The 142225-nt window shown below is 44.8% G+C and overlaps 3 protein-coding genes, 1 long non-coding RNA gene and 1 other non-coding gene across 15 annotated transcripts; all 5 read left to right on the top strand.

The window, feature by feature from the left end:
* Positions 1-23784: 23784 nt before the first annotated feature.
* Positions 23785-29840, top strand: AZGP1 (alpha-2-glycoprotein 1, zinc-binding). Its single transcript, XM_049639295.1, has 4 exons — positions 23785-23942; positions 25703-25963; positions 28478-28753; positions 29370-29840. The coding sequence occupies exons 1-4, from the start codon at positions 23867-23869 to the stop codon at positions 29633-29635; spliced, it is 879 nt and encodes a 292-aa protein (XP_049495252.1). The 5' UTR covers positions 23785-23866; the 3' UTR covers positions 29636-29840.
* Positions 29841-33143: 3303 nt separating this feature from the next.
* LOC125928582 (uncharacterized) lies at positions 33144-48320 on the top strand. Of its 2 annotated transcripts, none has more exons than XR_007459708.1 (3): positions 33144-33986; positions 37163-37228; positions 47028-48320. It is a non-coding gene; the product is annotated as an uncharacterized LOC125928582 (long non-coding RNA). The 2 variants fall into 2 exon arrangements; XR_007459709.1 differs by lacking the exon at positions 33144-33986 and adding an exon at positions 34001-34935.
* An 18555-nt stretch (positions 48321-66875) lies between these two features.
* ZKSCAN1 (zinc finger with KRAB and SCAN domains 1) lies at positions 66876-90042 on the top strand. 2 transcript variants are annotated; one of them, XM_049639261.1, is made up of 6 exons: positions 66876-67001; positions 76489-77001; positions 77246-77399; positions 79405-79496; positions 79773-79899; positions 82597-90042. In XM_049639261.1, exons 2-6 carry the CDS (start codon positions 76579-76581, stop codon positions 83487-83489), a joined length of 1689 nt encoding a protein of 562 aa, XP_049495218.1. In that variant the 5' UTR covers positions 66876-67001; positions 76489-76578; the 3' UTR covers positions 83490-90042. The 2 variants fall into 2 exon arrangements, with proteins under 2 accessions (XP_049495218.1, XP_049495219.1); XM_049639262.1 differs by lacking the exons at positions 79405-79496; positions 79773-79899.
* Positions 73405-73506, top strand: LOC125928685 (U6 spliceosomal RNA). The gene has a single exon (XR_007459739.1). It is a non-coding gene; the product is annotated as a U6 spliceosomal RNA (small nuclear RNA).
* A 9188-nt stretch (positions 90043-99230) lies between the features above and the next one.
* LOC125928552 (zinc finger protein 3) lies at positions 99231-132804 on the top strand. Of its 9 annotated transcripts, none has more exons than XM_049639289.1 (6): positions 99607-100365; positions 104862-107870; positions 108787-109272; positions 109871-110060; positions 112176-112999; positions 130315-132804. In XM_049639289.1, exons 3-6 carry the CDS (start codon positions 108886-108888, stop codon positions 131134-131136), a joined length of 2223 nt encoding a protein of 740 aa, XP_049495246.1. In that variant the 5' UTR covers positions 99607-100365; positions 104862-107870; positions 108787-108885; the 3' UTR covers positions 131137-132804. The 9 variants fall into 9 exon arrangements, with proteins under 9 accessions (XP_049495241.1, XP_049495240.1, XP_049495238.1 ...); XM_049639287.1 differs by lacking the exons at positions 99607-100365; positions 104862-107870; positions 108787-109272; positions 109871-110060; positions 112176-112999 and adding exons at positions 122397-122607; positions 123907-124019; positions 126532-126669; positions 127919-128010; positions 128317-128443 and having other exon boundaries at positions 130067-132804; XM_049639286.1 differs by lacking the exons at positions 99607-100365; positions 104862-107870; positions 108787-109272; positions 109871-110060; positions 112176-112999 and adding exons at positions 122397-122607; positions 123904-124019; positions 126532-126669; positions 127919-128010; positions 128317-128443 and having other exon boundaries at positions 130067-132804.
* The last annotated feature ends 9421 nt before the right edge of the window (positions 132805-142225 follow it).

The raw sequence follows: 142225 nt of genomic DNA, 5'->3' as shown, positions 1-142225 counted from the left end.
TAATTGACCAGAGAACCATGTCACCACCCATCAACTGTGAGAGACCATGTTTTGAGTCACTAGCGATCAGAATTTGAACCTCTACCTGCCTGTCTGTCCCTATCTTTCTGCCTCCCTCATAGACTGTGAAGACTCCGAAGTCTGTCAGGCCACTGAAAATTATTCTTCATAAAATTGGGTTAAAATTTTTAGAAGAAATCCATTCTCCGTCCTTAGAAAGATGTGAAATCAGTCTCATGATTAAAAGATGGCAGATTGAAGATGGATATTTACCCCCTCTCATTCCTGAGACTCCTCCAAAATGAGAGTAAATGGATCTTTAAGTGTATAAACCCACTACACGTGGAAGGGAAAGATCACCGGTAGCACAACTAAAAATCCACTTTGAAAGCAAGAGGATAGACAAATTCAGATTGCGGTGCTGGCGAGCACACTGGGTAATTCTTCCAGAATTCAGAGAAAGAAGATAAATCCTTGAAAATAATAAAAGGTGACTAGACAAGGAAAATCTATATCCTAATTTGAAAATCAAAGACCACAATAAAGCAAAATCCCTTGTCTGTTTATTGGATGAGAAAATACTTAGTGAAGTGCCTGGGAAAAAGAGCAGTTTCTCCATAAATGTTTAACCAAGTTTTGTTTGGAGAGATACTGAGTTCCATAGAGGACCAGAAGGAAGGTCAGCTTCCAGTGCTGGCCCTGGGTTTCTCAGCCTTGGCACCATTGATATTCGGGGACTGATCGATCATTTGGTTTGGAGGCAGGGAAGGCTGTCGTGTGCGTTGTGAGATGTTTGGCGGCATTCCTGGCCTTCATCCACCAGATGCCAGTAGCACGCTTCTCCCCTCCACCCCCAGAAGCCCCCAGACACTGCTGAATGTCCCCTGGGGTCAGATTCACCCCTGGTTGAGAACCACCATCTGAGGGTCACACCTGTCCATCACCTCTCCACCCATGGCTTCAGTCACCAGCTCTGTAAAGCAAGACATTCGTGCTGGAGCATCTCAAAGGGTTTTAATTTGGTGGGACGTGATGATCGGCCCATTTCCAAGCTGCCTTGCGCATCCTCCCCTCAACAAGCTCCATCTGTGAGGAAGCCTGCAGGCCCTATGGGGTCCTTGCACTTAGGGGAGGCACCCCCAGGTTCGGTGGGGGAGGGGGGGTCCGCCCTGGTTGTCCTGGAGCATTGAGAGACTAGAGACTGATTTGGTAAATTCACAAGTCTGGTTCTCAGCCTCATCTTGTTTCAGAGTGGAGGCCCAGCACACTCTAAACACATTTCCAGCACATTCCCAGCAGACCTGGAATTTAACCCAGAGCAGGCTTGGCATATTCCAATGTTGGGAATTTGAGGAATTCTGAGAGGCCCTATAACTGGTTCTTCTCTCTCTCCTGCCCACCCAGACCTGTAGCCAGATACCCAGTGTCCTCTCAGAGGCTCTAGGAACTGAACTGGGGACTTCAGAGCTCGCCACAGAGCTTTGGAGATTTGGGAGAGAGCGTGGAAAAAGCAGGATGAAAGGACTTGCCCAAGAACTCCTTGGTTTGGAGCTCCCATATTAAATTCTGAGCACCCTTCTGTGTCCTCTGCCCTGTGGCTGTTACAACCAAAACAACACTAATTCTGGGACTTCCTGAAAGATTCACACAAAATCATACTCCATCTCCTAAAGTCTGCAGACCAAAGGCAATTTCTTATACAAGTGGGGCCTCAACACAGGCAGGTCTTTCCTCCTCCCTCCTCCCCTGCTTTCATGTGGTCTCCCCCATCTCTTCTAGCTGTCCCCAGCCTTCCAGGCTCACTCTTTGAGACCAGCATCCCACAAACATCTGCAGCTTTGCACAAGGGCACCAGAGCCCCCAAGCTAGAGTCAGACCAGGGGAGCTGAGAGCTCAGCATTGTTTTCAAAGCTCAAACTCCAGGGAAACCACTCTGCTCCCAGGAGTGGAGAAATCATTTGCAAATAAATCTTTTGGGGGGCGCCTGGGTGGCTCAGTTGGTTAAGCGTCCAACTTCAGCTCAGGTCATGATCTCACGGTTTGTGAGTTCAAGCCCCACATTGGGCTTTGTGCTGACAGCACAGAGCCTGGAGCCCATTTCGAGTTCTGTGTCTCTCCCTCTTTCTCTGCCCCTCCCCTGCCCATGCTCACACTGTCTCTCTCTCTCTCTCTCAAAAATAAATAAACTTAAAAAAATAAATAAATAAATAAATAAATAAATAAATAAATAAATCTTTTGGGAAGGAGTTGGTGGAATCTGAGCCCTGTCAAGATTTTCACTGGTGAAGCAATACCTGTGAGCTCAAGATTTGGGGGAGGGATGGAGTGCCTGGGTGGCTCAGTTGGTTAAGCATCTGACTTCAGCTCAGGTCATGATCTCTTGGTTCACAAGTTCAAGCCCAGCATTGGGCTCTGTGCTGACTGTTCAGAGCCTTGAGCCTGCTTTGGATTCTGTGTCTCCTTCTCTCTCTGCCCCTCCCCTGCTTGCATCCTCTCTCTCAAAAATCAATAAGTATTTTAAAAAAGATTTGGGGGAGGGAGGAAAGCCCAGTATGTGAGGGGATTTTTCAAATATGTAAATAGATTTTTTTTTAATTTCATCATGATTTTGGTAAGAATCTTTCTAAGCATCTCTATTCTATGGGAGAAAAATTTCAAGATTCCATGGGTGGCAGAACTCATCTCAGCCAGTGAAGGCACAAGGGAGGGATGTCCACCGAGGGCAGTTCTTGACCCGGCTCTCTGCTCCCGTCTCAGCCCACCTGGCCTGGAAAACGTTCTAGATTCTTTTACCTAAAGTGTGATCCCTGGATGCACTGGCAGCACCAGGAAGGCAGAACCTCAGGCTGTATCCCAGGGTTAGCAACTCAAATCTGAATTGTAATAATACCCCCAGCTCACTGGTGTGTGCAGCCCTGAAGCCCACTGTCTCTCACCCTCCCACCCCTGCACCCTGCCCCAGCCCAGCCACTCTCCTCCCCGGCACTCACCTGGCAGCGCCTAACAGAAGCACCAACAACACAGGGAAGAGTCAGGGAAGAGTCCTCAGGCTGCAGCCAGCAGGGTCCCAGCTCTCTCTCCCCCAGGCCCTGCCTCCTGCCACCACCCACGTCTTCTCCCCTCCCCTCTTCATTCCTGGCAGCCTTAGCAAAGGGTGAGAGAATGGCAGCTGGAGGAGCCCGTAGCCCTGCTATTAAAGAATGGGGTCTGGAGAATAACCCTCTGTTGTTGAGGGCGAGGGGTGCCTCTTCTAAGTGAACTGAAACAAGTTTTGAAATCAACCGAAAGGAGAGCAATGGCCTCTGCATGTTTCCAAGTGGGGGGTGGAGGCAGCACTCACAGGCAACAACAGACAGAATTTCTGTAAGTTTACATCTCTGTTAAGCCCCCCACTCTCCTGGCCAAAGTACCCAAAGCACAAGTTTACCCACAAAAGTGTGAGTGTGTGTGTGTGTGTGTGTGTGTGTGTGTGTGTTTGCGCGTACGCGCTCTTGGCTGGGAGAAACAGCACAGGCTTCCCCTCATCTGTTCCCTGTCCCTCAGCATCTCTGGGAGCCTAGCGCCTCTCCACCAGGCCCGGTGAGAACTGTGACATCTGCCTATACCCATTCCTGTCCCCATGGCTCAAGCCAGGATCCCCTCCAGAGGAAGGAAGGGGTGAGGCTGAGCCACCAGGTGGTGGGTGAGAGCGCAACTCACCACTGCAGAGTTTTGACCATAGTCAACCCTGCACTCCTCAAGGAGGAGAGCTGGAGGGACCCTGGGTTCCAGATGCTGCCCCTGTGGGTCTTAACGCATCATTCCACTGTCTTCTAGCACGTGGCATTGTCAGGGAGACATTTAAGTCCAGCTTGATAGTCTTCGAAGCTTAAGTTATTTGACCTTCTTGACAGTTGCCAACTGGATTTTTTTTTATGATCCTTGGAGCCTGTTCACTCCTACAGGGGATTCCATCAAGCAAGGCATGAGATAAGCTGGCACTGCCTCTCTCCTTGGCATGTTCGCATCTGATCCACAGGCCAGTTCCAATGCAGCCATATGTCCATCCATTCATCTGCTGGCTCGCCCATCACTTGCCTTTTTGATTTTTCAGGCATGAGTCAATAGACCTGTTTGAGTCCCTCTCTCTAGGCTTGAGATTAAGAAGGCGGCACCCTCACCTCTTGCCCTTGAGAACTAATAGCATATGTCTTTCCAAAGAAATCCTCTCTCCCTCTAATTTCCAACAACTCTGCCAATTGTATACAATTCTGATGTGGGCATAGAGTTTAAGAATGATAGGCCCGTGAGGCACCTGGGTGGCTCAGTCGGTTGGACGTCCGGCTTCGGCTCAGGTCATGATCTCACAGTTTGTGAGCTCGAGCCCTGCGTCGGGCTCTGTGCTGACAGCTCGGAGCCTGGAACCTGCTTTGGATTCTGTGTCTCCCTCTCTCTCTGCCCTTCTCTCTCTCTCTCTCAAAAGTAAATAAACATTTTTAAAAATTTTTAAAGAATGATATGCCCGTTATTTATTGATTTGGCACTTTTTTTTCCTTTGAAGTATTTCATCTCAGATTAGCAAATCACTTTAGAATGCCCTATGTGTTGTATTTTCTAAAACATGATATCTTGAAATCCTAGTCAGATTTTCCGATTTAATATCCTGTTACACTAGCGCTTATTCAGTACTTAATAAGTGACAAATATTCTAAGTGCTAGAGGACTACTAACTTGCTTATCCCCCATAGCAACCTCATGATGTAAGTCTATTATCATCCTCTGTTACAGAGGAGAGAGATGAAGAATAAGGCGGTTAAGTAATTTATTTGGGGGTGAACAGCTAGTGAGTGGAGAAGTTGGGATTTGAACAAGCATCGTGGCAGCAGGTGGACCCTTAAATGCCACAACATGGCTAGCTTCCCCGTTATTCAGATTATCAGCCTTTAAAGAAATTTTGATTGTAAACCCATTGTAATTTCATACCCGCAAGAAAATAAAAATCCTCTGCTTACATGTCACACTTCTTAATGACTAACTTCATTATCCACCCTGGATCCCAACCAAAACCTTGGGTGTCCTCATGGACAACCCTTCCTTCATTGACCACATCTTCCCTGCTGACCAGTGGCACAGATTCTGCCCCTTGAACTAAGATGGTTCAAGATTAGTTCAAGAGCGAATGACCACCCTCATGGCCCTGCTCCTAGATGTGTCCCACCTCTAATCCATTCTGTGCATTGCAAACAATGTTTAACTCAATTCTTATTTAGATTTAACAAAAAACATGTTTCACTGTTTCTTGGCTCAGTGTTGCTTTTTGAACCCCGTACCTTCCTTCTGCGTTAAATTTTCTTCTTTTTTTTTTAACATCTTAATCATTTTAAGTGTGCAGTTTAGTAGTGTTAAGTGTACTCATGTTGTTGTGCAGCACACCTCCAGAATTCTTTCATCTTGAAAAACTGAAACCTCATAGCCATTTATCCCTCCCTTCAGCCCCTGGCGACACCATTCTACCTTCTGTTACCACGAATTGGACTACCTCATTGGATTCACTGGAATCATACAGCATTTGTCTTTTTTTTTTCTTTAATTATTTATCCTGAGAGAGAGAGAGAGAGAGAGAGAGAGAGAGAGAATCCCAAGCAGGTACCACACTGACAGTGCAAAGCCCAGTGTGGGGCACAGACCCATGAACTGCGAGATCATGACCTGAGCCAAAATCAAGAGTCAGATGCTTAACCAACTGAGCCATCCAGAGGCCCCACAGCATTTGTCTTTTTGTGATTGGCTTAGCTTAATGTCTTCAGCATTCATCCATATTATAGTTATCTATCAGAAATGTGTTCCTCTTTAAGGGCAAATAATATTCCTTGTGTGTATATATGTATATACCAAATTTTGTTCATTCATTCATCCACTGATGGACATTTGGATTGCTTCCACCACTTGGCAATCATGAATGGTGCTGTTGTGAACACAGTGTGCCAAATTTTCTTCTTCTTAAAACACAACCTTCAGTAGTTTTTCTACTGGGGAACTGTTGGGGGTAAACTCTTTTGATCCTCTTTGGTCTCAAAGTGCTTTCATTTTATCCTCAATCTTGAATTGTTATTTAGTTGGCTAGAGAATTCTTGGTTGATGATTATTTTCTTTCAGAACTTTAAAGGTATTATTTAATTGCCTTCTACTATCTAGTGGGTTTATAAGTCTTTTATGTAAAATGCCTATAGAAGATCACATAATGCCACCTAAGGTATCCACGTCATCATCCTCAGAAGCTTGAATGTTGCCTTATATCAGAAATGGGACTTTGCAGGGGCACCTGGGTGGCTTAGTCGGTTAAGCGTCTGACTTCAGCCCAGGTCATGATCTTGTGTTTCATGGGTTCGAGCCCTGCGTCAGGCTCTGTGCTGACAGCTTGGAGCCTGGAGCCTGCTTCGGATTCTGTGTCTCTCTCTCACTCTCTGCCCCTCCCCTGCTTGCACTCTCTCTGTCTCCCCAAAATAAATAAATATTTTTTAAAAATTTAGAAATGGGACTTTGCAGATGTGATCAAGTTGAGGATCTTGAGATGGGGACACACATGGTCTTAGTGGGCCTGATGACATCACAGGGTTCCTTATAAGGAGAGAGGAGGTCAAAGGGTATGATAAGAGATGTGATGACTGAGGCAAGACTCTGGAGCCGTATGTGGAAGAGGCCACGAGCCAAAGAACACAAATAGCTGGGAAAGGCAAGGAAATTGATTGTCCCTGAAGTTTTCGCAAGGAATACAGCCAAAACCTTGATTTTAGACTTCTGTGTTGTTGGGTTTTTTTAATTTTTTTTTAATGTTTATTTATTTTTGACAAAGAGAGACAGAGCATGAGCTGGGGAGGGGCAGAGCAAGAGGGAGACACAGAATCCGAAGCAGGCTCCAGGCTCTGAGCGGTCAGCACAGTGCTCCACATGGGGCTCCAACTCATGAACCACAAGATCGTGACCTGAGCTAGAGTCGAACGCTCAACCACCTGAGCCACCCAGGCACTCCTATATGTGTTGTTTTAAGCCGCTTAGTCTATGGCAACTTGTTACAGCAGCAATTGGAAAAAAGTACAATGCCTGTTCTTGACTTTTGCCCAAATTTTTATTGGGTTGTTTTCCTTAGGGATTTGTAGGAGGTTTTTGTATTTTGAATGTGTTATTTTTTGGTCAGTTATATATTTTGCAAATATCTTCTCCCAGTTAGTGATTTCCTTTTTCACTCTTGTCACGGAGGCTTTTGATAACAGATTTCTTCACACAGTCAAAGCTTCCCATTCTTTTTATCAATAGTGTGTACTTTTTGTCTTAAGATATTCTTCCCTATCCAGATACGATACTTTTGATTTGTAGAATTTTTGTCATCCAGCTTAAAGTATTTTTTAATTTTCCATCATTATTTCTTCTCAACTGCATGGATGGAATGTTTAGAAGTATGTTTTTAAATTTCTAAATGTATTGGAATTCTCTGCTAATCTTCTTGATGTTAATTGCATCGTGGTCTGAAAGAACATAATTTCTGTAATACCAGCCCTTTAATTTTCTTGAGACTTACTCTGTGACTTAACATGTGCTCAGTTTTCTTTAATACTCTATATATATGCTTAAAAATATTGTTTTCCTCTGATTACTGAGTACAGTGTCCCCTATAAGATCACTAGATTAGTGTTGTATTTTGTTCTGTGTCTATACTACCCAATATGGTAACCATAAGCCACATGGGGCTGTTGAGCATCTGAAATATATCTGGGACAACTGAAGGAATGGAATTTTTAAGTTTTGCTTATTTAAGTGATCTCTGCACCCAAAGTGGGGCTTGAACTCATGACCCCAAGATCAAGAGTCAGATGCTCTACCAACTTAGGGCCCCTGAAGAAATGGATTTTTATTTTATTTTTTAAATTACCTTTTTAAAATGTTTATTTATTTTGAGAGAGAGAGAAAGCAGGGGAGGGGCAGAGAGAGAACGAGAGAGAATCCCAAGCAGGCTCCATGCCATCAGCGCAGAGCCTGATGGAGGGCTTGAACCCATGAACCACAAGATCATGACCAGAGCCGAAATCAAGAATCAGATGCTTAACTGACTGAGTCACCCAAGCACCCCTGGAAAGGTATTTTTAAATTCATCTAAGTATAATTAACTTATTTAAATTTAAAAACTGAAACCCCATAAAATACTTTTCTGTTAAATACTGCTTTGCTGTTTTAGTAGGACAACATTGCCTTTAACCATGCATTGCATAAGATATTATTGTTACATTGTTGTGCAAATATCAGGAATGTGCATTGTTTCTGGTAATTCACATAAACATATCACTGATATGCCAATAGATTAATTCAGTTCAATGATTCAATTTAATTTTCTACTTACCAATGTAAAACACAATGTATTTATTAAATATTTTATGCAGACAGCATGAGTTACAGTTATACTTATGTAAATTATAGTGGTAGTTAAATTGAAGTACTTTATTTTATTTATATATATATATATATATATATATATATATATATAGTATTTAATTATAATATAATTAAATTATTTTACTAGTTTTAAAAAAAATAAATGGGACAACATGCATGTGACTCTTGATCTCCGGGTTGTGAGTTCAAGCCACACACTGGGTGTAGAGATTACTTAAAAATCAATCAAGGGCCGCCTGGGTGGCTCAGTGGGTTGAGCATCTGACTCTTGATTTTCCTCAGGCCATGATCTCACAGGTTCTTGAGTTTGAGCCCCACATCAGGCTCTGTGCTGGCGGCATGGAGCCTGCTCAGGATTTTCTGTTTCCCTCTCTCTGCCCCTACCCCACTCACTCTCACTCTCTCTCTCTCTCTCTCAAAAATAAATAGACATTCAAAAAATAAAAATAAATAAAGTCAATCAATAAAAATAGGGATCAATTTTTAAATTTAAAATGAAGTCACACTACTGATATAGAATCAAGTGGAGATAAAGAACTTAGCATTTTACTTAATTGTAGAGAATAATCTGATGATGTCTGACTCTTGATTTGGTTTGGGTCATCATCTCATGGTTTGTGAGATCAAGCCCTCCATTGGGTTCTGTGTTAACAGTGTGGAGCCTGCTTGGGATTCTCTCTCCCTCTCTGTCTCTCTGCCCCTCCCCTGCAAACACACCTGTGCTCGCTCTCTCTCTTTCTTTCTCTCTCTCAAAATAAATCAGATGAATCATGTGATAAAAAGAGACACTACCCAATTAATATTTTGGGTACATTTCATCTCAGTATACTTCCAAATTCATGAAAAAATATTGTCAAGTCATGGCCTAAAAAAAAAATCAAACTTTCAGCATAGATATTTTATAGTCTTTTACAACTATCAAAGAAGAATTTCAGCTAGAAATTAAAAAAATATATATTTACTATCACAATGGACAGTTCTCTAGATGTTTCCCTTGTGTTTTGTTTCACTGTGTGATACATATTGAAAATATTTGTGTTCAGTTTTCCGAAGCAGACTCTAAGAAAATCATCATGAATACAGTTGATAAATCCACTGAATATAATGTGCAAATACTGTAAGTCATCACTGGTTTGTGGAACGGCTGTAATAAATAGAAGAAATTAATTCAATGATCTTGTACTCTTTGCTAATGCTTATTGGTTGAGCCGTGGAAGAGTTTTGCAAAGATTTACCATATTTATAATGCTAATGTAAGGTTTTCTTGAAACAAAAGAAATGCTTGCCAAAGATTCAATAATCAAAGACCAAAATAATGGCACTGTGATTCATGCTTCCCCACTGATATCATACCACAGATGAACAAACTAATTTTGAAGCTCCAAATAAAAGAAAAACATATTTGTGAAATAGCCAGAGATATGAGAATTCATGTCAGTTTAAACTTTTTGAAATCTAATAATGATTTTACACATCATATATACACATATATATACATATATATACATATATGTATACACATATATGTATATATATGTGTATATGTGTGTGTGTGTGTATATAATTTTAATTCCAGGACAGTTAACATACAGCGCTAATATTAGTTTCAAGTGTACAATACAGGGATTCAACAATTCTATATACATTACTCAGTGCTCATTGTGATAAGTATTTTACACATTTTTCTAACATTGAATCAGTATGGACACTAATCAGATCAATAGCTATTTACCACATAAGAGAAGCTGTGTTATTTTGCTCTACTAAAATATACTACATCTGGCCCAGTGGCTAAAATCTGGGACTCCTACTTAGTTAATTCTCCAGTGGTCTACCATCATCTGCCATTATCCATTCTGTCATCCATTATCTAGGGCCCAAACTAGTGAATTCAATGGGAATTTTATGGAGACCACCCCCATGCATTCCTTAACGAATTGGAGATGCTACTGATTTCCATTTCTCCTAGGATACAATATTGTTTTCTTTTATTTTTTTTAATGGTTATCTATTTTTGTGAGAGAGAAAGAGAAAGAGAGAGCATAGGCGGGGAGGGGGCAGAGACAGAGGGAGACAGAGAATCCCAAGCAGGCTCCCCACTGTCCACACAGAGACTGCTGTGGAGTTCAAATTCACAAACTGTGCGGGGCGCCTGGGTGGCGCAGTCGGTTAAGCGTCCGACTTCAGCCAGGTCACGATCTCGCGGTCCGTGAGTTCGAGCCCCGTGTCAGGCTCTGGACTGATGGCTCGGAGCCTGGAGCCTGTTTCCGATTCTGTGTCTCCCTCTCTCTCTGCCCCTCCCCCGTTCATGCTCTGTCTCTCTCTGTCCCAAAAATAAATAAAAAACGTTGAAAAAAAAATTAAAAAAAAAAAAAAAAAAACAAATTCACAAACTGTGAGATCATGACCTGAGCCTAAATCAAGAGTCAGACACTTAATCTTCTGAGCCACCCAGGTGCCCCAATATTGTTTTCTACTTACTGTCTTGGCCTAGTGTGTGTTTGTCGGGAGGAGGGTCCATTTGGCCTATGCTACATACATTTGACCCTTGAACAACACAATGGTTAGGGACACTGACCCCTGCGCAGTCAAAAAATCCATGTAGGACTCTCCAAAAACTTAACTACAATTAGAACTGCAAGAGGTCGCTTTTTATTGCAATATACAATGTTCTGGAGAGACAAACTGCTCCCTGGGAGATGCTTAGCACCCCACGTTTTAAGCAGACGCTCACACTTGAGCTCACTGCAGTAGCAACAGGAAGTGGCTGTGAAATCACTACAGAACAACATGTACTACAGTTAATTTTATGCAGTTAGGATTTAATACTACACCTTTACATTTATTTACATTTCTTTCAACGGCAAATAGTACCATTTACAGTCTGTAAGTGTGTGCATATTTTTTGATAAATTTTAACTTTTTAAGATAAGATTTGTGGGGGCACCTTGCTGGCTCCATCAGTAAAGCATGTGACTCTTGATCTTGGGGTTGTGAGTTCGAGCCCCACGTTGGGTGTAGAGATTACTTAAAAATAAAATCTTTTAAAAAAATAATAAAATAGGGGCACCTGGCTGGCTCAGTCTGTAGAGCATGGGACTCTCAATCCTCAGGGCCTTGAGTTCAAGCCCCACAATGGGCATGGATATTTATCTTTAAAATAAAATTTAAAAAATAATAATAATGAAATAAAAGATAAAATAGATTCATGTATTTTTATGGTGATAAATGATAAAGTATATTTGTATCTACACATATTTATGCATCCCTTTTTATTTAATTTTTTCAATGTTTCTAGGCTACATGGTTTTCTGTGGCTTTTTTCAAATTGTTGCAAATCTCCAAAAAATTTTTCCAGTATATTTATTGAAGAAAATCCACATAGAAGTGGACTCACACAGTTCAAACCCAAACAACATGGGTTTCAGGGGTTTCCTTCCTTTTTATAGCTGAAAAATATTCCAGTGTGTGTGTGTGTGTGTGTGTATCACATCTTCTTTATTCATTCACCAAGATGGACATTTAAGTTGTTCCCACACCATGGCTATTGTAAATAACGCTGCAGTGAACATGGGAGTGCAGATATTACACTGAGATCCTGATTTCATTTTCTTTGGATATATACCCAGATGTGGAATTGCAAGATAATAATGTACTTCTATTTTTAATTTTTTTGAGAAACTGCCATACTTTTTTCCATAGTGGCTGTACCAATTTAAATTCCCACCAACAGTGCACCAGGGTTCTCTTTTCTCCACATCCAAACCAACATTTATTATCTCTTGTCTTTTTCATAATAGCCATTCTGACAGGTGTGAAGTGATATCTCACTGTGGTTTTTATTTGCAGTTCCCTGATGATTAGTAATGTTGAGCACCTTTTGAAAAAAATGTTTACTTATTTATTTTTGAGAGAGACAGAGAGATCACAAGCAGGGGAGGGGCAGAGAAAGAGGAAGAGAGAGAATCTCAAGCAGGCTCCACACTATCAGTGCGAGCCTGTCGCGGGGCTTGAACTCACGAACTGTGAGATCCTGACCTGAGCTGAAACCAAGAGTCAGACATTGAACCAACCGAGCCACTCAGGCACCCTGAGCACCTTTTGATATATTTGTTGTCCATTTGTATATCTTCTCTGGGAAGAAAAAAGTCTATTCAAGTCCTCTGTACTTTTTTAAGTTTATTTGTTTTGTTTTGTTTTTTTTAGTAACCTCTATACCCAACGTGAGGCTTGAACTTACAACCCGAGATCAAGAGTTGCATGCTCTTTCAACTGAGTCGGCCAGGCACCCCACCCCTGCACATTTTTAAATTGGATTGTTTGGGGGCGGTGGGGGGTTGTTCTAAGTTACATGACTTCCTTGTATATTTTGGATATTAACCCATTATCAGATAGATTGGGTTTGCAAATATTTCTTCCCATTCCATAGGCTACCTTTTCATTTTGTTGATTGTTTCTTTTGCTGCACAGAAACCTTTAAGTTTGATGTAGTCTCACTTATTTATTTTACTTTTGTTACTGGTGCTTTTGGTGTCACATCCGAAAAATCATTGCCAAGATAAACATCAAGAAGATGGTGCTCTATGTTTTCTCCTGGGAGTTCTATAATTTCAGGTCTTATGTTTAAGTCCTTAATTCATTTTCAGTTAATTTTTGTGAGTGATGTAGTAAGGTAAGGAAAGGTCCAGTCTCATTCTTTTGCAAGTGAATATTCAGTTTTCCCAACACCATTTATTAAAGAGACTATCCTTTCCTCATTGAGTATGCTTGGCTCTCTTGTCAAATATTAGGTGGCCATAGATGCATGGGTTTATGTCTGGGCTCTTGATTCTGTTCCATTGGTCAACATGTCTGTTTTTAATGTCAGTGCTATATCTTTTGATTACTATAGCCTTGTAATATAGCTTGAAATCAGGAAGTGGGAGGCCTCAAGCTTTGTTCTTTCTCAAGATTGCTTTAGCTATTTGAGGTCTATTGTGGTTCCATACAAATTGTAGCTTTGTTTTTTTCTATTTCTTTGAAAAATGCCATTAGAAGTTTGATAGGGATTGCATTGACTGTATAGACAGATTTGGGTAGTATGGACATTTTAACAATATTAACTCTTCCAATGCATGAACGTGGGATATATTTCCAATTATTTGTGTCTTCAGTTTTATTTATCAAAGTCTTACAGTTTTTGATATATAGACCTTTCACTTCCTTAGTTAAATTTGTTCATAAGTATCTTATTGTTTTTTATGTTATTGTAAATGGAATTGTTTCTTTATTTCTTTCTCATCTAGCTTGTTGTTAGAATCTGGAAACACACTGATTTTTGTATGTTGATTTTGTATCCTGCAACTTTACTGAACTCATTGATTAATTCTAACAGTTTTTTGGTGGAGTCTTTAGGATTTTCTATACACAAGATCATGTTAGCAGCAAACAGAAACAGTTTTACTTCTACCTTTCCAATTTGGATGCCTTTTATTTCTTTTTCTTGCCTAATTGCTCTAACTAGGATTTCCACTACTGTGTTGAATAGGAGTAGTGAGATGACATCTTTTTCTTGTTCCTGGTGTTAGGGGGAAAGCACTCAACCCTATCACTGTTGAGTATGATGTTAGCTATGGGTTTATCATATATGGCCTTTATTATGTTGAGATGTGTTCCTTCTATGCCCAATTTGTTGAGAATTTTTATCATGAAAGGACATTGAATTTTGCCAAATGTTTTTTTCTTTATCTATTGAGATGATCATATGATTTTTGTCTTTCATTCTATTAGTGTGGTTTTATCACGTTTATTGAGTTGCATACGGTGCATGAGCCTTGCATCCCAGGGATAAATCCCACTTGGTCTTGGTGTGTAATCCTTTTAATTTGCTGTTGAATTCGGTTTGCTAGTATTTTGTTGAGAATGTTTGTATCTATTTTCATCAGAGATATTGGTCTATAGTTTTTTCTTGTAATACCCTTACCTGGTTTTGGTATCCAGGTAATGCTGACCTTGTAAAATGAGTTTGGAAGTACTTCCTCCTTTTCTATTTTTTGGAAGAGTTTGAGAAGAACTGACATTAATTTTTTTTTTTTTAATTTTTGGTAGAATTCACCCATGAGGCCATCTGGTCCTGGGCTTTTTCTTTTTTTTTTAATGTTTATTTATTTTGAGAGAGAGACAGAGAACATGAACAGAGGAGAAACAGAGAGAGAAACACAGAATCCAAAGCAGACTCCAGGCTCTAAGCTGTCAGCACAGAGCTTGATGCAGGGCTCGAACTCACAAACCATGAGATTATGACCTGAGCCAAAGTCAGATGCTCATCAGACTAAGTCACCCAGGTGCCCCATCCTGGGCTTTTTATTGTTGGGGGTGGGGTTTCTGATCACTGATTTAATCTCCTTACTTATCTCCTTATGTATCTTACTTATTAGTCTGTTCAGATTTTCTATTCATGATTCAGACTTGGTAGGTTGTCTGTTTCTAGGAATTTATCCATTTCTTCTAGGTTATCCAATTTGTTGATGTATAATTGTTCATTCTAGTCTCATATACTCCTTTGTATTTTTGTGGTATCAGTTGTAGTATCCCCACTTTCATTTGTAATTTTATTTGAGTTCTGTCTCTTTTTTTCTTGGTAAGACTAGCTAAAGGTTTGTTAATTTTGTTTATCCTTTTTTTAAAAAAAAAAAAAGCTCTTAGTTTTCATTCATCTTTTCTATTGTGTTTCTGGTCCCTGTTTCATTTATTTCTACTCTGAAAGAGGCAGGATGGGAACTAAGGGTGGCTCTAGGGTCAGACTCTTAGTCCTCTGCCAAACCACTTCTCAAGGAGGAGGAGCTACTGAGTCAGGTGCCTTTTGCACATCTTTGCATACGGCTTGTAATCATCTCCTTGGAAACCAAGAGCCGTGACCCCACATTCAGGGTTATGCAGATGGTCCGCCAGAGTGACCAAAGTCCTTGTTTAAATGTCTGAAGTGGGGGTGGAAAGTGGGGAGGTGCACAGAGCCTGGGGAATAGGGACACTTTTCAAAGTTGCATGAATTTCTCCAGATTCTTCAATGGCTCCATTTATAAATGTCCCCAGTGCCCGGGTCAGTGTGGGTATCAAGGGAGGAGGCTAAGTTTGGTGCGGGGCCGGGGGGAGTAGTAGGAGAAGGGGGTTTTTGCCTAGTTATTTCTAAACTTCTGACAAGACCCTAAAGCACCAAGACAAACTTCTCTTTCACAATAAGTTTCTGAGGGTTGGTGCCAAGAAAGAAGCCCCTGAGGGTCGAGAGAGCTCTCCTCCCACTTCTTTATTCCACCAAACAATGCCTTCTTTGTCTCTCCTCTTCCCACCAAAAGAGACCAGCCTCCTCCCACAGCCCTATGTTGTTGACATGTGCCATGACCTGGAGCAGCAGGGTGCAGGGATCACCCAAGGGTAGGGAGTAAAAAAAAGTTTGGAGGCCTGGCGTCTCTGTAACCCACCTCTATGGGAGGAGAAACCTTTCTTCTCTCCCTCCCTCCTTCGTTTTCACAGTTGGATATATCTATCTGGTTTGGAGGAGTATGAGAGGTCACCAGGAACAAGGGTTGAGGAGGGGTCAGCAGAAGTAAAGTATCAGAACAAGAAGGAAAACATCTCCCCCAGAGAATTGAATACAGCAGCACTGGACCTAAGAGACCTGGAAAGAAGAGAGCTAAGCTAGTCCTGGACCCATCATCACAATAAAAATCTGGAGGAAACAAAAATATAAACCAACAATTTCTTAAGATTGTGCAGGTTTAAAATCTGTAACATTTACAAATAGTCAACAAATGTATTTCTCACCATTATGGAAAGAACTCAACTTAGCAACAAGTTTAACTCAAGAACTGATGATATAGAGGCAGCATCCTGGTTTTATTCCATGCTGATCCCATCTGGCTCATTTCTAGAATTTCTAGAAAATCCTCCTTCCTGCACTTTGTACTACGTAAAGGCAAGCTCTTGCCCATGCAAGAATGCAACGCTGAGAGATGGACAGGAAGGAAAGCCTGGAGACCAGAGGCCATGGTCAGCTGTTGATCCCGATGACCAAATTTTTTCCTCCTTGATCTTCTGCTACCTCACAAAGGGACTCACAGTTGACCCATACCTCAAAATCCTCTCCACCTTGGTAGCTCCTTAGTCTGCGACTTTCTCTATGCCAGATTTTCCAGGCCTAGTGAAGTCTTTCCCAGGTTTTAGGTCACTGCCTGCTCCAACAATCAGGCCTTCTTTCTCCATGATTATAAAAGCAGAAATCCCCTGGGACTCTAGTGCCAAGTGGTAGGGATGGAGAACGAGAGGAAGGCCAAGTTCAGAAGACTAGAAAAGACATCTTTGAAAGACATCATGGACTATTCCAAGGTCAGAGAAGGCCAGTAGAATGAATGCTATGCTGTTTTCACAGCTCAAGGGATAATCCCTCATAGGCATGAAAAGGGAAGTTAGCAAGAAGGCAATATCAGAGCCCTGAAAACCAACAAAAGACACAGTAGAAATACGCAGACACAACTCATCTACTTTCCTCCTCCCATCCTCACCCCCAGGCCTTAGCTCTCACACAAGAAGTGGTGTCAGAGCCAACTTTCATCCATGCACATCTGACTACACCCCTACCCATCTGAGGCTGATTCCACTTTAGAAAGCATCAGACTCACCCCTGCCCAGGGTTGTTGGGTGGAAAATGAGCTGACTTTGGGGTCATTCTGACCAAGGTTCACATGGTGGCTCTGCTACTCACTAGATATTTCATAGTGGCTTCATCAGGTGACTTAATCATCTGGGCTGCTTTGTATCAACAACTCCTCTCATGGTTATTGTGAGAATTCCATTTTTAAAACCTAGCCTATGTAAGCTGCATGGGGACAAGGGATAGTGTCTCTTGATCTGCCCTGTTCCCCCGTTGCCAAGGACATTACTTGGCATTTAGAACTTACTCATTAAATATGGTCCATAGTTCATAGTCCATTTGTGGTTTTTACTGAATGTTTTCCTTGCCATTGACTGTTACAGCCACGTGGAACCCTAAGGATCCTCCAGGCCATTTTACATAAGAGGAAGCAGACCCAGAATAAATCATTTCTGTGGGTCATACAGATTGCAAGATGCAAAGCAAGAGGCCAGTTCCTCATACCCAGTAAACTATTGATACCGACCACAGAATTAGAGACTAAGAGTGGGAGTAGAGAACAAAATGCCCCAAAAGCTGCAGGGAATCTGGAATCTCCAGGAGGATGAACCAGAAAAAGAGCCTGGATCATAAGTAGGAGTGATTAGGGCACAGAGGACTGGAAAGGACATTACCTGGAACAGAAAACTTGTGGTCAGAAGTCATGAGTAATGAATGATAAAGAGAGGAAGAGGGGGCCCCAAGGTAATTATAATAGATGGCATTTATTAAGCAAGTGCTATGTACCAAGTACCTGTGATCTTATTTAATTCTCACCAAAAAACACATCAGAGATAAAACTATTACTATTAATATCCATTTTAACAATGAGGAAATTGAAGCAGAGAAGAATTAAGTAATTTCCTCAAGGTCACAAATGTAGCAGGTGATGGTGGCACTGGGGATCAAACCCAGACATGCTTTCTGTAAAACCTGGATCATTGACCAAAACTCTCACCATATTAGGAGTTACTGTTTTGAGTAATCAGAAGGAGGGAGGAGGAAGCCCTAGGTAGGGATTATATTGATCCCAGAGACTGGCTACTCAGAGAGGATAAAACAAAGGGGCATTGTTGAAAATGGGTGGGGGAGATGGGGACATTCGGAATTTGGGATAGGGCCAGTAAAAAAATAAAGGAGCAGACATAATCACTGCACAACCATTAAACTGAACAGTTGAAATCTTACGTTGAATGGAAAGAAAAATTGCAAATAATATAAAGACTAAAAATAATTTTTATTTGGTTCTGGAATACCTACAAATGTTGTGTCTGGTGCTCTCAGCAGTCACAAGATATCCAAAGAAATAAATTCTGTTCAACTGACTCAAGAGCATCCTCAGATCTGATTTTCCTCTCCCAGCCCACCAATAAGCTCTCTCTTGTGGCAAATGGGAGATTACCTTTAAGACTCAAGAAACACCAACCCAAGTGGAAATGTCTGACTTGGACCTTAATGATGTGGGGATATTAGGTTTATAGGTCTACTGCAGTTCCAGAAGGCCAGCAGTGAGGACTGGATCATCCTGTTTGCCCTGCAGTGGTAGACCAGCTTTCCCAAAATTGCACCAGCATATCTATGCAAAAGGAGCCTTCCCTGCTCAACCCCCCTCCGCCAAGACTGGAGCACACAGGCGGGTTGATCACCTTGGCACACAAAATCCCCTCTGCCAGTGGGAATCCACATGCAGACAGGAGGGGTGTGGGACCATCCCTGAGGCAGGTGCTTGTCAGAGTCTGGAATTTAGCCCTACTTGCAAGCCCATAAATTAACTGTTACTATTTCGTGGATGCTGGCAGAAGGCAGGAGAACCTTCGGACACAAAGGACTGTTGGTCATGGCACATCAGGCAGTATGAACATCACGTTGGCCAGAGTTACCCTGTGCCCCTAAATCCCAGGCAGTATCTCTGAAGGACCCAGATGGATGTTATATAAGCAGTAGGCTTGTGTACGTTACAGTCAAGGAACACTGAACTTGGGAAAGGCATGCTTTTCTCATGAACTGTCTTGAGCCTGATCTTTTTCCAAAGGGCATCTCTTGAGGTTGCTCACTGCAAACACTACCCTGCGAAATGGCCCAGGTGGTGACCACACAGGGCTTGGCATTCTTGACATGCCCAGTAAGAACATGCAAGAAGCTCAAGCTCAAGACCCATGGCAGATTGCCCTGCCCAGCAGACACCCCTGACCCCCCCTACCTCTGCACTGGGTTGACCAGTTGTCGCCATGAGCTCTGCAACTCACAAAATGATTGCTCTGCTGGCAAGGCAGGATTGTGTCCCAAAGGTACTGACACACTGATCTTTGGTAACTCTCTGCATGTGTTGCAATGAGATTAATATGATTGGTGAGGAGTTTGCAGTTGAATAAGAACATAGAAAAGTAATGACTTAGCGGCTCCATTGAAAACAAAAGTTTGTGTGGAAAAGTAAAATAATTATAGTTGATTGCATAACAGAGCTGTAAAGATATTACATAGTCATAATAATGAAAACAATGAATATAGATCTAACCTAAGTTCTCATATATAATATTTATATTAGGGGGATGGATGATGGGAAGTGGGTGTGTGTGATGGAGGCTGGCAAAAGAAAGAAGGTAAATCATCTCTTCCAGAATATCTAGGATATCTATATACATCTATATAATGCCTGACACTGAAATATCAAGAAAGCATTTTATTCAAAAACATGGAGGTATACATCTCCAAAATAACCAGCTAAAAAGATATGAAAATCATTGAATGAAAAATAAAGAAAAAATATTTTGGAAATCATTTTACTTTGCATAAACCAGGCATTGAAAAAATACTTACTGTCCTTAAGTAAAGAATTTTCACTGGGAATGGTTGACAGAAAAGAGAAGAACTGCAGAAAGATCATGCAATTGGAAGTAACAATGTGGAAATTTCATTTCTAAGTAATCTCTGTACCCAACGTGGGGCTTGAACTTAACCCCAAGCTCAAGAGTTGAGCACTCTACAAACTGAGCCAACCAGGTACCCCTGGAAATTTATTTTGAACACAAATTTGACTCAATCCTCAACTGCTTTTATAGCTTTATAGGATAAAATCAATAATAAAAACTAAAATAAAATAAAATAAAATAAAATAAAATAAAATAAAATATAAAATAAAAAAATATGAAGCCAGACTAGCTGGCTGTGTATGGAGGCCCTACCTTCAGGGTCTCACACCTTCCAGGGAATGTTGGGTTGAAAGCTCTAGAGTAAAAACAAAGAAAAAAGACATCAAATTCAACAAAGAAATCCCAGCCTCCTCTCTCCCTGGCATCTCACCACTGCGTCGGTGCAGGGAAGACTGCATGAAAGGCAGAGATACAACTTACAGCACTGCCTTGTGGCCTCTGTGACTGAATCAGATGTTGAATCACTGCGGAAATACCCCAGGTATGTTATAGTTTGAACGAAGCCACTCTCGTATCCATCTAATTTCCGGAAGATCTTGATTGTGAAGGACTGTTTGTAGATCCCATCAGAGGAGCCCAGGAAAGGAAGGCTGGCATCTTTAAATTCCGTAATACTAAGTCCAAGACACTTTTTCTACCTCTACGCATCTCCTAAAATAATCATTTATGCAAACAACTATGTCTTCTAAAAGAACACAAGTATTTGTCAAGCATTCCTCCATTATAAATACTACATGTATGCCAAGAACCAGTTCATCCTTTGCAACTCAGCAGTTTCATCTAATAGTAAAGATGCATATGTACTATCATAAGTGGTGGTATTTGTGATAGAAAAGTTACCAAAAACCTGTTCTGATTCTCTGTGAGTGTAATATAGTTGTCATCAGTTCTGTGTTAATCACAAGAGTCTTATCCATACATAGTGCAGTGTGTACCCTTTGGCCCTTATATGGAATACAGCTTTGAAAAATGCCTTTTTTGGCAAGGGAATTAAAAGCAAAAATGAACTATTGAGACCTCATGAAGATAAAAAACTTCTCCACAGCAAAGGAAACAATCAACAAAACTAAAAGGCAACCAACGGAATGGGAAAAGATATTTGCAAATGACATATCGGACAAAGGGCTAGTATCCAAAATCTATAAAGAGCTCACCAAACTCCACACCTGAAAAACAAATAATCCAGTGAAGAAATAGGCAGAAAACATGAATAGACACTTCTCTAAAGAAGACATCCAGATGGCCAACAGGCACATGAAAAGATGCTCAACGTCGCTCCTCATCAGGGAAATACAAATCAAAACCACACTCAGATATCACCTCACGCCAGTCAGAGTGGCCAAAATGAACAAATCAGGAGACTATAGATGCTGGAGAGGATGTGGACAAACGGAACCCTCTTGCGTTGGTGGGAATGCAAACTGGTGCAGCCACTCTGGAAAAGAGTGTGGAGGTTCCTCAAAAAATTAAAAATAGACCTACCCTATGACCCAGCAGTAGCACTGCTAGGAATTTACCCAAGGGATACAGGAGTCCTGATGCATAGGGGCACTTGTACCCCAATGTTTATAGCAGCACTCTCAACAATAGCCAAATTGTGGAAAAAGCCTAAATGTCCATCAACTGATGAATGGATAAAGAAATTGTGGTTTATATACACAATGGAGTACTACGTGGCAATGAGAAAGAATGAAATATGGCCCTTTGTAGCAACGTGGATGGAACTGGAGAGTGTGATGCTAAGTGAAATAAGCCATACAGAGAAAGACAGATTCCATAAGGTTTCACTCTTATGTGGATCCTGAGAAACTTAACAAAAACCCATGGTGGAAGGGAAGAGAAAAAAAAGAGGTTAGAGTGGGAGAGAGAGCCAAAGCATAAGAGACACTTAAAAACAGAACAAACTGAGGGTTGATGGGGGGTTGGGAGGGAGGGGAGGGTAGGTGATGGGCATTGAAGAGGGCACCTTTTGGGATGAGCACTGGGTGTTGTATGGAAACTAATATGACAATAAATTTCATATAATAAAAAAAAAAAAAAAAAACAAAGAAATCCCAGCCTGAGCACCCTTGGACCCTGTAGCCCTGGACAGCAGTAAAAAATGGGAATCAGAGAACATCCCAGTGAAGTGGCTGAGGTCTACCTGGAGGCGGAGTACTCTGACCTGTTCAGAGTGAGCGCCTACTACCTGGACTAAGCATTCACTGCTTCTTATGTTCTACTCGCCAGCAATGAGCATGAGAAGGACCAAGGAACCTCGAGAAGAGAGGACACAGCAGGCAGAAGACCCTGCAGAATAGAAAGAGGGCTTAGAAGTATGCAATGGTGTTCCTCAGAATCCTACTTTAGCCACTATACGTATTCTCAAAAGCTCTGGGTTCAGGACGAGAATGGGGACAGGGAGAGACATTGCCAGCCAGCACACTCGTGAGACTCAAGGAAGGTGCCTAAGTTCAGATTCTGTCCTTATCCTGAGCTCCCTAGGGAGAAACTGGCCTGGATAAGCCAGCTCCTTCAGATCTCTTGCCCAATAGTACTTTCTCTTACACCGAATTGGGTGAGCCATATGCAAAAATACTGTCTTTGATATTTAGTCATGGAAGAAAACCCAAATAACTCAGAAGGAAATAACTCAGCCAGTGATATGTCAAAGCAACTTTGGGCTCTTTGAACAAATTGAAAGAACACATGACAAAAGAAAAATTTCAGATCAATAAGGAAACCCAAAGTCCACAGAACAGGCCAGGGCTAAGGCAGACTGAAATGTGAGACCCCGCCCCACCCAGGACAGGAGACATAGGCTGGGGGTCGGCCAGCAAAGGGACCCTTGGAAGACCCCAGTCCTAGCCAGCTGTGGGGGAAGGGGAGAGAGACACAGAGCCACTCAGACACCCAGAGAAACTTCCTGGAGGGGTTCAGATTTCAGAGGAGGTGTGAAAGCCAAGACAGCTGGCCAAGAAGAGGTAAAAAGATTGTTCCTGACCAGTCAGGCATGAGACGGTTGAGTGGAGGGTCACAGGGACCTGACAAGGGACATGATGAGAGTGGATCTGGTCCATGGGCACCCCCAGGCTCACCAGGGAGGATAAGGTGCCCAGAGGACCAAATGTGTGTCCTTCCCTGAGCACCTCCCACCTGCCCAACAGAGAACCAGCAACAGATCCTCCTGCAGGCAGAACTAAGTTCAAGGGCACTTTAAAGATGCCCCACCCCAGGAAGGCCTCACTGCCACACGCTGTCTCCTTCTTGGCAGTTCCTCAGTCCCTTAGTACTCCCTTGTCTCTTTGGCAGATTCCTCTGCGGACAGAGAGATAGGGAGGGAGTCAGGGATGTGAATGTCCTCCAGACAGAACTCTGGGATGCTGGGTGTGAGAGAGAGAGAGTCATACCCTAGATGGGCTCTGCCAGGGGCCCAGGCTCTGGCCAGGTGCAGAGCTTTTCCAGAGGTGGTCTGACAACACCCAAGTCCCCTCCCCGCACCCACAGTGAGCCTAGGGTGGGTCATGATAGACTGCAGAGGCATTTGCCACCTGATACCCCCGGCCATTGGCATTCTTTCACCTGGGGGATACACAGACTTTCAGCCTGCAGATCGGCCGTCTCAGCTCTTGATTTGCACAGTCTCTGAGCTCACTGAGTGCAGCCTCTGCCCAGGGTGGCTTGTGCATCCTTCTCTCTCACTGTCAGGGGAGGAGCCTGTCCTGCACTCTCATTGGCCTGCAAAGTCGCCTTCCCTGGGCCGGGCTCAAAGCCCAACCATTCCCATAACTACACCTGGCTTTATCTCCAAGTAGTCTGCTCCGAGCTCCAGGACCCAAGGCAGTCCAGAACCTTCCAGTCAGGCACAATGGGCACAATGGTGTCTGTCCTGCTGTCCCTGCTGCTCCTTCTGGGCCCTGCAGTCCCTCAGGGGACCCAAGCTGGTGAGTGAGGAAGTAAGGGTGGCTCTGGAGAAGAACGGAGGGGAAGTAATAAATGGAACAGGTGGGCTGGAGAAGGGCCCCTCCTACAGCTGTGATCCACAAGTAGACTGTGTGAATGGGAGGCCAAGGCTGTCAGCTAACTCAGCTCAGAAACTTCTAGAAGCACTGAGGGAGCCTCTGGACCCATGCTAAATGAGGCTGTAAAGATCTGAAACCCCTTAGTTTACAAATGAACAAAACTAAGACCAGAGAGGTGAAGTGACCTGGCCAGAGTCATACAGCCAGGACGGGGCAGGAGCCACACAGGTAGAACTTCTTGTTCTTTTCTTTCTTCCAAGGGCTGGAGGAATCTGTCTGACTCTCAGGGAAGAGAGAGCAACCCCAAGGGGCAGATATGAAGGCAGGTTAACTGGAGGGTTCTAGAAAGAAATCTGTCCCCTCCCCCCACAGTGCCACTGTTAACCCTGAAGGCAAGTTACTGGGAGAGAGGCCAGCTGGAACCTTGAAAGAACCAAAGTCAACTCTAGAACAGGAAAATGAGGCTGTTTCTCAGCCAAAAGTCTCAGGGGGAAGAAATATAAGCCAAAGTGTGCATGTTTTAAGTTTGCTACATTTACAAACTATGAGAACATAGGTTTTATTTGAGAATGTTAATCACACCCTAGTCCAAAATTTGTATTAGCCAGGGTTGTCCAGAGAAACAGAACTAATAGGATGCATATCCAGACAGAGATTGACTTTAAGGAATTGGCTTGCACAATTGAAATCCACAGGCTAGTTCAGCAGGTAGAGACCCAGAGAAGAGTCGGTGTTGCCATCCTGAGACCAAAGGAAGTCTGGAGGCAGAATAACTTCTTCTTTGGGGGACCAGGCTTTTTTCTTGTGGCCTTCAACTGATTGGGTGAGGCCCACCCACATTATGAAGGGTAATATGCTTTACTTGAGGTCTACTGAATTAATAATGTTGGTAGTCATGTGGCAGATTCCTAGTTCAAGTACTGAAATTATTCTTGCTAATTAGTTTCTAAATGTGATTAACATTTAACACCCCTGTGAGTTGTATCATGAATTAATTATGGCAATGTCCTCCTCTCCAAGTCCCTGCCTTATACCAAAACATAAGGCACAGCCCTAGGAATTCTGAGCTCTAGATCCATTCTAGGTCATTTCCTGAGTTTTCTGGTAAATTCTTCCTACACATTCAAACTATATGTATTAGACTAGGTTAGACTAGGTTGTGTTCCAGTAACAAAGTTGTTAGTGGCTTAACCCAACACATTGTTTATTTCTTACTCATGTAAAGTGAATACAGATAAAGCAACTTTCCTGTCTTCCGTGGGGTGACTCGGGAATCCAGGGACTCCTGTTTTATCCTGAGGCCTCCACAGTCATCACCTAAATAAGAGACAGAGACAACAAACCAGCTAATAGGGCCTGAGACCAGAAGAAAGACATCACTACAATTCACATCCCCTTTTGGCAGAACTCAGTCTCATGATCCCAATATACCTACAAGGGGGCTGAGAAGTATTGTGTTGTCTCGTGCCAAGACAAGACAGTGTAGTGAAGCTACAGAATGGTCTCTGAAATGCCATCCCTAGAATTGGGAGGGCCCTTTCACTCGAGCGAGCCTCCAGTGAGGTGAGGCTGTGGGCTGCAGAGGCCAAGGCCCAGTGACCACATCCCCCTTCCTGGCCCTCTGCTGCCCCACGTTGGGCCTGCATGGACCCCACACTTCAAAGTCTCTTCCTCTTTTTCAGGGTCTTACCGTCTCAGCTTCCTCTACACCGGGGTGTCCAGGCCCACTGACAGCCTCCCCAGCTTCCAGGCCACTGCCCACCTCAATGACCAGGTCTTCTTTCACTATGACAGTAAAAGCAGGAAGGCCATACCCCTGGACCCATGGAGCCAGATGGAAGGAATAGAGGACTGGGAGAAGGAGAGTGAACTTCAGCAGGCCAGGGAGAGCATCTTCATGGAGACTCTGCAGGACATCATGGACTATTACAAGGACAGAGAAGGTCAGTGGACCAAGGAGGGTGGGGTGGAGGGTCTTAGCCCTGCAGGTGTGAGTGGAAAGGGATCAGCAGGATGGAACTAATCCCCACCCCTAACAAGGAACAGAAAGCAGAGTAGAAATATGTAGACATTCTGCATCTCCCCACCCCCACCCCACAACGCAGCTGCTCTCCGCCTGCCCCGTCATGTCCCCATCCTCACTCCCAGACCTCAGCTCTCACAGGAAGTGATGTCAGAGTCAGCTCTCACCCAGGCACATGTGACCTCTCAGCTCCACACCCCAATCCGTCTGGGGCTGCTGGCTGGCACTTCAGAAGGCATCAGACTCCCCAGCCCAGGGATGTCGAGCAGAGAGTGAGCTCACCCTGGGGTCGGTCAGACGTGGGTTCACATCGCAGCCCAGCCAGTCACTAGCCATTTTACAGTGAACGCATCTTAATGCCTGGTCTGAATCGGCAAAACTGGAATCTCCAAGAGATTCCATCAAACTTACTTATGTGAATTCCACAAAGGCTAGAACTTCATCTGTCTTGATCACCCCTCTAGTCCCATCCCCTAGGACAGCCAGTAACACCTGCTCAAATGAAATGTGTTGCATGATTGAGAGAAAGTGCCTGGCACCAACCATGGCCCATACAGGGAGCTAGTGGGGAGTGAATTCAAAGCCACATGCTGTTAGAGGTACAGGGAATCCTAAAGGCCCTCCTCTCCATGAGGGCTCATCTGGACATGTGGTAGGAGGCATTTGAGGAGCCAGGACAGTGCAGGGCACCAGGACTGGCTCCCATGTGTCTAGCCCACCACGCAGTCCTGCACACTGCCCACTCCCCAAGTCAGCCAGTCACAGGCTGGCAAACTGTTGATACTAAGTCATTGCAGGGCGGGCGTCGAAAGATGGGTTTCTGAGTACAAAAATGCCTAGGAAGCTACACGGAACTTGAAAGTTTCCTAAAGGAGGCCAGAGTTTTGCAGAAATCTGAAGGATAAGGAATGGGAAGCCCGGGTAAGGAAAACAGCCCAGTGAGTGTGTCAGAAGTAGGACAGGGTGATTGATGCACAGTGCCCAGAGATGCCAGCAGACATTTCACCAGCTGGAATAAAAATGTTGACACGAGTAATTATGAGGAAAGAGGGTAAAGAGATGAACACAGGGTGGCAGAAAAAGGATGGGGGCGAACACTTATGGAGCACTTGCTAGGCACCAGGCACGGGTGTTAACACTTGTCATGCTCGCGCTCACCCTCTAAAGTAGTACTGTCACCATCGCTGTCTCCAAGATGAGAAAACAGAGGCCCAGAGAGGTTAAAGGCCCAAGCTGGTGCACAAGCCAGGTGGGGGTGGGGAGAGAGCTGCCACTTGAGGCCAGGGAGCTTGAGATGAGAACCTGTGCCCTCGGCGCTAATCAGTATTGGGTAAACACCTCCCTTTATCACCAAAATGAAGACATGTGTCCCCTTCCCTAAGGAGGCTGATTTCCAAGGCTTGTGGCTCGCTGGGAAGAGAGGGGGCCTCCGAGACTTGTAATGTAGGTATCAAACTCTGGAGAAGAGGGAGTGGTGACGTCAGCTCCACTTAGAAATGAGAAGGGGAAATGGGGGAAATAATCTGCATAAAACTCTAAATATGAAATTCTATTTCACTCAGAGACAGCACTTCAGTGTGGTTGTGTCAGGTTTCTAAGAGCTTCCCATGGGGCACCTGGGTGGCTCAGTGGGTTAAGCGTCCAACTTCAACTCAGGTCATGATCTCGCGGCTCATGAGTCAGAGCCCTGTGTCAGGCTCTGTGCTGACAGCTGGGAGCCTGGAGCCTGCTTTGGATTCTGTGTCTCCCTCTCTCTCTCTGCCCCCTCCCCACTCCAACTCTGTCTCTCTCTCTGTCTCTCTCTGTCTCTCTCAAAAATAAGTAAAACATAGGAGCGCCTGGGTGGCTCAGTCAGTTAAGTGTCTGACTTCAGCTTAGATCACGATCTCGTGGTTCATGAATTTGAGCCTCACATCTGGCTTTGCACTGACAGCTCAGTGCCTGGAACCTGCTTGAGATTTTGTGTCTCCCTCTCTCTCTGCCCCTCCCCCACTCTCTGTCTCTGTCTCTGTCTCTCTCTCTCTCAAAAATAAACATTTTAAAAAATTACATAAATAAATAAAACATTAAAAAATGTTTAGTAAAAGAATTTACAAAATATAAAAAGAGCTCCCAGTGCATTCACAGTTCACTAAATGAGATGATGCACAGGGACTAGACATCCTGTGCCTAGTCTCTAGCTCCCTGATACTCCCCAGCTGGGAAGAATGTTTCTCTGCTCAGATGGGCCTAAAACCCAAAGCAAAGCAACTTTCCCTGTCTCTGTCTGCTGTATGTCTGGCTCATAACCCATTTGTCAAGATAAAGGGACCATGTGCTTAGGTTTCCAAAACCACTCTTCCTGCTGTTTTTGCAAACTGTGTAGGAATAGCAGTTATTAAGACGGAGATGATGCCAGGCTGACTGACTTCCTGGGGGCCCGGGGAGGGTACAGGGTCTCACACCTTTCAGGGAAGGTTTGGCTGTGAGCTCCTGAATAACAAAAGCAGTGGAGCATTCTGGAAGTATGCCTACGATGGACAGAACTTCATCGAGTTCAACAGAGAAATCCCAGGCTGGGTCCCCCAGGACCCAGCAGCTCTGAACACCAAGAGGAAGTGGGAGGCAGAAGAGGTCTACGTGCAGCGGGCCAAGGCCTATCTGGAAGAGGAGTGCCCGGCGATGCTGCGGAGGTACCTGCAATATGGCAAGGCCTTCCTGGACCGACAAGGTACCCCCCGCTTCCTGTGCCCTGCTCCTCCCGAGCTGAGCTGAGAAGGACCAAGGTGATCTCAGGCTGGGAACCCAGGGAATATCTCAGGCACATCCCATGGTGGTGTCTCTATGCTGATGCCTCCTGGCTTGACACTGGATGGAGGCAGGCATGTAAAATGCCTGCCTGCGACAGGACTGGTCGGCACAAGCTAACACGTTGGTTTGGGAGGCGATGAGAATGAGGGTCCTACAGGATACAGCAGGGAAGGGTCTGATGGACAGAGCCGCAGGCAGAACTGAGGCCTAGAGCTGAGCCTGGGAGAGGAGAGAGCCCCAAAGCCCACTCAGAAGTTTGGGAAAAAATAAAAACTGTATGGAGGCATTCACAATTTCTTGCCATCAGATGTCAGTACATGGTGGAGGGACAGGGGAGCAAGAGGGTGGCCACAGTCATTCCATGATCCAACATGGGAACCCTCAGCCTTCCCTGATCTTCGTAAAGCTTCCCTGGGGAGGCAGACACAAAACTTGGAGTTCTGCTCATCACCAACACCCAGAGAGTGGAGGGAAGGGACACGAGCAGGGAGTCATCTAGGGCACACCCTCCATGTCCACACTCTGTCCCCCCGCAGATCCCCCATCTATGTCCATCACCAGGACCCCAGGAGAAGATACGATCAAGTGCTGGGCCAGTGACTTCTACCCACAAGATATTGATCTGCACTGGATTCAGGGGGGCAATACAGTAGAGACTGAGGTGAGGGGAGACCTTCTCCCCAGTGGAAACGGCACTTACCTGTCCTGGGTGTCGTTGACAGTTTCCCCTTGGAGAACTAGGAACACAGTCTTCTGTCGCATAGTGCACAGCAGCCTGGACCAGCCCCTCACTGGGCTGTAGGACAAGAGGCAGGGAACCAGGGCTGACGGCTGCAAGGGGACTCAGGTGCAGCAGTCACCCTTCCTGCAGAACGCCAGAAGATGAGCTCTAGAAACCACCGTCAGCATCACCAGTGGGGCCCAGGGAACAGTGTGAGAAGTCAGGGGACAGAAGATTTGAATGCCAGCCACTGAGCTGACTCACTGCTAAATTCTCTTGCAAAACCCCATTATCTAATCTATAGAATCAAATCAACAGTAATCACCTTGCCTAGCACACAGTGTAGGAAGAGATTTTTCAACTGCAATCGAGTAAAAATAATGAGTACATGTTACCATTCGTCCTGTGCTCCTAAGCCTCTGATTCATCTGAAATTCTCGGCATCGACTCAAAGCAGCGTTTCTGGGCATCATGACCTGGGATGTCAACTGTAGCGTGGCGTGGACCACCTGGTCCGTTGGGCCTTGTTCAGGAGCCCACTGTGGATGTCCCATCTGTTGTGAGGCTGGAGAACCTCTTTAATACAAACCCAAGCCTCCTCTGTGCCTCAGTTGCCCCAGACCTCCCTCCTCCCTGTGAAACACTGCCCTCCATTCCAGTGCTCCACCATTCCCACACCATTTTGCCTTGGAGCCACACACCATAGCTCATTCAAGAGGCTTCCTCTCTCCAGGACACACTCCCAGGAAAGCAGGAATCTGATGTTCACTTGTATGCGTGTGTGTGTGTGTGTGTGTGTGTGTGTGTGTGTGTTTAACCAGGTTACCCACCACCATCCACAGGTTTAAACCCAAAAAGACAGAGCAGAGCTCACACTTGACCTTTTCATTAAGCTAATCTCTATGACGAGACTTTCCTTTCCTTCCCAGCCTCAGCCTCTACACTGGATTTCTCCAAGTGAAATGAGCTGAGCTGAGCTCATTAAGCATTCAGAATTCTAAGCTGACTCTTTTATTTTTCTTGAAACTCTAAATTTTAAGATTATGCTTTTTATTTTTGATACTTTGACCAAGTTTGGAAATCAAAGCTGAGAAATAGCTTCTTCAGTCTATGTGAAATCCATATTCCTCTCCTCCAAGACAAAAACACAAACAAATAAACAGTATAGGGCTACAGGTGGGGATATCCCAATAGTCAAGAGGGAAAAATATAGCCATTGATATTTCAAACCACATGACACTGAACAAATAAAGAAAACCATGTGATGGGAGAATTTCAGGTCAATAAGGAAACCCAAAGTCCACAGAACAGGCCAGGGCTAACGCAGACTGAAATGTGAGACCCCACCCCACCTAGGACAGGGGACATGGCTTGGGAGTGGGTCAGGAAAAGGAACCTCAGAAGACCCCAGTCCTGGCCAGCTGTGGGGGAAGGGGCGAGGGACACAGAGCCACTCAGACACCCAGAGAAACTTCCTGGATGGATTCAGATTTCAGAGGAGGTGTGAAGGCCAAGACAGCTGGCCAAGAAGAGGTAAAAAAATCGTTCCTGACCAGTCGGGCATGAGATGGCTGAGTGGAGGGCCACAGGGACCTGACAAGGGATGTGACTGAGAGTGGGGCTAGGCCATGGGCATGCCCAGGCCCACCAGGGAGGATAAAGGGCCCAGAGGACCAAATGTGTGTCCTTCCCTGAGCACCTCCCACCTGCCCAACAGAGAACCAGCAACAGATCCTCCTGCAGGCAGAACTAAGTTCAAGGGCACTTTAAAGATGCCCCCCCCCCAGGAGGGCCTCACTGCCACAAACTATCTCCTTGGCAGTTCCTCAGTCCCTTAGTACTACCTCATCTCTCTGGAAGATTCCTCTGGGGACAGTTCACCAGCTAGACTGCAGGGATGGGCAGGAGATGCCAAAGGGCTACAAGACTTAACCCTAGTCTCTGTTAAGGTCCTCTTCAGTTTGGCTGAACGCTGCCTTTTCAGCCTAGCGTGCTACTAAATCTTGCTATGCCAGCCAAGTAGACCTGATTGTCAGATATGTTTAGTGTTTTCTCCTGTTTCTTTTGTTTATTTATTGGTGCATTCACTCAAGAATTCTATACTGAGTATCGATTTTCTGCTTGGTACTCTAAGCATTGGAGACCAAGCAGGACAAGTAGGTACCACCCTTTCCTGCCTGGAGCTTGCCCCAATTCTGTTTATTGAAACAATACCCTCCATCAAGGTTCAACCCAAAGCTTACCTCCTCCCGTGACCACTACCATGATCACTAATTCCAACACATACTCCTTCTATGCTATCAGATAGAAAAATCAGGGAAGATTTCCAGAAAGACACTGAGGGAAGCTAATTTCCACACTATCTAAGCATCCCACACCACCCCATCACCTCATCTCTTTTTTGTCCCTTTCCAAGTGAAAGGAAAGGAATCAAAGATGGGAATAACCGGGGGGAAGAGCATTTGGGGCAGAGGGCACAGCAAAGACCAAGTCCCCAGGGCAGGAACAATCATGGTGCTTGAAAGGCAGAATAAAGACCAGTGGACTCCAGCATCATGAACAAGAGGAGAGTCATAAGAGAAGATGTTGAAAAGACAGATAGCAGCCAGATTGTATAAGAGCTTTGTCAGCCTTGGGAAGGAGTTTCTACTGCAAACGGCACTGCCTGGTAGGTTTTAACAAAGATGGTGATATGATTTGATTTAGGTTTTTAAAATATCCCTTTGGGGTGCCTGGGTGGCTCAGTGGGTTGAACCTCAGACACTTGATTTCAACTCAGGTCATGATCTTGCAATTCATGGGTTGGAGCCCGACGTCTGGCTCCATGCTGACGGTGCAGAGCCTGCTTGGAATTCTCTCTTTCCCTCCCCCCCCCCAAAATAAATAAATAAACTTTAAAAATACAATATCCCTTTGGCTGTTATGTGAAGAACAGACCATGGCGACGCAAGAGTGGAAACAGGGAGACTAGATACAAGGCCGGGGGAAGGACTTGGATCACAGTCGTAGTAGCTGTCAAGATAGGCAGCCAGAGTCAGGATATATTTTGGGAATCAAGCCTATGGGGACTTGCGGATGGACCCGATGAGCACTGAATTTGCTGAGAGGTTGGCTATGAGCTGTGGGGTAGAGTCTGATCTGAGTCACTTCTGGCAGCACGCTCCTCCCTAGGCTGTCATGTCCCACACAGGCCTCCTGCTTCAGCCCCCTTGATTGCTCACTCCACCTGATCCCTGCTGCTGGAGCATCTGGAAGCTTCCTGCTTCTCATCCAAGGAAGAATGTTCAAGATGATCCACCTCCAATAGTATTGCCTGCACTCCCAGCGTAGCTGCTCCCAAGACCAGCCTCCAAACCGATCCGTGCTGTTCCTTTCTGCGTCTTTCCTCGCTCTTACAGCTCAGACCTCATTCGTCTCTCCCTCTAGCCCCCTTACACGGCCCCACCCTGCCTGCGTACCCTGGGTGAAGAGCCTCCTCCCAGACCTTCCTCTCAAGCTCTCCAGACGCAGCTTCAGCGTTGCTCGCGCGCCCCCTCGTGGTCCAAAGGCAAAGGTGCAGGCTGGCCGCGCGCACCTGGGCCGGGTCTCCTCCTGCCTAAGTACCAGGAAATGCGTTAGCTCCCTTGGAACCTAGGAAGCCAAGGTGGCTGGATGTAGATCCCCGACAGCAGGAGAGCTCCAGGAAGTGGAAATGCTTTCTACCTGAGAGGTGAATAATTGCTATCGACCATTCCTAAACGAAGAGCTGGCAGAGAGAAGAAGGAACCCCGGGTGGCCAAACTGAAAAGACCCGACTGAATGCTTCTCCTAAGCCCCGCTGGATCTGCTTCTCCCCCGTGGCTGCCCCAGAATTTCTTCATTGCTGACCCGATACTCCTAGCTCTCACCTGCTCTGGCTCAAGGGCTTGCATTTGGCTTTGAACTGCAACTCCCAGTGCCTACTTTAGGCAAAAACTCAGAATAAACTAGTGACAGAAGGAGGCTTCCTGCACAAATGTGTCATTTAGGAATGCCCCTCAGCTGCAAGGAATATCGTATTTGACTGCAGATGGCTCAAACGAGGGATTTTTCTCTGGGCACAACAGCCCCCCTTCTCTATGGGTTTGGGGTCGCCCCCTACTGGTCACAATAATAACTGCAGCAGGTGTTAGGTGTTAGGAGACAGAAGCCTATTTCAGCTCAAAGTCAGGACTCACGGCCTTGAGATAATGGGCTAAATTCTTCCTCCCAGAATTCATGCCTTTTATCACCGAGGAAAACCTTCCTAGGAAGACAGACCCACCCACCCCCAGCCGACCTCCCTTTACATCTCACCGACCAAAGTCAGTTTCATGCCACAGGCTGAGCCCCTGAGATTAAGAGTTTTCTGTCAATTCCTCTCAAAATCAGAGGGCATTTTTTAGCACAGAAGAAGGAGGAAGATTATTTGGAGGTAAGCGCCAACAGTTTCTGTTACCCTGGAAAAATATATACAATGTTAAAAAAAAAAAAAAAAAAAAACACCAGCTCCCATACTTCTACGAAACATTAGCACATTCCCATTCATGTCAGGAATATCACGAATGCCTATTTCCACAATTATTCAATATTTTTCTAGAATTTCTAAGTTAATTCCTTAAGACAAGAGGAAGTGAGAAGTTCAAATATTGACAGTCATGAAATGAATGACACTTATTAGCAGAGGCTACGTCTTCCTACCTAGAAAACTCAAGAAAATCAATGGCCACTTCACTAAAATAGAGTTCAAAAATGTGGGTGACAAGCAAATACATGAGATCAATAGATTTCCTACACACCAACAACAAATAGTGGGAAATAAAAAAAAGAAACCCAGCCACATTAGCTTTAAACAGAATAAAAACAAAATAGCCAGGAATGAATACATGTTTTCCTGGGGGTTGAGCAGGATGTCCCAATTTATATAGCTTATTGTTTGCAGCAGAGTTTCCCACCTTTGACCTTGAATCTTGTACTTGCCACTCCTCTTTAGGAACTCTCCCAGCCCTTCTGTCTCCAGCTTTCAGGCATATCCCACATCCCATCCACACTTCCTCTCTACCCAGGCTGTGTAAGGGGTCTGGAGAACCAAACATGGGCCAGGCTGCAGTGGCCTGAGAACAATTTGTCTTTAGATACGGGAATAAGTTACTAATATAATACTAAATACCCCTCCAAAAATATATATAGACAAAACAGAGTACACTGAGTTAGTATGGCTTACTGGTTAAGCAAGCAGATTCTGGAATACAATTGAATGGTTTTGACTGGAATTTATAACTGCCATTTATAACTGTATGATCTCTCTACCTGTTTGCTTGTCTGTGAAATAGCACCAGTGTGGAAAATATCCCACTTGAAGAGGGTCAAGTGGGCTAACACAGGTAACGCTCTTTAGTAGCAGGTACATAGGAAGCATTCAAACATTATTAGCTATATTAAGTATTACTATCATGGTTGTTATTGAAAGAAAGGCATTCTTAAGCCAAGTGCTGTTCAAAACTCTATTAATTTATTCACTCCTCAAGACAACAGAAGTGTTCCATGCACTTCCCAGGTCAGGCCCTTACAGGGAAGGGGTGAGCCGTCCTCCCCCCTTTGGTCTTCCTCTTCCTGCTCCTTGGGAATGGATATGGTACCTGGAGTTCAATCTTGGACTGTGACATTGAGAACCACACCCTGGGGATAGGAGAGCAGAAAGCTGGAAGGGATCAGGGTACCAGGTGCCAGTGGAACCACCAATCCAGCCCTGAACTTTACAAACGTGACAAAAATAATCCTCTGTCTTGCTTAAGCCGCTCTCATTTGGAATCTCATTCACTATAGTCAAACCTCATCCTGATACCGCCTACCACCGGGAGGTCTCTGCCATTTGGGACATTCTGGGTGTAGTATGAAATAAATGTGCAGGGGCGCCTGGGTGGCTCCGTCGGTTAAGCGGCCGACTTCGGCTCAGGTCGTGATCTCGTGGTCCGTGAGTTCGAGCCCCGTGTCGGGCTCTGTGCTGACGGCTCAGAGCCTGGAGCCTGTTTCGGATTCTGTGTGTCCCTCTCTCTGACCCTCCCTCGTTCATGCTCTGTCTCCCTCTGTCTCAAAAATAAATAAACGTTAAAAAAATTTAAAAAAAAAAAAAAAGAAAGAAATGTGCAGACTTCTGAAATGACCTTTCCCTAACTGTGACAGGGCCAGTTAGAAGGAGATAAGAAGCACAAAGCACGGGGTTCCAGGCTGCCTCAGTCAGTGGAGCACACAGCTTTTGATCTCAGGGTTGTGAGTTCTAGCCTCACATTGAGTGTGGAGTGTACTAAAAACAAAATAAAAAAATAAAAAAATAAACAAGAAAGAAAGATTAAAAAAAGAAAGAACCCCAAAGCAAAATGTTTTCCAGGTAGTTCTGTTTCTTAGGGACCACCCAGGCAGATAATTTATTCAAACTAAAGCTGCCTGGCTGGAAAATTAAATATTGATTGTTGTACATTAATAGTTGAAAGTAGGGGCACCTGGGTGGCTCAGTTAGTTGCGTCTGACTTAGACTCAGGTCATGATCTCACAGCTCATGAGTTCAAGCCTGGCATCGGCATGGGCCTCTCTGCTGACAGCTGAGAGCCTGGAACCTGCTTCCGATTCTATGTCTCCCTCTTTCTCTGCCCCTCTCCTGCTCACGCTCTGTCTCTCTCCCTCAAAACTAAACATTAAAAAATTTTTTCGTAAAATAGTTGAAAGGAAATGTGGAACCATGAGGGTGACCCCAAAATACTTTCAATATACACACTGTTCTCATTTAACTACACCCCTTTGACCTTGCCTTTCTCCTCCATCTGTCCACGAACCATTCCTACTGTGCTCACAGGTGCCTCCTAGGCTCACAGCACTTACTGAGCGAGCAGTCAGCTTCCCTGGACCCTTGAGCACCCAGTGTTTACATGAGGATCTTAAAACAGTGTGTGAGTCAGTGTCAGATTTCCTTCAGCTAAGGGACAGAACTGCTGCCTTCAGGATTCAGAAAAACATTTCCTCCCTAGCTTGTAGGCTCAGCTGCAGTTGCACCTTATTGTCACCAGAGGGCACTATGTACCATGCTAACGGATTTGGAGAGGTTCTCCCAGCAGCTTTAGGAAGTTGTAGGGGCTGGGGTCGCCTGAGTGGCTTAGTCAGTTAAGCCTCCCCACTCTTGGCTTATGCTCAGGTCATGATCTCACAATTCGTGAGTTCGAAAGCCAGCTTGGAATTCTTTCTCTGCCCCTTCCCCGCAAGTGTGGGTGCACTCTCTCTCTCAAAATAAAAAACTGTAGGGCTGCCAGGAACCCTGGGTGGCATTTCCTTTCAACTGTGTTTGCTGATCCCTCTTATAATTATTGTGTCATCTCACACCGCTTTCACACCTGTCCCCCAGCATTTCCACCTGAATGTCCTGAAGACCCCTCAGAATCAAGAGTTCGGATTCCAGCTTGATTCCCCACCCCACCCCCCACCCCCGCCGACCCCATCCCCAAAGAAAACCAAAACAACCTCTCTTCCCTCTACCTCCTCTCCTTCCTTCAGATTTTTCTTTATCCTCCCAACCATCCAAAGCTAAATTATGCTCTTACTCTGGTCCTTTTCTCCACCCAGATTGCTCCTGTCTAAATGTGTCTGCATCCAGTAGTGCACAGTCCTCCCAGGTCACCTGTCTTTCCAGTGATCCCTGATGCTGACAACACAGGTGAGATTATGCCATTTCCTTCTTTAAAGGTCAAGAAAAGTGAAATCAACCCAAGTGTTCATCCAAGCGTGAACAGATAAACAAAGTGTGGTCTATCCACACAATGCAATATTATTCAACCTTAAAAAGTAGGAAATTCTTTTTTTTTTTTTTTTTTTTTTTTTTTTTTTTTTTGTAGGTAGGCTCTATGCCCAATGTGGGGCTTGAACTCACAACCTTGAAATCAAGAGTCACATGCTTTACTGACTAAGCCACCCAGGCACCCCAGAAAGGAAATTCTGACACATGCTACAACACAGATGAAGCTTGAGGTTATTATGCTAAGGGACAGGAGGGCTTGGATTCATCCAGAACTGACTGTTGGACCCAGATACTTGTATCAATAGGCCTGGCTTTTGAGACAAAATCCCAACACGTGGCAAATGGTATGACAGAGGGATCTACTTCTAACATATGAAGTAAACCTTTAAATCAGCTATTTCTTCAGTCTCTAATTTCCTTTTTTTTTTTTTTTTCTAAGTTTATTTTGAGGGAGGGAGAGAGAGGAGTGGGGGAGGGGCAGAGAGCAAGGGAGAGAGAATCCCAAGCAGGCCCCAAGCTGTCAGCACAGAGCCTGACACAGGGCTCAAACCCACAAACCATGAGATCTCTTGAAATCAAGAGTCAGATGCTTAACTTACTGAGCCACCCAGGCACCCCTCCAGAGCAGCCTTTCTAACATTTCTTTTGGCTTGAGTTAAACTGGAAGCATTTCCACCTTTGCTAGGATTTCTGACCAACATAAATTCTCAGATGTATAAGAAATCCTAATAAATGCCTTGGAGTTTGGCCACACTTACTACTTTCCAGAGGGTCCTGATTTGAGTGCCTCTTGTGAGACTAAACAAGATTTGGGCATTGCCTAAAATTTTCCCCAAATTAATTCCTGTCTTAGGGTTTTCCTCTAATGTGATTTTTTTTTCTAATGTGATTATTTTTTATAGGCTCCACACCCAACATAGGGCTTGAACTCATGACTCTGAGATCAAGAGACCCAGGCTCTACCAACTGAGACTGACAGGCATCCCTTTTGTGTGATTTTTTTAAATAGAATAGATTCCCCTCTTTCCTTGAGGTATAATTAACATATAATACAATGTAAGTTTAAGGTGTATGGTGTGACCATTTGATACAATTACATATTGTAAAAGATTACCATAGTAGGATCAGTGTCAAACTTTCCCTTCCTTTTTAAGGTTGAATCATATTCCATAGTATGTATGTACTGTGTTTTGTTCATCCATTCATCGACGGACACTTGGCTTGCTTCTACTTTGGGGCTATCCTGAACAATGTTGCTATGAACAAACCCATACAATATCTCTTCAGGTCCCTGCTTTAAATTCTCTGGGGTCTATACCCAGGAGTGAAATTGCTTGGATAACATGGTAATTTTCCTTTAAATTTTTTGAGGAGCTGCCATACTGTTTTCCACAGTGGCTGCACAGATTTTACATCCCCACCAGCCATGCTGGTGGACAAAGGTTCCAATTTCTCCACATCCTTTCCACCACTTGTTGTTTGTTTTGGTTTTTTGTTGTTGTTGTTGTTAGTAGCCATTTTAACGGGTATGAGATGGTCTTCTCTGAACTCTTGCACACTCCACTTGATCGGTTTTTGACACTGTTTGAGGTTTCCTGCCATTTTGAACTCGTAGGTTTTAATTTTCAGTGTTCATTTCAGATGAGAGGGAGCCCCGGGCAATGGCAAGTGCACAGGCCACGGTGGCACAAGTCCTGGGTTCTGCCTTAAATCTGTCACCGGGAGACCCTGAGCAGGAGAGAACCTTCTCTAGGCCTCATTTCCTCCCCATCCTCCTCCCCCCCTTCCCCTCCCCCTCCCCCTCCTCCTGGGGCAGCCACCGTGATAAAGAATACACTGTGCTCCGACCCCTCAGCTGAAACTCAGGCCTGGATACATTTTAAGGGGACATTCGCTCTCACGACTTGCTGGATTCGGTCTCCAGGTTTTTGTTGTCGTTGTTTTGTTTTGTTTTTCTTTTAATTCATTTTGCTGCCCCCGGAGTTGGGAACACGCCCTGGGAGTCCGGGTCTAGGGCATGGCGCTACCGGTACGCGTCCCGCGGGCCTAGAGAACCACCGAGAACTGGGGCCTCCTGAGTCCTAGAGAGGTCGCCTCCACAGGCCAGCTCGGGCGCACTTCCGGCCTTTGTGTGGCTGCGGGAGACGGGAGACTGCGGCCCGGGGCGGGCCGGAGCGTCAGTGCGCTCTTTACGTGACTCGGTGTTCCCCACCCCCACCCCAGGGCAGAGGCAGGGGTCACCCAGACCGCAGCGCGGCCTGTGGGGTCCGGAGAAGGCCCGGCAGTCCCCTGCGGGCACCGCGTCTCCACCTGTGCGCGCATTCGGGTCTCGCCTTCCCTTTGTGCCCCGGGCAGGCGAGGAACTTAACAAAGACTTGCGCGGGTTGGGGGGGGAGGGGGCGGTGTCCACGGTTACCCACGCACACACACCCGTTCCGCCTGGCTGCAGAATTCAGGCCGACCGCGCTGCCTCCCAAATCCGTGTTGCTCCACAGGGAAAGTCCTTTTGAAAATGAAGTGGTGGTTGAACTGCGAAATGCGCCCTGGATCCGTCAGCTTTGCGTTTTCTTCTTCAGCGCACACAGTAACCCGAGCGCTGGGCTAGCAGCAGGGGGAGGGAGGATTCAGGCCAGATTCTCGCCTGCCCCACACGGGGACACTCGAGCAAGGGAGCTGACGGGTGTGCTCCTGACACTACGTGAGATACCCGAAGCACAGGTGAAGACCTCACCCCCCACCCCTCCCGAAGCACAGGTGAAGACCTCACCCCCCACCCCCCATCCCCCACCCCTCCCCGCCGGGCCCCGCCACTTGGCAGGGATCCGAACAGGGAAGACTTTGCAAGGGGGCTGCTACTGCAAGGAGGGGTAGGAGCTGGGTCTGGGGAAATGCCTACCAGCCTGGAACGTTCCAGATAGAGCTGGAGCAAAAGCACAAAGGTGAAAAGGTGGGGAGAGCTGCCGGGAGCGTGGTAAATATTTCAACACCATCCTGATAAATGTTTATTCTGTGCCGGGGTTGTGGAGATTAAAGAATTGTGTGTGACCACAGATCCCTGCCCTGGAGATTGTTTAACCACTTCTGCAAGAAATAGCCAAGCCCCTTTAAAAAAAAAAAAAAAAAAAAAAAAAGGAAAAAAAAGTACAAAAAACCCTGGGTTTGTTTTCTAGAGATAATATAGCAAAATGATATCTGAATGCCACTTACCAGCTGTGTGACCTTGGGCAATTTTCTTAACCTTTCTGACCCTCAGATTCTTTGTTTCTAAAGGAGGGATAATAGTAAGATTTAAAAGGGACAAGTGAATGAGGTAAAAGCACCCACCTCATTGTGTGTGGCAGGTACCACTGAGTCCTCTGAGGATAGGGTGGAATAGGTTATAGGATAGGTTAGGATGTGCAGGTATAGGATAGCGAAGTGTAGGATAGTATAGTCCCCCTGTATCTTCCTGCGCTTGATTTGAAGTGGTGTCACTCGTTACTTTTTTTTTTCTTTTGTATCGGCTCAGACATCTGGCACTTTTCTTGGTGTCTTCACTTGTCCTCAGTTTCCTCAGTTTAGATTTGTTTCTATTCTGCTTTTTAAGATTTTTGTTTGTTCCTGGGGCACCTGACTGGCTCAGTTGGTGGAACATGCGACTCTAAATCGTGGGGTTGTAAGTTCAGCCCCACGTTTGGTGTAGAGATTACTTAAAAATAAAATCTTTACAAAATAAAATAAAGCAAAATAATAGGGGGCCCCTGGCTGGCTCAGTTGGTGGAGTGTGTGACTCGTGCTATCAGGGTCATGAGTTCAAGCCCCACATTGGGCATAGAGATTACTTAAAAAAAAAAAAAAAAAAAACTATAAGTAAATAAAAGGATAGACATACAAATGACCAACTGGTACGTGAAACGATGTTCAACAGCACTAATCATCAGGAAATGCAAATCAAAACGACAATGAGATGTCACCTCACACCTGTTAGAACGGCTGTCCTCAGAAACATAAGCAATAACAGATGCTGGTGAGGATGCGGAGAAAAGGGAGCCCTTGTGCAATGTTAGTGGGAGTGTAAATCAGTGCAGCCACTATGAAGGACAGAGAAGTATGACGGTTTTCTCAAAAGACTTAAAATAGCTACCTACTTTTACTATATGATTCAGCAATTCCACTTCTGGATATTTATCTGAAGGCGATGAAATCACTATCTCAAAAAGATACCTACACCCATATGTCCATCACAACATTATTTACAATAGCCAAGACGCGGAAGCAACCCAGTGTCCATCTGTAGATGAATGGATGAAGAAAATGTGAGATATATAGATAATATATTTAAAATGGAATATTAATCAGCCATTAAAAAAAAAAAAGGAAATCCTGCCATTGGCAATAACATAGATGGACCTAGATAGAGGCATTATGCTAAATAAATCATACACAGAAAGGCAAATACCATATGATCTCATTTACATGTAAAACCCCCAAAAATCTCATAGAAACAGAGAACAGATTGGTGGTTGCCAGAGGCTTGGGATTGGGGAAAATGGGTCAAAGGTACAAACTTTCAGGTACAAGGTTAATTTCTGGGAATGTGATGTATATGTATAGTATGGTGCCTATAGTATTGTATATTTGAAAGTTGCTGAGGGAGTTAATCTTAAAAGTTCTTATCACAAGAAAAAAACTTGGGGGGCACCTGGGTGGCTCAGTCGGTCAAGCGTCTGACTCTTGCTTTTGACTCAGGTCGTGATCTCACTATTCATGGGTTCAGATCTCTGTGCTAACAGTGCAAAGACTGCTTGGGTTTCTCTCTCCCTCTTTCTCTGTCCCTCCCTGGCTTATTCTCTTTCTCGCATTCGCTCTTGCTCTCTCGCTTTCAAAATAAATTTAAAAATTTTTTAAAAGAAAGGGGCGCCTGGGTGGCGCAGTCGGTTAAGCGTCCGACTTCAGCCAGGTCACTATCTCGCAGTCCGCGAGTTCGAGCCCCGCGTCAGGCTCTGGGCTGATGGCTCGGAGCCTGGAGTCTGTTTCCGATTCTGTGTCTCCCTCTCTCTCTGCCCCTCCCCCGTTCATGCTCTGTCTCTCTCTGTCCCAAAAATAAATTAAAAAAAAAAAATTTTTTAAAGAAAAGAAAAAAACTTGTTACTATGTATGGTGATGGATGTCAACTTATTGTGGTGACTATTTTGCAATATATACATATATCAAATCATTGTTGTACACCTTAAACTAATACAATATGTCAATTATATACCAATAAAACTGGGAAGACCATTTAAAGTAAAAGGAGCAGGTAGGGGATTCCTGGATGGCTGAATCGATAGACCATGTGACTCTTGATCTTGGGGTCGTGAGTTCAAGCCCACGATGGGCACGGAGCCTACTTAAAAAAAATTTTCTTTAAGTGTAAAATAAAAGGAGCAGGTAGCTGAGATGAAAAAGGGAGGCCTTTGAATTAGGGAAATATGGGCAAAGCACAAAGATTCAAGCCCACCGTGCAATAGCCTTTCCAAAATAAAGCCTGTAACCACCTGAGCTACCAGAAAGAAAGAAGGGTGTTTGCTGTACTCCAATGCCTCACAGCTTGCTGAATTCAGCTTTGTTAGTTTGCTTTGCTTTGGGGGGCTGTTGCCTAGCAGCGCAAAACATTAACGTGCTGAGAAAACTTGTGTACAAAACAACGTGACTTCACATTCCACTAATACCGTTCCCCCCGTCTACCAAGTGTCTATGCACCGTTCACATCCCAGGAATGTATTCTAGCTGAAGAAGACTATCTGGTCACCACTTTCTTCTGGACCTTTTATAACCTCTCAAGCTACATTTTTTCTTAACTTCTCAGGAGCGGGTATGATGGATAATAATTTCCACTTCTAAAGCAGAGGTGCACGGTTGTCAGAAACTGGGGAAACGTGGGGGAAAGCGGGGTGAGTGGAGGAGATTGAAGTGTATACAGTACAGGGTAATCCTTAAATTACTAGGACCTGCTTGACAAATGTTGTATAAGGACAGTAGCCAGATGCACCTGCCACCTCCTTTCCCATCTGACCCCCAACCCCCCTTCACACGCCCCTACCCCTTCCCATCCACAACCCCTGAAAGCTTTGACCAGGAAGCAGGAGTTGGGCCGGACATGTCTGAGCTGGCACGTCTTCCTCACCACCCAAGGGAAACCATGCACTCAGCACCACCCTTTTCTACCCATCACTGCCCACCATTCAGGGGTGCCACGTCAGGCAGTTCCCTCTCCGTGTCCCTGCAATAGGGACATTTTTCATCACCTGGCTTTACCTTAGGAAAGTTACTGTCCTTTTCCATCTCACCCTTTTCATTCCACTTACGAGCCTAAGAACAACACTAATCATGGCTGATTTGAGTAACAGTTAATCAGAGATACAAGCATATTAAGAAAAGAAGAGACAATGGGGTGCCTGGGTGGCTCAGTCAGTTTAGAATCCGACTTCGGCTCAGGTTGTGATCTCACGGTTCATGAGTTCAAGCCCCATGTCCAGCTCTGTGCTGACAGCTCAGAGCCTGGAGCCTGCTTCGGATTCTGTGTCTCCCTCTCTCTCTCTGTCATTCCCCCACTCACGCTCTGTCTCTCAAAATTAAATAAACATTAAAAATTTTAAAAAGAAGAAGAAGAGACAAGGCACACCTGGGTGGCTCAGTGGTTAAGTGTCCGACTTCAGCTCAGGTCATGATCTTGGAGTCCATGAGTTCAAGCCCCACGTCAGGCTGTGTGCTGACAGCTCGGAGCCTGGAGCCTGCTTCGGGTTCTGTGTCTCCCTCTCTCTCTGCCCCTCCCCCACTCATGCTCTGTGTGTGTGTCTCTCTCTCTCAAAAATAAATAAACGCTAAAAAATTTAAAAAAAGAAAAAAGAGAGACCATATAACTCCCAAGTGAAATGACACGGGTGCTCACTCAGAACCTCTCCAGTTGTCTTGTTCGACTCCTCCAATACGAGACCCAAAATGAATACTGTTTCTAACCCAGCTGTATTGTTTTCCCTTTGTACTTAGATGCCAGAACTGCAATAACATCTTCTGCTATTTTCCACCGCAGGTATATGGCATTTTGGCTACATTCTGTTTTGGCTAAGCTTTTGTGAGAACATAACTGATGCTTACAGCACTGTTTCATTGGAAAAATAAGCTCCAAGTTCCCAAGAGCCAATCTATAAATGGACTATTGGAATGTATTTGTGTTGTTTATTAGAGATAACCATTTATATGTTAGTATTTTACTCTTGTAATATTTTACAGTTGTAAATAATTTTTCTGCTTCCAACCCTCATTTATTGGCTTCTTGCTAATGTTTTGAGAAATAATACTTCTTTTTTTTTAATGTTTATTTATTTATTTTGAGAGAGAGCACGCACTGCGTGGAGAGAGGCAGAGAGAAGGAGAGACAGAATCCCAAGCAGGCTCCATGCCATAAGCACAGAGCCCAACACGGGGCTGGAACTCACAAACCGTGAGACCAAGACCTGAGCTGAGATCAAGAGTCAGACTCTTAACCAACCCAGCCACCCAGGTGCCCCCGAGAAATAACACTTCTAATCACTCTGCATGGAAATCTTTCTAAAATGTATGACACTTGGGGCGCCTGGGTGGCTCAGTTGGTTGAGCATCTGACTCGTTATCTCTGCTGAGGTAATGATCTCACAGTTCATAGGCTCAAGCCCCACCCCAGGCTCTGCACTAACAGCTCAGAGCCTGCTTGGGATTCTCTCCCTCTCTCTCTCTCTCTCTCTCTCTCTCTCTCTCTCTCTCAAAATAAATACATTAAAAAATGTTTAAAAAAATAAAATGTATGACACTTTCCTATGGGGATATGATTTAACTCATTTTTCCTGACTTGGTCAACATAATGAACATCCTTTACACAATGAAATGATCCTACCTAAGAAACCTCTCTTAGGTTTTCTGTACATTTCTTTTTCAAAGAAAAAGTAAACAGAAGCCTCATATACACCGATAATTTGCTCAATTAATGACATGAATCTTGCTTTCATGTCAGTTATTATAACAGTCTCTGAGGTTTTTAACATGATTTCTAAGTGACTCAAGTCTAAATTTGTTTAAAATTCCATCCTTGGAACAACCCATTCCATAGGCCATTTTAAAAACACAGTTTGACACAAATATTTACTTTGTAATGTTTAAAGAGGAACTCTAAGCCTCTTTAAAAATAAAAACAAACAAAATCTGTCCTTTGCTTGGACTAAGTCCTTATTTCTCAAACCTTATTGCAGACTACTACCCTGACATTTCTTACCCCATTTATGTAGTGATTTACAAGACTGAAGTGATTCATACACACTTGTTTTCCAATTTCTTTTTGGGCGATGGTTATACAAACATTATTTCATGGATCCACTCTGTCTCCTGTCATCACTTATCCCTCTGGTCCCACCTGGAACATTAAAATGCCCTCTTTCTGGGACCAGGTCCATAATCACAGTCTGTTTTCAACCACATGGTTTGCTGCTGTAAAGGTGGAACTGGAGGTAAAACCACTGGCAGATGATTGCTCTTTCAAGGAAGTTCACTTCCTAAGGGCTCTTTCTGTGTTAGAGCATTGCCCAATAATGCTATGCCCCAAAGGAGCCACCCCATAATACTAGCCTGTTGCTGAGCTTTGGTTTGTCTGTTTTTATTATTTAAAAAAAAAAATTTTTTTAACGTTTATTTATTTTTGAGACAGAAAGAAACAGAGCATGAACGGGGGAGGGTCACAGAGAGGGAGACACAGAATCTGAAACAGGCTCCAGGCTCTGAGCTGTCAGCACAGAGCCCGACGCAGGGCTCGAACTCACGGACCGCGAGATCATGACCTGAGCTGAAGTCGGCCGCCCAACCGACTGAGCCACCCAGGCGCCCCAATTATTTTTTTAATGTTTATTTATTTTTGAGAGGTAGAGAACATGAGCAGGGAAGGTGCAGAGAGAGAGGGACAGAGGATCCAAAGAGCACAGAGCGTAACAAGGGGCTCGAACTCATGAACCATGAGATCATGACCTGAGCCAAAGTCAGATGCTTAACCAACTGAGCCACCCAGGCACCCCTGTCTGTCCTTAAGTAGGACATAATACTTGAAGGATCAATGAGCCAGGACAGAGGAAAGCCCTGGGAAACTATGGAACAGTAACACGTATAACAGCCACAAAGTGTCAAGCACCTGCTGGCAACCGTGGATGCTACTAGATATTTTGTATCCATGATGCCATCAATGTTTAAACTCATATCAGCTCCCCAAGCTTGGAATTACCATGCCTGAAACCTTAAGGAGGAAACAGAGGTAGAGACAGTTGCCAACGTTCGGCAGCTACAGAATGGCAGAGTCAAGTCCACTCAGGTTCAAAGCTCAGGCTCTTTTCACTAAAATCCTTCTCCAGATAGAGACTCTGCTTTTCCTCTCTGGAATGAAGACACAGCTGTGTTTCAAGTTCTTAACCGCCAATGGATGGGACGACAGGACTAACTGGGCTTCAGCATGGCTGGCTAGAAGCACCCCAGCTCTCCCAGGCCTGCGCTTTGCATTTTATAATAGGCCCCAGGCCGACTGGAAAGCCCAGGAGCTCTGTGCATTTGGGGGAGTTTCACTACATAGTGTAAAAAAGGGAAAATAGAGTGTTTAAGACAAAGTAGTGTGATCTTGCATTCAGGGATAGCCAGAGATGACAGAATATTCTTTACAGGAAGTTCTGTCTTCTTCCTATTACCAAATAGGTGCACGGATGACAAATGACATGGGAAACCATCAGGACTTGATTGCTTTTCCAAAACAGCCTCTTCAATCACCGCCTCTTCAAATGAACTAAACTGGCCTACCGTCAGGACCAAGACTTGCTCAAGGAGACCAACTATTTGCCAGCTCAACTTGTAACATGTGGAAGTTTCAGGAAAGTTCCAGATGGAGGAGTTGAAGGGGTGCAGGATGAGACACCCCAAAATGTGCCACTTTGGCATAAAGATTATTCCAAGTTAAAATTAATAAAAACCCAGCAGATGCAGAAAAAGCACTTTGCCTCCCCCATAACCATGTAAATTCACATTGGAAAGGAAAACCTGCACTGGGCAGAGTATTAACAGCCACCCTCCCAACCTTTACCAATGGAGTTCATGTGCCCAAAAGAGCCATCTAGTTTTTCCAAACATCTCCTTTCACCTTCTTGCTGTTGACTTTTCTCCCCTTTGTGTCCTCAGACCCTTACCTCTTTCCTGAGCTCATATAAGCTTCATGTGGCCTCCCTGTCTTCAGAATTTCCTATCTGTGTGGATTCCCCATAAGTATACCTATTAAATTTGATTTTGTCTTGTTTTAAAAAAATAATAAAACCGCCAAACAACAACAAAACAAAAAAAGGCGGTGGGGAGTGGTTTAAGAAATGCAAAAGAGTCCTTTTCCATAGGAGCTAAAATGTCTTTTTTAGGTTTTGAGAACAGTTTGATCTATAACCTGAGTACAGCCATGTATGTTCCTCTTTAGAAAAATCCTGGAGCCCTTTTGGGGCACCTGGCTGGCTCAGTCAGCAGAGCATGTGACTCTTGATCTGGGGGTTGTAAGTTCAAGCATGCTGGGTGTAGAGATTATCTAAAAATAAAATCTTTTTTTTAATGTTTATTTATTGGGGGGGGGGGGGCAGAGAGAGAGGGAGACAAAGGATCTGAAGTGGGCTCTGTGCTGAAAGCAGAGAGCCCAACACGGGGCTCAAACTCACAGACCATGAGATCATGACCTGAAACTAAGTCAGACAGTTAACCGATTGAGCCACTCAGGCACCCAAAAAATAAAATATTTTTAAGTTTTTTTTTTTAAGTTTCTGTATTTATTTTGAAGGAGAGGGAGCACAAGTGGGGGAGGAACAGAGAGAGAGAGAGAGAGAGAGAGAGAGAGAATCCCAATCAGGCTCTGCACTGTCAGCACAGAGCCCCATGCAGGGCTCAAACCCATGAACTGTGAGGCCACGACCTGAGCTGAATTCAAAAGTTGGACGCTCAACTGATTGAGCCACCTGGATGCCCCATAAAATATTTTTTTAAAAATAGGGAAAAGATAAATCCTGGAGCTCTTTCTTCTTGCTCCACAATGACCTGGCTCCTGTCCCAGCTGCCACACACCTGTCACCTCAGGACACCTGTCTCCCATCAGCAGCACCCCAGGGAGCCCTGGACCCAGACCCAGCCCCACCCCATGCTGGGTCTCCTACTGCTGCCGGATCCCATTTCTCTCTCTCTTTCTCTCTCTCTTTTAATGTTTGTTTAATTTTGAGAGATAGAGACAGAGCACAAGCAGGGGAGGAGCAGAGAGAGGGGGAGACACAGAATCCGAGGCAGGCTCCAGGTTCTGAGCTGTCAGCACAGAGCCCGATGTGGGGCTCGAACTCTGGACCAGCAAGATCATGGCTCAAGCCAAAGTCAGACATTTAACTGACTGAGACACCCAGGCGCCCCCCTCCCCCACCCCGGCAATTTCTCTCTTGAGTACACCTTCTTTGCCTGACACACATCCTTCCATAAACTTCCTGAGACAGTGTGCCCATAGAGTAAATATTTTGAGACTTTGCATAACTGAAACTTCCCTTTTGCTGTCCTCGTTACTCTTTCTTTAGTTTGGGTATAAAATTCTAGTTTTGATATTATTCTTCCTTGGAATTTTGTCTTCTAATTTTCAGTGTTGCAGTTAAGAAATCAGGAGCAGGGGCACCTGGGTCGCTCACTCGGTTTATCAGACTCTTGATTTTGGCTCAGGTCGTAAGATCAAGCTCTGCATGGGGCTCTGTGCTGGGTGCCTACTTGGGATTCTGAGTCTTAGTCCTTTAGATGAGACCTCTTTTGTTTGTTTCTGGATACTTTGGGGTAGTAAATTTCACATCGGTGAGGTTTTGTTTCTTTCTTTCCCAAATTCCTTCTTGCTAAGCATTCAGCAGGCTGTACGTGTTCTGTATTTCTGTGACATTTCCCTACACTCTTTTGTTGATGATTTCCCCCCACTTCATTTTCTTCTCTCTCCAAAATTCCTGAAATTCAGCTGTGGAACCTCCTGGGTTGACTTTCTAATTTCCACATGTTTTTCACTCACATTCTCAGTATATGTGCTGAAGAGAGCGCTCACTCATGTTTTCAATCTCTTTGTCTGTTTGTTCTATTTGCTGGCATATTTCCTTAACCTTCTCCCTCTCTCTTTTTTTAAGATTTTATTTTTTTATTAAAAATGTTTAATGTTTATTTATTTTTGAGAAAGACAAAGACACAGAGCGTGAGAAGAGGAGGGGCAGAGAGAGGGAGACGCAGAATCTGAGGCAGGCTCCAGGCTCCAAGCTGTCAGTACAGAGCCCAACGTGGGGCTCAAACTCATAGACCGTGAGATCATGACCTGAGCTGAAGTCGAAGGCTTAACCAACTGATTACTTGTAAGTAATCTCTACATACAACCTAGGGCTCAAACTCACAACCCCGAGATCAAGAGCCGCACACTCCACCGACTGAGCTAGCCAGGCGTCCCCTTAACCTTCTCTTCTAATGAACTTTTCATTTTTGCACTAACGTTATTTCCAAGATACTCTTTCTGTTTTCTGACTGTTCCTTTTTTAGAGCATCCTGCAATTTCTTCTCCTATCTCTGCAGACATTAACCGCAGAGGTTGTTTGATTAAATGTTTCCTTCTGCTCCCTCATTATCACAGGTTTCCTGGTCTTTCTCTTGCTGTGCCGGCTGTTCCATAAATAAGCTAAAGATGGCCCCTGTGTTGTTTACTTCACAGCAGGCTCAAAGCCCACCGGTGCTAAACTCAAATTCTTACACATCCTATTGCTTTAAATATAGCCCACACAAGCATATTTTTAGCCATGTAGGGCCTGCCTGCTTTGTAAAACTGCACCCAACATCAGGTAGCCATGGATAAGACAAACCCAGGGGCTATAAAAAGCCACCAGGTCAATGCTGCTCTTAGGGGATTCTGACCCAGAATCTCCCCACCATGCTGCTGAGCAATGTCACCTAGACATGCAAGTCCTCTGTCCTAGACCCCTCTCTCCTGAGTGGTCCTTTGCCTTACCCCCCCTCCGGGGGCTGCCACTGTCTCTGTAAGGCCCCTTTCATGCAATCCTGTGCAAGCTCCACCCAGTAAAACATGTGGTGCAACACTGCCACGTCTCTGTCCTGTGTTCCTTGATGGGTCCCAAAACCTGGACCTCACCACACCTAGCCTTAAGATAGGGCTTTCCTGGGGTACCTGGCTGGCTCAGGTGGAAGAGCGTGCGACTCTTGATCTCAGGGCTGTGAGTTGAGCCCCATGTTGGGTGTGGAGTTTACTTAAAAATTAAATCTTTATTTTTTTTTTTTAATTTTTTTTAACGTTTATTTATTTTGAGACAGAGAGAGACAGAGCATGAACAGGGGAGGGGCAGAGAGAGAGGGAGACACAGAATCCGAAACAGGCTCCAGGCTCTGAGCTGTCAGCACAGAGCCCGACGCGGGGCTTGAACTCACGGACCGTGAGATCATGACCTGAGCCGAAGTCGGACACTTAACCGACCGAGCCACCCAGGCGCCCCAAAAATTAAATCTTTAAAAAAAAAGATAAGGGCTTCCCTCAAACATCTTGGCTCTCCATTCACACGTCAGTGCGGGACTCTGGGAAGCTCCGTGGAAGGCTCTGCACGTGGGCAGGATTTGTCCACAATGAGCTTCCCTTAGAGGGCCTGGTGGGAACTAGACTCGACTGTCAGCGTCTAGATCTTGTCTCTTGGTTAGTGTCTCCAGGGGAAAACCCTCCAGTCTCCCTCCTGAGGAGCCCAAGCCTGACTACCAGCACTCTGGAGGGGGAGGAAAGGACATGACTTTTGAAGGGTTCGGCAGAGGAGGCCAGGTCTGACTACTCATTCACCGACCACAACCTACCTCCTCCGGTCTGAGAGCCCACACCCCTCAGGCTACCAACCAGACCTAACTGGCCCTGGGGACCCCAGGCACAACTGAGATGAGGGAGTCAATAAGTATGTACCTCCAGAATGGTGATGCCCTCCCCCCAGGCACATGCTTTTTCCTAGAACAGGAGATAGCAAACTTCTCTTTTTTTTTTTCTTTTTTGGAAAGGGCCAGATGGTAAATATTTTAGGCTTTTCGGGACACATGGTTGATGTCACAACTACTCAACTCTGCCACCGTAGCACAGAAGCAACCACAGACTCTATGTAAATGAAGGCATGTGGCTGCATTCCAAAATCACTTTATTTATGGACACTCAAATTTGAATTTAACGTAATTTTCACATGTCACAAACAATTCTTCTTTTTATTTTTTTTTCCCAACAGTGTAAACACATAAAATTCTTAGATCTCTGGCTGTACAAAAGCAAGTGGCAAGCTGCGTTTGACCCAGTGGCAGAAGCGTATGGATCCCCTTCCTGGAATATGATGGTCTAGAGATGTCTGTCAAAATCCTCTGAAGCTGTCTTCCCCTTCCCCTTAGCAAAGCCTCCCAGCGCTCATTTTTGCCTGTAGGTATAAGGGCTGCAGGTCCTCTCCCTCCCTCATGCAGCCTCCAAAATGTGCCATGGAAATTTAGACACTTAGGAATTGCCTTGGAACAGAAATGGTGGTAACAGTGACTCTAGGATTTGTTGCCAGTTTCTCCCCCCCGCCCTGCGGGTGGAACAAGTCGTTGATTGTTCTCTTTCCCTGGATTTTAACCAAGGTGATAAATGAGTCCCAGAGGAAGAGACCTCGGGGAAAGGTGGCTGCTCGGAGCCAGAGCCCTGACTCCCAGGCCTTGCGCTTATCTGAGTCAGAACCTCTGTTTCCAGCAATAAAGACTGTTCTAAGCGGTCCAGTACCTGCCTAGTCTCCGCTTTCACATCAAGGAAAGAAGTCCTGCCTTTCTTAGTTGCAGGGGCTGAATGGGGGGTTGGCAAAGAGAAGACCTACTTCCCCCACGTCACATGCGTCTTGGCGCGTCAGCTCTGCCAGCCGGTCTCGCTTTCTTTATCTCTAAAGTGGCGACAGTCATTCCCACCTCACTGGGTAGTTGGGTGGACTGATAAATTAACATTACCAAAGTCTCTGTCACATCGAGGGGCTCCAGATATGGCAATTAGTATAATTCTAATTTATCCAGGCAGGAAACTCAAGAGAGGTTAAGGTATCACCATCCAGAGGGCACACAGCTCATTCATTAGGGGTGGAGACAGGAGTAGTTTGTTTTTCAACTCCCAAACTAATATTCTTTCTTCTATCCTGCACTGCTTTTTTCTTTAAAGTTTACTTATTTTGGAGGGGGGTGCGGGGAGATCCGGGGAGAGAATCCCAGTGCAGAGTTCGAACTCATGAACCATGAGATCATGAGAACCTCTGAGCTGAAATCAAGAGTCAAAGGCTCAATCCACTGAGCCACCCCCATCCTGCACTGCTTTAAGAAGGGGGCTTAGTCCTTTTTATTTTTTTTTTAAGTTATTTATTTATTTATTTATTTTATTTATTTTTTTTTGAGAGAGCAAGAGTGAATACAAGAGGGGCAGAGAGAGAAAGAGAAAGAAAATCCCAAGCAGGCCCTGCACTGTCAGTGTGGTGCCCAATGAGGGGCTTGAACTCACCAACTGTGAGATCATGACCTGAATTGAAATCAAGACTGAACCGCCCAGGCTCAGTCCTTTTTTTTTTTTTTTTAAACCACACCTGAAATGCTACAATAGGGAAGGTGTTGGGGCTGGGGGATATTAGCTCTGTTGCCTCCCTTAATTTCAGCCCCCGGGTTTGTGCTGCAGGTGACAGACCCTCTCCTCTGGGGGTTAGACAGAGCAAAGCTGTGCCATCAAATGGCACAGGGGATGTTGTGGGCACCGCCCCTGGGCCTCCCCCAGCACCCCCGGCTCCACCCTGGCCCCCTCCCAGCGCAGGCTCCCTTCCTCTGGGCTGAGCCACTCCACTGGACAGTTACAAAGATTCTTTGTAATTTGTTTGCACCGGGAGGAGTGAGAGGAGGGCCCTGGCTATACTCAAACCACATGGGCTGCCAGCCCTGTTTACACAGAGAAGGAGCCAAGACAGATGATCCTGTGGCTTGGGGGCCCTGACTGAAAACACAGCCCAAGCCTGTGGATCAGCCTCCCTGTTTCTGGGCTACACCACACAGAAGCAGCATGGAGGCACCTCTTTACCCAGGGAGGCCTGTTTACTCGGCTGGGTGAGAGGTGTTTGCACAGGAAGGGAGGTGGCAATAGCCATCTGGCTGTTCTCTGGCTGAGCAGGAGAGCATTTGCAGGTCAGGCACTGTGTTTCAGGGCCTCTGGGGAGGCAGCCCCTGACAGTGAGCTTGCTGGGATGAGTGTCTCTTCTTTCAGAGTAAATGTGGACAATTTGGAAAAAAAAAAAAACTGTTTAAAAAAAAATACTGTTATTTTTGTTTTCCTTTAATCCAGACCCACACCAAATAAATTGTCCAGGATCTTTCCCCCAGCTATAGTTTGCAAGGTAGGGAGAAATGCAGTTTTCAGCATTTAAAGAATGGTGAGGTTTGCCACTTATTAGGTACATTGTGGTTTAAAAAGCATTGCCAGGGGTGCCTCAGTTGATACAGCATGCAACTCTTAATCTTGGGGTTGTGAGTTTGAGCCCTATGTTGGGTGTAGAGATCACTTAAAAAATAAATTTAAAAAAATAATTGAGGGGCGCCTGGGTGGCTCAGTCGGTTAAGCATCCGACTTCAGCTCAGGTCATGATCTCGCGGTCTGTGAGTTTGAGCCCCGCGTCGGGCTCTGTGCTGACCGATCGGAGCCTGGAGCCTGTTTCGGATTCTGTGTCTCCCTCTCTCTCTGACCCTCCCCCATTCATGCTCTGTCTCTTCTGTCTCAAAAATAAATAAATGTTAAAAAAAATTTAAAAAAATAATAATAATTGATAAAGCTTGTCATATCTACCAGTCTGCATGATCCTCAAGACAGCGGAGTGGGTAGCCATGGCCAGAATCATCCCTATTTCACAGATAAGGAGTAGACGGTTTGAAAGGTCAAGTTGCTTGCACAAAACCACACACCCAGTAAGAGGCAGAAGCCAAGTGACTCCAGTTTGCATGTTCTTTTTTCATGGAGTCCGCTTACCTCCCCATCTGTCTGTAAAGAGAGATACACAGAGAGCTTATTCCAACATGTAACCACCTCACCACAGTGGCTTCTGGGAGGCAGCCTTGCATCTCAGTGACGTGGCGGAAACCACAGGGGATGAGGCGCTGAGCCTCAAGGGTACTATGCAGGGACCATGGACCGGTCCCTGGGTATCCCCGATGGGGCATTCCCCGGGGTCCAGTGAATAGAGAGGCTGGGGACCAACTGCGTGAAGTCATGTGTAACATACACACTGTACTGCCACCAGTGAAGTCATGGAGGCAAGGGAGGGAGTTACAGAATCACTGAAACTTTCCTCCAAGCTCCTTCACCGCCGTCTCCTCTTGGGCTGTGGCTTGCTGCATCCAAACGGGCAATGTGTCTCCCTGAAGCCACTGCCTGGGTTCCACCTACCATCCTCCATGCTTCTTCCTAGCTCATTAGCCTCCCTTTCATAACCCCAAACACCAACCACCCAAGTGGGCGTCATGCTCAGCTTCCCCCTTTCTCTCTTCACCTCTGTCCCTTAAGTCCTGCCCAATGCAAATTGCTGTGACCTGTGTGACTGATTAAAACTTCTCAGCTCTGTTTCCACCACCCTTAGCCCAGCCCCTGCAACTGACCGGGCCACCACACTCAACTTCTGGTCTTTTCTTTCCTGCCACGATCAAATCCTGGCTCTTCTCTCTTCTTGCCGATCTATCCTTCAGTGACCACCCTTCTATAATGACCAATGTGTTGCTGTGTTTTGCAGCAAAGTACTCTTGCATACGTACATGCTGACATACTTTCACACAGAGCCCCATTCTGAAGTTAGCTCCCCCTCCCCACCAGATCTCCGTTCATCTCCTGCCTAAACTGCGTAAACTGTTTGGTTTTCTTTTGGTCTTCGTGTCCAAGGCATCTGAAGTCTGCCTGCCATCATTCTTTCAACCAACCTGCCTTTCCTTACTTTCCTGATAAAATGCTATTTGTAAGTTTTCAAGTGTTCTTCCTATTGCAAAGTCCTCTAGAAATTCCAATTAGCCCTCTACTGTGTCCTGCCTTATTCTCTCTTGACATTCAGTGCCTGTCATCGATTGTTGAAATCAGACTGTGACTCCTGGAACTGTAAGCTTAAGGACCACGTGGTCATGAATGACAGTTCACTCCATGGCCAGCCACCCCGTGCTGCCTGGACGTGTCTATACATCCACAATGTGTTTCTTTACGCTGCAATTCTCTTGCAGCGATGAGGATCCTCCTCCTTTACACACTACTCAGATGTTTAGAGGAAGCCCTGGGGTTAGTTCAGCTGCTCCCCAGGTTCTGGCCCAGCTCTGAGATCCATCTCTGTGCCATATATCTCTCTCCTCTGCCATTTGGCCTTTACCAAAGGTAATCTGGGGGAGGCACTGCTATAAATGACTCTCAATTTGCCAGTGATTGACACTCCAATGATCAGAGAAGTCTTAGTAACATGTTGTATGGTTGAGTCCCGGAATTTCAAAGAAGGTCATGCAAAATTTGCATATGAATTGGGCGAATGAAAGCAAGACCCGGGAACACAGCCCAGTGGTATCACTGTCTTCTTGACTTTGGTTCTTAAAGGGTGAGGAAGGCCACCCTGTCCTGGCTGGATGCCTGTCAGAGCCACTGGAGTTGTACCGAGCTCTCCTATATATCCCTGGCACCTTTGTGTGCTGTATGTAGACAGAGATGCCTGGGCACTGACATACAGGCAGGAAAGAGCTGGCAGATGGGCCTACACGTGCAGCCTAGTTCAAGGATCATTCAACAGCCCAGAGCCCTGAACTCATCTTGTGTCCCATGTGAGTGAGTCCAAATATATAATCACCGTAACAATGGCATTACTAGTTAACCACAATAGTTCACGGCATGCCAGGCACCTCACCAGTGGCTTTATACCAGTCAACTCAACTAGAGCCTCTTGACCACCTGATGGAGTAGATGCAGTTATAATTAATCCCAGTTTTACAGAGAAACTGAAGCCCCAAGAGGTTACATAACTAGACTGAGAGTGCATAGTACACACAAGGTTAGAACCAAGGCCATCTGAATCCTATAGTGACCTTCCAGTGTGATCTCTGCTGAGATCCAGTGATCATATCCTTCCCTGATATGAATAGGCCTGTAAACAGGGGGGGAGTTCACTTGTAGGAGGATCATCAATGGTCCCAGCTGAGCAGAACCAAGCTGGACTTGACTTCCTCCTCCCTCTAGTCACCTTGCTACAATTCAACCACTGTTTTAAGCATAAAGACAAGAATCCCTATGTTTAAAATTTAAAACTAACTCTAAAAGATATCTACACCCCCATATTCATTTCAACATTATTTACAATAACCAAGACATGGAAATAACTTAAGTGTCCACAGGTGGATGAATGGATAAAGAAAATGTGATGAGAGAGAGACAGGCAGACAGATAGACACAGTGGAATACTATTCAGGCATTAAAAAGAATGAAATCTTGCCATTTGGGACAACATGGATGAACCTCGGGGGCATTATACTAAGTGAAATAAATCAGACAGAGAAAGACAAGTAGCATATGTATGATCTCACTTCTGTGTGGAATCTAGGGAGTGGGAAGTTCATAAGTACAGAGAACAGATTGGTGGTTGCCAGAGAGGGGCAAAGCAGGGGGTTGAGCAAAATGGGTGAAGGGGATCAATGGTACAGGCTTCGAGTTATAAATAAGTCATGGGGACATGATGGACAGCATGGCAACTATAATTGCACTATACTGACTATTTCAAAGTTGCTGAGAAAGTAGATCTTAAAAGTTCTCATCACAAGAAAAAAAAATTGTAACTATGGTGACAGATGTTAGACAGGCTTATTAGTGTGATCACATTGCAATATATACCTATATCAAATCATTATGTTGCACACCTGAAACTAATATAATGTCCTATGTCAATTATATCTCAAAGATTACTTAAGGACAGGGGCTGGCTCAGTTGATGGAGTGTGTGACTCTTGGTGTTGGGGTTGTAAGTTTGAGATTACTTTTTTTTAAGTTTATTTATTTATTTTGAGAGAGAGAGAGAGAGAGAGAGAACCAGTAGGGGCGGGGCAGAGAAAGAAGGGACAGACGATCTGAAGCATGAAGCAGGCTCTGTGCTGAAAGCAGTAAGCCTGATGCAGGGCTTGATTCACAAGCCATGAGATCATGACCTGAGCTGAAGTTGGACACTTAACCAACTGGGCCACCCAGGTGCCCCTGGGTGTAGAGATTAGTTAAAAATAAAATCTAAAAAAAAAAAAAAAAAAAAGTCACTGGGTGAGCCCTAATCCAATAGGACTGGGCTCCTTAAAAGAAGAGGACATTAGGGGGTGCCTGGGTGGCTCAGTCATTTGAGCATCTGACTTCAGCTCAGGTCGTGATCTCATGGTTCGTGGGTTCGAGCCCTGCTTCAGGCTCTGTGCTGAACGTTTCCTCAGAGCCTGGAGGCTGCTTCGGATTCTGTGTCTCCCTCTCTCTCTGCCCCTCTCCCACTCTCTCCCTCTCAGAAACAAATAAACATTAAAAAATTAAAAAAGAAAGAAAGAAAGAAGAGGACATTGGGACACAGACACACAAGGGAAGGCCATGTGAAGACAGATGGACAGGAAAGACAGAAGACAGGCACCTATAAGCCAAGGAATGAATCCTGTTGACACCTTGATCTTGGATTTCTAGTCTCCAGATTTTATACGATGCATGTCTGTTGTTGAAGCTGCCCAGTTCATGGCACTTTGTGGTGTTTTGTTTTGTCTTGTTTTGTTTACTGTTTATTTATTTTTGAGAAAGAGAGAGACAGAGCACGAGTGGGGGAGGGGCAGAGAGAGAGGGAGACAGAATCCGAAGCAGGTCCCAGACTCCGAGCTGTCAGCACAGAGCCTGATGTGGGGCTTGAGCCCATAGAACCGTGAGATCATGACCTGAGCCAAAGTTGGATGCTTAACCGACTGAGACCCAGACAGCCCCACACCTACCCATGGTACTTTGTCATGGCACCCCAGCAGACTAACCCAGTCTCCCTCAGAGGCTCCCCATTCAGCCTAAGCCGACCTTGAACTTCTGGCAGAACCCTAGGGGAGAAGCTTCCATTGCCGCTTTCCCGTGTTGCTAACCCTCCTGCCCTGCACTCTGGCTTGTTCTGGTGCCCAGAAGGCAAGGCCCTGCACCCAGGTAGCCTGACCATTGTGGAGGTAGGTCACTTCATGGTCCACTTCATGTGGACCTCTCACTTCATGTTCGGACTCTGTGCTGCTGTCCACGGAGCCCAAGAGCTGCTCAACTGTTACTGAACCACATTCTTGGCTCATTTGGAGTTTACAGTCCATGGAGAGCCCCGAGCCTTGTTCACCACTATTGCTGTCAAAAAGCCACATCTTCCACATCCAGTCCTTTCTGACTTATTTTTTCCAGGCTGATGTTCCATCTTGGATGGTGGCCACAGGGATGTGTTGTAGACTTTTCCATCTGGATGCAGAACATTTGGCTCTGTTAGATTTTAACTCACCCATTCCCTATTTGGGGTGTGGGTGTAGGGCTTGCTTTTCCACCTTCAACACGCAAGTTAACACTGTTAGCCTCGGTCATACACAAATCTAACTTTCTGTCACCAACATTCCTATATATAACATTGGTAAAACAGGAAACAGTTCGTATAAAGCATATATAAGAGGATCCCGTTGAATAGGAAACAGGGCGGAACCCAGTAGTAGCTGCTCTGGAGGGTGCATTCAAAGTTGCTGTGAATTTGTAAGGGGCGCCTGGGGGGCTCAGTCGGTTAAGCATCCAGCTTCAGTTTCGGGTCATGATCTCATGGTTCACGAGTTTGAGCCCCGTGTCAGGCTCTGTGCTGCTGGCTCAGAGTCTGGAGCCTGCTTCAGATTCTGGGCCCCCCTCGCCTTCTTCCCCTCCCCCACTAGTGCTCTGTCTCTCTCTCTCGAAAATAAATAAAACATTAATTTCTTTTTAAGTTGCTGTGGATTTGCCAATATAACTTGGGTCTGGTTATTCAACCAACTAAAAACCCCATCCGATTCTGCCCTTACCTGCCTCCCATTCATTTTGCAAGCACTCACGGAGGGCTTGTCCCCTTGGAATAAGATCCATAAACACACTATCTTCTCTATAAAAGCAGAATCTCCAGGTATTTTTCCTTTGTACCCTGCTCGAGCCTCTTCATTTTAGTGTTCCGAGATGTAATCATCAACCCTGTTTTACTCCAGACACGCCATCTATAATTTTTCAGACTTGCAAGTCTTAAATATACATCCTCCTGGACTTCTCCTTCTGGCCATATGGCAGCCAAGATGAGCAGAGAAACCCTCCCCATATAGCACACTGACAAATGATGGGTTCCATGCAAAAAAGCATCTTCTACTAACGTGTGAATGGGCTGGTGGGAAAGTACGGGAATCCCTTGGAGGCCAGAAAAAAATGACAGCAGCAATCCAGAGGGATAAGCACACTGTAGAGTGACTTTTCCCTAGAGTGTCTGCTCATCTCTGGTGCCCAGAACATGGGTTTTAACAGGTGACACACCAGGGGGATAGGAGACAAAACCAGGGACCTGAGCCTTCTGCCTAAAGCTAGGAACCTCTAAGGACAACACCCTGAAAGGTGAATCGAGGCACCTGGGTGGCTCAGTCGGTTGAGCATCGGACGTCAGCTCAGGTCATGATCTCCTGGTTCGTGGGTTCCAGCCCCGCGTCAGGCTCCGTGCTGACAGCTCAGAACCTGGAGCCTGCTTTGGATTCTGTGTCTCCCTCTCTCTCTGCCCCTTCCCTGCTCATGCTCTGTCTCTTTCTGTCTCTCAAAAAGTAAAATAAAATGTTTTAAAAAAAAAAAAAAGAGTAAAATCCACACCAAAGAAGAAAACCATGGGGATATGTGGCTATTTGGGCCTTGGAAAATTCCTCAGCACAATGCCACCCTCACAAAGATTTGGTACCTGAAATCACACTATCTGGGTGACCCAAAAGATCTCTAGCTAAAAAAATTTTTTTTTAATTTTTTTTTAATGTTTATTTATTTTTGAGACAGAGAGAGACACAGCATGAACGGGGGAGGGGCAGAGAGAGAGGGAAACACAGAATCGGAAGCAGGCTCCAGGCTCTGAGCCATCAGCCCAGAGCCCGACGCGGGGCTCGAACTCGCAGACTGCGAGATCGTGACCTGAGCTGAAGTCGGACGCTTAACCGACTGAGCCACCCAGGCGCCCCTAGCTAAAAATTTTTTAATCTTTTTTTTTTAAGATTTTATTTTTAAGTAATCTCCACACCCAGTGTGGGGCTCAAACTTACAACCCCAAGATCAAAAGTTGGGTGCTCCACCAACTGAGCCAGCCAGGCATCCCGCTAGCTAAATCTAGTTTATAGTGACCCCAATGTATTAATATTCCTGGGTATAAAACTGAATCAAACAGATTCTCACTATAAACCCAGGGCACACCTGGCCCCCACAGGGACAACCCTGAGGAGCTCACGACAGGATGTCACTAGACTTTCATTTGAGGAAACACCCCCAAGGGCCCTAGTGCCTAGTGTCAGCAGCCTGTTAGGGATGCCCCCCATTAGTCTTAACCCCACCAGCTTTCACATCACAGAAGTCAACCTTGGGAGCCCATAGTTTCTGGAGAGCTCTTCAGAAACTTTTATTTGTTCAGGGCAGCCTGCCAGGCCTTAGGTACGGTATTGCTTTGTAATAGTAAATCATTACATTTAGCGGTACTTGGAGTTCTTTCAAAACCCTTGTACGGATGTCATCTGATCTCATTAGCTGAGGTCACTTGCCAACAGCAAACTTAGGGTCACCAGCACTATTTCATGTAGACCCTCTGACTATTTGTGGGCCTGGCAACCCTCATTTCTTGGAATCTGTCCTTAGGAAATAATCAGAGAGGTCTTCAATGATCATGAACAAAGATGTTTTGCCTTTCCCATAGTGCCACTGGGAAAGGGTCTTCTTGGATTATTTACTTGTCTCTTTTCCCCCATACTGATGTAAGTGCCATTATTCCCTCTTCCAGGTAAGATTATGATTAAAAGAACAATATGGGGTGCTTGGGTGGCTTAGTCGGTTAAGGGTCCGAACTTGGCTCAGGTCATGATCTCATGGTTTGTGGGTTTGAACCCCGCATTGCGCTCTGATAGCTCAGAGACTGGAGCCTGCTTCAGATTCTGCGTCTCCCTCTCTCCCTCTGCCTTCCCCCACTCATGCTCTGTCTGTCTGTCTCTCTCTCTCTCAAAAATAAAAATAAAAAAAGATAAAAATAACAGTAATCAGGATAAGCAACATGCATTGAGTGTTCACTGTGTGCCAAATGCTTTGCTATCAGACACTTACCTCCCACAGAGACGTTGTGAGGTTAGTATCACCATTATCAGCTACCAGTTATTATCAATCAATAATTATCAGTTATTAACTATCATCATTTTACAGATGAAGAAACTGAAAGCTTAGAGATAGGTTATTAAGAAGCCCCAAACACATAACTAGTTAATGGTGGAGTTGAGACTTGAACTCAGCTCCATTTGACTCTAATTTGTACACGTGGAATAAGTACACTATGCCTGGTATCTGGTGAAGCTTAAGAGGAATTCAGCAGATTCTTTTTTTTTTTTTTAATGTTTATTTCTGAGAGAGAGCGAGAGAGAGAGAGAGAGAATGAACAGGGGAGAGGCAGACAGAGAGAGAGACAGAATCCAAAGCAGACTCCAGGCTCTGAGCTGTCAGCACAGAGCCCGACATGGGGCTCAAACCCACGAACCACGAGATCATGACCTGAGCCGAAGTCAGACACTTAACCCACTGAGCCACCCAGGTGCCCTGGAGTTCACCAGATTCTTCAGTCATCCCATGGATTAAACAATGTCTCAGAGAAGAGTGTCCTAGATATTTAAGCTTCATGTCCAGTGGGGCAGAACCTGTTGGTCAGTACTCAAATGTCTGCCCGTTCTGCCCTAAGGAGCTCAGCTGTCCTATTTTTCTCCCTGTTGGCTACTTTTGCTCAGGTTCTTACCTTCCATACAGCACACAGATACCATGCCCCAGGTAGTGAATCTTCATACATCTTAGCCAATCATGGTTGGCTAGTTCCATCCTCTAAGCTCTGATGGTTCTTGGCGTGGCTATGTGATTCTCTTTCTAGCTGAAGAGATGTGAAAGTCTGCTGGGAATGGGGGTGGGGGCAGAATTATGAGATTTTCTAACACGAGAGAAGGCAGCCCAGTCTCTTTTGCATCTCTGACATCTCAATTCTGTGCGGCTTCTGGGAAATGTTTTCCATATCTTTGGGAAGGAGAAAGGTTTTTCTCTTATCCACAAACCTGTCTGCATCACTCCCATAATCACACACATCTGACAGGTGCTTCTGGAAGGTTTCTCTCAGTGAAACCTGCATTCTCACAGTGCAATACATTATTTGAATAGGAAATATTTATCAGAAGTACTTGTGGGCACTGGGGGGGGGGATTGAGGTGGGGAGGATTAACATACATAAAGAGAAGTCGATGCTCAACGGAATAAAAACTCTGAGAGATTGTTAGGATCCTAGAAGAAAGGGGATGAAAAGAAGATTCTGGACAAAGCAGAGAACTTCAAGTGGGGATAAGCATTAGAGAGCTGGCTGGGGAATAATCCCTAATGGCTGAGATGACTGAAAATGTTAAATATTCACCTTGAGTTGATTCCAGTCTGCACTGTTATAATCTCCTTCATTTATTCAGAAACTGAAGGTTAAATCTATTGTGCACAACGATTTTATGTGTCATGGACCTTTCGTAGGTCTGGAAACTGAACAAGAGGCTGTTCCAGGCCAGAGGACCCAGCAGGCAGTGGCACTTAGGGGCAGAAGAGGTGGGGGGGGGGGTGGCAACAGAGCTGACCTCAGAGCAGGTTTGAGACAACTCCCTCTTCTACTAGCAGAGAGGGACCTCTCTGCAGAAGAGGGACCCCACACAACCCTTCCTGCTTCCCTGAGAAACCTGCAATCAGGCCAGAAAAATGTGTTTATGTGCCTCTGGATTTATGCACCTTTTCACTTTGTATTTTGGTGACCCACACCTTAAGTCTAGTGTCTCCTACCGGACTTCTTGAAAAATTCTTGAAGACCAGCTCAATGTCACTTTTATATCCTCCAAAATCAAGCATAATACTTGATACATAATAGGTGATAAATGGCTATAAATAAAGTCTGCCATAAGTCTGTGGTGCAGCCCAATAAATTAAGCATGGTCAATAGAAGGGCATTTGTCATCCTTCTGGTGTAAGTAACTTAGCTGCAGAACAAAGATAAGAATTAAATCTCTTTGGGGAAAAAATATGGTAATAGATATATTTTTAAAGTTCATACCTATTAACTCAGTAAACCCACTTGTAAGAGCCCGTCGTAATTAAATAATTCAAAAGACATTTGCATAAAAATCTTCATTCAAATGTTTCTTCGACTAGCAAGACATTAGAAGTATTCTACATGTCTAGAAATAGAGAAATTCTTTTTTTTAAATTTTTTATTATTTCTTTAAAGTTTATTTTGAGAGAGAGAGAGAGATAGAGAGCAAGCCAGGGAGGGGCAGAGAAAGAGGGAGACAGAATCCCAAGCAGGCTTCGCACCCTCAGTGCAGAGCACGACACAGGGCTCAAACTCGCAAACCATGAGAGCATGACCTGAGCCGAACTCAAGAGTTGGACACTTAACAGACCGAGCCACCCAGGTGCCCCATTTTTTTTTTAAAGTAAGCCCTACACCCGAGATCAAGAGTTACAGGTTCTACTGACTAAGCCAGTCAGACGCCCCTAGAAATAGAAGAATTCTAAATAATTAATGGTACAGTTGCTCAATGGAATACTATATAGCTATTAAATGATAATTATCCATTCTGTGAGGCAAAATGTGAAATGTTAATGATATGATATTAAGTGTTTTTAAATAGTACACATGAGGGGCGCCTAGCTGGCTCAGTTGGTAGAACATGGCAACTCTTGATCTCCGGCTTGTGAGTTTGAGCCCCATGTTGGGCATAGAGATTACCTAATAAAAAAGATTTTAAAAAAGTAAATGGTACACATGATTTCACATCAATCAGACTGGGCTATTCCAGGTGGCAAGAAACAAAGTTGGGTTCTTTTGTTGGCAAAGGACTTATTGTAAGGACACATGGAGACATAGGGCCACCGGGTGCACTGACCTCTGCAGCAAAGTCGAGCAATCTCAAAGACAAAATGTGGTTTGGGGCCTGAAAGTTACTCAGATTGTCACCTCATTCTGCTGTGGACCCTCAGCACTAGATGGCCCTCCTCTGTGAGCTCTGCCATGTGGTGCACCAGCCCCTCATTGTCTTTGTTTCCATGACTCAGTTTTTCTCTCTATTCAAACCTCTGTTTACTCATGTCTTCTATGCTTCTATCACCTAATGGCTTCGGCTTACTGATTTCTTCTTGTGCTGATTTTTTTTTTTTTTTTAAGTGAACACTGTGCTACACTCACAGCATTTTTTTAAGTTTATTTTCTTTAGTAATCTCTACATCTCACATAGGACTCGAACATATGACTCTGAGATCAAGAGTCACATGCTGTTTCGACTGAGCCAGTCAGGTACCCCTTGCCCTCCTTTCTGATTGTTTCAATATGTATCTCCCATTTAAACTCCCCCAAGAAAGGGAATCCAATGCTTTACTTCCCTACTGTTCCATTAGAACTCTGAGGCCGGGCTGCCTCCATAGTTCCAGTGGTCAGAGTATATCCAAGCTCAGCTTCCATCACATGCCAGACCTGATCCATTCAACTCCGGTGCAAAAAGTGGTGACACAGCATTAATGTGGCAGGTACTTCAGGCTTCCCAGTCACCTATCCAATACAACTGTAGTTCTGAACGATGTTTAAAATAATAAATGAAAAAGGTGTACCTGGGTGGTTTAGTCGATTAAACATCCAGCTCTTGATTTCTGTTCAGGTCATGATCCCAGAGTCATGAGATGGAGTCCCAAGTCAGGATCTGTGCTGACAGCACAGGGCCTGCTTAGGATTCTCTCTCTCTCTCTCTCTCTCTCTGTCACTCCCCCATGCACGAGCTCTCTCTCTCTCTCTCTGTCACTCCCCCATGCACGAGCTCTCTCTCTCTCTCTGTCACTTCCCCATGCACGAGCTCACTCTCTCTCTCTCAAAATAAATCAATAAACTTTAAAAATAATAATAAATAAAAAAGATATGATATGTATGAAAGCAGAGAGGAAAGGGATAAATTAAAGCCATCACATTCTTGTTAGGGTAGAGGGATTACAAGTGATTTTTTTTTTCCTCCACTTTCCAATTTTCATTTAATGATACTGTAACTGCCTCTTAGTTTTCACGGGTTTTGTTTTGTTTTGTTTTGTTTTGTTGAGACAGAGAGAGAATGAGTGGAGGAGGGGCAGAGAGAGGAGAGAGAGAGAGAGAGAGAGAGAGAGAGAGAGAGAATCCTAAGCAGGCTCCATGCTGAGGTGGGAGCTGGAGACCGGGCTGGATCTCACCTCACCACCATGAAATCACGACCTGAGCCAAAATCAAGAATTAGATGCTTAATCCACTCAGCCACCCAGGCGCCCGATCAAGTTTTTTTGTTTTTGTTTTTTGTTTGTTTTTCTTTTAAGTAATCTCTCCCAAGCAATAGGAGTCGTGCAACCACTACTAAGTTCAGTCTCTGTCATGAACCTGACTTGGAATATAGAATAAAGTTACAACCATTAAAGCCTGTGGTCACCCTTACACAGAAGGCAGAGCAAGGTTGACTTTCCCAGCTAAAGGTGAAGTGAGAATTATTGTAGGTTGTGAAAGTACCCTGAAGGCAAAAGTGTCTGTTATTACTCTGAAAACTCCCCTTAAACTGCTGTAATACCATATGCCACATGAGCAAAACACAGAATCTTGTAACTACTTTAATTATGGAAATACGTCCTTTGTGCACAGGCCAAATATTGGAAAACCCCACGCACTTAAGTGACTGTCATCTCCAGGGTCAGAGAGAAGCTACCATGGCAGTTTTATGAAACCAGCCACCCCTGGCTTCACTTTGATCTTCCTCTGTTTACATACCCCTGTTTCAGCTCCTTGGCCACAGACATACAATTACTAAGAATTATTATTGCTTGATAAGAACTATAATTACTACAATGACTGCCCGAAATGGAAAGGGCAGGAGAGAAATCGAATTATCATATGGACTGGTGTCTGAGCTGGGCCGTTTGTGTCTCGTAAGCCTGAACCCCGCCTCCGGTCCATTCCCTGAATTAACTCCCGGCGCACCCGCCGAGCGCGGTAACCTTAAGACTGGAGGCTTGAGCACCGAAGGCAGGAGCGGGATCCAGCGATTCGGGAATCGAGATGCAAATTCCTCCTGCGCTCCTAGAGAGGACCCGGAAGCGCAGCGCAGTCCCGGAAGGCGAGATGCTGACACACTTCCTGTCTTTGTGACTCATTGTGTCTGTGTCGAGGCGTCGGGAGGGCCTAGGTCCGTGTGCAGCGCCGTTCTGCCGGCCTGAGCCCCAGAGTCAGCTCCCCTTTCTCGCCCAGCGCCCCCAGGCTGCTCCCGGGGCTCACGGTGAGACTTGGGGCCGGCCTCTGGGGAGGGCGGGCGGCGCCGCAGGGTGTGTGCGTGAGGGTGGGCTCTGCAGCTGCGGCCCCGGGGTCCCTCCAGGCGGCCCGGGGGAGTGTGGAGAAAGTCCAAGCCCCTGGCCCGACGGTTGGAAGCGCCGTCCCCCGGGAGACGTCCCGCCCCGCCCCCGGGTCCAGGCGGGGAGGGGGTGAGGGTCTAGTGGCCGGGGGTACCCGGAGCCCTGGGGAGAAGCCGTCTGCGGGCCCCTTCCGGGCCCCTAGTCCGCAGTGTCGTCATCGTCCTTTGACGTTTCTGAGAACCGGGTCGCGAGCGAGCCGACCCCTGTCTGATTTTACTGCCCGTCCTTCGTCGCCATTTGCTTTGATTCCAGTGAGAGACTTTTTTTTCGGGGTCCTTCAGGACCTCGAGGTGAAAAATGAGGAAGGCCGAGTAATGGACACGTTTTGAGGTGCCGCTTACGTGTTTCCAGATCACCTGCTTCTCATCCCACTTCCACCCGCGAGCGGTGATTAAAGGATATTGGAAGCTTAGAGTGGAGAAAGACGTGGTTCGGATCTAGTAGAGATTTTGTACATCCCACTTTCTCTTTCTGCCTTATGGAATATTTTTGAAGACTTTTAAAAATGATCTGTTCGGAAGATTACGTGGTTCCCCCAACCCCCTCGGTTCTGGGTAGTTAACTCTGCTTGTCTTCGAGTGGGTGAAGAGTGAAGGGAATTTGTGGAAATTGCACCAGGCCATCGGGGAGACTGGTTGCCCGAGTGACCTTGTATTAGTGACCTAATACAGGACTCTTCTCCAGCTCTCAGTTTTGTCATCAGTAAAATTAACTCGATTTTCTCAAAAGGCCTTCCCACTTTGAAATTACTTGATTTGGCCAGTGCAATCGAAAAAAATTGAGCTACAGTTTAGCCTGAAGCTGTGCCCCTCCCTTCTCTTTCCTGCTGTGCCTCCAGGACACAATAAGATACTTTCATTTTAGAGAGTGGCTGTTACATGGCCTGGGACCAAAGAAAGCATTTATTGTACAGGCCAGTGCTAGGCGGATTGGAGGTGGTCAGTAAATACTTGTTGAATTGAATTGTGGAGAATTCATTGTAACCAGATCAACAAAGTACTGTTAGTATATATGCTGGCCATATGTGGAGAAATAGCTTTATTACGAAGGGAACCATAAGGATAATTTGCCCCAGAACATATCTCCAAGTTTATATTGTCTCTGAATCACTGTGCAAGATACCCATTCATTATTTCAGGCAGTCTTTCCCAGTCTTAAAGTACCAACAAGGAAGCTAGCTACTTAATACACAGTCTTTTGCCAATTCTCTACTTGATCTAAACATTAATTTTTTTTTCTAACTTTATATTGCATCTAAATACAGGTGAGTGCTATGTTAAATTTTACCTTTTCATTCTGGAGTAGTATTGGTATTCTTTGGGTAGCTGGCTGTCTTTTAAAGGGAGCTTTTTCATGTTAAAAAAAAAAATTAGGGGCACCTGGGTAGCTCAGTCGGTTAAGCATCTGACTTCGGCTCAGGTCATGATCTTGCATTTGTGAGTTCGAGTCCCATGTCGGGCTCTGTGCTGACAGCTCAGAGCCTGGAGCCCGCTTTGGATTCTGTGTCTCTCTTTCTGCCCCTCTCCTGCTCGTGGTCTGTCTCTCAAAAATAAATAAATGTTAAAAAAAAAAATTAAAAAATTTAGGGTGCCTGGGTGGCTCGGTTGAACAGCTGACTCTTGATTTTAGCTCAGGTCATGACCCCAGGGTCGTGCGATCGAGCCCTGCATCACGCCCCATATCAGGCTCCAGGCTGAGCGTGGAGCCTGCTTAAGATTCCCCTCCACCGTGCAGACACATTTTCTTACCCTGTGTCTCTAAAAAAAAAAAAAAAAAAAATATGGAGTGCCTGTGTGGCTCAGTCGGTTAAGCATCTGATTTCGGCTCAGGTCATGATCTTGAGCTTCCTGAGTTCAAGCCCCGCGTTGGGCTCTTTGATGTCAGCACGGAGCCCACTTCAGATCCTCTGTCTCCCTCTCTATGTGTCCCTCCTCTGCGTGTGTGCTTTCTCTCTCAAAAATAAACATTAAAATTAAAATAAAATAATAAAGTAAAATAATGTTTTAAAAAGCTTAACAAAACTTAAAATTTAAAGCTCTGTTCAAAAAAGGGAAGAGAGGGTGCCATTTGTTTAAACTTTCAAGACTATGCTCTGGAAAAGATACTGACCTGCTTAGAAAATAGCCTTTGGAATAAACCGAGCTTGTAACTCCAAGCCCTTTTTGTAAGAAAATCGTTGGTATTTGTCCTTGGTGACAACCGGTGGCTGGGGGTAATCTTATCTAAATCGGATAGGGTGTCAGAATGTTTTTCAGCTCAGAGGGACCCCAGAGGTAGTTTTCTACTCCCCTCCCCCATTTGACAGATAAGGATACCGAGTGCCAGAGAGGTTGAATAATTCACTCAGGGATGTGTAACTTATTTGTGGGAGACTAGAGTTTAGGTATTCCAACCTGTGCTGCTTTCACTGTTACAGGAATTCTGTTGCTTAATGTTTTAAGCAGGCTGAAAATTGGAAAGTACAGTCATAGCTCTTAAGTTTGTGGAAAACAAGGTACTCCTCTACCGCTTACTGAATGCCGGACACTGTTTAAAGAGCTTCATATATGTTAACTCACGTAATCATCACGACAACTCTGTGAGGAAAATTTTTCTTATTCCCATTGCACAAATGCAGAGAGATATTAACTTACTGAAAATGATCAGCTGGTAAGTGGTAGGGTAGCTTATTGAAGCTTCTCCAAATAGCCCCTGGGGCTAATCTGAGGGCAGTACTGAGTGCTGTATGAGTGGGCAGAAAAATACCACACTGTAAATTCAGCAAGTATTTCTTTAAAACTAGGTGTTTGCAAGGAATCCTACCAAGTGGTCTAAGAGGTACAAAGAAACATTCCCTTGGGTGCCTGGCTGGCTCAGTTGGTGGAGCCTGCGACTCTTGATCTCTAGGGGGTGGGTTCGAGCTCCACGTTGGGCATAGAGCTTACTTTAAAAAATAACAATTAAAAAAAATGAAGAAACCTACTTTAGCAATTAGTCCAGTTGAGGAGGAAGGCGTGAACAATTACATTACAGAGAAAGAAATACAACTTCCATGGCAGATGCTTGGCAGAGAGCATTTGGGCCAGAAGTTCAGAGAGAGGAGAAGAGGTTGTTTGCTCAGATCATTTGAGAAACCCAAAATAAACCCAGCCCTTCCCACTGCTGTTGTGACTTTTCTCTTTGCCTAAGTAGGAGCACAAATGTTGAGGGATGGGGGAGAGGGCCTCATAACTGGGGGAAGAGGGAATGTGCCTATGCCCTCATCTCTGCCCCTTTGGGTCTCACTTCCTCCTCAGAGTCTCTTCCTATTGAGTCCCACTGACCCAATAAATATCCCACCTTCCCCCCACCCCCCAAGCAAGCTCTGTGCCCAACGTGGGCCTTTGAACTCAACAACTCCGATGTCAGGAGTCAGTCACATGCTCCACCAACTGAGCCAGTCAGGCACCCCAAGAAGTATCCCAGTCTTTAAAACTCTGGCCTAGGTGTGGGCACAAATCAAATTCCTTTCCTTTAGTCTCCTTCGTATAGCTGAGACAAGATAAAATTTTCATGAAAATATGAAAATTTTTCTGATGCTAGACTAATTTCTACACCAGTCCTGCTCAGTTGCCCCTGGTTAGATTTGAGATGATTCCTACTTGTGTCTCCTGCTGTGTCTCCTTAGCCACACAGCTCCCTGGTGAAAACAGATGGCAAATGAGGCCCATTCCTGGGTGGTGATCCTTCACAGGCACCTTCAGAAGCCTTTCCTCTGGGAAAGAACCTGTGTGCACACAGAAGTTCTTCCTAACCCCACGTGTTGGGACAGAAGGAGTTTGGCATGATGGCTAGAGCTTCAACTGAGGGTTCCTAATACCAAATCCTACCTCTGCCCTTTAATTGCTGTATGACCTTGGGTGTGTTATTTAACGTCAGTAAGCCTTAGTCTTGTCATTGTAAAGTGATATGATCATCATAGCTCCCTGCTAAGATTGTTCTGTGAAACACTTAATATCTGGTCCGTGGAAAGCACTCAACGAATATGAGTTCTTATGCCCCTGAATGAATGTTCTTGAACAGTGATAAGGGGCAAGTGGCATTTTAGCTAAGCTCTAAAGGATAAGTAGGATTTGAAAAGGCCAGAAGACTGGGAGAGGAAATCCCAGACATCGACTGTGATGTGAGAATAGGATGGTGATCAGAATCCAAGGCATATTTAGGAGCTACTCCTTCTGTGGATGGAAAAGGTTCATGCCGGAGAGGGAAAGAAATTGATGCTGATGGTGAACTTGAGAGGAAACTGGGACCAGGTACTGGGGACTGGTGACTGGAAAGCTGTAGAGGTTTAGGGGTTCCTTCGGTGGCCCAGTGGCTAAGCGTCCGACTTCAGCTCAGGTCATGATCTCACAGTCTGTGGGTTCGAGCCCCATGTTGGGCTCTGTGCTGATAACTCGGAGCCTGGAGCCCGCTTGGGATTCTGTGTCTTCCTGTCTCTCTCTCTGCCCCTCCCCCGCTTGCCCCTCATTGGGCTCTGTGCTGACAGTGGAGAGCCCACTTTGGAACTTCTGTCTCCCTCTCTCTCTGCCTCCTCCTCTCACACTCTCACTGTCTCTCTCTCAAAAACAAACATTTTTTAAAGAGAGAAGAAAGAAAGAAAGCTATAGAGGTTTATGAAGTAGGGGGAAGGGGAATAAAGGCAGGAAACCAAAGAGCGGAAGCCAGACCTGACAGAACTAGGTAATTACTTCTTCCTGGTGCTTGGAGACTGAATGCCTGTAAGGAGAGGAATCCAGAAAGGTGAGATTCTGAGCTTTACTGAATGAGGCATTAGTAGAATATCTGATCGCTAATTGCCACTAAAGGGAAACAAGAAGTGGCAGGGGAAATGGCAATATTTTGAGTAGCTCCTCTTTCTCCTCAGTTTAGCAGAAATAAACTGCCAGGTTCTCTAGCAGATAAGTGCAAAGAAGTCAAGAGTCTTTGTCTTTCAGGGGCTTAAATTTTAGTTGGGAGGTGATGGGAACTGCAACCGAAATAACGATAATGCAAGGAGAATATATGTGGCATAACTAGGAACAGAGAAGGCATTGAGGGTGTTCAAAAGAGGAAGGTATCTTAGTTAATCTGGAACGGCAGACGTTTTACATCTGGAAGAGTACGTCAAAATTTGACCAACGAGGTTGACGTGGTCGAAACTGTTCACAGCGAAAGTGTGACGATGGGATATCCCACCCTGTGCTTGGGGAACATGAATGGCCAGAGAGGCTGAAACACAGGGCATCACGACGAAGAAGAGCGGGGGGGTGGGGGTGGGGGGTGGAGAAGACTGGAAAAGTAAAGTAGGGTGTGTTCTTTGAACACTAAATTGGCAGATAGCAAAAATTCACGGGCGCTAATTGAGGAGAAAGAGATGCCCGGAAGCGTACTTTGGCAATACGGCAGTGACCTCGCTTGGTTCCTACTGGACCTGGGAGAGATCGAAGGTAGAGAGACTATGGCACTGTGGCACAGATAGGGAGCCGGCCTTAGGGTGGTGGGAAATAATTGTGGGGGGCACAGCAGGACAAGGTAGTGTTTCTTCTGAGTTTTCAGAATGAAATTGAAGAAACTAAGGCTTTTAGGAATTATTTAGCCTCCGGTTGGGAAGACGCTAGCCAAAGGAGCCATCTGTTGGACTGCCTGTCCCACTGCCTCTTCCTGTGGGGGCAGCTTTCCTAACGAGGTCTTGGCTGTTCTGATGCCCTGGCTTCAGGGCTGTCTCTTCCCAGACACGGCCTTGTTGACACACCAGTTACTTCCCTGGCTCCTCTAGCGCTGATGTTGAAACTTCCTCAGAACAGTTGGCACCTTCTGCTTTGTACTGAAATTATTTGTGTAAAAATGGGAATCCTGCTTCACATCTTTGTATCCCCCTCCGTCTAGGAAGGCACTTGGCATATTGTAGCCTTGGAGAGGGAGATGTTTAAGAATTTAGTCATAAGGACTTTACCAAGGCAGCTCTGAAGTTGTAAAACGTATTTACTGCAGCAAGGAGGGTGGGGTGCAAAACCGTTCTGAAGGAGATCAGCGGGAAGGGCTGGGGGGTGGTTTGCACTGGACTTGACCAGTTTAAAATCACAGAAAAAAAAATGACTGAATTCCCACATTTCTGTTTATTTCTATGTCTGTAGAAAGCCTTTTTGAATATAACGTTCTTTGTTCCTAGAGTCCGCTACTTTAATAAGGATTTTGATTTTACTAAGGACAAAAAAAACTTAAGATAGAAAAACCAACCCTGTGAGAAATCTCAGATTAAAACAGCCATCGCCAGTGCTCGCTTTGGCAGCACGTGTGGTCAAATTGGAACGATGCAGAGATCAGCATGGCCCCTGCACAGGGACAACGCAAGATGCTGAAGCGTTCGATTAAAAAAAAAAAAAAAAAATAAAATCACCCCCCAGCTTTTTTTTGGACACATTCCTATCTGTAAAAATTATTTATAAAAATTGTATACATGTAGTATTATACCAGTATTTTATATAACAAAACAAGGATACATTTAATTGTGCTATTCAAAAAATACTTTTGTGGTTTAATTGTACATGATCCCTTTTCTACCAAAATTACCAAAAAATTTTTTAATGAGAGCCATGTAATTAAAAATGCTTTCTAGCTTAAAGTTCTTGGCTTTGGATGATAGAGCAGTTGAATGCTCTGTCTCTAAAACTTGAATTTGATGCTGTTGAGACGAAAAAGATACCTCACAAAGATTTGCCAGTTCAGATGGAAGAAACACATTGTCAGCTCTGCTTAGTAACTATTGGTCCTATCCACCACACAAAATTTTTGTTGTTGAAATTCAGCTAGTACATTTCCATTTTTCAGACCCTTAAATCATCTGTTCTTAAAAACTAATCAAAAGGTGGCATGCCTAGCTGGTTCAGTCAGCAGAGCGTGATCTTGGGGGTTGTGAGTTCAAGCCCCATGTTGTGCATAGAATCTACTTTTAAAAAAATCAAGGGGTGCCTGGGTACCTCATTCGGTTAAGCATCGGACTCGATTTCGGCTTAGGTCATGATCTCACAGTTGATGGGATTGAGCCCGTGTCGGGCTTGGTGCCACTGTTAGCGTGGAGGCTCTTTGGGATTCTGTCTCTCCCACAGTGCCTCTGTCTTTCTCAAAATAAATAAATTTTTAAAAAGAATCAAAGGTGTTTTAAGTGGTTTTTTTTTTTTTAAGTTTTTTTTTTTTTTTAATTTATTTTGAGAGCAAGCGCATGCACGTATGCAAGCAGGGAGACAATGGCGGGGGGTGGGGGGGGGGGGGGGGTGGATTATCCCAAACAGGCTCCACGCTGACGGTGTTGTAGGCATCAACTTGAGGCTCAATCCCACGAACCGTGAGATCATGACCTGAGCCGAAATCAAGAGTCCGATGCTTAACGGACTGAGCCACGCAGGCACCCCTGTTTTAGGTTTTTAAAAAACAGACTTTTGGGGACACCGGGGTGGCTCAGTCCGTTAAGCATCAGACTCTTGATTTCGGCTCAGGTCATGATATCATGATGGGATTGAGCCCTCCACTCACAGCATGGAGCCTGCTTCAGATTCTCTCCCTGTCTCTCTGCCCCTCTCCCTCTTGTGCACTCACTTGTTTGCTCTCCTTAAAGTAAGTAAACATTAAAAAAAGAAAAATCTTCTTTAAAAACACAAAAACAGACTTTTAAGATCTTAAAATTCTTCATTTGAAAGATTTTATACAGTGTAGAAAGTATAAGGTTTTTAAATATTAACAGATGATTAGGTTTGTCCAGGATACTTAGTATCATTTCTGGAAGTTACAATTACATAACAATGTGGGGGGGGGGCGGCATACATTTTTTTTTTTTTTTTAAGCAGCTGCCGTGTCATTTATTGGTTGATTTCTTGTTGAATTAGTTTGACATTCATTCTTACCCACTAATCTGCGTGAGTGAAACCTCGCTGTAGGTAGAAGCTTCATCTGTGCCACTTTCTTAACGTGTGTTTCCACTGTTTGCGTTTCTTCGAATTGTGCTTTTTCTGTTGGAGTCTTTAAGCTGCTGGTCTTTTTTCTTCTTTTCTTTTTTCCAGATGTAATTGACATATAACATCATATTCCAGGTGTACAACATAATGGTTTGATATTTGGGCAAAACGATCACAACAAATCTAGTTAACATCTGTCACCACAATTACAATTTTTTTTTCTTGCGATGAGGGTTTTTAAGGGCACTTAGCAACTTTCAAGTATGCAATACAGTGTTATTCACTGTAGTCCCCTTGTTGTACATTATGTTCCTATGACTTCTTTAAGACCTGGAAGTCTATCATTTGAGCCCTGTCACCCAGTTTGCCTGCCCCTGTACTTGTCTCTTTTATGAAGACAAGATTAGTTCAAGCTGGATAAAATAATCCATTATTCCACATAACTGGTCTCAGGTAAACTGGGAGATATCACAGTACCTAAAAGCGAACAAGTGAAATGAGGAAGTTTTGGCAGCCCTCTGTGTGGGGGAGGGAGGTTCCCACTTTTTCCTTGGGACGTACCCTGTGACGTGTGCCGGTTCGACATTTAACCAAGGGCGGGTGTTAATGTCAGTTTGTAACATGCCATCTGTAGAATGGCACTGGCGGTCGTGCCTCCCTGCAAGTGCTGTTGTGTCCGGAAATAAGATGACGTGTGTACTGCTTGAAGCCTGGTACCTGGCGCCCTGCTGACACTCAGCTCCCTCTGGGACGAGCACTTAGAAGCATGGCGTCGTAACCTGCTGTCCTGGAGGTTAGGTGTTCAGACTCAGGCACACACCCTAAGGGTGTTATTGGCCTGTTGGACGTTTCTCTCTGCACGCCTTTTTTTTTTTTTTTTTTTTATGGGGGCACCTGTGGGGCTCTGAGTTAAGTGCCTAACTCTCGATTTCAGAGTTAACTCTTAACTCAGTCGGTTAAGTGCCTAACTCGTGCAGGTCTGATCTCTCGGTTCATTTGTTCAAGCCCCACCTTGGGTTCTGCATTGACAGTGTGGAGCCTGCTTGGGATTCTCTCTCTTCTCTCTCTCTCTCTCTCTGTCTGTCTGTCTCTCTCTCTCTCTCTCAACAAACAAAAAAAACTTAAAAAGAATTTATTTTTAAGTAATCTCTACACTCAACATGGGGCTCAAACTCACAACCCCGAGATCGAGAGTGTGCCACCTGCTCTACCAACTGAGCCAGCCAGGCACCCCCTCTCTGTAAGCCTTAACATATAAAATGACGGTGAAAACAGTGTGACTCTGGAGGTTTTGTTTTTTCTTTTGCTTTTCAGAGGCATTTTCAGTGCCTTGATGTGCAGCCTTGTGTGAAGTGTTGACACAGGTCACTTTTCATAAAGGTACTAATAATTATGTTTACTATGTCAGGAACAATACCGAAACATATCAGAAAACATCTAGAACAGAAAGGAGAGCACAGACCCTGTTTGGATCAAGTCAGCTCCCTGAGCCTGAATCATGACTGCAGAATCCAGGGAAGCCACAGGTCTGTCCCCCCAGGCTGCCCAGGAGAAGGATGGTATCGTAATAGTGAAGGTAGAAGAGGAAGATGAAGAAGACCACATGTGGGGGCAGGATTCCAGCCTGCAGGAGACGCCGCCTCCCGACCCAGAGATTTTCCGCCAACGTTTCAGGCACTTCTGTTACCAGAACACTTTTGGGCCTCGAGAGGCTCTGAGTCGACTGAAGGAACTTTGTCATCAGTGGCTCCGACCAGAGATAAACACTAAGGAGCAGATCCTGGAGCTGCTGGTACTGGAGCAGTTCCTCTCCATCCTGCCCAAGGAGCTCCAAGTCTGGCTGCAGGAATACCGTCCTGATAGTGGGGAGGAGGCCGTGACCCTTCTGGAAGATTTAGAGCTCGATTTGTCAGGACAGCAGGTAAGAAGAAGGTGAAACCTATTCTGTATAAGCAGCACTTGGGCTGTAAGCCTGGAGCAAAGAGAGAGTTGCAGTTTGAAGCTGGCACTGGTAGTCTTTGTGGTGGTTATTCTTCTCCGCTCAGATGCTAAGAGGTGCTCTGGCCTCCTTCGCCTGCATCCACTCATTATACGTACCCTCTTTCTGTTCATTTAAACTCCGGTGTAAAAAATGATTTACCCATAAACCCACCATTTGTCCTCAGGTCCCAGGTCAAGTTCATGGGCCTGAGATGCTTGCCAGGGGGATGGTGCCTCTGGATCCAATGCAGGAGTCCTCAAGCTTTGACCTTCATCATGAGGCCACCCAGTCCCATTTCAAGCATTCATCTCGGAAGCCTCGCCTCTTGCAGTCACGGGGTAAGAAAGAAGCAAGATTTCATGTGGGGGAAAGCAAACTGTCCGGGGTGGGAGTGCCCTCTCTGTGTTGCTGAGGGCCTGTAATAAAAAAAATTTTTAAGCATGCTTTTTTTTTTTTTTTTTTTTTTTATCATTACACTTTATTGTCATTATTAATAAATAAATATTGGGGGAAATGAAACTTACAGCTCAACCTCAGGAGTTAACGTTACTGAGATGGTAAATAAAATGTGCATCTTGAGCTGGGGTGGACATTACATTATTCTTGGAATGGTTAGCCTTTTGGATGTCCAGATTTTTTTTTACAGGAAAGTGCTAGGAAGTGGTAATATATTTCCGGTCTGGGTTTTAAGACACTCTTGTTAATGTCCTAAGTTGCCTTGAAAAGGATCAGTTTTTAAAATTCATTTTATTTCAAAAAAAAAAAAAAAAATTCATTTTATTTCAGATGTGTCAGAATGTTGTAGAACGTCTTTTTCTAGCTTCCAAAAATTTCAAACAGTGTGGAAAGGATGGGAAAAATATTTTGGTTTTTTGTGAGGAACATGAGGAAAAAAATCATTTCAGGGTCATGTAAATGAAAATCAGTTTAAGTATTTTTTCCTTTGAGGGAAATATTAATGTCTTTATCCAATTTAAAAATCAAAGTAGGTATGTAGACATCTCTAAAAACAGTAACATACTAAAAGTCGTTGTTCGAGAGGAGTTGATAAAGGAATGTTCCTTATCCAATGTGTTTATTTGTGATGGCATTTAAGGCGTGAATATTAGAGCTGCAGGAAACGTTCTCTGCGTGCTGGAGAAATCCATGTAAATCAGTGCATTGTGATGTTTGATTCACCACTGTCCATGAAGTCCCAGCCATGTCCTATCTAGGACTTGCGAGGTCTCTCTACCCTTCACGTGGGGGAAGCCAGGAAATTGAAGAGGGTATTTTTAGTTTTAAGTGCCAGATTAAGAGCTTTTTGTCCCCAGAGTTAGCAGTTTTAGAGACCCTGACACCTACCCTTGATGCTTACTAAATAGATCTCCAGGGAATTCAGCCATTTGCATTTATCCTCAATTCCCTCTTGGCACTACCCCTCTTCCAGAGTCTTTCCTAATTCTCAGAAGGTTAAAATGCTAGATACTTGGGTCTTTTTTGCACATTTTGCTTTAGCTTCTCTTTTAACCACTTGGTCTGAAATAGTTACAGGGTTTAGTAATTCAGTTTCAAGTTCGTTTCTCTTCTGTCTTTGCAGCTCAGTAACATCATCTGTTTATCCAGTAATACTTCCAAATCTCACATTACTTGGCAAGGGAAGATTTTAATTTTGCGGTTTAGAAATTTGTGTAGTTGTTCTTACACATTGCAGTTAGTGTGATCATCTGATCGATGTCTTGTATTAGATCCGTGTCAACCCACGCTTTTATATACTTGTGAATGTCTTGTCGACATCTGAAGCATGTATGCATTTTATCAGAAAACTGTGGCTGAGGGAGAAAAGTAGAAGCACAAAAAACAGCCAGAATAGATTCCCTTGTTACTCTGAGTAATGTCTCTGTTCTGAGACATTACTACGGAAGATTGTTAGCACTCATGTTATAGTGTTCATAACTCAATGAAATTCTGATGCTCTGGCTCTTTGGACTGCGGAAAATTAAATTGTGAGCCAAACTTGAATCATGGACTGAATTAACCCATATCTGTAGCTGAGAATAGGAAGCTGGCTCTGCCATTCTTAACTGTGTGACATTAGACAAATCATTTACCCTCTCAGGGCTTGGATTCCCCCTCATTAAACTAAAGGGATTGGACCAGGTGATTTTAAGGACCCTTTTATGACACCTTGTGACTCCCACCTAAAAGTCTTTTCTTTGTTAAGTTCTCTGTAGTTAACTATTCTGTAGTTAAGCACTGAACATCGAACATGCTGGTGCAGGAAAGAGAGTGCCCCGGGCCCTTCTTGGAGGGGAGGCCCAGCACAGAGCTGGTTTCACTCACAGCTCCTTTCTCCTCCCTCAGCTCTCCCTGCCACCCACGTTCCTGCCCCTCATCACGAGGGGAGTCCCAGAGACCAGGCGATGGCATCTGCACTATTCACAGCAGATTCCCAGGTGAGCTGTGGGCCCCTCTGCCCTCCTGAGACCCTCGTGTCTGCCTCTCTTCCTGGAGCTCTTTTAGCTCTCTCCACCCAGGACACAATCTTGATGCCCCAACCCACAGAGTAGCCCCACTCCTCCTGATCCCATTCACCAGAGCCTTATGGTCACCTTTTCTTTCCCAGCATCCTGTAGGTTTGCAGTCAATTCTGTCCCTGACTCCAGGTTTGGGTGATGGGGTTGTCCCTGAGCTTTGGGAGAACTGAGTGTGGGGCTCTCATATTATTTCAGGCAATGGTGAAGATCGAGGACATGGCCGTGTCCCTCATCCTGGAGGAATGGGGATGTCAGAACCTGGCTCGGAGGAATCTCAATAGGGACAACAGGCAGGAGAATTATGGGAACGTGTTTTCCCAGGGTAAGACTAATGCAGGATTGTTGTCTGAGATTGTTTTGCATCTTTTTTTGTTAGTTGTGGAATTTCTGATGTGGTCAGCTGAGAGTTGACAAGGATTGAGAGACTACTGAGCCCCCCCCCCTTTTTTTTCAGACCAATTAGAGAAGGAGCACAATTATATTTACTTAGCCCCCAAAGCCTGATACTGTGATTCCCTGATTCCAAGTGGATTTTTTACCTTTCAGTAGTTTTTGCTGTTAGAAATCAGAAATACTCTTGTGTTCTGAGTCCTCACCTCTTCAACCAATCTGATCCTAGGATTCTTCTCCGGTCCCCTTGGGTTGCAATGTAGGTGCCTCTGTCGAGGGGGTAGAATCTGTATTTCCTATTAGGTCCATGTGAGACCTGATCATTGGTCTAGTCCTAACCTAGGACCACATTCCTGGAGTTACCAAGCATCCTCCCCTGGGCTTTCGGTCTTTTTCCATCCTGCGAGCACAGCTCCACAATAGCTTTATTTAATTCATGAACTTGCGCCTGTTACCTCCCTTGTGATTAGGATTCCCAGTTTCCAAACCCAGTGTTGGTCTTCTGTGGAGAGGTCTGTTCCTGAATGAGTAGTAGGAACAAAAAGAAGTTCTAAGAGGGGCGCCTGGGTGGTGCAGTCAGTTAAGCGTCCGACTTCAGCCAGGTCACGATCTCGCGGTCCGTGAGTTCGAGCCCCGCGTCAGGCTCTGTCTGGGCTGATGGCTCGGAGCCTGGAGCCTGTTTCCGATTCTGCGTCTCCCTCTCTCTCTGCCCCTCCCCCGTTCATGCTCTGTCTCTCTCTGTCCCAAAAATAAATAAAAAACGTTGAAAAAAAATTAAAAAAAAAAAAAAAAGAAGTTCTAAGAGACATCATCCAGATAAGATAAGGTGACACAAGTGACAAACATTCCCATTTGTCCCTGCAAGACCTCAAGCCTTGAAGACAATACTGGACAGCAGCTCCCAAATAAATAGTATCATGGGGGGTTCACAGTGAGACTTCTGCCGCGGTGGGGTGAGGGGGGGTAGGGAGGAGGGTCACTGAAGGGGACTGAAGAAGGAACCTCAGGTTTTGTCTTGAACCATAGATATAACCGGGTGATAGTTTCCTGGTTAAGCCAAGGAACTGATCTGTGTTTATGAGCTTGGTATTACCTACCCCATGATAACTTCAAAAAGTAAACAAACAAAAACAGTACAGTCTGGGAACTATCCAGATAACCAAGGACTTTGGCTTGGAATTCAAAAGAAGTGGACTGATGTCCTCAGTATTTATGGCGATTTCATCACTAAAATCAGAGGTTAGATACCGTTCAACTCTCTGTAATTTCTTTCGGAGGTCTGTTTGGGATAGTGCAGACCCACTTGGAAAGAGTTCTTAAAGCCCAAGTAAATAAAGAATAGGGTTGAGATATCTTGGGTCTCTCCCTAGATGATTGTAGAAATAGATAGATAGATAGATAGATAGATAGATAGATAGATAGTCTCTACATACACACATTATATATATATATATATATATGTAGATATAAATAATACTGCATGGTTTTTGAACAATTTTCAATCTCTATTTAAAAATAACGACATGCAGAATTTAGCAGTCTACAATAAAGGTGTATTCCAGTGTTTTACCAGTGCGCTGGTTGCTACACGAGAGCGTCAGCCTTGTGTTTGTAAAATTTGGGATTTTTACATTCTCTCTGTCATGGGCCATATACAGAATTGTTTTCAGTTTCTTTTCTGTTCTCCGTTATTCTCAGTGGTCTGTCAGTGAAGGTTCTAGTTACGTTTATTAATGCCCCAACCAGCTGCTTCCCCCTTGTCTCTGATACCTGAGCACTGTCAGCTCTGTGCTGCTCTCACTGGAGGAGATAATCTCCTGTGTCTCAAAGGCCTATGTAACCTGCCAAGTCCAGAGCTCCTTGTTTTGTCCGTTAACCATGGACTTGTAAAAAGCTCACAGAATCGGAGGAGTATTCACTTTTCCTTTATTAACTATGTATATGCCTTTCTTTGTGCTAATACCACTTACTGTTTTCTAGGAGAGACCTGTCCATTCTTTTTCAAACTCATACTTTATTAGAAATGGAAAGTGATTTTTTTTTTATGTTTATTTATTTTTGAGAGAGAGACAGAGTGTGAGCTGGGGAGGGACAAGAGAGACAGGGAGACACAGAATCTGAAGCAGGCTCCATCCAGGCTCTGAGCTGTCAGCACAGAGCCTGATGCAGGGCTCGAACTCACAAACCGTGAGATCATGACCTGAGCCGAAGTCGGACGCTCAACTGACTGAGCCACCCAGGCACCCCTGGAACGTGATTTTTTTAAACATATATTCCTTCAAATTAATTAGGGGGTGACCAGTCATACAACTGTGAATGATGACCTCCTGCATTCCTCATTCCTTCCTTCCCTAACTGGTCCTGCTCCCTCCGCTCTTCCCAGGTGCACGCTCCCATGCTGTCAGCACACTGCCCCTGCTGTCCTCCTGCTCTGTCTTCCCTCTCCTCCCCCAACTCTGCTCCCTGTTATCCCCATTTTCTTCCCCTGTTTTTCTCATATTTCATCCCTGTGGATACTGTGATGCCACTTTACAGGCATGTAGAAGCTTCCTGGAGAACAGTGTCACTTGATTGATTACCCCACAGGTTGAAAAGAAAATGTTGCTATTTGTATTTTCTGTTGTGTCAGGTTGTGAAAACAGGAATGAGAATGAGGAGTCAGCCTCAAAGGCTGAAAACGCAGAAGACTCAGCATCACGTGGGGAGACAACAGGAAGATCCCAGAAAGATTTTGCAGAGAAACGTGAACAGCAGGGCAGAATAGTAGAAAGGCAGCAAAGAAACCCTGAGGAAAAAACCGGAAGAGAAAAAAGAGATTCGGGGCCAGCTACAGTCAAGGAAAAAAAACCCACCACGGGAGAGAGAGGTCCAAGGGAGAAGGGTAAAGGATTGGGAAGAAGCTTTAGTCTGAGTTCAAACTTTAACGCCCCCGAAGAGGTGCCGACGGGAACGAAGTCCCACAGATGTGATGAATGTGGAAAATGCTTCACGAGGAGTTCAAGCCTTATTCGCCATAAAATAATCCACACTGGAGAAAAGCCCTATGAATGTAGTGAGTGTGGGAAAGCCTTCAGTCTTAACTCAAACCTTGTCCTGCATCAGAGAATCCACACCGGAGAGAAGCCTCATGAATGTAACGAGTGTGGCAAAGCCTTCAGTCACAGTTCAAATCTCATTCTCCATCAGCGGATCCACTCTGGAGAGAAACCTTATGAATGTAATGAGTGTGGGAAGGCCTTCAGCCAGAGCTCAGACCTTACTAAACATCAGCGGATCCACACGGGGGAGAAACCCTATGAATGTAGTGAGTGCGGAAAAGCTTTCAACCGAAACTCATACCTTATCTTGCACCGGAGAATTCACACACGAGAAAAGCCGTACAAATGCACCAAGTGCGGCAAGGCCTTCACCCGGAGCTCGACCCTCACTCTGCACCACAGAATCCACACGAGAGAGCGAGCCCCCGAGTACAGCCCCGCCTCCCTCGATGCCTTTGGAGCATTCCTGAAAAGCTGTGTGTAAGGCAAGGAGTTGTCAACAAGCCATTTCCCCCTTCTGTTTCCAAAATTACCTTAGAGACGTGTGCCCACGGAGGGGAAAAAAGGCAGCCTCAACAGATTATAAAAGTCACACTTAAGGATCCTTGTAGCTACATCAGCAGTGTTCTACCTTTGCATAGTCTGTGGGCATGTAATCCCTCCACACAGCCCTTGCAGGGGAAAGCTAGTCACATGGAGAATCCTCACGATACTTCCGTACAAGACGAAAGCACACATCACGGCAAAACGTCAAGCTTTTCAGTAATGAGGATACCTTTTAAGGTGCTCTTGGCCCAAAAAACCACAGTACAAAATTGAAAGATTAAGATTGGCCCCGTGAAAACGATACTGAGGTTTAAAGCTGCTTGCTGCAAACAAACCCCACTTGGCCAGCATCTTGCTATCACGTATTTCTCAAAAAGAGGAACAGTTGAAACAAAAACTGCATTGGGACATGCTGCTCAAACTAGTTCTAGAGATGATAAGTTATATATGTGATCACTGGTAGCCTGCCAAAGCTATAGAAATCTAGGACTGTGCTGATCAGTATCAAACCAAAGATTTCTGGCTCTTCCTGAACGAGGGTACGTGCACCAGTCTACAGTTCCAAAGGACTGCAACAAATGTAGATGGCTCTATCCTCATCACTGAGATAAATCCTACTGAAATGGCAACAATGATTCAAAACCCTTCTCTCCCTTCTCGAAATCCCTAAAGCACTATGGCACTCCTAAATGCATTTCTCCACAAGCTAGCACTTGATTGTATACTGTCTTTTAATCCACCATTGTTTCGTGTATGAAAGTTTTCGTCCTGCCCCCTGCCACACCCCAGCAAAGAGATGCTTCGATCGTCAGGGGATATATTTACATCCCCGTCAGCACTGGACACAGTGCTGAACACCTAAGACGCACTCATTATACCTGACTTCTAACAGGACTTTCTATGCTTATGATAAAGTCCTGTGTGAATCACGAGTACCTGAAGTATGGTAGCCTGGCCCAACTTTTGAAGAGGACCTTCGGAATCCGAGGCATGCTAAAAGCTCTGGGGTCTGATGCTGTTTTTATCCTGAATATAAAAGAAAGGTGCTGGCCAGCTGCCTGCATAGACTCTTCCTAAACACAGATCTGTGAGTAAGTACCATGGAATGTCAGAAGTGACTTTATTGTCATCATCTTAAAAATAGGAACATTTACTAAGGCCAGTTTTTAACATCTTTCTGTTCCAAAAGATCTTAGAATTCTCTTCAGTCAGCTGTTGAACGTGATCATTTAGGCACTTTCTGAGTCATTTGTAACTAAATATAGTTCAGAAGCTATAATTTGTGTTGCTTTTCAGAAAAAGGAAACCTGTAGAGTGTATCCCCCCCCCACACACACACACACTTTTCCAGAAGCTTTGCAAAAGCATTTGATATTGTTAGCTGGCAATTACCAAACAAGTTTGTTGCTCTGAGGAGTTCACCAACAAGCTGAGACGTGGTTGGGTGTATCATAGTTGAACTGCACAGCATCTCTTCTGTTTCTCACCCCTGAAGACTGAGGGGAGGTTCTGAAACTCATCTTTTCCATCGTCTGTGCGGGAGGAAGCAATTGGCTGCCTAGAAACTAATGGCAGACGTTTTTCAGATACACATACGGGAGACGCAGGTAGCATGGGCTACATAGGCAGTCCTCAGGGACTTGGGTAGAGATGACTCTGCTCCTGAGAGTGTGCAAATGATGGTGGACAGCCCTGCACGAACTTAGAAACAGACTAAGAGCAGACCCGAAGACTCCCCTTCCTGGGGGAACCCACGTAGAGTTTGAGGTTTTCCATCAAGAAACAAAACTATCATTGACCAGTTGTTCAGTGACCCAGCAGCTCAAGCCTGGGAGACAGTATGGCTGTATGGGGAACCAGTAAGGTGGGGACAACTGTGGCCTCAGTTCCAGACCAAACTAGAAATTCTGCACAGCAGTAATTCTTTGGCCTCTCTTTAGAGCTGGGACTGACCACAGCTCCCCTGTAGCTTCTAAACAGTCCTGTCAGTGTTGGCTGAGGAAACTTCAAGGAAGTCTGCAGGTGACCAGACTATTTCTGTCCGTCCAGTTTCAGACCAACCGAAGAGATAGTCCAGAAGAATATGCCTACATAGCTTTTTATAGTCCGTGAAGGTGGAAGAAGTGCTTTTAAGGTTTTTTTCAGAGAGGACGCCACGGTGGAGGCTTCACGGCTGGTGCTCATCAGCAAAGACTTGCCACTGGGGAGCACCAGGAGCAGCAGGCCGCTTAACTCCAGGCACTGATCAAAGCACTGACTGTTCTGGAGAGGGAACGAACTTGGGTTGGTTCCACATTGGTCCTTTTTTGTTGTTGTTGTTGTTTTTAGCCATAACTCCATGCTGACATTAATTCAGCCATCGTTTTGGGGTTTTTTGTTTTGTTTTTGTTTTTGTTGTTTTGTTTTGAAAAGGAAAGTTCAGTCCAGCCTGTGCCCTCCTATTTCTCTTCCTTGCCGACCACGGGGGAGCCACAGCAGTTGCCTCAGATCTTCAGCAGATGCACTTCTGAAAGCAGCCATTTGAAAATGCATTTTCTGGGGGCCGGGGGGGACAGGCTATGGCTGTTCACGAAAACCTTTCACATTGGTCCATTTATCAGCTGCTCAGTGTAGAGTGTAATTGGGTCACGGTCAGAAAGGCTCACCACATCTCATTAGTGTGTCAGGACACTCAGAAGTTCTTGACTGGCCGAAGTCTATTAACAAACAGTTTAAGTACTCCATAGTTAACCATTAGCATGCTAGTTGACCTGATGGAAATTTTTGAAGGGTTTTTAAAGGATATACCTTAAATACACCTGCCAGGAAGATAAGTAAAATTCTTCAGATTGTGGGGGGGATTTGTCTGTATTCCAGCCTGGCAGGCAAGGCTCCAGCCTGAAAAGACAGATCTCTGAGGCATCTTGATATGTAAGACACTTCGTGTTTGATCAAAGGCATAAAAGTGAAACTGTGCTAAATGTGTACAGACAGCTCGCTGCATTTGATACGTGAGACCATTGACATCTTACATACATCAGAAAACTCATTCCAGGAAAGAAACCCGAGAATGCGATAAATATGGCAAAGCCTTTCATCACATCTCAGCCCTTGGCATCCAAAAGCTTACACTGTAAATAAACTTTATTAATATTGTATGTGAGGAAAACTTTCACGTATACCACTCGTTGCTTTGGACAGAAAATGAATTCCGTCAGTATGTTCCAATCATGTAATGAATTTCAGAAACACTGCAGAGGAAGCTTGATCCACTCCAGAGGATCCACAGAAGAAAAAAAATGTGGGGAAATGCTAAAAAGAAGGCAAAAATTGTTAAAAAATTGTTCATGTTGGGTACTTCTATATATTTTGTATGACCCACAATGTCAATGTCTGTGTTTTGTACCTTCAACCCCGGTTGTGATTCTGTGTATTCCCTGTAAACAGATAATGTATTTTATTTTAATCTATTTGACAGAACACATCACTCCAAAAGAGCAAAACTTCTGGAGTGAATAGTGAAGGAGTTGATGTGGGTATAGACAAAAAGTCGGTTTACAGAACGGAGGAGGGGGAAGAGGAGAGAAAACCTTTAGAGTTTGGTGCTCACCAAATCAGAAGAGATTAATAGATTCCTTAGGAGAGACAGGTCAATAGGCCTCTAAAATGGAACAGTTCCTATAAACATCTGCAGCTTCCTGCGCGTTTTCTCTTCAAAGCCAGGAAGTGGACCTCTTAGCTGCCAGCTCACCATTTCAGGCAAAGAAAATGGGTTCTCTGAGCTTGCGAGGTGGGGGAAGAGAGGCTTCTCCAGGAATCAAGAGTAGGGAGTGCACTGGAAAGGCCCATTGGGACCCATTAACCTGACCAGGTCATATAAACTATGGCCCTGCTTCCCCCACTAACTCTGTTCTTTATGCTTAGGCAATTTGGGTTAGCAGAACGCCGGGATGGGCCCTTTCCTGGAAAACCGGCATCCAGTTCCTGGCATGGCAGGAAGTTTTTCTGATAAGGCTTGAGAAGCGTTTTGCAGTATTTGCTTTGGCTGTGCTCCTGTGTAGCTTCCCTGCTCCCACTTACTTCCCGTGATTATTAGAAGGCTTGTGAAGATTCATAGCTGTGAAGGAATTTTTTTCTTCCTTTTTATCCTAGAGTTGATCACCTTTTATTCCAGGGTCTGGTCACCCTGATGTCCTCATCTGAAGCTAGCTAACCAGGTTCATCCTACCATCCTCATGGAAGATTCGTTATGTGAATTGGAGTAACAGTATTAAAATGTAGTCAAACGGTGACAGCAATACTTGCCAGAGGAGCCATATTTTTGTGTGTCCAACTCTGAGCAACTTCTCAGAAATATTTATGAGGGGGCTGGGTTCCCCATCTGGGAAACCAAATGAAGGTCTGCAGGTTGTGAAATGAAATGTAGAGTCAGAAGAAGAAACTAAGTGGTATAAATAGATCTTTTCATAGAAGTTAGAGTAGATTTTTTATTTCAACTACTACTGGAGAGTTTAATAAAAAGCATTATTTGCAGAGTTTTCCTAACCTAGGTTTAGATTTTGTTTTTAGAATGGACACACTACTGTACATTTAAAAGCAGTTACTTATTTTGCTATTCAAATTAATTTTTTATTATATCTGAAGATGAAATTATCTGTTTTACTTTTCAAAGCTTTGTAAAACAAACTTGAAGTTATAGGGAGGCTAAGCCATCTCCACTTCTGCAGGTCAAATAAAAGTTGGAGAAATAACTTTGGGCATATCATACAACAGAATGTGTCAATGTGAGAACTTAGTTTCATATTGTTCTGTTTGACAGTGGATGGCACAAACCTCATGTTTTCCTCTTATCCTGAAACAGTGGAAGGTAAGGAGAGGCATGAGGCTTCTAAACACTGTTATTTTAACAGCTTTTTTTTTTTTTTAATGTTTTGAGATTTCTCCCCTCTGTTTACTTAAAGAATTATGGCCCACTTAGAATTACATGGTAATTAGCAAAACTAATTGGTCTTCAAGTTCAACTTTCTCCCTTCAGCAAGCACTCATGAAGCAGTGAGGCCGAGTGAGTGTCTTAAGAAATAAAAAAAATGAGACCTGCAAGTGATTGAAAGGTGGTAATAAAACTCAGATTTCATTCCAGTTTCAGATTTGGGTTTTAAGTTTCTTGAGTCCAGGGAAGGGACTAGGCAAGCACAGTCGCCCCGACTCAGGTGTGTGTGTTACTGCTTGCTCGCCTTCCTCCTCACCTCAGCCACTGACCAGTGTAAGTAAGGTTTCTTTCTGCCCTAACAAGGACAAAGCATGTTAGGCTCCGACCAGCTTCTGCCAGTAGCAGGGGTTACATGAAAACAAATAATTGGGGGGAGGGGGGTGGGGGGGAGAAGGCGGATGGTGATTGTGCAGAAAAATCTTGTTCTAAAACAAAACGAGTGTGAGGGTAAGGGTGGGGAGGGTTACAAGCAAAATCAGCGATTATTTTAAAATGAACATATTGTATTTTTATTAACTTGTAGTTAAATATAGGTTATTACAACCAGGTCAACATGATAAGCCTAAATCTATATAGAGAGCTAACTCAGGCATTGTCTTGTTTATCTGTAGACTGGATAAGACAAACCTTTCCTGTTCTGTCAGTCCCTAGTTTCTTAGTTTAGAATAAGTTAGATCGAAAGAAGAAAGTGTCTTTGTAATACCCGCAGAATTAAGTTCTTGCTGTTGAAACCTGGCTTCTCATTTCACTAGTCTTAGGAGAGTCCAGACGCTTGGTAGATGTTCAAGAAGTGATTTTTAAATTGCATTTGTTCCTTTAAAATCCTCATTAACCTCTCTAGGAAGGCTTCTTTGAATAAATAATGGGATCTTAGAGGAAAAGTGGTTTGTTTTTTTAAAAGCTAGGGAACTCCTCTATTGAAAATCATTTGAAAACTTGATTGAGGACTAAAGTTTCCATTATGAGAAATGGCAGCAAAATGACACTTACATGCATTTATAGTCAATGGTCCATTGTAGGTGGCCGGTGGTGTCTGATGAATGTTAGAGCAGTGAGGTTGGGGAAGGAGATTGTGGGGAATTGTAATAAATATCTCTATGTTGTTTCTCTTCTGGGTCATGGTAAAACAATAAATTCTCACCTCTAGGTGGCAGTGTTGGTGGCGTTTGCTTTTTGTCCTCCTTCGTTGCATAAATACACATTTTGGGTGAAGGAAAAAGTATAATTTCAAAGTTAAAAACAACTACACCCCTGCAGACCATCTTCGCAGCCGTGAACGTGCTGTAAGTAACTTCACAGGAGCACGTTCCAGGCGGCCTTTCGAAGGCAACCAATGAAAACCTGTGGTGTAAAGTAGCTCTTCCCGATACCCCAAAACACAATTTTCTCAGAAGACGGAACCATTAAAACAACTTTGACCAATTTATGACACTCCAAAAAAACCTGAACATCCTGACGGTTGGTGCAGCAGGTGATCTGTTCAGATCTTCACACTGACTTCTCCCCTGATAACCTGGTTCTGTTATTGTGCAATGTAGTGAAACAGACTCCATTTGATTTTTTTTTCTTACTTTGTCTCATTTAAATGCTTTATACACCCTATTTAGAAACCAGAATCGAGGCGTGAAACATTCTATCTGCTTCTGTTTCAGGGTTCTTAAGGACTACTAACTCCTGCCCTGCCTGCTCTAGTGGAACATGCAAACTCTTTTTAAAGTAAATAAAAGAAGTAAAAGGTGGCACATGTGAAAAAAAACAAAACAAAAGTTTTTTATGCATTGATTTTCACAATAAAATCCCTATTCAGGGGAACTTTGCCCTGTCCAAGGGTCTTAGCACCCGCTCCCCCCACTGCCCAGAGAGCAGAACCTGAGCTGAGGGCTTGTGTGCAGATGATTTATTTGGGGAAGTGATTCCAAAGAACTGAAGTGAGGGACGGGGTAGGCTGAAATGGGAAGAAATCCAATCTGTTATTGAACTTGGTCACTGCCGTGGAGGATGGACCCTATGGCAAATTCCGGCCCTGAGCTAATAAAATCGGCCTTGGGTAAGCAGGGGACCGGAACCTTACCGCACCCCCCCCCTCCCCCAGGGCAAACTGGAGCTCCAAGAACCAAGGGTCAGGGTTTCTTCCGGAAGCTTCTCAACTTTTTACTCTGCAGTCCAGTTCAAACCCTGGTGGCTGCCTTGCCTTCCTCTCTTCACAGCCGCAGGAGGGAAAGGTGGATGAGGCCACCTTCCTTCCACCCTTACCATGGTGGACAACCCTATTCGCTGCCAGAGTCTTGGGTTCCCAGTGCAGGTGTCTTCTGCTCTCCAGTCACCTGCGCTAGTCACAGCTTCACTTCACCCTTTCTCAGCAGATGTCCCTCAGTATTCTTTCCCAAGGGCCCAAGTCCACCAGGACGTGCCTCACTGCCTGGTCCTTCCTGCTCCCTGGAGCCCCTGGCCTTGCTCTCTGGTGCTTCCATGCCCCTCACCCGTCAACACCTGTTCTATGTTTAAACAAACACACCTATAGTTATAAGGAGAAAAAGCAAATTCTGAAAATCTTTGGACTTTGTCCTTTCCTTTTGGGCTACCAAATTCCTCTCTCAAGTGGACCATGACCACTCTTCTCATAGGTGCTGATCTCCCTCCTGTACCTCAGCTCTTTTCCCAACCGTTTAAATGGAAGATCACAGGTGTCCTTGACAGAGCATTTTCCCTCGTCTTCATTCTCCCTTATCTAGAGCATTTGGCCATTTCCTTGAAACTCCGTCAGTGGCTTGTATTATGCTATCCTTTGGCGGCTCTCTCTTCACTCATGAATAATAAACATCAATTTTTTCTAATCCACACTTCAATTTTCCAAAAAAACCAGTTGACTCAAAAGTGCAGAAACAGGCCTAGAAAATGAAGTGACTTACCCAGTAAATGGGAGAGCAGGATTTTATTTCTAAATTTTTATTTTGAGAGAGCATGAGCAGGGGAGGGAGAGAGAGAATCCCAAGCAAGCTCTGCACTGTCAATGCAGAGCCCGACTTGGGGCTCAATCTCATGAACAGCAAGATCATGACCTGGGCTGCAATCAAGAGCCCTAAGCTTAACTGACTGAGCCACCCAGGTGCCCCCACTTTATTTTTTTTTAATTTATTTACTTCCTTTTTTTAAATTTTTATTTTTGAGAGAGAGACAGCATGTGAGCAGGGGAGGAGCAGAGAGAGAGGGAAACAGAATTCAAAGCAGGCTTCGAGCTGTCAGCACAGAACCTGATGCAGGGCTTGAACTCACGAACTGTGAGATCATGACCTGAGTTGAAGTTAGACACTCAACTGACTGAGCCACCCAGGCGCCCCTATTTACTTCCTTATTTTTAAGTAACCTCTCTACCCAACATGGGGCTTGCACCCAACTCCGAGTCGCATGCTCTTCTGATTGAGCCAGCCAGGTGTCCCCAGAACTAGATTTTAAAACCAGGTGTGTGACTCTAGCAACCGTTCTGTTATGAGCTCAATTCTCCCTCCTTCATAAATCACTTACATGATCCCACAACTATGTTTATGGAACAGCCTCGCACAATGGTTAAACGTACACAGGCCTTGGAGGGAGCCAGTTTGCCTAGGATCAAACCCTTCATCCACCACTTACTAGCTGTGTCTTAGTTACCTCATGTGCAAAATGGGCAGAGGGTTCCTATAAGCATTAAATGAGCCATTACATGTAAGTCATGTGTAACAGTGCCTGACATAAGTGTTCCAAAAATAGGTCACCTGTTATTTCCTCCATGGGCCTCTCGATCTCTCCTGAATATTTATTTAGCCCTCACAAAAGTCACTTTTTTTTAAGTGAAACATCCTGGCATGTCCTCCATTCCATGAGTCCCTAAAACACATAACCCTGAAATCAGCTCCTTGTGAAACTGGGGACCCTGGCTCTGGGCCCATTTCAGTCCCAAATGTTATGTGCAAAAATTTCACAAGGCCTCTGTGATTAAAGTTGCCTCACTCCTTCAGCTGATGCAAGTCCCTTTGCAATCTCAAATCCTCCAGTGAACCAGAATTTCCCCTGGAGGTGTGAAAATTGCTTCCCAGGCTTAAAGGAGCCCTTCCTTGCTTGTCCCAAACTACCCATGTCCCTTTGCCAGTGGACTTACTGCCTCCAAGTCTTCAGCGTGGCCTCTACTCCGGATGCTTGAACACAGGAGGTGGTAGTCTGACTCTACCCTACCTGGGTTAAGTTTGTCGCGTGCCCTACATTTAGTTCTGGATTGCACATTTTAAAAGAGAAACAGTCCAAGTGCTGGATAATAAAAGCAACACCATCTCGTGTGTACAATAAAGGGTTGGTTTTTTTTCTTGGTGAAGAGAAAACTCACGGGGAACTTGGTCTCTTCCCTCAAATACCTAAAGGCCTGTCATGATAAAAGAGGGATTTAATTTGTTCTGCGTGACTCCCAAGACATAGAACCCAAAAGCCTTTGCGACAAACACTGACAGGCCATGTGCTAGGAATAAGAAAAGGAAAGAGCGACAGCGGTGAGTAAGGCAGATGAGTGAAGGGGCTCTGCCTGGCTGCTACCAGGACAAATGAGAAAAAGGCACCCCTTCCTCAAGACACTTAGTTGACTGCCTTCTGCCGGCAAGTTGTGATAACCACACAACCTACTGATAACTCCCAGATAATAAGGTGAATGGTGGCCCCTGGGGTGGTGCGGGGTACAAGTTGCATAACTGGAGTAGCCCTTGTGGAAGCCACTGGGAGAAGAAAGAACCTTGTTGCAGGGCCAGCCAGAGCTGTAAGAATTCAGGCACTCAGGTATGGCTGGGGGACTCTTAGAGGCAGGGGGCAGGCAGAAAGGGATTTTGCATTGGGGAAGGCTGGGCCAGATGCCCTTTGTGATCTCCTTCTATTCTGACATGATGCACATTTTTTTCTGGGTTCTTCCAGAAACTAGGGGAACAACTTGCAACCTGCTCTTGTAAAAGTCTTGGCAGGAAACTTCACCTTCTCTTATTAGGGAGAAGGCAGGTGGCTCCTTCCAGAGAGGGCAGAATTGAAAAAAGTGCCTGTGATGGGTAGAGCCACATCTGTCCCTGGGGAAGGGGGCATGGAAGCTAACATTAAACCAGAGAGGGGATCAGAAATAATATTGTAGCCAAGAACACTTAGTGATAGAGAACAAACTATAGGTTGATGGAGGAGGTGGGTGGGAGATGGGCTGGATGGGTGATGGGTACTAAGGAGGCCACTTGTTATGATGATCACTGGGTGTTGTATGTAAGTGAATTCAGAATCACTGAATTCTACTCCTGGCACCAATATAGCACTCTCTGTTAACTAACTAAAATTTTAAAAATAAATAAAATGATCAGGTTAAAAAAATAATACTGTTACCAAATAAACATTTTACTTTTTTAAATATTTTCTTAAAGTTTATTTTTTTGAGAGAGAGAGAACAAGAGCTCCAATGAGCATTGGGGAGAGGCAGAGAGAGGAGAGAGAGAATCCCAAGCAGACTCTGTGCTGTCACCACAAAACTCAGCACAGGACTTGATCTCATGAACTATGAGATCTTGACCTGAGCCGAATCAAGAGTCAGATGCTAAAACCTACTAAGCCACCCAGGCACCACCCAAATAAACATTTTTTTTTTGAAAATTTTAGTGTTTTATTTATTTTTCAGACAGAGAGAAACAGAGCATGAACGGGGGAGGGTCAGAGAGAGAGGGAGACATAGAATCTGAAGCAGGCTCCAGGCTCTGAGCTGTCAGCACAGAGCCCGACGTGGGGCTCGAACCCACGGACCATGAGATCATGACCTGAGCCGAAGTTGGATGCTTAACCGACTGAGCCACCCAGGCGCCCCCCAAATAAACATTTTAAATGATTAAAAAAATATATTGTAGCCAAAAGTGATGAAGACTAGAAGTCTCACTGTTGGTATAGTCAGTTACAAAGCCAGTGCACTTTTGTGTGATCCAAACACTTGAAGTTGTCAGAGAAGGTGGGGCACCTGGCTGGCTCAGTCAGTAGAGTGTAGGACTCTTGATCTCAGGGTTGTGAGTTTGAGCCCCACACTGGGTGTAGAGACTACTTAAAGTTGTCAGAGAAGGTACTATTATGCCCATTTTCCTGATAATCAAATTGCAGATCTAAATCTCCCAAGGCTCATTGGCAACGGGGCTCCAGCTTCAAGCTGTCAGGTTGTCTAACTACATCACTCTGCTTTTATTCTCTTTTCCTTTCATTTATTTTTTCTTTCTTTTTTAAAATATACATATTTAAAGTTATCTCTACACCCAATGTGGAGCTCAAACTCAGGACCCCAAGATCAAGTCACAAGCTCTACTGACTGAGCCACCCAGGCACCCATCCTTTCATTTTCTTTAGCTGAATGAATTTTGCAGCTCCCCAACATGCTGTACGTGTGGACCCCTTCCAGGAAGAAAAAAAAGGAAGTTTTCACAGTTGGAATGGGACAGAAGTTCGCCGAGCCCTGTTTTAGGAGAAATCAAGATTTGATCACCCTCTACTGACTAAGCATAGTGATGGCAGCAAAAAGAAGCCGTGGTGAGAATGAGCAAGGAAGATCCAGAGAGTCACCATTTTAGGGACAAACTTGACCACCATGCTGCTGGTAGGGAAGGGAGGAAGCTAGAGCCTACAGTAACCAGTGGTAGCTTTTCCCCTTCTGGATTTCTGCTACAAGGAGAGGGAATGCTTTTTCTTTTTCAGGCCAAATAATCATTCAAGCAAAAAAGAACTGGATAATGTAGAGAAAATGGGAGAGTATGGAGGTCATTTAGGAACCATGGACCTTCAGAGGGCCCTCGGTCAGTTCAGACATTTTACATTCCAAGATTCAGAAGCAACTTTCAGATCATGGAACTGTTGTGAGTGATCGCTAGGACATGATAGATTTTAAATATTTTGAAGGGCTGGCAAGAAGAACAACTACATTTTGTGAGATAAAAGGGCCAATCAAAACCAGGGTTGAAATTGTAGGAAAACAGATTTTTGCTTTAATGTAAAGAAATTTCAGCAATTAGAACATCCCAAAAGGAGGGAACTGTTCTCTAAATGAGTAAGCTCCCTGCCATGTAAATGGTTAGAAGCAGAGGGCTGCTCACAGAAAGAGTGTTTGCACGTTAACAAGAGGCTAGTCTGTGGTTGCCTACGATGCCTTATTCAGCACCATTTATTGGTCTCATCTCTATTTTCATTGACCACATCTGAAATTATTTGCTTACATATCTGCCAAGAACTGTATTTTTCATTTTTTCCTTGTGCTTTAATACAATGGCTGACACATTGGTATTTGTCAAATGAATTCACTGGAAAAGTATGAGGTTCTTGGAAATCAAAACTGTTCTGAAGAGGAAATGCAGGTGACACACCACAGTGAGCCACCAGTCAAGTTGGCTAACTTTTCCTTTGCTCTCTTGTGGTTGTGCTATAGTTATTTTAATGGAAGAAAATAATGACTCACCCTAAGTTAATTTGCTTTAATAAAGTATGATTTTCATGGATAGCCTGTTGATCTTCCTAATGCTTTTAAAAAAAAATTTTTTTAAGTTTATTTAGTTTGAGAGAGATAGAGTACGTGTGTGTCAGAGAGGGACATAAAGAAGGAAAGAGAGAGAATCCCAAGCAGGCTTAAGTCAGTCCAAAGCCCAACTCGGGCTTACTCTCGTGAACCATGAGATCATGACCTGAGCCAAGATCAAGAGTCAGACACTTAACCTACTGAGCCACCCAGGCAGCTCTATCATCCTAATGCTGTTTTTAAAAACTTGTTGAGATAGGGGCACCTGGGTGGCTCAGTGGTTGAGCATCCAACTTCTGCTTGGGTCATGATCTCATCGTTCATGAGTTCGAGCCCTGCATTGGGCACACCGCTGTCAGCACAGAGCCTGCTTTGGATCCTCTGTCCCCCTCTCTCTCTGCCACTCCCCCACTCACCCTCTCTCTCAGAAAGGAGAGAGAGAGATTAATAATAAACATTTAAAAAAAACTTTTGAGATATCGTAAGGACACAGGATTGAATTAGAGAATCTGTATTCTACTCTCAGCTCCACTACCAACTAGCTCACTAGTGTGGCTTGGATATGATTTCTCCAGGCATTGGTGTTTTGTTTTATTTTTGGTGGTTTTTTTTTTTTTTAACGTTTATAGAGGGAGATAAAGAATCCAAAGCAGGCTCCAGGCTCCAAACTGTCAGTGCAGAGCCTGATGCGGGGCTCAAAGTCATAAACTGTGAGATCATGACCTGAGCCAAAGTCAGACACTTAGCTGACTGAGCCACCCAGGTGCCCCAGCATTAGTTTCTTCATCTGAAAACAAGAGCATAACCAGATTATCCTTAAGGTCTATTTTGGCATTAATATTTTCCAACTCTGGGCCCCTTTGCTTTAGACAGAGCAACAGGCTTGGAATTGGAAGGATTTCCTTCAGGCCCCAACATCACAGCTCACTGGTTGCATGGCTAGGCAAAGATCCTTTTGACTAAGAGACTGGATTGAGCATGACCAAGACATCAACATGCATGTGGCTCATGGAATTGTGCAGGTTTCCTGGTTTTCCTCTAGTGATTCTGTTCCCTTCAACCATCTCTTATTCCTCCAGTCTAATTCAGAGGCAGTAGAGTATTTAAAAGCACAGGCTTTGGAGAAAAGAGCCAAGTGTGAATCTTGACTTTCCAGCAGATCACTTGTATGACACTGGTCAAGGTACTTACTTTTCTGAGCCCCAGTTTCCTGATCTGTAAAACAGAGATTTCAATATTTCACAGGGATAAGTATTCTCAGGTCTATAATATTTCATAGGATTGATATAATGAAGATAAATGTGTATAGTAGATTGTTCCCCAAAATAGTCACATTATCTCCCATCCCACATACTCTTTCACAATGAAATAGAGAAATTTCTTTCACCAAGGAATAAAGTCTGTCTTCTTCCCCTTGAATCTGGCTCAGTGGCCTGTTTAATTTTTTTAAATGACTTATTTATTTTTGAGAGAGAGAGAGAGAGAGAAAACAGAGGAGGGGCAGAAAGAGAGGGAGACACAAAATCTGAAGCAGGCTCCAAGCTCTGAGCTGTCATCACAGAGACTGATGTGGGGCTTGAACTCACAAACTGCAAGATTATGGCCTGAGCCAAAGTCAGACACAACCGACTGAGCCACCCAGGTGCCCCTGCACACAGTGGCCTGTTTAAACAATCTAATATGGTAGAAATGATGCTGTGTAACTTCCAAGGCTGGGCTCTAAACACCTGCAAGTTCCACCCTGACTTCTTAAAATGCTCCTCTTGGGGAAGCCAGCAGTCATGTCACGAGGAAGCCCGAGCAGCCATGCGGAGGCACTCACACGGAGGAGCACGGAACCCCCAGGCCAACGTCCCAGCTGAGCTTCCAGTCTGTAGGCCAGCCCCAACCACCAGCCATCCCGGTCCCTTAGGACAGCACAGGAAGCAGAAGAACCCAGCCAATTCACAGATTTGTGAGATCAAATGAGAAATGATAACTGTTGTGTTAAGTCACTAAGTTTTGAAGTAGTTTTTAATGCAGCAATAAAGAAGTGAAACCAAGTGCTTAACAGTACCTTGCCCATAGTAAGTACTCTAAGGAGGTGTATGGAGGGGATGGTAATGGTAAATGTTGTGAAAGGGTTTGACATTAAAGGAAAAACTAACAGGAGTATGAAGCAAGCTGTATGAAGGTATTAAAGGTGTTCTCCACATTCCTAGGGGCTCCCCCACCTCTTCAAAACAGCACAAGATGATACAGGAAGTGGCCATCCTTACATTGAACTTTTCTATCATTTCCATTCATTGATCTTAGTTCTGAATTCCGGGGTCCCCTAAGACAAATTTCTTTTGGAAATGACAACTCTTTGTATTTGAAAACTACGACTACTTTGTCCCTCATTCTCCCCTCCTCTTCTCCTACCTAAAGTAAGGAAGGAAAAATTCTTCAGATTCTCTCTGGTCACATTAGGTATGGTGTTCAGACCTCACACCCTCCGATTTGTTCATTTCTGGATGACCATTGGCTTTTGGTGCCTGTAACAGGTGGTGTCGAGAACCCACCCATCTTAGATGTCTGACCAATGCATGTGGGAAGGAATGAATGAAACAAGACTGACCATGGGATAACTGTTGACACTGGCCAGTTGGTACATGAAGGCCCACTGTCATCCTCTCTACTTTTGTCTTTGAAAATTAAATTTTTTTAATGATCCTAGAAAAATAGGGGGAAACATAGTCATGTTTCTGTGAAGTTATGGTGCATTTAATCAGGGATTTCGTGTTCAGGGATGTTGCTGTCCTTCAGTATGTGTACCTTTTGAGGAATCAGGCAAAAGCAAAATCAATGGGGGCTGGGAAGGGGGTGCCGAAAGAAACATTGAGAATCAAGCCTGAAATCTGCAGGAGCAGCGGGAGAAAAAGGTAGGCAGAAACTTCTTTAACCAGTCCTGCAGCATCAGGAGCACTTAGAGGGCAACCTCCGAGATTTCTGCCCAGGAAATTTAGAATCCGCAAAAGCCCCAAAGGCACGGCGACTTAGATTGATGCCACCGTGACCCAGGTCCGAGATTGATCACTGAATCTCTGACTTCGTGGGCCAAGCGTGCGGGTCCGTATCCATAAACGTGGGCCGCGTTCTCACGAGACGACGGGCTCAGGTCTCGGGCGAACGGATTCTGAAGTCCACGAAGGGACCGAGGTCGTTTCGCCGAGCCCGCGCCTCTCCCTGGACCGGGACTACGGAGATTGGGTGCGAGAACCCGGGAAGCCTTCACCTGGCTGGCACTTCCTTGGTTTAAAAGGTGGGGGGGGGGGGGAGTGGCGGCTGGGGAACGAGGTTCCTGCTAGTTCACGTAGTGGAGCGACCTCGCCCGTCCCCAAGACGCCAAAACCCCCAACTAACCAAGACACCGAGAGGCAGAAACGACCTCCCCCCGGTCCTAGAGGGACCGCTACGGCCCCGGACAACTCCCGCGGGGGGGCGGGGTTCTGACGAACTTCCGGCTGCGCCGGCCGCGGGGTGCGTCGAGGCACCAGCGCTTCGAGCGGCCCCAAATCCGGTGAGTTTTGGATTCCTGGTTCGCGTAGCTGCGGGAGAGGGAACCTTGGGTGAAAGGGTTCGGAGAGGGAAGAGGGGTTGAGCAGCTGTGACCTCTGGAGAACCCCCCCCCAGACCGGTCCTGGGAGGGCTGTGGGGAGGAGCTCCGTGCTCCTACCCAGCTAAGCTGGTGGAGGCTCGTCCTCGCCTTTTCCTGCCCTCCCCGGCGGTTTCTCAGATAAACTGCTTCTTTCGCGTTCCAGAGCAGATTTTCTGTGCTCTGCCTGAGACGGGCCCTTAGTCCGTCGGACCCGGACTGCTTTCTCTTTTTTCCTTGCTCTTAACAGTAAGTCCGAACTCGGGGCTAATTGATGAGAACATGTCTGAGGGGTTTGGGGACCTGCGGTGGGAAACCGAGCCTCTTTAGAAGTCCCGGGTAGCTATTGAGCCAAGAGAGGGAATAGTTCTGTTGGGCTTTGTTCAGATTAGAAAGCACATACACAATAAGGATCTGCTCGAGTTTGGAAACACATTTCTAGGTTATTTATAAATAGTTTCTCGAGAGGAAGGCGATCTGGTGGGTGACGTCCTTGGAAATCTATGGTATATAAAGGAAGAGTTGAAAGAACTGTGAAGGAAGGAGTCAAGAGGCAAAGCAATTGTTTTCAGGGATTGGGGAGCTGCTATGCAGAAAGTACTGTACAGTAGGATTCCGTGCCTCAAGAATTAACCAAATTTGCCTGCCTGCGAGTTTTCAGGTACACAATGTGTGTGTTAAAAGCATTCTAGCAATAGTTGGTAAGTACCATTAAATTGTTACCATCTATTTTAATTTGGTTTATTTATGCCTCATCTTGTTCCGGAATGGGTTTGGGGCACTTCTATAAGAGAGTATAAGTTTTGGGAAATTGGCATAAAGGAGGGGGAAAAAACCACCTGGGAACAAGAACAGTTCCCTTCTGGTTATAGTAGACCATAAACTTTTGCTTGATGAGCCTCTTGTGCTACACATTCTAGATAGTCTAAAGAAAGTAGTTCACTGTGGTTGAAGACAATCTGAATTAGTAATGAAACCTCCTCTTTTCTACCCACATGCTTTTTTTATTTTATAAATACTGTATTAAGAAAAACTCAGAAGCCAGGGCACCTGGCTGGCTCAGCCAGTGTAGCACGGGACTCTTGATCTCAGGGTTGTGAGTTCAATCCCCACATTGGGCATAGAGCTTATGATACATAGATAGATAGATAGATAGATAGATACGCAGGCATAGAGTTTACAATAAATAAATAGATTAATTAATTAATTAAAAAGAAAAATTCAGAAGCCATGACCTGGAGGGCATCCCGAGATGAAACTTTAGGCAAACTCAGCATGACCAAATGTGAAATAACTGGCTTTGCTCAAGGGAAAAAAAAAAATTACAACAGAGCATTACCAGGTTTTTAAAAAGTCTTTGCTAGTCCAATAGATGGAAGCATTTCATTGCAGCTTTAATTTCCATTTATTCTGTTGTAAATAAGGTGAAGCATCTTTTCATGGATTTATTACTAAGCTGAGATTTGAAAGACAAAAAAGTTTGTCTGAGAATTGGGCATTATCAGTGCATTGGGAATGAGCAGGGAAGCAATGAGACAGAATGAAGAGGCAGAGGCCACGTTGTGACTTTTGTCTGCCATACAGAGAAGTTAATAAAATGGTTGTAAAGAGCAGGGTCATATGTGCAGATCTGTATTCTAAACCTCTGCTGGTACTAGACTTTTAATGCGTGAAACTTGATTTTTAGAGGAGGCATCATCAGGGGTCAAGGGCAGGCTGCCGCAAGATGGGGCACTTTAACTTTAGCACAAACATTATTTTGAGTTAAAAGCAATTGAAACCCAGCAGATTCAGGAAAGGCTCTTTACCTTCCCCCTCAAGTGCCTGCCTACACCAGGAAGAGAGCTATTAATGAGATTGCTTTTTACCTAAGAAACCTGCATAATAGGGCACCGTTTGTTTTCCTAACATCTCCTCTCACCTCTCTTTTGGTCTTCCTCATCTTTGTATCCTCAGACCCCTTTCCTTAGCTCAGGTTGTTATTTAAGGCTCTATGTTGCCTCACTGCCTTTGGGATTTCATATCTATGTGGGTTCCCTGTACACACAAAACTAAATTTGATGGGGGCACCTGGGTGGCTCAGTCGGTTAAGCAGCCGACTTCGGCTCAGGTCATGATCTCACGGTCCGTGAGTTCGAGCCCCGCGTCGGGCTCTGTGCCGACAGCTCAGAGCCTGGAGCCTGTTTCAGATTCTGTGTCTCCCTCTCTCTGACCCTCCCCCATTCATGCTCTGTCTCTCTCTGTCTCAAAAATAAATAAATATTTAAAAAAACACACAAAAAAACTAAATTTGATGTTCTCCTGTTAAAAAAAATTTTTTTGAGGTAAGCTCTACACCCATCATGGGGCTCAAACTCACATCCCCGAGATCCTCTTCCTACTGAGCCAGCCAAGTGCCCCTCGATTTTTCTTTAAACAAACACACAAACACGCCTCTGCTGGTAGCCTTTGAGCCTGTGGAATTGGAGTTGCCAAACTGGAAAATGGCCTGTGCAATTTCAAAGGAGGAAAAGACTGTTGTAACATCAACTAGTCAAAAGTGTTTGATGTGGGGAATAAGTTTAAGAATTCTCTATGCTTGCGCCAATGGGTTAGCAAGGCTTAGGGTGGAAAGCCACCAGAGGGGGAAAGTGCCCAAAGCCAGTCATTAAGTAAGACAAAGCATAGAGGCAGAAAGCCCTGGGTGAAAGAGTCTAAAGTTAGCTGTGCTGAAAGCCCTGGGTGAAAGAGTCTAAAGTTAGCTGTGCTGAAGAGTGCCTTGTTAACCCTGAGGTTGCAAGCTCAAGCAATCTTAAACTTTGGAGATAACAGCTAATTGGCTAAATCACCTACAGAAAAACATTTTCCATCTGCTGCCAGTATATCATTGTGCTTTGATCTCAACTTCAAAACGCAGCTTGCCCCCCAAACCCTTTGCTTCTTACACAAGTTAATGGTCACTATCTGATCATTTCCTTCCGCACGTTTACCACATATGTAAAATCTTGAGAGCTCAATAAATACAGAGGTGAAACCCCTGTTCTGGGCTCTTGTCTCTTCCCTGACATTAGCCTCTCGTATTCATTTCTGTGTCTGCTCTCTTGCTGGACAAGAGAGCTCCAGACTCAAAAGTCTGTGACAGTTTGATAAAAGTAAAAGTAAGCTTTGTGATATGTTTAAAATAGATCTGCTAGAAACTTTATTTCATTAAGCCAATATTCTAATAATTGTTGAATGAGAGTCAGAAATTAATTATTGCTCCTAGAGACAAAGCAGGTACCTTTTATTTATTTATTTTTTTTAATTTTTTTTTTTAACATTTTTATTTATTTTTGAGACAGAGAGAGACAGAGCATGAACGGGGGGAGGGCCAGAGAGGGAGGGAGACACAGAATCGGAAGCAGGCTCCAGGCTCTGAGCTGTCAGCACAGAGCCTGATGCGGGGCTCGAACTCACGGACCGTGAGATCGTGACCCGAGCGAAGTCGGACGCTCAACCGACTGAGCCACCCAGGCGCCCCAAAGCAGGTACCTTTTAAAAAGAAATCATAAAAAGGCTTCATAACTTTTTAAACGTATCTAAGAATGGTCTGCTTCAACATCATAAGTATTAAAGTTAACAGCTGTGCTTCTCCCCCCCCCCCATATTTTTAATTTAAATGTTTTATTTTAAAGTAATCTCTATACCCATCATGGGGCTTGAACTCACAACCCCAAGATCAAGAGTCACATGCTGCACTGACTGAGCCAGCCAGGTGTCCCTTAAATGTTTTTAGAACAGTTTTAGATCTATAGAAAAGCTCAAAGATAGTACAGAATTCCCATATACCTTTTCTCCAGTTATTGTTAACCCCTTGCATTACTGGGTACATTTGTCACAACTAAGGAACCAACACTGATATATTACTATTAATTAAGCTCCGCACTTTATTTGAAGGTCACTAGTTTTTCCCTAATGTCCTTTTTCTGTCCCAGGATCCCATCTAGGGTACCGCATTATATTAGCCTTCAAGTCTACTTAATGTCCTCTGGTCAGTGACAATTTCTCAGGCTTTCCTCGTTTTTAATGATCTTGACAGTTTTGAGAAGTACAGGTCAGGTGTTTTATAGAAAGTCTCTCAATCCAGATTTGGAGGAGGAAGGCCAGAGAGGTGATGTGCCCTTGTCATCATTTTCAGGTGCACTTACCACTGGTGATGTTAACCTTGGTGATCCGACTGAGCTAGTGTTTGCCTGGTTTCTGCATGGTAGTACTTCCCTTCAGCCCCTTTCCGTATTTTTCTCGCGGAAGCAAGTCCCTAAGTGCAGCCCACACTCAGGGGGTGAAGAATTAAGTCTCCCTTCTTGACAGGAGTATCTACATACATAAATTGGCATAATTCTGGGTGGGAGGTTTGTCTCTTCTCTGTTTATTCAGTCACTTTTTTTTTTTTTTTAAACATTGTATGGATTCACAGATACTTATTTCACATTTCAGGTTATAATCCACTACTGTATTTTGTTGCTCAGATTGTTTTAGTTGTAGCTATTGAGAGCTTCCCCCCAGCCCAAGTTGGCTCCCGTGTCCCTTTAACATGCCCCATTGTTTTGTTTTTTAACTTTGTGTCACTATAGGATGCTCCAGGCTCATTTTGTATGCTCCCCAACCTAGAATCAGCCATTTTTCCATTTTCTAGTTCTTTTTACTGGAGAAACCAAAATCTGGGCTCTGGGTATGCTAATTGCAGGATGTCATTGCTTCTAAACCTTCACAGCAGACAGAACTAGGAAATCAATGTCTGCATACTAACTCGTGTACACACACTTACTAATTCTGTATTCACCTGTATCTGTAAACTAAGTATGAGTTGATGCTGCCATATTTTTTTAGCTTAAATTTGTACTGATAATTAAAATTTTTTTAATGTTTATTTATTTTTAATTTATTTTTAATGTTTATTTCTGAGACAGAGGGAGACAGAGCATGAGTGGGGGAGGGGCAGAGAGAGAGGGAGACACAGAATCAGGAGCAGGCTCCAGGCTCTGAGCTGTCAGCACAGAGCCCGACACAGGGCTCGAACTCATGAATGGTGAGATTATGACCTGAGCCGAAGTGAGACACTTAACTGACTAAGCCACCCAGACACCCCTGTACTGATATTTTTTTTAAGCCTGATTTTACAGCTTTTATTCCATGAGTACACCCAAAGATCCATATATCACATTCATTCTTCCCACAGATATTTGAGTACCTGCAAAATACCAGGTGTATTGTAGATGTTTGGAATATAGCAGTGAAGAAAACGGATGAAAGTCTCTGCCCTCGGGAGTTGGTATTCAAGAAGGAAACAGGCGGTTTTAAAAAAAAAAAAAGGTAAAATATATAGTATATGTATGGAGGTAAGTGATGTGGAAGAGAGTAAATTAGCATAAGGAGTTCTGGGGTGAGCAAGAGTTGTGTGCAGTTTAAAATATGGGGTCAGGGATGCCTTGGCGAGAACATAGTACAGACCTGAAGGAGCCAGCCATATATAATCTGGAGGAAGCATTCGGCAGAGGGAACGCCATGCTCTGAGGGGGGAAGCTTGCCTCACATGTTCAAGGGACCATGTGGTTGGGGTCAATGAACAAGAGAGAAGTAGAAGATGAAGTCAGACAGGCAACAGAGCTGAGACCTCATGAGGCCTTGCCGGCCATTGTGATGACCTTGCCCTTTACTCTAGGAGACACTGCCTCGAAAGGCGTGAGCAGAAGAATGGTATGACCTGACTTGTATGTTAACAGGGTTGCTCTGGCTGCTTGTTGGCACTAGACCCAGGGGCAGGGGTGGAAGCACTTAGGAGGCTCTTGCAATACTCCAGGCAAGTAGGGGAGGGGCTGGGATGCAGTACTGGAGGTAGTGTGAATTGGTTGAACATTGGATCTTTTGGACGTAGAGCTCACAGGATTCGCTTATGAATTATATGTAGAATGAGAAGGAGTCTGGGATAACCAGGTTTTTTGTTCCAAGAAAACAGAATGATGGAGTCGCCATTAACCGTCAAGTAGGTAGTTGGTCACATGAGTCTACAGTTCAAAAGAGAGCTCTGGGCTGGAGATTAATTGGTGGTTGGGAGTACGTGGATGGTAATTAGAGCCATGTGACTGGATGAAATCTCTGGGGAGAATGAATGCAGCAGGGATGAAGTGGTCCAAGCGCCTATCCCTCCACTCATTTGAGGTCTTGCAAAGACACGGATTTGAGTTGTGGGCAGCATCCAAGGGAAACTTTTTCTTCTTAAGAATTTTTTTTTTGTTTTTAACATAATCTCCACATACAATGTGGGTCTCAAGCTCACAACCCCGAGGTCAAGAGTTGCATGCTCTACCAGCAGAGCCAACGAGGCACTCCACCTTTTTTTTCTTTAAATGTACTATGTACATGCTTTGCAGAGGTAGTTATGTGATCTGTGAGATTGGATATGCCATTCTGGGAACAGATCCACATGAATCTGATACAGGTCACTTCCTGTTGAATGCCACCTGTGCTAAGTAATTCCTCCCTTGTGCCTTGCTGAGTTTCCCAGGCTTGATCCCAGAAGCTGAGCAACCCAAACAGATTCCAGTGTCTTTCCTATTCTAGGTATGCACTTCTGTGAGTGGAGTGTGAAATTTTGTAACCAGTTACGAGAAGGTATTTCAGCACTGCAGAGATCTACTTTTAAGCATTTCAAATGAATGCTCCCAGCACTATTCCATCTGTTATTTTAAGGTCATTTTAGCCTTTGTGCTAGTGCCTTTATTTAGGAAACTAGATGGTGTGCTTCTCTCCTGGCTGTTTTCAAGTTATTCTGAACTTGGGAGCTCCAGAAGTGTATTGGATGTGCAGAGCAGTGTGAGGGAGTACGTGCTGCTGATTTGGGTCCACCCTGTCAAGACACCTGTTGATATCTCTCCTAGGATGCTTCAGATTTGGGGTACAGTGGAGAGGAATCCCAAGTACCGGCATCCCTAGAAGTCTCAACTAATTAGTAGCTGATAATTATTGAAATTTTCATAAAAAGTTATTTATTGAGGTTCTAGTCGTAGGATCCCATTTTATATTTTTTAGAATTACTAGAATTAAAAATAAATAAAAAATAAAATTATCAGAATTGGTCACAAAAATCAGTGGAGAGCAGTCATAGAAAATGTATGTTTTTAATGTGTGTTTATTAAATGTGTGAAAGTAAATACTTAAGTAACATACTAGGGACACCTGGCTGACTTAGCTGGAGCGTGCAACTTGATCTCAGGGTTATGAGTTCGAGCCCCACGTTGGGGGTAGGGATTAGTAAAATAAAAAACTTAAAAAAACAAAAGCTGTTGACATAGATGTGCATTTGTTGGGGGCGTTCTGCATGGTCTGTGATTGCTTTTTTGTTTGTTTGTTTGTTTGTTTGTTTGGAAGTCCATGAAGTTGTTGGATTAGTAGTAAAACCAATTTGGTTTGTCCTTAAAGATTTTCTGATATAAAAGTAATAATACCCATTGTAGAAAATTTAGAAAATGAAAAAAAGAATTTAAAAATTGAATTCATCTATAACCCAGCAATATCACTGTTTGTGTTTTATCCTTTTTCCTTTGTTGTGATTATGGGGATGTATGTGAGACTTGCCACTTAGAGTGACATCAGGCCAGAGGTGGATGTGCATGTCAGCCATCAGCATACTCAAGTTTTTATTTTCGTTTTTATTTTTTTCATACCGAAGTTTTCAAATGCCTTAGATTTAGGTTATCTTTGACGCCTCTATTTTCTCATCTTCTGCAAGCTATTTGTACATCCTTTTTATGGTCTCTATCCTTGTTACCATTATCATTTCATGTAACAAAAACCTGTGTAGATTTTTATCCGTTTGGCTCTTCACTGAGACTGCTGGAGTTGTCCTGCTCTCAGTTGTCCAAACCCAGAATGGGACGTCTACATGACCTGACAGATGCTGCCTAAAGTTTGGAAACATGCTTAGGAAAGCCAGTCACAAGCATGTAAGATTAATTCATGCAGGTTTCTTTCAGAGTATACTTCATGAATGCCACTAATTGTATAGTCTGATTCTGTTGTCTGTTTACTCCTATACTTTCCATCTCCCCCACAGACTTGAAAGCCCTGTGGGGGTGAGAGCACATCTGTCTTACTCATCACTGCAGTCCCAGCTCAAAGCCCGTGGAAGGTATTCAAGTCAATGCTGAGTGAAGGGACTTCATTTTTTGGGCAAGTGAGGGAAAAAGAAGTAATTATATTTACTACAGATGTTTTTGGTGTTCTAATGTATCGACTGACACATAATTAGAATATTTAGTATTTAAAAGAAAAATACTTTAAGCATTTTTTTGTATCATTTGCTATGACTTAGTTTTTACCTATTCTCAACAATACATATCTCATCAAAATAAATACCTCTGTAAGAATATAGGTTAATTTTAGTTTAATTTGTCATTCACTTGTCTTTTTTAAGTAGGCTCTACGCCCAACATGGGGCCCGAAGTCATGACCCTGAGACCAAGAGTCACATGCTCCACCGGCTGAGCCATCCAGGTGCCCTTGACTAACAAGTTTTTAATGTTGAATCTCAAAGTCTTGGATTTAGACAGGCTGCAGTTGGCCTGTAGGTATCCTGTTGAAATCTCAGGAGTTGTAAGATTCTGAAACAGGTCTTAGAGCCAAGTTAATTTAAATTTAATTTTAGGGGTCCCTGGGTGGCTCAGTTGGTTGAGCATCCCACTGTTGATCTCAGCTGAGCTAACACATGATCCCAGTGTTGTGGGATCCAGCCCCACATTGGGCTCCACACTGAGCATGGAGCCTGCTTGAGATTCTCTCTCCCTCTGTTCCTCTCCCCACTGTGTTCAGTGTCTCTCTCTCTCTCTCTCAAATTAAAAAAAAATTATGTACAAATTAAAATTTTAAAAAATAATAAATTTAATTTTAAAATTATGCCATAGTGTACTTTTTATCAGAGTGGAGACAGTAAAATTGAAGTAGGATATCCTGAGCTGACTCTTGAATGATTTTGGACAATTATTTTTGTGTGATAGTTCTGTGGTGGCCATAATTTCCACAATTTGTTGTGTTGACAGTGTGGCTGTAAAGACCTAAAAAGCATCCTTTTTTTCTTTTTGTAATTTATGGTAACCATATTTTCTCAGGTTTAACGTGTAGCCCTAAAGATCCAGAAACCCAAAGGAACCACTATTCCTGCTCCACACAGTCCCATCCGTAGTGAGGCTGTTTCTGCAATCTGTGTGATGACCAAGGTTTTAGGCATGGCTGCAGTTCGGGTTCCTCGGCCTCCACGGGAGAGGGGGCCTGTGGTGGTTAAAGATGAGGAAGAGGAAGGGAAGTGCCTTCCTAGCCTGGAGGTGTTCCGCCAGCGCTTCCGGCAGTTTGGGTACCATGACACACCTGGCCCCCGGGAGGCCCTGAGCCAGCTCCGGGTGCTCTGCTGTGAGTGGCTGAGGCCCGAGATCCACACCAAGGAGCAGATCCTGGAGCTGCTGGTGCTGGAGCAGTTCCTGAGCATCCTGCCCCAGGAGCTCCAGGCCTGGGTGCAGGAGCACTGCCCGGAGAGCGCTGAAGAGGCCGTCACTCTCCTAGAAGATCTGGAGCGAGAACTGGACGAGCCAGGGCAGCAGGTAGGCTGGGGAGACCTTTTCTGCCATGAGATTGAGAGCATAGCATTCGGGGCAGGCTGGGTTTGTCCATCCAATGAGAGTAGCTGAATGGAAGTTTCTGCGTTTCCTCCTGTATTTCTTCTACTGTCCAGTATTGATCTTTAGCTATGGGAGTTGAATGAGATGGATGGGTTTCCTTTTTTTTTCCCTTAGAGGTTGTACATTAGCTCTCCTGGTGTTCTTTCATTCTGCAGTTGACCCTTGAACCACACAGAGGTTAGGGGTGTCAGCCCCGCCTCCCCAGGACATGTGCATTTGAGGATCCCAATATAACTTTGGATTCCCCTGAAACTTCTAAATAGTCTACTGTTGACCAGAAGCCTTACCAATAACATAAATGGTCAATTAACACTTACTTTGTATGTTATATGTATTCTATGCTACATTCTTGTAGTAAAGTAAGCTAGAGAAAGGAAAGCCTTAAGAAAATCATAAGAGACACATTTACTATATTGTATGTCTCAAAAAGATGCGTGTTTAAGTGGACCTGGGTAGTTCAGACCCATTGTAGTTCCAAGGTGAGCTGTGCATAAACTCCATCATTCCTCATTGTCTCTAGGCCTCACCGCCTCCAAATGAGCAGAAACAGATGTGGGAGAAGAGGTCCTCTTCAGGAACGGCTAAGTTTCCAAGCAGTGTGCAGCCCCAGTCTGTGGAGACCAGTCACAGATGCGAAGCTTGGGAGCCCTTGTACATTCAGGAGACTGGGGAAGAGCAGGATTTCACTCCAGAGCTGAAACAGAGTCAAGGTAGGGGCTGTCTGTCATGCCACCTGCTTGGTGCCCCGGGCCTTTGTGGTGAAAGAAACAGAATAATTCTAATCCCCGGTTGCAAGGCAGTGCCCTACACTGACTTGCCTGGTCTGGCTGCAGAGGCAGAATGAGTGCCTGAGTGCCTTTCATCCCTAGGTGCATCTCAGCCAGAGTCCTAGCAAGGGAACATGACATCCTCTTCTCTTGAAAGGGTGGGTTGAAGTGAGTTTAAAAAAGGGACTGTTCGGGGCCCCTGGGTGGCTCAGTCTGTCCCCCACTCTTGATTTTAGCTCAGGTCATGATTTCATGATTCATGGGATCAGGTCCCACGTTGGACTCTGTGGTGGCAGTGAGGAGCCTGCTTGGGATTCTCTCTCTCTGCCTCTCCCCAGTAGTGCTTTCTCTCCCTCTCTCCCTCTCTCCCTCCCTCCCTCCCTCCCTCTCTCTCTCTCTCTCTCTCTTTCAAAATAAATAAACATTTTAAAAATGTAAAAAAGGAGACTGTTCACAGAGGTGTGACAGGTTGAATGAACCAGTAAGAGATGATGCTTGTTTATTTGTTAATATTGTTAATAATTGGGTGAACCTGTTAACGTCAGCATTGGATTATGCAGAAATGGTCCCTGGTAAATTCTTTTCAGCTTCCAGTTCATAAGGCTATTTAAAATTTTTAGCTTAGAGGCACGTGGGTGGCTCATTTGGTTAAGCATCTGACTCTTGATTTCAGCTCAGGTCATGGTCTCACACTTCATGAGATCGAGCCCTGCATCAGGCTCTGTGCTAATAGCATGGAGCTTGCTTGGGATTCTTTCCCTCTCTCTCTCTGCCTCTCTCTCAAAATAAGTAAATAAACTTAAAAAAAATTTTTTTAGCTTATGTATTAAGTTACTTATTTCCTACACATAGTACATGGCAACTTTAGGGAAAATCTGTACATGTAGCCAAGTGTGACTGCTCATCACAGAGAATGAAAGGGACTTTTATCTACTGCTGCTGGGGTCCCCAGCAGACAGGAAGTAGGGGGTGAACGTGGAAGGAAATAGATGGGTTGAGTGGAGAGAGAGAGCCAGGGACCAGGGAAGGGGCTGAGAGGAAAGTACCTTGTTGATTGAGGCTCTTGTACTCACGGAGGGCTGACAGTTCTCAGAGGGAGCCCGTGGTTCAGTGTGGATTTCTCTTAGTCCCCTTTTCCATGTATGTGGACAGATTAGATGGACTTGTAAGTGTTGCTGCCTAGTGCAGTGCTCTAAAGAAGATATATTGCTTCAATATAATTTCAGGAGTATTAACTTTAGAACTAAAAGAATTGTAAGACATAGCCACTGTAGGTTACATGATGAGAGTCAAACTCTAATGGGAAGTTAGCACTTTCATTTAAATGAATAATGAGGGGCGCCTGGGTGGCTCAGTCGGTTGAGCGGCCGACTTCGGCTCAGGTCATGATCTCACGGTCTGTGAGTTCGAGCCCCGCGTCGGGCTCTGTGCTGACAGCTCGGAGCCTGGAGCCTGTTTCAGATTCTTTGTCTCCCTCTCTCTGACCCTCCCCATTCATCCTCTGTCTCTCTCTGTCTCAAAAATAAATAAACGTTAAAAAAAATAAATAAATAAATGAATAATGATCTGGGACTAGAATGATCGAATATGGACCGAATGTCCTCTTTTGTTGCTTTTCCACTTCTGTGAGAAGGTGAGTTTGCCACTAGCCTGGTCTCCTTTATTACCCTTTTTATTTTCCTTAATCAACTTCAACCATTCAGTAATATTTCTTACTTGTTTCTTTCTGCCTGGGCATCACCATCTCCTTTGCTGCTGTCCCAGCAGCCTGGTTTTGCCTTACTGCCCTCTTTATGTGAAGATCTTCTCCTGGCAGAGAAGGCTGTGTACTCGTTATATCCTAACAACTACTAGTCGCGGCCTTGTGTGAAAGCCTGGTACTGTATACTAGATCTGATGGTGACTTTGTGTATCTGTGATACTGTGACCTCTCACAGAGCGATACTTGGTCACCCTTTAAAACCCATCCACATCATGTGACATTTCAATTTCTCCTTTAACAGTTGCCTCTCAGAACACAACACAACTGACATGTTCTTTTTCTACTTATTGTTTCAGATCATAAATCGAACACCCAGAATGAGGAATCAACAGAGAAGCAGAAAAGTTCTGAAGAATCTCAAGAATTCAAAAGGGATATTATTCCTGTGATTATTGCCAGTAAATGTGAGTCCAGGTTAGAAAGGCAGTGGGTAAACCTTGAAAAGGAAAGAGGAACAAAAACTCCTCTCCTAGACAAAGGTTCTAAGAAAGGCAGAGAATTGGTTCCCACTAAACCTACCCCAGGAGAGAGGCGTTACATTTGTGCCGAGTGTGGAAAGGCCTTTAGTAATAGCTCAAATCTTACTAAACACCGGAGAACACACACTGGGGAGAAACCATATGTGTGCACCAAATGTGGGAAAGCTTTCAGCCACAGTTCAAACCTCACCCTTCATTACAGAACACACTTGGTGGACCGGCCCTATGACTGTAAGTGTGGGAAAGCCTTTGGTCAGAGCTCAGACCTCCTTAAACATCAGCGAATGCACACTGAAGAGGCACCATATCAGTGTAAAGATTGTGGGAAAGCTTTCAGTGGTAAAGGCAGCCTCATTCGACACTACCGGATACACACTGGGGAGAAACCTTACCAGTGTAACGAGTGCGGGAAGAGCTTTAGTCAGCACGCGGGTCTTAGTTCACACCAGAGACTCCACACTGGAGAGAAGCCATATAAATGTAAGGAGTGTGGGAAAGCCTTCAACCACAGCTCAAATTTTAATAAACATCATAGAATCCATACTGGGGAGAAGCCCTATTGGTGTAATCATTGTGGAAAAACCTTCTGTAGTAAGTCCAATCTTTCCAAACATCAGAGGGTCCACACTGGAGAGGGAGAAGTGCTTTAAGTGTTGAGCATGCTCTCTGAGTGGTTTTTGATTTTTCAAGTTTTAGCATATGGATCCTAGGGAGAAGCCTAGTAATTGCGCTATAAACTCTAGTGGTAGATTTTGTTTCACTCAACGTCAAGGGTGCCTGAGGAATGAGTGCTTGGGTGTTGGCACAGTGGGAAGGAGGTGCTGGAGGGCATCAGGGTACTCACTGCCCACTGGCCAGCTCGCTGGGACGGGGTCCCCCACCACACTTTGGGTCTCCTGAACCAGGCCGGCATTGCCTTTTGTATAGTTAAGCTGAGTATATCCAATATAATTAAGGAAGAAACACTGAAACTGTTTAACTGTTTTAACATATATTCAAGAAGTATGATTTGTAAAGAATTGAGCCACCTGAGCACAATTTAATCTGATTTGGAATAAACTTGTAACATCTTGTAATGCCTCAGGACTGTTCAAATAAATGGTATGTCGGTTATTGAACACTATTCTAGAGAGAGGAAACTGTTCCTGCCTGGTTGTAGCTCTTGGAAGATTTGGATTTGAGGTCATTGGAACTTTCAGTGCTTGTGAAGGTGCGTATTGGGAAGTCAGGGTAGAGCAGCTAGAGTACCTTGGGCTGTGTTGCGCTTAATTTTTTTTTCTGCACACTGGACACATTTTTTCATCATTGGAAACATTCATCAGCCTCCGTGTGCATTTTGATTGTGTATATATATTCTGCCTCTACCGAAGTCTGAAAATCTGACTCTGAAACTTCCTTCTAAACTCTGCAAGTCAATAATATACAACAGGATTCCTTCTAGCCCATACTGTCTGTTCCCTGACTGTCGTCAGGTGAGATTTTTGCACAGTCTCCAAGCACAAAGAAGCTACTCTCTTACAGCAGGGGGGAAGGGAGATGTGTCTCTTAGGCTGGAGGGTTCTGGGGAATTTGGGGGTTGAGGGTCCTCAGACACACCTACCCAGATGTCCCATGCATCAGGATCTGAATCTTTCCCAATCAGGGCCCAGAATTTTGGCATAAATGACTTGGCAAGGTTTTGCATTTAGCTTTCTTTGGAGTTCTCACCCCCTCACAATAAACTGTGTGCCTGGTTTTCAGGCCAGTCTGCTCTCGCTGCAGATGGGATCACTGATCCCTCCCATGGGTGACTTTGGCTTCCACAACATGCCCTGAAGTGATAGTTGGCTGAGCTAAGCCTATAATTTTCTTTCTTCAAAGCTTGAGAAACTCCACAGTCCTAATAATTGCCACTATCCCGGTAATGTTCAAGTTCTGGGACTATTCCAGAAGCTAACGCTTCCCCTTCTACCTGTACCTCATCTCTTGCTAGAACTAGTGAGAATCTTGGTAATTCCATGGTATAGCATGCCAGGGTTATCACTACTGCACTCGTTACCAGGCTCCTCTTACTAACCATCTGACCAGTGAGTGACCTGTCCCAAAGTCTCATCCTGATGGCTCAGTTTCAAGGGCCACTTCCAGCACTGACTGTTAACAGTTTGGATTTCCCTAAAACAGTCTGATACAAGGACTTGAAGGCCTAGAGTTTATTTAGGGAGGTGATTCAAGAAAGCCAGGTGTGAGGGAGCAGGAAGGGAAGGGGGGAGAAAAGCCAATAATGGGCTTCTGTAGGGAACTACAGCTCAAATCTACTGAACAGAACAAGCTAACAAATGGGAGAAACTGGGAATACGGGAGCTCTGCTCGAGTCTCAGTGCCCACCTGTGGTTAGGTGGAGTGCCTGCTTAGCTCTAGGAGAGTGGTTGAATCCTGGTGGGCCAGGAAGAACACTGCCCCCAGGGGGCTTTGAGACTGTCTTGGTCTGAAGATGCTTGTGAGCATGCCGCCCCCCATATCACACAGATAAACTTATAGGACTTACATTTGGATTCTAGATAAATAACATTTGGGGCATACTTCTACTAAAAAATTTATTCAGTGTGTATCTGAAATACAAATTTCCCCGGGCATCCTGCATCTTACCTGGCAGTCTTACCCCTGGCATTTGTGGGCAGCAGTCCTTCCAACCCTTTGTCTCCCCAAACACGGTGATCTGATGAATCGAGGGGACTCAGTTACACCAATAGAATGTATATATGCTGATGAGGTGTCAGCTTTGTGCATCCCAGGAAACACGTTGTGACTTTATCCATTCTTCTAGAATAATCTCTTAAGGGCTAGCCTGGAATCAGGGCAGCAGCTCTTACAGCCCTTCTCTTTGGTGGAGACTGTCCACTACTAGGAGAGAGAAAGGTGATACCTATCTTGAGATAGGAAATAACACAGTGGTCTCCACATTTCTATGTAATGGCTTAATTTCACCCCAGCTAGTCTACCTATAGTGACTTAAAATATAGTTCAAGTATATGATACAAAGGGCACCTGGGTGGCTGGCGCAGTTGGTTAAACGTCAGGTCATGATCTTACGGTTCATTAATTCAAGCCCTGCATGGGTCTCTGTGCTGACAGCTCAGAGCCTGGAGCCTGCTTCGGATTCTGTGTCTCCCCCTGTCTGCCCCTCCCCCACTCACGCTCTATTGCTCTCTTAAAAATAAACATTAAAAAAAATTAATAAAGTGTATGATACAAAAACATGATTTTAGATGAATAAGCCAATTTTGACTCTAATACTACATTTGTGATATCAGCCAGTACACACATTTCAATCATTTTTTCCAACTTTTTAAAGTTGTAAAATACACAAAATTTACCATGTTACATACCTTAAATATATAACTTATTAAAGGTATATATATATATATAAATTTTAAATTTATACCAAGCTAATAGAAAATATCTCATTTTAATTTTTAAAATGTGTGATGGTGGGGCGCCTGGGTGGCTTGGTCCGTTAAGCGGCTGACTTCGGCTCAGGTCATGATCTCACGGCCCGTGAGTTCGAGCCCCACGTCGGGCTCTGTGCTGACCGCTCAGAGCCCGGAGCCTGTTTCAGATTCTGTGTCTCCCCCTCTCTCTCTGCCCCTCCCCTGTTCATGCTCTGTCTCTCTCTGTCTCAAAAATAAACGTTAAAAAAAAATAATAAATAAATAAATAAATAAAATGTGTGATGGTGAACATGTGTTTTTCTTATCTTTATCGGCCAGTTGCTTTTCTTTTTGTGAAATGTCTCCTTGTATTCTTTGTCTTGTTTCTGTTGAGTTGTTCGTCTTTGTCTTCTTGATTTATGAAAGCTCTTTATATGTTAAAAACCTTAGGACCTTTTCTGTCATGTGTTAGAATATTTCTAAAAAAATTTTTTTTGATAGCAAGTGCGAGCAGGGGAGGGGCAGAGAGAAAGGGAGAGAGAGAATCTCAATCAGGCTCCACACCCAGCACAGAGCCTGACACAGGGCTTGGTCCCATGACCATGAGATCATGACCTGAGTCAAAATCAAGAGTCAGAAGCTTAATCGACTGAGCCACCCACGTGCCCCTCAAATTTTGTATATATACTTTTCATAGTATTTTCCCAGTACTTTATTTTTAATGGCATTTATTTAAATAATAACAAATCAGGGGCTCCTGAGTGGCTCAGTCGGTTAAGCATCCAACGCCTGATTTCCACTCAGGTCGTGATCTCGAGATGAGCGGGATCGAGCCCCAGGGGCTCTGCGCTGATAGGGGGGAGCCTGCTTGAGTTTCTCTCTTTGTCCCTCTCTCTCTGCCCCTCCCCTGCTCACCGTGCGTGTGTGTACAGGTGCCTGCACTCAAATATTTTTAAAGAATGAAGATGGTATTCCAATAAAAGGTAAAGGAAGGAGTATAGTTGTGGAATTAAGAATTTAAGTAAAACTGGATTGGCAGTATGAACATTAACTCATTTCTTTACAATAAGAAAAATTTAATACCTATCTTTTTAAATTTCTGTCCATGAGCAACTACCCAGAAATAACGGGAACCCCGAGATGAATATTTTTCTTTTTCCTTAACCCTGCACCAGTGTTCCTTGGAGAAATAGCTAGTTTTACAAAGAGAAAAATAAGGTGAGCCTGCCAATTTTGTTGTACCAAAAGCTTTCATATTTAATGAGGTTATATTGAAATGACATAAGGATCAACCTAAAATGAGTTCACATTGGCCAAAATAGTGACAATTTGAGCATCAAAGAGAATATTGGCTGAGGTTGATTGTCATATATTTAGTCTAAAAAGCCAGAGTCTACAATGATTAACAAAAATAAAAAAGTTGGTATCAAGTGTTCTAAAAGAATGGCCATTGGAGGGGCACCTGGGTGGCTCAGTCAGTTGGTTATGTGTCTGACTTCACCTCAGGTCATAAACTCAAGATCATAAGTTCAAGCCCCACGTCCTGACAGCCTGGAGCCTGCTTCGGATTCTGTGTGTCTTCTCTGCCCCTCCCTAACTCACCTTCTGTCTGTCTGTCTGTCTGTCTCTCAAAAATAAACAGTAAAACTAATAATAATAAAAGAATGGCCATTGGAATCTCTTCCAGAATGAGAAGTAGTTCTGTTGATTCTTGTTATTCAAACACATTGGTATTATGGACTACTTTACAATATTGATGAGGATAGAAATTAATAATTTAAAATAATCGATGAGGAAGTATTTTCTGACTCAAAGGAAACAGCAAAAAGACTGTAAGTTTCAATCTTGAGTTAGGCAAAGCCATGCAAAATAGGCAAATACAAATTTAAGTCTCCTTAAGAACTTCATGGTTTTACTAACATGAAAGAATGGAAGATCCCATAAGGTCCCAAAGTCACTAAAGTTACATTTCTTAGGATCCTGTCAAATTAAAGAATTAGGGTAAAGAAGTGTACCTACTTATTCCCGCGGGAGCTGCAGAATTCTATTAACTCAAAGAAGAATGTGAACACATGTATAACGAATTCAGGGAAGTGAGCTAAATATCACTCCCCTTGATTTCAACAAGTACAGTTTCAGTGGAGATGGGGTTGCCAGATTAAATGCAGGGTGACCTGTTAAATTTGAGTTTCAGGTGAGCAACAAATAATTTTTAATAATAATAATGTCCCATGCAATATCTGGGGCATAGTTTATATATATTTGAGGGCATATTGGAAGGAAACAAAGAATTCCATAAATATTTACTTCCTTATTTCTTAGTTGTTGCACAGTTGTTGTTGAACACCTGCTAAGTGTCAGGCAGTTCTAGATTTTGGAGGATTCCCATGCCAGATGAGACAGTCAGTGTCCCTGCTCTCAGAGACTGGTGAGGGCTGGAGGAGAGGGAATATTGATAATGAGAAGTAGACAGATACACAAAATAATTCCAGCCACTAATAGTGGAATATTTTTAAATAGATTAGAAATTGTATTTTCAAGTGTTTTCTGGGTGCATATTTAAGAGGCTTTATGGGGGACAGTTATTTTGTTATTGTTGATTGAAGTATAACATACAAATAGCAAGTGCACAAACCTGAAGTATACACCCCATATATAGTGAGATAAAGTCTTTTATGTATATTCATGCCTCTGATTGCAGATGCAAAAGTTGACTGAAACAAAAAATTAAAATTGTATTCAAAATTCATAAAACTAAAGTATAGAAATTTAAACTCTTTTAGCCTCTGGTATAGATCTAATCACCAATTTATAGGAAATATAAGGGCCTGAAGAACATGTTATAGGACAATGCAGTGAGACAGGTGACTTCAGACAGTGGGAAACTGCAGGATAAATCATCCTTTTTATTAAATCGCAAGGAAGAAAAATAAGATGAAAAGAGAATTCATAGATTAAAAGAAACTTAAGATCCATATCATCTGATCTCAACATTGACCTTATTTGGATCACAATTCAAACAGGATTATAAAAAATGAAAAATTTTGAGGCAATGAGGGAAACTTGATCACTGGCTCCATATATAATATTTTAAAAGTTATTAAATATTTTAGATGTGGTAATGGTATCAGTTATTTTTCCAAGAGTCCTTATATAGGCAATTATACCAAAACATTTACAGATAAACTTATGTCTGGGGTTTGCTTCAAAATAATCAGGAGGAGCATGTGTGGGATTGTAGATGAAATAAGGTCAGTATTTTATTGATAACTGATTAACATAATTTGCTGCAAAAAATTAAATATAAACAAATTTAATTAATACTGGATTTTGTATGAATGCAAGGCTTTAAAATTTTCTCCTGGTTTGGGTTATCATTATAACTATTACTTCACAATTGAGAAAAATATAAACATATAACAAATCTGATCTATGATGAATAAACAAAAAGTTATGTTTATTAGAATTTACCCCACTGAGATTGAGGGAACTGTCTTGCTTTTCTCAATAGATGGGCATTACCTACTACTAGAATAAAGTATTAAATCTGTTCCTACTTTTGCTTTTTCTTTTTAAAATTTTCTTCCTTTTTAAAGCTTTTTTTTTTTTTAAAGACCAGCATGGGACTTGAACGCACAACCGCACAACCAGAGATCAAGAGTTGCATACTCTAGAGACTGAGCCAGCCAGGCACCACCCCCTACTTTTGCTTTTATAGACGTAAATATTGGGAAATCCTGCCCACATAGATGAGATGAGTGGCAAAAGGAATATAGTTATAGCAGTGTTGATTTTACATGGCAAAATCACACTGTGATTTACAACAGAAATGGTTTTGTCCTCTCCTTTTACTGGAGGGAAGTTATGGGAAATAGGTTTAAAAATTCTGTATGCTTACACAAATGGGTTAAAAAGGCATAGGGTGGAAAGCCGCCTTAACAGGACCAAAACATCTGAGAACAGCTAATGATATACAGGCCATAATGGAATCTTGAGTAACTTATGGTTCTCAGGATAGCATGCTCCATTTATCTTAGTCCTTAGAAAAGACAGATAACCAGATGCAGGGCCTGCAGGAAATGGCCATCTGTGTGGCACGGAGAGGTTATGTTTGGACCCTAACCTCTAACAACGTGTGTCCCTGAGATCTTTTATCTCTCACCACAAGTTAATGATTACTGTTTTACTTTCTGCACGTCCATCACATATCTAAGCTTTCAAGATCCTAATAAATATGGAGAAAGGACCCTTACTCAGGGCTCTTGTCTCCCCATAGACATTAGCCTCTTTAATTCTGCGCCCGCTTTCTTGCTGGACAAGAGAACGCCAGACTCATAGTCTGAGACAGGAAATAATAGGAAACCACTTGAATCACAAAGGATTTGTTCACCTAATCCTTACTGGCAGCAGTATTTCAAGTGAATCCTTTTGCTTGGTACCCCAAAAGGTTTGACACCCCAGATCAATATATCACTGTAAGATTTGGGGGTAAAGAAGCCTAGCTATCTTCTACCAAGAGGGAAGATGACTGTGAAGGAGGGCACCCTGGCCATAGGGATGTTTTCCAAGGGAGCAATTTTAAAGATGTACAGATAGAAAATGTAAGACTCTGGGGGCACCTGGGTGGCTCAGTCAGTTAAGCGTCCGACTTCGGCTCAGGTCACGATCTTGCGGTTCGTGAGTTCAAGCCCTGCGTCAGGCTCTGTCCAGGCTCAGAGCCTGGAGCCTGTTTCAGATTCTGTGTCTCCCTCTCTCTCTGACCCTCCCCCATTCATGCTCTGTCTCTCTCTGTCTCAAAAATAAATAAACGTTAAAAAAAAATTAAAAAAAAAAAAAAAAGAAAATGTAAGACTCTGGAAATTGAATCTGTCAAAACTAGCTGTCTACACACACTCTCTGAGAATATTTGTGTTCTCCATCCCCCATCCCTACCTGCCAGGTTGCTCATATCCTTGTCTGAAGACTGGTATAGTCTGACACGAAACCCCCCAGTGAGGCCACTAGTGCATGCCCTCCTATTGACTTTTGGGAAGGCTTACCTTTTTACTCCATTTTTTCTCTTTGTTTTAGGTAAAAGCTTTACAAAATTCAGCTACTTTCTTTCCCACCTTGGTGGACTGCTTTGAGAGTCCCTTAGGTGATTCATGGCACTATAGAGATCATGGACTCAGAAGAATAATCATTAAGAGTGTAGCATTTGAGAACTAGCTGAGAATTACCCAAGTGGCTGGGCTCTGGGGCAAATGCCCGCGTAAATTACAAATTGACTTCTGAGCCCCAGAGTAATAGAGCTGATTGCATTGAAGGTGCTGGGAGTCAGCACCTTCAGCTGGGAGTCAGCTGTTCCGCTTGGTTTGGCATTAGGAGACCTTTTACAGAACAATCCCATTTTGAAGAGACTCCCTCTATTTCCACCCTTCCCTGTTCTGCTTGCCACTGCCTCCTTCCATAGCTCTTGAACTTCTTGTCCCTGAGGTTAGGAGTGGAAGAAAACAGAATGAAGAGATTAAAAACAAAAAAACAAAAAACAGGGGTTGTGTGTGTTTGTTTTGTTTTGGTGGGGGGTGTGGGTGGGTATTGAGTTTACTGAGTGGCTTGGATATGCCAAGTATTTGCTCAAAATCTCACTGTGGTCTAGAAGGACTGGGTATGGGCCCCACCCTTCTCAGGCCAGGCACAAGTTATATGCGTTACTAGTGCATTGTTCTGTCCTGCCTCCAGGCCTTTTCCCTGGCTGTTCCCTCTGTCTGTTGCACCTCCCTTCCCCTCCAGGGCCTGCAAACACTTCTGGAAAGTCTCCTTTCCCTAGCACTTATCATGTTTTCCTGGAATTGGTTATTTAAATTATGGCTCTTAGACTGCAAGTCAGTGGAGAGTAAGTTCTGTTGCAATCGCAGAGCTGACCATGGGCACCATAAATACTGGATGTAGTGAAAGCTGGGATCAAATGGGAGGCAGGGCTACAAGGGGAGCCAGGAGGGCCCTCGTTGCGCAGGATATCACAAGGTCTCGTTTTTGTAAGGATTTGATTCCGGACACTTACAGGGATCCTCCAGTGAAGGCATAAAAGTGAGGGAAACGGGAAGCCTCCCCCTAATTCCTTCAAGCATTTCACACATTTGGTACCTGCAGGGGGGCTTCGCCTGTTTTGTTTTCTTCGGATGCATCCATCGGTAACTTCCCCGACTTTTCTCTCCCATCAGCTTGTGCAGGTTTTGTCTTTACGGTAACTCTCTGACGGGCTGCAATGGCTTCTTCAGATTTTAGTAATTTAAAGGGGGCATTTTTACATGAAACAAACACAAAACTTGGTTTTTGAAACATAAACTTGGTTTATTTGGGAATTTAAAATAAAGGTGATTTTTTTTTTTTTTCTATTGATGAATCCTTCGAAAGTCTTGCTTTTTGCAGAGGGTCGGCTTGGGACCCCGGTCGCTGGGGCAAGGTGCGCTCTCCCCTGCCCTCGGCAGCTCGTGGGAGACCCCGGCCGCCCCGCCGCCTGCTCGCGGTCAGCGGCACCCGAGCACGCGCTCATAGGCCGAGGTACGCGGCTCTTCGCCTGGCCCAGCCAACAGGGGGCGCGGCGGCGGGCCGGAAAGCCAGGGCCGGTATGGGCGAGGGCGCCAAACCACCGAGAGGAGAACACCTCCCATGTTCCTAGAGAGAACAAGTGGGCGCGGAGGGGCCTCGGGGGATAGCGTGGGCGGTGAAAAGCCCCGACCCGGAAGCGAAACAGAGAGAACTTCCGTTCTTTGTTCTGTCCCGGTGTGTGGATCTGTGACAGGGTCCGACACGGCCTGGCCCGTGTCCGGCTCCCCAGATCTCCCGTCCTTGCCCCCAGGGTGAGTCCGGCCGCCCCCGGGGCTCGCGGTGAGACGGAGACTGTGGTCGCCGGGGAAGGGGGTGGTGTCCGCGCCGCTGCGGCCCGCGGGGCCCCCAGGCCCGCCCGGAGCAGGGCGCCGGGACGCGCCGCTCCGTCCCCCGCAGCCGGTCCTGGACTCCGCTTCCCCCGGGGCTTCCTTCCTCCAAACGGGGCCCTGCCAGGACGGGAGGAAAGGGGCTCTGGTTCTGGTTTTGTGACTTTGCCCAGTTGGAGCACTTAAAAGTTCCAGTATGGCTGTAAACGGGTCCCTCTCTTTAGAACAGCTGATGACAGCGCCCCTAACTTGGTAATTCTCCCAGACGCTTTTATTTATTGTTGACGCGGTTGTTCGCGCCAGCGGCAGGGGAAGTCTATTTTTACTTAGACGGGTCTGAGGATCTGAGGAGTTCAACGAAGTATTCGCAGTTAGAACTTGGTCTGGAATGGGGCGAAGGAGCGGAGTGTGCAAACTCAGATCCCGGGAATAATCCTACGGGCGTTCAATAAATCGAGTCTCTTACGGGGAATGGTACAGCTGTGTGTGGCTCCCATTTTCAGTTGTGTTAGATCCCTGATTTGATCGGCTTTTGAAGTGGGATTGAACGCAGAAGGATGTTTACGTTCTGAATGGCATTTGTAGACTCCAGGGGAGGATAAGCAGGATGATGAACCTGAAATCTATGGAATGAGAGGAGCTAAAGGTATTTATCCCCAAGAAGAGAAGTTTGTAGAGAGTGGGCATCAGTGTGGTTTACAAGTGTTTGATCAACAGTTGCCTGGAAAGAAAAGATTCTATTCTTGAAGCTCCATAGGGTACTAGGCCTCTGTGAGGTGAAGGTCCACAGGGATAGATTTTCAGCTCTAGCCGAAGACCTCTGATGGCTGAGCTGTGCAGCCATGAAACAGACTCCCTGCTGAATTTGAGAGTTTCTTGCACGTTAGCTGTCAGAATATTGGGAACTTGAGAAGGTCTTTTCTTTCTTTTCTTTATTTCCTTTCTTTCGTGGGGTTTGAACTCACAACCCTGAGATCAAGAGTTGCATGCTTTACTGACTGAGCCAGCCAGGCAGCCATTTCTTACACTGGGTAGAAGGTTGACCTGGAGAAATTTCAGTTGCCTTTCACCTCTCTAGGAGTTCAACCCAAGTACCAGTTGTAGTCTTAATTATATTGATTAGTATATGTTCTCTCTCTGTCTTTTTTTTTTTTCTTCTTTGTCTGAGTAGAAATGAAGTTTATGAATATTTAAAAAAAATTTTTTTCCTTAATCACACAGCAGCATTGGCATCAACTAAAGTTAGAATTCCCAGGAACTTGAACAGAGGCTTCCAAATTCCCGGTAATTGCCACTCTAGCAACTAACTCCAAAGAAGGAAGGAAAGATTCCAGCAGGTAAAGCTTTTCATGACTCGTTCTCACTGCCAGGTCATCTTTCTCGGTCCCCAGGAGCAGCTTCAGGGAGAGGTGTTGGCAGCAGAGCAAGGAAGGGCCCTGCCTGGACCTGACGCTGTGGGGGCACAATGGAGATTTTTCTTCCCACGAGAAACACTGTGTACTGATCCAGACACTGGGGACTTGTTCTCAACAATATGCCTTTGAGTTCCAGCTTTGGTTAACCCAGCTGTGAGGAGGGAGGCTTACTTTTTTTCCTCTGGAGTCAGAGCCTCTGATTTTCCTTTAAAGAGAGTTTGGACTAAGAGCTGATTAGTTGGAGGGGTCTGCTTATAAACAGTCCTGGAAATTGTAAAGTTGGTTGATAGGAACAAAAGATGGCTGGCTCTGAGACAGAGTTGAAGGGACCCAGCGAGGAGAGCTCTGGTGGCAGTAGGGTGTGTCACCTTGATTGCCCTTGGGCCTGGCCCGTGCCTCATTCAGTGCCTTTCTCTGTGTAAAGACTTTGGTGGTGGGCATTCTGTACCTCCTTGGTGCCCAAAGACAAGAGTTCTGTGAGCTCTGAGTGACTCTCTGGGCCCCGCCCCTTTTTATGCCTTCTGTGAATGCAGCGGTCTATAATGAGGAAGCAGATACCGCTTACGTTCCTGTGCTTTTACTCCTTTCGGTAGGGCCTTGCAGTGTAGTACACTCAACAGTTGTTTGTTATACGAACAAATATGTAAAGAGGGAGGTAGATGAAATCCAGGTGTTTTTTTTTTTCTATTCTCTTGCCTAAGTGCAAGGAAGCTCTGGTAGCTGCTGCGCCTTTCCTGGGTCTGTTGGTTCTTGTCACAGCATTCAAGAGGGCAGTAGAAACTTCCACTTGAGATCCAAACCTCGGTCTAGATACTGATGTTTCATTTTATTCACTCGAGCCACAAAGAACAGATCTCTTTTGCTGGTCATAGCAACTGAGCAGTGGGACATCAGCAGGGAGTAATAAGTAAGCTTATGTTTCTTAACAAAGTATTGGTCCCTGCGTCAGGGATTTAGATTCTTCTCCAAGGAGATATATTAGGAGAAAGGGGAGATAGAAAGAAGGCTGGCTGCTGCCTTCTCGGTGATGGGGACCAGGCCTGCAGATCTGGTGTATACATACACCTGCTCTCTGTGATGACACTGCACGAGGACCACAGAAGGAGCCCCTGTCCCTCAGTGGCATCCTGCCTTTGGCTGAGACTGGAAGCAGACGACCATCTTAGGAGAGGAAGGATTTATCTTATTTAATTAATCTGAGCTGTTTGCCCTAGTTCTGGGCATCAGGTGTTCTTTCCCCAGGGTTTTTTAAAGGGGAGCCAGAAAACTCATGAAAAGTTTTTCCAATCTCTGCTATTTAGGTGCTGTTTCGTGGCCCCTTATCCTCAAAATTTGGTACAATAGCTAGAAGCCTAATAAAGTAAAATTTTTTTTTCCTAGTTCTACTGTCTGTGAGGGTTTTTTTTTAAAAATCTGCAAAGGGGTGCCTGGGTGGTTCAGTCAGTTAAGCATCCGATTTCTGCTCAGGTCATGATCTCATGGCTCCTAAGTTCGAGCCCTGCATCAGGCTCCGTGCTAACAGCTCAGAACCTGCTTTGGATTCTGTGTCTCCCTCTCTCTGCCCCTCCCCTGCTCGTGCTCCCTCTCCCTCTCCCTCCCCCTCCCCCTCCCTCTCTCCCTCCCCCTCTCTCCCCCTCTCCCCTCCTCCCTCCCTCTCTCTCTCTCTCCCTCTCTCTCCCTCCCTCTCTCTCGCTCTCTCTCTCCCCCTCTCCCCTCCTCCCTCTCTCTCTGTCTCTCCCTCTCTCTCTCCCTCCCTCTCTCCCTCCCTCCCTCTCTCCCTCCCTCCCTCTCTCCCTCCCTCCCTCTCTCTCTCCCCCCTCCCTCCCCCTCCCTCCCTCTCTCTCACTCTCTTCCCCTCTCCCCTCCTCCCTCCCTCTCCCTCCCTCCCTCCCTCCCTCCCTCTCTCTCCCCCTCTCCCCTCCTCCCTCCCTCCCTCCCTCTCTCTTGATAGATAGAAAGAAAGAAAGAAAGAAAGAAAAAGAATCTGTAAATGTTTAGCTTTACGCACTATCCTAAACATCCTTAAAAGTTGATACAACACATACACGTTTTGTAAATATATGTGTGCACACTTTTTCGTTTTCTTCTGTTTTTTATTTCAGTCGTTGCTTAGTGTTTCATTCTGTTAGTGTCATTATTTGACACCAGTATTCCACATCTTTTGTCGTTACAAATATCACTCAGTACATTGTGGGAGCCAGAGGTGGGATGTTGTCTAGGAATGGGGCCCTTTCTGTGGTGCCCGTGCAGGTTCATCACAGGGAGCAGGTGTATGTATTTACCAGGATCTGGAAGGCTGGTCCCAGTTTCTGTGTTTTTCTCTTGCTAGTCTTCCGGACTACCTGAAATACTAGCTCCCAGGAGGTTTTTTTTTTGTTGTTCATCTGTTTTGTTTTTTTTTTTAACCATTGCACCTTGAACTTTGCTTCTGCAGTGCTTCCGCATTCTCATTCAAAACCTTCTTCCTGCTGAGTCTGCAGATAGTAGACCAGAGACCCAGAGCTTCTGGCCCTACCGATGGAAACTCAGGCTGATTGCGTATCTCAGGAACCTCAGCCCCTGCTTGAGAGTGGTAAGCAACAGGGATTCATTTATTCTTGCATTCAGACATTCCCCATTGCATTCTCTTATTCACCAGGCGCTGGGCCAGCTACTGGAATCCACGTGTAGCGGAGACACAGTCCTTCCCTTTCGGCAGCTAATCATTTAGGTCAGTAGCTAATAGTCTGGAGGGAAAGCTGACTAAAGACGATAATGATGTACAACTTACCAGGTTTTATAGCTCGGGCATTTTTGAAGTGCTGTTGGTACCTCATGCGGAATTAAGAAAACCGTTATAATCACAGACTTCCAGGTGCTTGGTAGCTGCCAACTTCGTAGTCCTCGTTTGTGTACTTTAGGAGCTTGCACTTGAGGGGGCTCTTGGCTTTGTAGGTCACAGGCAAAAGGATAAAATGAGTAGAAGCCATTAAAGTATTTGTATTTTGCTTCCATCTACTGTGCCACTGACTTAGAGCCAATTACAGTCCTAAAGGGTATGCTTATCAGGAAGAAGCACGTAAGGAACTCTGTAGGTTATTGTACACAATCCAGTGTCTCTAGGGGTTTAGAGTCTCTAAGGGGCAAATATGTTAACTTAAGGATTAAAGAAGAGGCACCTGGCTAGCTCGGTCAGTTAAGCATCTGACTCTTAATCTCAGCTCAGGTCTTGATTTCAGGGTCGTGCAAGCTCCGTATTGGGCTCTGCACTGAGCGTGAAGCCTACTTATAAAAAAAAAAATAGAATTACAGAAGCAGATACGTGATCAAGCACAGAAACAGGAAACATGTAGTATTTAGATTTGATCTTGGGGATGAAGAGAAAGAATAATGGGCATTATCTGTTCAGTCAGGCTACTGGTTTCCTCTGGTCTAAGAGACCTTCATGCATGAGTTTGAGTTGAGAAATGCAGAGAGGGGTGGAAGGGACGTGAGCAGGAATGTCTACGTTTCTATCCAAGCTTGGGAGAAAGGACAAGAAGGTGCTGATCACTAATGGGAGGACTGGGCCTGCTTCCCTGAGAAGCAGCGACTGGACAGAAAGGAAGGGACCTGGGGCAGATGGAGAGCAGCATCAACAGGGCTTTGGACATCCCTCCTCTGGAGGAGGGATGCACACTGAATGTGCCTGTGTAAGCACCTTTCACAGCCACTGGGGAATGAAACTTAGATGTGTAAGAGGGAGTGGGCCCTAGATTGTTCCAGGACCCCGTGAGTTTACTGTGGGTTCGGAGGCCAGAGAGCAGATGACTTCACTCACGGACCCTTTTATTGTCTTTCAGCTCTTCCTTCCTCAAAAGTTCCTGCGTATTCTGACAAGGACAGCCTGGGGGATGAGATGTTGGCAGCTGCACTGCTAAAGGCCAAGTCCCAGGTGAGCTGTGGTTTCCTTTATCCTTCTTTTTTTCCTTACCATTTTGTGGAAACGTTTGTGCGGTGACATCCATTTGGTGCCCGAAACTGTGATTCGCTGTATCAGGGACATGGTCCTTTCCTGCTGAATAACGGACTCCTCTCTTCCTGCACCATAACCTCCTCCCCCACCTCGTAGATACGCATCATTCGGCCTCATCCCGTTACTTACTTACTTACTTACTTACTTACTTAATTTATTTATTTATTTGGTGCTGCCAGTCCCATCCCTCACCCTGAAATTGCATGCAAGACCGTGTTGTTTCAGGAGCTGGTGACATTTGAGGATGTAGCTGTGTACTTCATCCGAAAGGAGTGGAAGCGTTTGGAGCCTGCTCAGAGGGACCTCTATAGGGATGTGATGCTGGAGAATTATGGAAATGTGTTCTCGCTGGGTAAGGAGTTTGCTTTCTCAGTAAAAGTCCCGTGGCATTTTTCTGTTTCCTTGTTTGGTAGTAATAGTCGAATCACAAAATGATCAGCTAAGGATTGACTTAATCTTAGAAAGTTCTAACAACAATCATGATAGTAACTCCTGTTTGTGTAGTAAGTTGGAGTTTGTAAAGAGGTTTTGTATACATTCTCTCTACCTCTCAGTAACACAGTGATGGAGGCCGCTGGTAGTCTCCTCATGTTACAGGCGAGGAAAGAGAAGTCAGAGGTCTTCAGTGCTTTACATGTGCTTTATGTGTAGCTGGCAAGTAGCAGGACTTGAACCTAGTCTTTCGGCTCTATATCTGGTGCTTTTCTCCCTGTGATTCTTAATGTATATTTGAGAGCCTTTTCCAAAAGATTAGCCTGTTGGGATCCCTAAACGTGGAGGCCCTGCTCTGTGCCCAAGGGCACATCTGGAACTCTCCTTCTCTTCTCTGTTGTACTACCTTTGGGGATCTGTTGCTTTGTTCAGGGCCAAGTGCAGCAGCTCTGGTAGAGATCTCTGCTTGTTTCGGGGAACAGCTGGCTTCTTTAACCTTTAGTCTGTGGACTGAATTCCTTGTCTGTCATTCGCTTCCAGTGAGAACATTCTCTGGGCGGTGCCAGGGGGTCTCCCTGACTCCCGCTGGAGACCCCTGTACATTTCCTTTCAGGCCCCTGCAAGCCCTGGGTCTGGAATTGAGCTCTGGGACTGCTTGACATGACCTTATCCCATGTCTTCCCCCACGGCGGATTTCCATTTCTGGATTTTGACACAATCTTTGGGCTGCATTGAGAGGAAGAGTCGAAAGTCCTGGGTTTGAAGGGAGCTGAGAACAAGGAGGTCCTGAGAGGTGCCTATTCAGATGAGGGAGAAACAGCTGTTTCTGTCGCTGACGTTCATTGTCCTATCTTTACTTTTTAAAACATTGACAGAGTAAAAATGCTGACTATCTAAATCCTTCTCATTCATCCTCTGTCCCTGAAACTCCCTTTGAAAACCCCAAAGTAGTGAAAACTGAGAAGTCAAATGAGTCAAATCCTTACATCCTAGCACAGCCTCCTAGGCCTAGGGCCCAGAGATGGACTGAACTCTATCTTTTGCCTGTTCCCATGGGTTTGGCATGTGTGGCCTCCCCCTTGTCGCTTCTTCCTGCTCTGCTGCTGTTTCCCATCAGCCTTCTGTGCTTGCTTGCTTGTATTTGTTCTCCCCTATTTTCTGAAAGCCACCATCTCCCCACTTGTATTTGCAGTCTCTGACCTCTGTGGGGACTTTGTCACTTCATTGAACAGCATGTCCTTTCTCTTCTGTTTTTGGTTCCCTGCCTCTGCCTGGTCTGTCTTTCTCTCCTCCCATCTCCAGCCTTCTCCTTACTTCTAACTCTTTTTGCTTTGATTTTGCTTCCTGCCTTTCTCCTTCACTGTTTCCTCAAGGCAATTATCTTAGCATGCCTCGGCTGCCCCCAGCCTGGGCAGGTCTGCACGCAGGTAAGAGGCATGTGCTTTTAGCCCTATGAACATTCTTCTCGTAATTATCCTGCCCTCTGATTTTGATTCTTTCTTCCACAAGGGACAAGTGATGTTTGTATTTTGTATTGTGCCAGATGGTGAGACCAGAACTGAGCACGATCAAGAAATTTCTGAAGATACAGGATCACGTGGGGTGCTGTTGGGAAGATTCCAAAAGGATATTTCTCAGGGTCTTAAGTTTGAAGAAGCCTATGAACAAAAAGTCAGTCTAAAGAGGCAAATGGGGAACTCCTCTGGAGAAAGATTGAATAGGAAGATAGAAGATTTTGGTCAAGTGACAGTTGAGGAAAAGCTAAGCCCTGCAGGAGAGAGAAGTGAGAAGTATAATGATTTTGGGAACAGCTTCACTGTGAGTCCTAACCTCATTTCGCATCAGAGACTTCCTGTGGGAGACAGACCCCATAAGTGTGATGAATGTAGCAAGAGCTTTAATAGAACTTCAGACCTTATTCAACATCAGAGAATCCACACGGGGGAGAAACCCTACGAATGTAGTGAGTGTGGGAAGGCCTTCAGCCAGAGCTCACACCTTATTCAGCATCAGAGGATCCACACCGGAGAGAAACCTTACGAATGTAATGATTGTGGGAAGACCTTTAGTTGTAGCTCTGCCCTCATTCTGCATCGGAGGATCCATACCGGGGAGAAGCCCTATGAATGTAACGAATGTGGGAAAACCTTTAGCTGGAGCTCTACCCTCACTCATCATCAGAGAATCCACACTGGAGAGAAACCGTATGCTTGTAATGAATGCGGGAAGGCTTTTAGTAGGAGCTCCACCCTCATCCATCACCAGAGAATCCACACTGGAGAGAAGCCCTATGAATGTAACGAGTGTGGGAAGGCCTTCAGCCAGAGCTCACACCTCTATCAGCACCAGAGAATCCACACTGGAGAGAAGCCCTATGAATGTATGGAATGTGGAGGAAAGTTTACCTATAGTTCAGGCCTTATTCAGCATCAAAGAATCCACACAGGGGAGAATCCCTATGAATGTAGTGAGTGTGGGAAAGCCTTTAGGTATAGCTCAGCCCTTGTTCGCCATCAGAGAATTCACACTGGAGAGAAGCCTTTGAATGTGATGGGAATGAGCAAAAGTTCTCTCAGAGTTACTGCTGAATTAAATATCCAAGAGTCTACATGAAAGACAGCCACACACCTGTTTTCCTCACTTCCTCTGAGTCTAAAGAGCTCCTGCCTTACTATATGAGTATGAATAACTTAGAATGTATCCCTTCCGACTCAACCCTTTCACTTTAGAGAATGGGGCAAATTGGGCAAATCATCCTGGCACAGTGATGAAGCTACCTAGTCTGTTTCCCCAAGAATGACACCAGGTGGCGAGCGGCAGGTTAAGTGCTGTGAATAAGAGGGAGGCTCTGGGACTTATCACCTTCCATTCTGGAAGGGAGTTTGCACTAGACCATTTCTTTCACACCAGAGGAGCCTTTCTTTCCAAGGTGGGGAATGGAAGCACAGTAGGAATAAAATTCCAAGGATTCCTGTAGTCGGAGTCAGTATAGTCAGCACAGAAGGCAGTGGAAAGAATGTTCTGAGTCCTATTTGATAAGAAGGGGAAATGGAGGCTGTATTTCAAAGCCACTGTTCCTAATCCAGCTTTAAGTTTTGATAAGGAATGTGCTATTTTTTTGTTGTCTCATGACTTCATTAATTATGGAAAAACTTGGTGCTGAGGGATGTGTTATTTTATTGGGGGGGGGGAACCCCAAGAGGTTTTCTGTGATAACTATTTTGCAGGGCTCTTGGAGTAGCAAGCCCAGGTTTCCAAGAGCAGCAAGGCAGGCAGTTTTGTTGGAGAACTCCTTGTACTTCCCTCCTGTGATAGATATGGCTGCGAAATCCATCCGAATACCAGTAAGTCTAACGGAGAGGAGCAGAAGCGTTTGGCATTGGCCTGGTTTCCCTCCTGCTCTCTCCCTGTTCTCTCCCCACTCCTGTGTTGGAAAGTGATTTAATCCAAACCCCCAGTTACTAGGAATGCTTTTATGGAGCTCACTCAGCCAGCTTGCCCTGCCCTCTGTCCCCTGTGACCTATGACACCTGGCCCCAGCAGCCGGATCCCTCCTGACCCCACTTCTGACTTCAGCAGCCAAGTATGAATGCAAAGAAAAAGCAAAGCCCAGAGAAGGGAGTCTCTGGCCTGACTGGGCCGCGTTGCTGGGTTAGGATGGAGCTCCCGAGTTTCCCAGCTGAAGGGATGATCTTTGGTTCTGTCTTCCCAATCCTGCTCATCCTGTAGCATAAATGAAGTGCACTATTAAACAGAATAGTTTCTTAGAAGGAGAGAGTGAGTGTGTTTTTGTGCAGGAGCACAAATTTATTTCAGTTAAAATAGGAAACGGTGACTAGAACTGGAATCTTTAAAGGTGAATCTTTAAAATTTTTTACAGACAACTATTTTTCTTTCAGTCACAAACACATGACCTCTTTCTCTCAAGACTCCAGGTACTGCCACAGACTCCCATTTACACAGCTGCTCCCATCTCATACCCACACGTCGGATTTTGTGTGCCGTGTGCTCTTGACTTAAGACCAGCAACCAAAACTAGAAAGGTGTTACCGGGTGTGGGGCCCCTGACAAGTGTGTACATTGTTGGGTAGCAATGGGCATATGTAGACTTCTTGTTTGGGCGCTTGGTGGGAGGGTGTTCCGGTCACGAGAAGGAAGGTTGAGATGAAAGTCTTATGCAAAAGATGAGGAAGTGTCTGGAACTGGCCTCTAAAAAACTTGGGAGCATATATTGTGAACACCTGATATGTTTTTAATTTCTTAAAGCTATAATGAAACTCATTCTTTCGGCTCTTCTTTGACAGTCACCACGTACTTGCAGGTTGATTTTGTTCCTCAAAGTGTAGACCATGAACTATCCATATTAGAATCATTAGGCTGCTTATTAGTAATGTAGGTTTCCAAGCCCCCCAAGTCAGACCTATAAAATAATTTCTGAGGATGGAGCCTAAACATATACACACTGAAGAGGATGAACCAGTAATGGAAAAGAGAAAATTTCTGGGAAGAGATAAAGTTGAGCAAGATCTTGTAAAACATTGTATGTTTTAGAGAAGAGGTTCCAGGCAGGACGGTTTGGGGTGGGCCGAGCATGTTCACTTACGTGGAGAGTCCTGTTGCAGAGCTCTGGAAAAGACCCCTGAACAGGCAGAGCTGCTAGGTGATGAATGGTCCCTGCACATGATCGACCACTGCTCTGCCCACACGCTGAACTCCCCCGCCACGCAAAGACCTCATGATTCCCTCCTTCAGGGCATCTCAGACCTGGGACTGATCTGGACCACTGCGTGAAATTGGGTTTATTTTTTAAATATCTTTTTAAAAATTATTATTTTTTTAATGTTTGAGAGCAGGAGCAGGGAAAGTGGGAGACAATTTGAAACATGCTCCATGCTGTCAGCACAAAGCCCAGTGTGGGGCCTGAACCCACAAACCGTGAAATCATGACCTGAATCAAAGTCAGGTGCTCAACTGACTGAGCCACTCAGGTGTCCATATTTTTTAAGTATCTTTTTTTTTTTTTTTAATGTTCATTTTTGAGAGAGAGAGACAGAACGTGAACAGGGAAGGGGCACGGAGAGAGGGAGACAATCTGAAGCAGGCTCCAGGCTCTGAGCTGTCAGCAGAGCCTGATGTGGGGCTGGAACTCACGAACCGTGAGACCATAACCTGAGCTGAAGTCGGATGCTTAAAACCAACTGAGCCACCCAGACGCCCCTTTTTAAATATCTTTGAAGTTGCCATAACATTTTATTCATCTGATTCTCCTGATTATCCCTATTTCCCGTAATGATTCCTCTTTTCTCACTCCCTGAGTACTCAAAGGAATGTTTGGTCATCATGCCATTTTGTCTCTTCTACACCATTACCCTTGGAACCCACTTACTCCTGTGGTCTCAACTATTCCCTCTATGTGAATAAGTTTTAAGTTTGCACCTGTGATTCTAGTCCCTCCCAAGTTCCAGTCTTGGGTCTCCAGCAGACTGCAGGGCATTTATATTTGGACCTCTAATAGTTTCACGTTACAAGTTTCAAACCAGATACATCTTTCCCATAAACTGCCCCCTCTTAAGATTTCTGTAAACTCGGGGTTAGATCAGAGTTTTCTTTGGTTCTTCTCTTCCTACATCTGAATAGTATCAAGTCCTGGGCAGGTTCAGTAAGCATGGACTGGGGAAGGCTTCAGAATTGAGGTCGTGGGAGAGGTGGGATTTCCAAGTGATGGTAGTAATAGTAGCTGGCATATGGCATATACTCCGCCTGGCCCTTTTCCAGTGGTTTTCAGGTGATTAAGCCAGGTCATCGTCACAGCCTGTGTGTGAAGCAGATGTTCATAGTAACCCCATTGTACAGATGAGGAAACCAGTGAACTTGCCAGGGGAGGTAGGACAAGGAGACCCAAGAGTGGAAGACCCTGGGTTGCTCTACTTAGTGGGAAGCTGGACCACGTGTCCCGGACGGCTGTGTGGTGAGTGGGGAGGCGTGTGAAGAGGAAGCCTCCCTCACCCAAGTGATGGCCTTGTCTTGTCCCTTACGGTTCTACATCTCGGTCATAGTCGTCTTTGTTTCCATTGCTGCTAAACTCAGGGTTCAGGTCCTTATTACTCCTCCCCTGGAGTATATAGTCTCCTAAAGGGATTATTATCTTTATTTGCTTTCACTTTCGCTAAAACTACACCTATCTTGTCACTCGTTTATCAAAAAGTTTCAGTATCTTCTCCCTTCTTAGAGAACAAAATGCGAAATCCTTAGCCACATAGTCCAGGCTTTCCTTGAGCTGGTCTCTGCATATCTTCTCTTCACACATCTAAAAACCAGATTTGTGAAAAAGTGCTGGTCAGTAGTTAGGGCAATAAAAATATTTTTTATTATTCAGTACTCTTGCAATAGGGGAACAGAGGCCTCTCTATAGAACTGGGCTAATGTCTGAATACTGCTGGTCAGGTGGGAATTCATAACCAACCAAAGGATGGTGGGGGAGGGGGGTAGTCAGTGAATAGAAAATTCCTAAGAGAAAAAAATATACATAAGGGGGAGCAAGAGGGGTTTTGGATAAACTGACCCCTAACTGGATTCTTGCTGAAGATGGGTCCAGGTGAGTAGGTCCCCCACCCTGGGGTGACGGTGGAGGATGAGGGACTCATCCTGACTTTACAGGGTTCTTGCTAGAACTAGATTTTACAAGGAAATGCGCAGATGGGCCCAGGAGAAGGTTCAGGACCCTGAGTTTGCTTTGGTGAAGCAAAGAATTTTTGTCACATCAAATAGTGGTAATATAACAGGGCCCCCTCCACACCTTACATTTATGCCCATGGGTTTGCTCACACAGTGTTCCCTCTGTCCTGCTCTGGCTCCTCACAATTAATAAAAATCAGTCCAAGAGGGCCTTAGAAACCATCTTCAGGGGGGCCTGGGTGGCTTAGTCAGTTAAGTGGCCGACTGTTGATTCCGGCTCTGGTCATGATCTTGTGGTTGGTGGGATGGAGACCCACACAGGGCTCTGCACTGACAGTACGGAGCTTGGGACTCTCCCTTTCCCTCTGCCTTTTCCCTGCTCACTCTGTCTGCCTCTCAAAATAAATAAACTTTAAAAAGAAACCATTTTCAACCTCCTGCCTTAGTGCCTGACTGATGACCATCCATTCTCTACTGTCTTCAGGATGAGGACTCACTGTAATACCCAGCAAAAGCAGGCAAGTTCTCCTGTTGAGCATTCTACTTGCTGGAAGTTAATTTGAGCTGAATTCTGCCTCCTTGTACGTTTCTGCCTTCCATGGTTAGCTTCTGGTTTTGCCTCTCATCTGTGAAATGAGAGGGATGGGCAAGATTTCCAAGGACATTATCTGTCATAGCAAAAGCATTTTCATTCCTAATGCCTCTCACCCATCCCAAGTCATATCTGTTCTTGAGATCCAACTCAAATAGTTCCGAGAAAGGATATTACGTGGTAAGTTTCCAAGTAAGGGAAAACCCTGGTTTTACCTGAACATGCCGGCTGACAGAAGTATGAATCACAAAGCAGCCGTGGAGAATAAAAATGTTGTGTACTTCAGAAAAAAAAATAGAGCCCAATCAGCTGCATTATTTTAAATATGCCAGTAATGAAGAACTGAAGATTTTCAAATGAATAAAAAATTATACGGACTAGGGGCAGTGTTAGAGCCAGCTCAGTAGTTAGAGCATGTGACTCTTGATCTCAGGTCATAGGTTCAACCCCACCTTGGGTGTAGCGCTTACTTAAGAAAACTACATGGACGATTTTTTTACATACAAAGATAAATCTGGCCACCAGAGTGGTTTCTCTCCACAAGCAAATTTTTCTTTGTGTATTTCCTACTTTGGTTGCCGCCATCATCCACTTCCCAGTCAGCTAAGCCAGAAACCTGGGAATTGTTCTGGATGCAGTGTTTCTCTGCAACTCCTCACCCCTACAGTTGTCAGGCAATATCTAGCCCATCCTGTGTTGCTCACCCTTGACTCCTGTGTTGGCCTGGGCTGTCCTTAACTCGTTCTGGGACTCTGGCCCTAGCATTACAGAAGTGTCTTTGCTTCCAAAGCCTTGCTCTCTGGTCCATTCTTGGCACCTCTACATGAGCTCTCTAAAATGCTAAAATGTGTATGATGCCCCCTCTGAGCCTTTCAGTGGCCCCTTCTCATTCCTTAGGTCGACGTCCAAACTCTATTGAGGGGCAGGACTTTTCATTTCCTAGCCCTGCCTACTTCCCCACCCTGCCTCGTAGCACACCTCTTACTCTAACTCCCAACCCCCACATACCGTACACTGGAGCCATGCAAAACCACAGTTAACAGGAGCACACATGCTGTTTCATGCCTCCGTGCCTTTGCACATGCTGTTCCTTCCTCCTGAACGCCCTCCCCTCCTTGTCCACCTAACAAACTCTTGTTCATCTTTGAAAGCCTCCTCGTAAGCTTACCTTTTCTGTGGAGCTTTTCCAGAAATTATGCTTGTCCCCTTCTGCCCCCACCGAGTTCATTTCCTCTGAGCTGCCTCTGCATCATCTCGCGCTCACTTTCCTTATTGCACTTATTCCTCGTCTCTTATTATTTGTTCATATATCTGACTCCCTCACTGTGGTGAGTTTTTCCCTACCTTTTCACACTTTACCACAAATAAGCATTGCTTTCTTAACCAGAAAAAAATAAGTATGAAGAAAAAGAAAGTAGTAAGAAGGAACACCCACTGAGCACTTACGCTGCGTCAGGCATATTGTTCTAAACGCTTTCTATGTTGCCTAATCTAACCCTCATCACAATTCCATGAGGTAGGTACTATTATTGCCCCCATTTCTGTTCCCTTTCTTCAGGAAAGAAGGAAGGAAGGAGGAAGAGAGGGGAGCCCCTCAGGCACAGCGAGGTACAAAGGCGTCTGGAGCCCACAGCCGGGGCTTCATCTCCTTATCACTGCCCCCAGACCGCCGGAGGGAACCCCCAGCCCTCTTGCAAGGCCCCTCTCCTCCCACCAGTCCCTGGAGCTCATCAGCAGCAGTTCTGTCATTACTGAAGGGGACACGATGGTGAAAGAAGCGTGGTTCCCACACTGAACGGGACTCGGGTCGCCTGGGAGGCAGGAAGCCTGCATGGATAAAACAAAACAGAATCAGACGCCAGGAGAGGTACAGTGACCGTGTGCCTCATCTTTACTGACCTCTGACCTCCATGCCCGTGTGTGTGGTCTTTGCAGCAATCATAGACGCTGCTAGGCTATTACTACCCCTATTTTGCAGATGACAAAACCAAGGTCCAGAGCAGTTAAGTAATTTGCCTGATGCTACAGAGCTAATAAGTAGTGGAGCAGGGATTTGGACCCCAGCAGTCTGGCTTCAGAGCTTGGGCTCTTTTTTTTTTAATTTTTTTTTTTTAATTTTTTTTACGTTTTATTTATTTTTGAGACAGAGAGAGACAGAGGATGAACGGGGGAGGGGCAGAGAGAGAAGGAGACACAGAATCGGAAGCAGGCTCCAGGCTCTGAGCCATCAGCCCAGAGCCCGACGCGGGGCTCGAACTCACGGACCGCGAGATCGTGACCTGAGCTGAAGTCGGACGCTCAACCGACTGAGCCACCCAGGCGCCCAATTTTTTTTTTTTTTTTAACGTTTATTTATTTTTGAGACAGAGAGAGACAGAGGATGAATGGGGGAGGGGCAGAGAGAGAGAGAGACACAGAATCGGAAGCAGGCTCAAGGCTCTGAGCCATCAACCCAGAGCCTGACGCGGGGCTCAAACTCACGGACCGTGAGATCGTGACCTGAGCTGAAGTCAGACACTTAACCGACTGAGCCACCCAGGCGCCCCGAGCTTGGGCTCTTAATTGCACTGCTGTACTATCTCTACAAATGAAATGGAGGCATTCAAAGAACGATGGATTGTGTTCTGCTTGGGGAGATGCGAGGCACAGAGCCGTCACAAAAGGCTTCATCAAGGAAATGGCATGAAAGCTAAATTAGGAACGTGGATAGGTGAAACAGAGAACCATTTCTCTTTCCCTCAAGACTCCATCATATTCCTCTAGAGTTCCTCTGCGTGGTGCAAGACTTAACACTGTGGGCAGGTAGGAATGGTTAGGACAGAACTATTTAGCCAGAAACAGGAAATACCACCGTCACCCCTCCCTGCACTCCTGTCTGCTTCATCACAGGGCAGACACCGGGATGAAAAGTGCCAGTGAAAAGAAAAGTTTAGGTTGTCTCTTCTGTGGGAAGAAGCTGATGTACCATCAGAATCAAAACAGATAAATAGTAACAAATGACCCAAACCGAACCAAAACAAAACACTTCTCAAGCTACTTACATCACCTGTCTTGAAAATATAATTTAAAAAAGTTTTGGGGCGCCTGGGTGGCTCAGTCGGTTAAGCGGCCGACTTCGGCTCAGGTCATGATCTCACGGTCCGTGAGTTCAAGCCCCGCGTCGGGCTCTGTGCTGACAGCTCGGAGCCTGGAGCCTGTTTCAGATTCTGCCTCTCCCTCTCTCTGACCCTCCCCCGTTCATGCTATGTCTCTCTCTGTCTCAAAAATAAATAAACGTTAAAAAAATATATATATATATATAATTTTAAAAAGTTTTTTTAATTTATTTTTGAGGTGGGGGGAGGGGCAGAGAGAGAGGGAGACCCAGAATTCAAAGCAGGCTCCAGGCTCTGAGGTGTCAGCACAGAGCCTGACGCAGGGCTTGAAACTCACCAACTGTGAGATCACGACCTGAGCCAAAGTTGGACTCTTAACCGACTAAGCTATCCCCACGTGCCCCTGAAAATATAATTTCTTAATAATACTTATCTGCTCTAATTACACCACAGAGAGACCTTACCACGGCAGCTGCACGTGATTCTTCATGTCTCATGCCTGTTCAGGAACTGTCCTGGTGTCCCGTCATGGATTTCCATCACCTACTCCATGACCTGGCATTCAAAGCCTTCCCATCCTTCCGTTCTTCCCAGGACCCACACAGCATCTTCTCTCTCGAGCGTGCCACTTACTCTCCAGCATCCTGCCTTTGCTGGTGCTGTTCCCTCTGTTTGCAATGTCCTTCCTTCCTTCCCTGACTGCTAAAATCCTAGTATGTTAACATGGAGCGAAAGCATTCTCAGTGGGAGGAACAGCCACTGCACTGGCTCCTTGGAGAGGAATGTTCTTGTCCCATTCCAGGAACAGCAAGGGCATTGCAATCTAGGAAGGGTTGCATTCTAAAAGCCAGATCATCAGATGTGAAGGGGTTTTTTTTCATACAGAATCCTTAATCCCTAGTCCAGTTGAAATTCTGATAGAAAATTTCACTACCCTTAATTATAGTTACAAGGATAACTGTTGGTGTGGATCTTTTCACGTCAAGCCACATCTGACCCCCACGTGCAGCCTCTACTAAGAAGCGGCTCGTGTAGACACCCAGGGTGTTCCTTAGCATGAGTCCTCGCCTGCTCCACCAACTCTGGCCTTTTGGCAAAGGCTCTGCATGCCTTATGTTCCCGAGGTAACTGCTTGCTTGCTTGCTTGGGTTTCTTTGTGTGTGTGTTTTTAAAATGACAACTGTATTATCATTCATACACCATACAGTTCACCCATGTGAAGTACACAATTCAGTGACTTTTAGTATTCAGAGCTGTGCAGCATTACCATAATCCATTTGAGAACATTTTCATCACCCCAAAAAGAGACCCCATACCCTTTGGCAGTCACCCCCATACCCCTCAGTCCCTCAGTCCCTGGCAACTTCCAGTCTGTGTGTCTCTCTGGATTTGCCTCTTTTGGACACATCACGTAAATGGAACTGTCATCACACAATATATGGCCTTTTGTGTCTGGCTTCTTTCGCTGAGCATGGTGATGTCAGGTTTCATTCACGTATGTTGCAGCGTGAATCTGTACTTCATCCTTTTTAATAGCTGAGCAGCCTTCCACTGTACGCATGGACCACAGTGTGTTTATTCTTTCCTCCACTGGTGGCCATTTGGGTTGTTTCCACTTTGGGGCTATTAGGAATAACATTGCTGTGAACATCGTGTGCACATTTTTGTGTGGACATATGTTTTTGTTTCTCTTGGGTATATACTTAGGATAGGAATTTCTGGGTCAAATGCTTTATTTAATCTTTTGAGGCAATGCCAGACTGTCTTCCCAAGTGGTTGCCCCACTTTGCATTCTCACCAGCTGTGTATAGGCTTCTGATTTCTCTATCCTCAACACACTTGTTACTATCCTTTTTATTATGGCCGTTCTACTGGGTGTGAAGCGGCCTCACTGTGGTTGTGATTTGCATTTCTCTGACAGCCAGTGATGGCAAGCATCTTTCCATGTCCTTGTGGTCCATGTTTAGATCTTTTCTGGAGAAATGTTCAGACCCTTTGTCCATCTTTTAATTTGTTGTCTTTTTATTATTGAGTTGTATGATATATTCTAGATGTAAAACTGATCATCTATGCCTGATTTATAAAAATTTTCTACCATTATGTAGGCTCTCCTTTCACTTTATTTTTAATGTTTATTTATTTTTAAGAGCAAGAGAGAGAGAGCACAAGTGGGTGAGGGGAAGAGAAAGAGAGGGAGACACAGAATCCAAAGTAGGCTCCAGGCTCCAGGCTCCAGCCTCCAAGCTGTCCGCACAGAGCCTGATGCAGAGCTGGATGTGGGGCCTGAACCCACCAACCGTGAGGTCATGACCTAAGCTGAAGTTGGATGCTCACCCACTGAGCCACCCAGGCTCCCCTCTCCTTTCACTTTCTTGATGGTGGCCTTTGAAGCACAAACGTTTTTAATTTTGGTGATGTCTCATTTATCCATCTTTCTTTTGGTTCCTTATGCTTTTGGTGTCTGTAGTAGTCAGGGCTCTCCAGAAAGACAGAAATAATAGGATATATAGAGAGAGACAGAAGAGGATATTTATGATGGAGATTGGCTCATGTGATCGTGGAGGCCCAGCTGTGCCATGATATTCTCCCCTAGGAGCTGGAGAACCAGGAAAGCTGGTGGCATAATTCAGTCTCAAAGGGCTGAGAACCCTGGTTGGCCCCCGGTGTAATCCCCAGAGTCTGAAGGCCTAAGAAACAAAGACAGCCCCAATGCTGGAGGGCAGAGGATGGATGAGAAGGAGGGAGGAAGGGCGGGAGGGAGCGAGAATTTACCCATTCTCTGCATATTTTGCAGTCTCAAAAATAAAACGTTAAACAAACTTTTTAAAATTTGTTTAATGTTTTATTTATTTTTTGACAGAGACAGAGCATGAGCGGGGAGGCGGGGGGGGGAGGGTGGGTGGGCGGGAGAGAGGGAGACACAGAATCCGAAGCAGGCTCCAGGCTCTGAGCTGTCAGCACAGAGCCCGACGCGGGGCTCGAACGCACAGACTGTGAGATCATAACCTGAGCCGAAGTCGGACGCTCAACCAACTGAGCCACCCAGGCGCCCCTAAAAAATTTTTTTTTAAGTTAAGCACATACATACAATATGACCCACAGTCCCAATCCTAGGGATCTACCATAGAGAAATGAGTTATATTCACACAAAAATTTGTACACTGATGTTATAACAGCCTTATTCATCAACTCCAAAACTGGACCTAAGTCAAATGTGGGAATAAAGAAGGAATCACTGAGTTACTACCAAGTCGCAGTACATCGCACAGTGGAATACTGTAAAATGGAATATAGTCAATTGGAATGAGCTATGGACACTCACCAACGGCTTGGATGAATC

Source organism: Panthera uncia, chromosome E3 (assembly GCF_023721935.1).
Source record: "Panthera uncia isolate 11264 chromosome E3, Puncia_PCG_1.0, whole genome shotgun sequence".
Lineage (NCBI taxonomy): Eukaryota > Metazoa > Chordata > Mammalia > Carnivora > Felidae > Panthera > Panthera uncia.
Note: the sequence above shows the minus strand (reverse complement) of the source record. Positions and strands in the feature narration are given on the sequence as shown.

Bases quoted from the DNA above. Each gene is read 5' to 3' on its own strand.
- AZGP1 (XM_049639295.1), top strand. From the start codon at position 23,867: ATGGGCACAATGGTGTCTGTCCTGCTGTCCCTGCTGCTCCTTCTGGGC. The intron at 25,964-28,477 runs GTCAGTGGACCA...GGGAGGGTACAG, and splicing joins CTATTACAAGGACAGAGAAG to GGTCTCACACCTTTCAGGGA. The intron at 28,754-29,369 runs GTACCCCCCGCT...GTCCCCCCGCAG, and splicing joins GGCCTTCCTGGACCGACAAG to ATCCCCCATCTATGTCCATC.
- LOC125928552 (XM_049639289.1), top strand. From the start codon at position 108,886: ATGACCAAGGTTTTAGGCATGGCTGCAGTTCGGGTTCCTCGGCCTCCA. The intron at 109,273-109,870 runs GTAGGCTGGGGA...CATTGTCTCTAG, and splicing joins TGGACGAGCCAGGGCAGCAG to GCCTCACCGCCTCCAAATGA. The intron at 110,061-112,175 runs GTAGGGGCTGTC...TTATTGTTTCAG, and splicing joins AGAGCTGAAACAGAGTCAAG to ATCATAAATCGAACACCCAG.
- ZKSCAN1 (XM_049639261.1), top strand. From the start codon at position 76,579: ATGACTGCAGAATCCAGGGAAGCCACAGGTCTGTCCCCCCAGGCTGCC. The intron at 77,400-79,404 runs GTAAGAAAGAAG...CTCCTCCCTCAG, and splicing joins TCGCCTCTTGCAGTCACGGG to CTCTCCCTGCCACCCACGTT. The intron at 79,900-82,596 runs GTAAGACTAATG...CTGTTGTGTCAG, and splicing joins TGGGAACGTGTTTTCCCAGG to GTTGTGAAAACAGGAATGAG.